Consider the following 120,745-nt stretch of genomic DNA (forward strand, 5'->3'; position numbering starts at 1 on the left):
GGGACCGAGAGGGGCCGAGCGGCGCTGATGGTCGCCCTGAGCGCTGGAAGGGAATAAACGCAGGCGCTGGTCGCTCTGGGTCTCGATGAAATTGCAAAAGTTCTCCCAAAAGAGGGAGGATATACTCCCTCGAGTGTTTTCCCACGTGTTTTTTTTTTTCTTTTTCTTCCTTTCTTTTTTTTTTTTTTTTTAATTCAGATACAGGAAAGCTTACTAAACGCGAATTGCTAACTTGAGGTTTTCCATCCAAATACATCCTCCTGGAGGTTTGCTTCGAGGAAGCAAGACAATTGTAGGAAATTAATAGAGCAAGTCAGTATTTTTCATTTGAATTTTCTTGCTGACAAAAACAAATTTAAAAGGAGCGTCTGCCTGCTGTTTTAAAATCGTCCCGAGGTGGGGGAAGGCAAAGAAAAGTCACTTTTTGCAAACAAGCCAAAATCATCTCTTTCTTCTTTAGCTTTTTTCTTTAATGGATCACAAACTTTACTTTTTTTTTTTAAGAAAATAAAAAACAGGGAATTCCGAGTAATGAAAATGTTTGGTTGTAAAGAAATACAAAACACTGTAAAACTCGGGGTTTTGGTTGTTTGTGGGGGTTCTTTTGTTTGTTTGTTTTTATCAGCTTCAGCAGGAGCGTGCTTTGCATTTGGCTACCACAGGAATTCCCTCCCGGTTTCCACTGGTAGTGTGAACAGTGCTGGCATTTCTATTCCTGTGCCATTTTTCCCAGAATTGTTATTTTCAGTCACAACTTCTAACATGTCTTTTAGCCATTATTTTGCATACAAAGAAAGCAGGATATCTTTGGCCACGTGCTTAATTGGTTATACAGCAGATGCTATCTCCTTTAGTGCTGTTCTTTTCTTAACATTGCTGCTTGGCCATTTCTGAGGGTATTTATTGGGGTGCTCTAGTTACAAGAGTCTCTCTTCCAAACTTTCTCTCCTCCTGCTAGCGGATCTGGAATTATCTCGTCACACATACTTTTGTTTAGGAGACTCCTTTTTAGATACATTTCCAAGATGACAGCTATGTAAATCCACATTTTTATTTATATGTGGTCCTTTTAAACATGGTATTCATGCAAACTCCTCAACAGCCTTCAAAATCCAGTATAATTATGTGTAATTACCTTTAAATATTTGATTGTGTGGGGGTGAAAGTTTATGTTGGTAGCACCATCATTTGTAAACCTCTTAGAGATGAAAAGCATTAATTTGCCCTGAAGAGCTAGCTCTTAAACCTATGTGAAGCATTAAAAATTACTGCCCCAAGATTGCCTTATGTTAAATCTCACATTCAAAATTAACATTTCTGGTATAATGAGAGCATTCTACTGCTAAATCTTTATTGTGTATCTTTAGGATATATAACCTACATACAATACAATGTGTATCTTGAGGATATAACAACCTACAGGCCTCACAGAAGACTACAGGTATGCAATATAGTGCTAAGTATGCGTAATGCTGATAAAGTTGTAAAATATAAAGCTGAATGGCAATAACAGACTCTTTTCCGTTTTTTGGGGTCTTTTTTTAGTGTGTGCTGCATAGTGCTGGGTAAAGTCTGTCATTAAGTGTATGGTGGCTCTTTTTAAGAAGACAATTTCCACGTATATTGCAATTTCATCTGCCTCTCAGCTGAGCTGCAGTCAGGATTTTAAGTTACTTTCTGCAAAGTCTTCCACCAGTAACCTGTGTTTCATTCTTCAACGTTTGCACAGTTCACTATGCACTGTGCCTCTTGCTCTCCAGGCAACAATGAGAAATATCCAGGCAATTATTTTAATAGTTAAATGTAATAGCCCAGTTTTACCTTTTTTTCCTTTTCTTTCTTTTTTTTTCAGCTGAACTATGTCGTTTGTGGTGAAAGACATTCATCCATAGTTTGGCATATCAGTGCTACCATCAGCATGAGCTTTAAACCTTCACATTCACGTTTACAGACGTTTTCATGGCTGCCTTGCCCCTGTAGCCTCTGCACAGGTACTGTGTTATCCTAGGAATGCCTGCTCTGAAATCAATACATCCATAGGTACTGTCCCAAAATATTTTTACTGAATTAAAAAAAAAATTAGATTCACCACTGTTGTGCACAAAATCAGGCATAACTCATCCTTACTCTGGACTATGTGGATGTAACTAAATCCCATACACAAACTAGTGATGGGAGTATGATTGTTTCTGGCTGTTTAGGGTGCCAAAGTTCAACAGTGAGGTAATTAAGCTCTCTTCAACTCAGCGTTCTGTCCAATATGTTGTTGCCATGGAATTTGATATGCACAGTATATTTGGTTCATGCAGGCCAAAGTTTGCTGTCTCTATGCTTATGGATTGGTATAATGGTGCATGAATAGTTTAACTGATTTAAACAGGATCATCTGGAGCGTGTAACATGAAAAAAAGAAAAGTTATCAAGTCGAGCTTGTCTATACATCACTGTAAACCAGGCTGCATCCTTGTAGGACGTGTTTTCACACAGCTCAATTCCTTACAGCGGTGTAGCTAGCAGATTGCTGTGGTGCTTTCAGTCCCTTAGGAACACCAGTAATTTCTCCTCAAGGGGTAGCTCCGTCACTGTAGTAACCCTGTGGTTACAGTTTGTGCTCTGAACTTTTTCTGGCAGGCCTCCACCTGCCTTCCCAAGCTGTTCTGCCCTAAACCTCCTTTGTGTTCTCCACAGGTGGGACCTGGATGTTACATCTGTCCGGTGGCCACCATGTATGTTGCAGAAGTCAGCCTGCCTGCTTAGCAAAACTATCATTTTCTTCTATTCCTGCTTTCTTCCCATTTATTATTTTTTATCTGGTCCCAGGCAGAGGTCTTTGATCTGCTTGCTGTTTGAGAGGCCACGCTTGAGGTAGAAACAATGGTGTACGCTTAGGGGGGAGGAAGGCAGTGGCCAAGTGGGATCACAACAGAGGTATCAAAGGCTTAAACCTAAAGCTATGAGATGGCCCTGAAATTGAGCAAAGTACAAACTCTAGCCATTCAACAGAGTTCAGCCATACCTGGAGGGATGCAGAAGGATTTTGGTATTAAATACTAATAAATGTGTGCATTTGCACGTAATTGATGATTGACTATCGGGATTGATTCACATGAGTCTGACCAAAACACCGTAGAGACAGATATGGGTCAGCCCCCCTGTTCCTTTCCATTTCCCCTACCAGTCTTTTCTTATTAAAAATTTCATCCTGCCAGAAGCACCATCAAATAGCCCATTCACCATTTTTATAATTTCCTTTGTTATGAAAGTCATTGTTATCACATGAACCAATATGCACTTCAGGTTTATTCTTATTCCCAGAGTTGAATAACGTCACGTAAGGCAAACGCGAGGTCCTATTTTCAAGCCCTGCTCTCTCTCTGAGCTATTAGTGGTAACATCGTCCACTCCTTGTCAGTAACACTGAAGAGCTCGCACTCCATCGAGACCTTTTCTGTATTGCACCAGTCTGTTGAGGCTGGCCCTTTGTGCTGACGAAAGCAGCAGTTTTGAGACTTTCACTGATCTAACACGCCGTTGTAGGACTGGTCCTGATCGAGAAAGGCCTCACAGTCACTTGCACTTATCGCAAACTGGAAAATCAAACAAATCCTTATCTTAATATGTGGCATGTTTATGCAACTTCCCTTGCACGCTCAAATTTTCTAGCACGTTAATCCAGAATGCAAGTTGATTAGCAGGCAGGTCAGCCATGCAGAGCAGCTAGCATGTCAGCCACTCTCCTCACCGCCTCCCTTTCTTTCTCCTTTCTTCCACTTTAAGCCAAAACCTCCCACTGTGCTTTAAAATGGCAACCTGTTTTGTACCTACAGCCAACTTCTGGTGATAGTGGGGTCACCTTATGGGCTACCCTCTCGTGTCCATGTAAGATATCCACGCACTCCAGGATCCCATAAAACATGCCCTATTGCAGACACGAGTTTAAAGACAACTAAGTGTTCTGCAATTAACTTCTGAAGAATGTGGCATGTTTTCACTGAAAAACAAATTTGTGTGAATCTCCAGTTTGTTGGAAGTGCTAACAATTGTGACACATTTCTCTGTTAGTACCAGTTCTGCAGAGGTGTCGTATATCTGAGAAAATGTCAGAACTGTCATTTTCCATCAGCGCAAATGCAGAAATCAACATTAGCCTTTCCAGTAGACAAAAGTCTAGCTAGAGTAAAAGCTGTTCTGTGCTATTTGCAAGGTGCAAAAGTCACTCGCTGTGCAGCCACATCTCACAGCTTTTATGTCATGGTAAACCTTCAAAGTGTCTGAGAGGGGCATGACTAGAAATTTTATCTACAGAAGGGTGTTCTGCCGTCTCCCTCATACCCAAACAGATTGCTTTTCCCTTCTAGCTGATACCAGGAAATGTCATTTACTAGGGACATAGCAGGTTTTCTCTTATTCCTCGGAAGACAGCAGTTCATTACCCTTTGCAGGTGCAAATCATGGTTATGACTTTCAATGTTACAATTGCTCGACGAAGCAGCTAAGTGATCACTGTTCTTACCACTCATCACTCCTCACCACATTCCCCATAAATATTTAAACATGTGAATATCCTAGTGCTGTGGCTTAACTTCTGCTGGAAGGGTCTGAAAAAGTTCTGGAGAAGAGCAAGTGAGCCTCAGTTGAGGCAAATGAATTATAATTTGACCTCTTGCACAAAATTAATCTTGTCTAGCCCTGTGAGGAGTTATGTGAACATCATTTGAAACTGCAAGCATGCACATGGGTGCTCTGCTACTGTCAGTCAGCCACAGTGCCCGCGGAAGGTTGCCACAGTGTTGTGGAACTCAAATTTGTTATAAAATATTCCTATTCTATATTTGTACAATTATCTTTAAAGCTGTCCTGGAAAAACTTGCTGTTCTGTTCTTGATAAACAGTTAAAATTAGTTTTGATTAAAACAGTTTGATAAAACAACCTTGATTAGGCTCAGTACGCTATGCCTGTAGGCATTGCACAGGCTAGAAAGCGAGTCTTTGTAAGTAAAGTTATGCTACGTATCTTGGCGTCTTCTTGGCAGCCTAGAGGCATGGCTAGACATATGAAATAAAAAGGTTAGATCTATCTTGAGAAGTTATGTCTGAAGGTACTTATTTTTGCTCTTGTTTTGGAAAAAAAGATCAGGAAACTCATAGTTTCTTCTACAGGAAGAAACATCCATGGAGAAGTGGGCTTGAGTGATAAATGGCTCCCATCATGCTGGACCCTGCTCTCTGCAGTTTTAGAAGCAGCCTAGTAGTTTGATAAGAAGGTATAACTTACCTGCCATACTTCCATAGGCTCTTTGTCTGGTGAAAGGGCTGAATTATTAACAGTATACTAAGACAGTCAATTTGTACAATCTAAGCAATCTCCTACACAGATAGTAGATAACTTACTAAGAGAGTGACAGAATGTCAGTTAACTGGCCAGTAATCACAGGATGGATGGGGTCAGAAGGCACCTCTGGAGGTCATCTGGTCCAACTCCTCTGACCAAGCAGGACCACCTAGAACCAGTTGCCCGGGACCATGTCTGCATGGCTTTTAAACATCTCCAAGGATGGAAGACTCCACCACCTTTCTGGGCAGCTCGTGCCAGTGCTCGGTCATACTCACAGTGAAAAAGTGTTTCCTGACGTTCAGAGGGAACGTCCTGTGTTTCCGTTTGTGCCTGTTGCCTCAGGTCCTGCCACTGGGCACCACTGAAAAGAGCCTGGCTCCATCCTCTTTAGACCCTCCCTTCAGTTATTTATATACATTGATGAGATTATCAATGCATGATAAAATGAGATTAGATTATCAAAGATGAGATTATGAATGTAATATCTAGTTTAGTAACAGTACTTATGTCCAGTTTTCCAGACTGGCAGAAGTTGAAGAGAATGGTGCTTCAAAAGGATGAGAATAATTTAATTGTAATTTTTTTTTTTTTTTTACCATGGAAACTAAACAACTGATTGACTACTACTGATCTCATTTCACAAGGTCTGGTAAATTGTGTAGGAAATTTGGAGACGTGTTTTTCAAAAGGCTACGCAGGCAGCCAGTTCCCCACAGCTTGGGAGAACCCTGAGTCAGGGAGGCAGAAGGGGCTGCCCAGCTGGAAGATGAGGATCAGGCATGAGTGCAGCGTAGGGCCAGGTGATGCCAGTACTGGGAGCTCATTGTTCTCTTCCAAGAATATGCGAACTCAGGCTGGTGAGGGCAGTGCCATTGGGCAAGCTCCTGATGGACCCTGGCTAATACCTGTGGCAAGCTCTAAGGGAAAACACACTGGCTCCAACAGTTGAGCCCTCTCACAACAGATCTGCGTCTACTAGAAAAATTGTGAAAGTGGGGCTGGGCCAAGTTGGGGCAGAATGTGAAGTCTGACAGCTCTCTAAAAGCACACCTGTTCAAGGTGGAGCTGGATGTGGACAACACAGTTAGGGCTGCTTGTTATTTGGTTGACTGCTAGGCTGCTGGACAAAGGCAAAGAGGAGAAAGACACCAAAAGGCTTGAAATCAAAAGACAAAGAGCAGCTGTCAGCTGCTTCAAGATGCAATCAATATTATCTCAAGCTGTGCGCCCAAGATAGGAAACATCTGAGGCAGATACGTTAGTGGAATGAGCATCGCAATCGTCAGGTCAGACACAAACCACCATTTGTGCTATTGTAATAAAGGATTTGACGTTATACGGCACTGCCTTTCACCGTTTATTCCTTATTTTAGTGGATACGATATTTCATTCTTAAAAAAGGCTTTTTGTGCTAATATTATTTGCATATTCCCAATTCCTCAGCCTTCCCCACTTGTGTGCTATTCAAGATAAATTCCCGGTTTGGTCAATAGAATAGATGGGGTGATTTATTGTGGCGTGGTTATTACATGCAAACAAAGCAGGGACATCTAGAGACCAAAGCAGTGTCTGCAAATACAGTCGGTACAAATACATTTACTAGATGTGGAGTATTAGAGCGGTTTTCAAAAGCAGCTTAGATAATAAATACGTTGCATGACCTCTAGTGGTGTTAAGCCCAAGGCACTGATGAAGTCACTCAGAGCAGCCTGATATGGTTGGGGAAAAGCCAAGATTACAGAGGCACCATCACATATACGCCAGTTCTGTCCTGCTGTACCCTGCCTCACTGCCGGCTTTATGCCGGCTCAAATTTTGTCCCACTGCCAGGATAAAACTGAGAAAAGTTTTCAATTCAGCAGAAATTCCAAACACTCAGCAGAGCAAATGTCTTGCAGCGATGCTTTCATTGTCAACTAGTCGCACGCAGTCATTAATCTTCCCTGCCTATTGTCTTCATGTAGAGGAATAAGGAACCCGGGCAACACCAGTGAAAGAAGGAATGACAACGAGAACCAAGAGGTAAAATCTGCAATGTCTTCTCTGCAGCGACTCAGAGAGTTAACAAGGAGCAACGTTTTTTTTTAACATCAGCAGAAGGATAATATTTTGTTTCACTGTTTTTGCAGTTCTGTCAGGGTTCTGTTCCCTTGGAGAGGTGAAGCTGTCATTGCTGACATCCCCTTAGAGGGTCTGGAGTTCCCACAGCAAGAGAAGGAGGCTAGGAGTGACCCTCTGCCTTGGATACAGACTTTGGCAGCAGGGAGAGGTAGGACCAGGGCTGCCAGAAAGAAGCTACTGGCACAAAGATGGGGTGGAAAGAGCAACAAACACGGCAGCAGAAAACAGTGAATGTGACTGTGGGATTAGGAAACCAGGCTTTCCCACAGGACTGCGAGGAGGAGACCAGTGTTCTCACAGGGACTTGCTGGCGCAGTCTCTCAGCAGGACAGCCGGCAGGTTGCAGGACACCCTGAGACAGACAAGTTACGTTCTTTAGAGTTATGGGCCCTGTTCCCATGGTTTCCCTTCTCACCCATCATCTTCTGCAGCCTCTGAGCCACGCTGAGTGTGCAGCGAGTCAGTCCCCAACAGCCCGTCAGGGGCAAATATTTCAGTGCTCTGCCGCAACTGAGATGCACAGACATTTTGACAAAGTGCAATTGCTCGTTACGGAAGACATATTTTGTTTTATTTGCACTTGCCTTTGGTTTCACTCACATTCTGGGGTTTTGGGGCCTTTATCTTGTGCGCTTCTCTTACATTCACGGCAGCTGTCTGTATTCCTGACGTTTTCTAATTATTTCCTTGTTGTATTCTATTATTTGCTATTTAGTCCTTTGGCATGCAAATAGCTGCAAAATAGAGACAGGAACTTCAAAGCAATTATTTTAAAAGGAAACAATTTTTAATAGGTAGTATAAAAAATTGTACACAGACCAATTTAACCCAGAAAATTAACATTCTGTTTGCCTTATCTTACAAAAGTATTTAAATGGGAACCTCTTTTCATATGACTGAATAAGACTTTTAATGGATCTGTTTCGGGGTGTGATCTGGGGTTATTTACTCAGCATATTTATCTAAATAGATATATCATCTTCATAATTAACAAGTGAGTGTAATTTAGCCAGTTTTTTGAAGCTGAGTTGTTATAGCAGGCACCTCTTTAATGTGTGTGTGAGCTGATTTGGCTTAGCTGCTTTCCAGATGTAAGCCTGTTCTGGCATGAACTGTGGTTTCATTTATGTATAGCACCCATAACTTACAGAGAACTGCTAGAAATAATCAGTGATAAACAGTGCCACATAAAACCAGTGTGATTTACCTAAAACAGCTTTGGAAGGTCAGCTTTAGACAGCTAAAGTTTTGATGTCTGTGTTCATCACCCATCGTCGACTTTATAGTTAACAAAGAAAAACAGACAGTTGAGATAGGTCGGGTTAGCTACCATCCAAAAGTGCTTATCTGAGATGAATTGCCATTCCAAAGTTTTTTTTCCACTGCCTACAAAGTGATTGCTTTGGGTAACAAACTCAAGAGTTATGTATCCAACTAGTAGACCTTCTATGCCAGAGCTAAAGAAACCTACCCATTAATCCAATTTGTTTGGCAGCAGCGGATCCCAGTAAGTACTGCAAACTCCAAAAAAATGACACTTTTTGATAGTTTGCCTGTACTGAAGATGTGCAATCACTCACAGAAGTAGAGGAGAGACAGATTTTTCCTTATCTAAAGGAAAGGAGGACAAAAAGGACATGGACCTGTTGGAATGGGTCCAGCGGAGGGACACAAAGGGCTGGAGCACCTCTCCTGTGAGGACAGACTGAGAGAGTTGGGGTTGTTCAGCCTGGAGAAGAGAAACGTCCGGGGGGACCTTATAGCAGCCTTCCAGTACCTGAAGGGGGCCTACGGGAAAGATGGGGAGGGAGTCTTCATCAGGGAGTGTAATGATAGGACAAGGGGTAATGGTTTCAAACTGGAAGAGGAGAGATTTAGATTAGATATTAGGAAGAAATTCTTTACTGTCAGGGTGGTGAGGCAGTGGAACAGGTTGCCCAGGGAAGTTGTGGATGCCCCATTTCTGGAAGCATTCAAGACCAGGCTGGATGAGCCTGGTCTAATGGGAGGTGTCCCTGCCCACGCCAGGGGGGCTGGAACTGGATGATCTTTAAGGTCCCTTTCAATCCAAACCATTCTATGAATCTATGATTAAAACCAGAGACAATAGACTGTTTTGCTGGTGACACAGATCCTGCTGAATAGGTCTGAAACAGAGTAAAGTATGAGTCCCAAAGTGAGCCATCCTTATTGGATTTTGGTTCTTCTTTTTTTTATTCAGCCTTGTCCTGATGCCTCTCTCGCTGAAAAAATTTTAGAGGGGTTACTGCAGTTGGAATAACTCCTGAGTTCCCGGAAAGAGAGGGACTGAAATTCATCAAAACAGCACAGTGTTGAATGAGAAGAGATTTCATCTCCCTTAAAGACATTTCCCACATTGGCCAGCTCTGCACCAGATTCTCATGACATGGCTGTGCTTCCCTTCCTTTGACCCTTAAGTCAAGGTCAACTTGCCTAGACTATATGTAGGTTACATGGAGTGTACGTACCCCTGTATATGATCCCAGAATTCCTTTGTGATTTCTCCTTACAGTATTAAAATCTATATTTCTATCTATCTGAACTGAGAGGAAGGTCTTTCCACATGTCAGATTTGTCTAATTCGTACCTCTCTCTGGTGAATGGGTCTATTTTACAAGAGAACATATCTTTCATTCCACCCCTGTTCCTCTCTGTCTGACCATTTTCATTTATTGATTTCTGTAATGAACATTTTTGCTCCTTCAGCGCAAATTACATTATTTGAAAACCAGTCTTAGTGTAACGAGTCTTCCTAACATGCAAGCAAGATTTAGAGTTTAAACCCTTCCAAATAATGATTAGTTCAGTATTTTCTTTCCATCTGCTGTCTCTGCAGAATCCCTTGCTATTTTGTGTTATCAACGATTTAACTAATTTATTCCTCAGTGTCTTACAGTGACGTAGCAGTATTTGCAAAAACAGCATCTAGAATGTCTATTGCACATTCTGCTGAAAGACAGAAAGGGAAGAAAAGGCAAAACAAATGGGATCCTGTATTTGTTTAATTTAACAGCAGGACTTTTTTACAGTTAACACTGAATATTTAAATGTGTAGTTTAGATCTGATTCACTGGCTCGTTACCATGCTGATGAGGTTTGATAAAAATCTTGACCTGTGTGGGGATTGTTCAGGGTTACAGATTCCTGTGTAATTCCCTAAAGTTCATGTAGGCAGGGTCCAGCCCTGCTGCAGCCCTTGAGTATGTTTTGCCAGGATTCCACCAAGGTCCAGATAAGTGATGTCTCCTACATTTTAGTTGGAGATTCCGCTTTTCTCACTTTTTGCCAGTCTCCCCGGGAGCAGCAGGCAGCCACTGTTCTCACCCACAAGGACAATGTGCATGGCAGGTTGGCACCATAGACAAAACCACCCCACAAAATTAATGTCGAGAGCTTGAAATTGGAAGAGCATCAATAGACTGTGCAACAAGGCAAAATAAGCCTTCAGATAAATTCTGATGAATTGTGCAACAGCAAATTAACATGTTGCTACCTCCAACTACTCTACTCTTTGATGGGCTGCTGCACCAGAATTAGGAGGACAGTGTCTACCCCAGACCTCAGCAATCCCTCTCCCATGCCACTGCAGCAGCACAAACCAACAGTGAAAGAGGGTTGGTACTATGTCAGACACTAAGAAAGGCGGGGGGGAAGAAAGCAAACCCAAAAAGAACCTCTGTCATTTTACAGTCAAAAAGTTATCTAGGCTCCAAAAATGGCAAGGTATTAAGTGATAAGAGCAAGTAACCTTTACTGGGTGCGTTCTTGGCTTTCCTTTTCGACATTAGGACTGTGACAGAGTGAAGCTTTCCAAATGTCCACTTTTGGAACAGTTCTCCACTGAGCACCCCAATGTCAGGTGCTAGAGACCTGGATAAAGGATAAAGACACGTAACCGGAGGCAGATGCTGGCAGATGATCTTGTCCATTTTAACTAGGATACAAAGGGAACCGGCGTGCCTCTTTAGAAGAAAAAAATTCCTGTCATCTCAGGGAAGAAAGTAAGGGCTGCTGGGCTCTGATACAGCAAGCCGTTAAAGCTCATCTAAATTTTAACTATGTGCCTAACTCTTTGCTCCTGCTTAAATCCCACAGAAATCTGTAGGTTTTAGCAAGTGCATACATGCCTTGCTGAATCAGCACTGCAGCTTGTTATTTGAATTGCTGCCCTATTAAACATAAACCGCGAAAGATACACTCCATAAACTTTATTGTCATGACATTGCATTTTCATTTAACATTAAACTGAAGAGTCTGCCTGCCTCAGCAAGATGCTCAGGTGGACACAAGCTTTTCTGGCAAAGTGAATGTCGGGCAACACCCCGGTTATGGCAGCTCTCTTCATATCACAAAAAAGGATCTGGGAGCTAGGCTCTTGTGTAAGGTCTATGAACCTGTAATTGCTAAACAAGAATATGCTTTTATAGCTGAAAACTTAATTGTGCTGTGTTTGAGTAAGTGCAGTCACTACATTAGCAGCCCTTAAGCAGATTGTGACCCTCTCAGCTACAGAATTTCTGCCACTGAGACGGCTTGCGGCAAAGTTCAGAATTCATGTGGGTTTTGTATCATACATTGTGCTGTCCATTATGCTATATTAGGATAAATACTTCAACTATATAGGATAAAATATATTATGGTCTGCTTTCAAATGATTTTTTCATTCATTTGGCCAGCAATATTTAATTTATGCCTTTTAAAAATTGACTACTTAGATCTTCAGTAAAAAACTTCTGAAATGACTTCTAGTTCTGTGTAATGCCTTTTAAGAGTGATTTTAAATAGTATGCTCTCTGTGTCTCATGTACTGCATAGAACTCTACTCATCTTTGTCCCAAACACTAGCGACAGAAAAAGGTGTGTAGACCTGATGCAATTTCTTACAGGGAAGGTAATTTAAATTGGGAATACGTGGAAGGTAATTTCTGAACAAACAAGTTAGCAAATGTGAATTAATTCAGTTTTGCTCTTTGCACTTTTCTTTGTCATAGCACGTAAGTTCACAGTAACCTGGGACACAGACAAATGTGTCCATTGTTCCCACTTAAATTATCCCAGCATTGAAGTTGTATATCACAGTTAACAGACTCTATGCTGGCAAGAGCTACAAAAAAATGCATTCCTTTTTTGATCAGCAGTAGTGTGGTTCAGCAAAGTTACTGGTGACCAAGAGTAAGTTCTATATGCAAGGAGATGCTGGAAAGCCATATATTGCTTGAAAAACAGGGGGACGTTAATCCAGCATCACCAATAGCAAAATAGATTCTAGTACATTTTATCACAAAATTAGCCATATTATTTGTTCTGCCTGGTCTCAAGTTCCAGACTAGCTTCTGTTGGTGTTCAGCCTGGCAAGAGTCTCCAGCAGTAGAGAATCTGCTAGAGAGACCAAAAAAAGGCCAGTCTGATCTCAAAGTCTGTGATGGCTGTGTGAAAATACTATTTGGTATATTTGTCATCTGCTTCTGCAAAAAAAAAAGAGTATGTGTATGAGATTCAAATGCACAGATGTCTAATTGAAATGGTTGTTTTTCACATTCATCAGTTCCTCCACACAGTTTACCACATGTCTGTACAAACATTTGTGCTGTCCCACTGCATAGGTGATGGGGGATTTAAATAAGCTGCCGGGGGCAAGGGATGCTTTCTGAAATAAATCTGTCTTAAACGTGTATGAGAACATAGCCTCAGAGAGTGAACCCAGCAGTCAAGTATCCTTCCCTTCCTTTCTCTTGAATACTGCGTAAGGAATTGCCACTGTCAGGTGTAATTTTTCTCATCTGTAATTCACAATTTCATATGACTACAGGTGAATTTAATCTTAACTAGGAAAACTTTTCAAAGCTTTATGTCAATTCTAGATAAGTTGCCAGGATCTTAAGTATGGGATTTATAACATTGCCTGATAAAAAACGTGAAACGAGCTTTTAGAAAGTAGTAGTATTTAAGCTCTTTTGTTTTGTCCTCTTGATTTTCATGTCTTAGAGGTGGTATTTTCCAGGTCTTCTCTGTAACCAACAGGATTAAAAACCTGTTTTGAACAAGACGGCCTTCAGATTTAGCCACAGAGGTATGATTTCAAGAGCTTTAAGCGACACAGGCGGACACACACAGAGAATACAATGAATCTCATCAGGAAGAAGATTGTGAAAGTTTGGCTTGCGTTTTGGCAGGCTTCCAACAGCACAGAGCAAACCTGATTCTGCCGAGTGTTAGGAGAAGTGCAGATGTGCAGATGTGCCCACAGTGAGCTCCCGCTTCCTTATGCTGCCTATTCCAGACCTGGGCAGACTTTTCCAGGTCCCAGTGTTCACTGGGAACAGCTGCCTCCCTGTGCCTTTGGGGTGATATACAAGAGTGTCAAAGAGAAGGGGGAAGGGGAGTTAGGATCTTCTCACCTGCGAGTAAGCCAGCACGGCAAACCTCTGTGGGGACAAAAGCCAGCCCATGCAGGGACAAAGCCCATGCACACGCTTTGCCCGTCTGCCTGAGAGGGGCTTCTCTCCTGCTGAAATAGGATCCCTGCCCTCCTGGGGAGGACCGTGGAGGTGCTAAAGGCTCCTTGCAAGCTGCATGTGCCCAGAAGGTATGGATATGGCAAGTCTCTTTCACCAAATCCTTTAGAATATACCCTTTACAATGAAAATGTTTTATTTTTCAGTTACCTAGAAACTGCTGACTGGGGATCGCAAAGCTCTGTATTAGACTGTAATTAGATCTATTTCACAACATCCCCACAAGGGAAATCACTAATTACAGCAGTTTGTTGAAATTAAAGTAAGTATAATAATGGTTGGTAGTCACTATGATATTATTGCAATTTTGTATTACTGCACTTCGGGCTATGATTGTATCAAATCTCAGAAGGCAAGAGGGTTGGGTCTGGCTGGCATATGAATAGAGAATGAAGAACTGAACCAGGCACTTGCAATTTCTGAAGAAGTCATGTGCCCATAAATCACAAGTCATATTAGTTTTGTCTGGAACAAATATTCTGCTGCTTTGGTGTTGGGAAACACCCTGGAGCTTGAGAGGTTGTGCTGTGACAGAGAGATAAAACCTACGGCCTGTCCCAATCAGCTGTAGCCATATAAAAATCCCGTATTCGTACAGGACTGATAATTTTGCAAGACAAGTATATTGGTCGTGGCAGCATGGAAGAATCCCAACTCAGAAACTTGCATTTGCCTTGCATCTGCTCATTAGAAATGTAAAAGTTACTTTCTTCTCTTGCATTTAAATACCTTTGTGAAGCATTACTGACATGGGCGATGAGGTATTTCCATTGTACAGCTGGCTGCATCTCAGCAGGGGAAGAAGTCTCTTTACACACACGGACTATGAAGTCCTCTGTTACGATAGATAATTCATTAACGTGAGGTAACAATGTTCTGGTAATGTAGTTTTAGGATTTGCATAGATTAATTAAATGGTATTTTAGCTTTTAACAAAAAAATGTATCAAATGTTATTTTCATTCCTTCTATCAAAAATCATTATATATTTTTTAATGGATGTACAGAAGCAGGAGCCTGGTTGCTGAAAGACTGCAGAGCTTTTCTAGTCTGTATAAAATACACAGTGGTCTGGGAGGACTGTTTGAATTTCAAGAGAGTGAGCTAGAAGAGGTGAGGGTGTATCAAAGTCCCTGCAGTTGCAGTGGCCTAGCTGGACACACCATGGAAAGAGCCGGTGGACAGAGGACTCAGTGAAAGACCAGGATCCAGCCAGCCAGTGCCCAAGAAACCCAGACGAGTAAATCTGCGTTGTAGCTGAGATGTAAAAGTGTAGTGTGTGTTGTTGTTGGTAGTGCGGGCTGAGCTGCTGACTTGGGCTGTTGCATCAAAAGCTGGGAGCAGGTTTCACACTTGCGCAGGTGTAAGGTTTCGCAGTACAGCTCATGCCAAAAAGGGTGTCAGTCACCCCCTTCCTTAGCAACCATTTCTGGCCAATTGGTCTTGCTTCCTCCTTTCTGTTGTCCCTGGGGCCCTGAGCTGGGTGAGACTTTCAGCCTGCTCAGCTGCCAGAGCACTTCTCGGCTTCTTTTCCAGGGCTTCTCCTGTCTTCTTCTTCTTCTGCTCCTACAGCAGGAATGCCATCCATTAGTTTACACAAAATGTCTCTAAAATTTTGTAAGTGGGTATGTATCAGCTGTAGGTGGCCAGGTTTTGATAGCAGGGGGCTGCGGGGGTGGCGTCTGTGAGGAGAGGCCGGGAGTTGCCCCGTGCTGGACCCAGCCACTTCCAGACACCTCCAACAGGTCCACCACAGGGCATGGCTGAGCACTCAGCGACACCGGTGGCACTTCTGGGAAAACATATTTAAGAACGGTTAAAAGTGCTGCACAGCAGTGTAAGAGAGAGGAACGAGGAAAGAGAAACAGTAGTATGAACACCAAGATAAGAGAAGAAAAAAGGGATGGAGATGTGTCCTGGGTTGAGCGACACAGGACTAATTTCTAATGCTGGGGAAAACTCTACTTTTGGAAGACTCTAGTGTCTGAATTTGTGAAAATATTTACTTTATATCCAGCTAGGCTACGTGGGATTCAAGGTCTCAGTGTTTTCAAGCCTTGCCAGGTGCAGGGATGAGGAGGAGCGAGGCCTGGGCATTTCACCCAGGCTGGCCAACAGGATTATTCCATACCATGGACATCACATTCGATATATATTAGAAAGTTTGCTGTGTAGTTTATCTCTCCCTTGATGGCGGCGGTCCAGAGAAACTCCTTGCCCCGGTGCCGGACGCCTGAGCCCTTCCCTTTCTGCCGAAGCTGTAGCGCTTGCTGTGTCCGACTGACATTTGCTGTCCACTGCTGGGAGAGCACAGCTCCCTACTGATAGAATTGGCTGAGTGTAATTCTTGTATATCTTATACTACTATCGGGATTAATACTGGTTCTTCAGTATTATGGTTAATTATTTAGTCTTATCCTATTAAATCTATTTATATTTCAACCCCTGTGCTTCCTTGCTTCCCCCGATTCCCCTTTCTGGGCAGGGAGAGGTCATCAGGTGATAGAATAATTGTCTAAATGACAATAAATTGTTATGGGTTTTCTCAAACCATAACAAGGTGTTACAGGTGCTAGAGCAGGGATTTCCCTGGAGCCTATGGAGGGGACCATGCTGGGGAAGATAGCCACACTGCAGCCCATGGAGGACCCCATGCCGGAGGAGATAGCCAGCCTACAGCCCCATGGAGGACCCCATGCCGGAGGAGATAGCCAGCCTACAGCCCCATGGAGGACCCCGTGATGGAAGAGACGGACGTGACCTGGAAGAACCGTGGAGAGCCCATGCTAGAGCGGTTCTGGAAGGACTGCAGCCCATGGAAGGACTCGTGCTGGAGCACAGCGAGAGCAGGAAGGAGCAGCGAAGAGGAACCATCATGGACTGACTGCAACTCCTCTGCACTGCCTTGGGGCCTGGGGCTGGAGGAGTTGGGAAAGCGGTGGTGGTGGGGGGAAGGTGTCGGGTTTATTTAGTCTTCGATTCTCACCATCCCATTCTATTTCTAACTGGCAAAAAATGAATTAATTTTCCCCAAGTCGAGTCTCTTTCGCCCGTGACAGTAACTGGAAGGTGATCTCCCTGGCTTTATCTCGGCACACGAGCTTTTCCATCTTTTCTCCCCCCTACCCCTGGCCCCAGGTCCTGTGGAGGGGAGGGTCAGTGGGCGAGCAGCCTGGGCAGGCAGCTGGCCAAGGCAGCCCCCCCACCGGGCAACAAACCCTCAGGGGCAACTCCGCAGCCTTCCTCCCCTCCACCTCCGGCACTCAAATCCGTGAAATCTTGGGGGAAAATATCTTTGAAACGGGGAGCGGGAAGTGTCGCGGTCGCCACGGGAGACGGGGGGCGGGCGGAGGAGGGAGTAAACCGGAAGCGGGCGGGGCGGGGCCGGGCCGGCGCGCGCTCCCGCCCTCCTACCCCTCTCCCCGCGGGCCGGGCGGGCGGCGGCGGCATCGCCATGGGCTGCTTCTTCTCCCGCCGCAGGAAGCCGGCGCAGGGCGGACAGCAGCAGCAGGCACCGGGGAGCGGCCAAGAGGCGGCGGGCGGTGAGGAGAAGGCGCCGCCGCAGCCGCAGTACAGCTGGGACCAGCGAGCCAAGGTACCGCCCCGCTCGGGCCGGGACTGGGGCCGGGCGGCGGTACCGGCCGTCTCGGCGGGCAGCGCCTCGCCCCTCTCCGGCCGCCGCGGGGTCGTGCGGGGCTTGTGGCCGCGGTGGGGCCCCCGCGCCGGGCGGCGGCCGGTCGCCACGGGGGCAGGGAGGGGGCGGGGGGGGGACGCCACGGGGGCAGGGAGGGAGGGAGGGAGGGAGCTCGGCTGCCCCCGGTACCGGTGTTAGGGCTCGGTCCGTGCAGTTCGGTGCGGTTATTTAAAACATTTAAAAAAAAAAAGCCCAAACCAACCCACAGGTATTAAGCCTGAGGATTTTACCAGGTAGCCTCAAATTGCGCAAGGGGGTGCTGCGGCCGCCGCCGTTGCGAGCGCTGGTCCCCGGTCAGGCCGTGCCCCGGCGTGGCCGTGGGCGGTTCGCACCGCGCCGTCCGGGCTGGCCGGGGCCATCGGCTGGGCTGTGACAGCGGCCGCGGGCACTGGGGGGGATGTCTGTCTGTCCGGACGTCCCTCCGTCCGCCGTCGGGATTTCTGGTACAGCTTGGAGCCCCCGCGGGTGCGAGCTGCAGCCAGCAAAGCCCTGTCATGGCAGTTAGCGGGGCAGTTATCTGTTTGTACCGGCGTGAGCTGGAGTCCCGCACCCGGTGCTTCACTGGAGGCACGAAACTTAGAATCATACAACGATTTAGGTCGGAAGGGACCTTAAGAATCATCTAGTTCCAACCCCCCTGCCATGGGCAGGGACACCTCCCACTAGACTGGGTGTCCTGACTGTCAATAATATTTTTTCTTCCTGCTTGGTTCTTTGGGTTGGGTTTGTTTTTGTTTTTGTTTTTTTTTTTGAAGTTGTGTTTTTTGGGTGGTTTTTGCCTTTTTTTTTTCTTTTAAGGTAGAGGAAGTAGAACTAGCCCATCAGTCCCTGAAGTGACAGATAAAGACAAATCCTTTCCTGACCTGTTGACAGCAAATGCGAAGTCTCAAGCAGGAAAGCACTTCAGTGCTGGATTAAATATATGTCTTCCCCACCCTCGTTTCAAGTTTCACTTCCTAAATGCATCATGACATCATAGCCCTGCTGGGTCTCCCCTCCTCTACAGCTGCTTTTGGGTGGGGGAAGGAGAAACCGGGGCAGGCCATAAACTTAATTGATGTGGTTTTAACAAACAGAATCCCCAAACCTTTAGGCCATATTTTACAACTAGAGAAAAGAAAATGTGTGAACTTATTTGAATGCTTAGTTTGCTTGTTTTTTAAATTTAGCCAGGTGCTCCAGGGTGTCCCTTAATTCTTCCAAGTAGATTAAGACAAGCTCAGGTGGAGATGAGCTAGAGAGTGTGCGCGTGGCCCGGAGGAATCAGTTCCTTGAGGATAAAGACAGTTGATCTGTGTTGGGCTTGTTGCTCTGACTTGCTAGCGGGTATTTGCAATGCAGGGTTGGAGAGAGGAGGGGAGAGTGGCAGCTTGTTACTTGAATGGAGTCTGTTCTCACAGGGAGAGGGCTGTACTGACACTGTATTTTAGAGTGTCAGAACAAATCTTAGCTCTGTGCAAAAGTACATTACTAAGCGAGCATTTGAAATCATAGGATTTAATCTTAGAGCAAATTCATCAGCTGCAGCTCAGCTGATACGAGAGTTTCTATCCCAACAGCTTATATGGCACTAACTTCTAAAACTAACAGGAGGAAAGTCAGGACGTAGAAACACTTGCTTCAGAGAACAGCCAGCCTTGTTGCTAAGGAGATGATTGTTGTTAACATGCTGGAAGTAGGCTCAAGCTAACAGATGAGGATATTAGAGCACCAACAGTCTATCTCTGTGGAGGGAAAAAAAAATGTAATGTATTGCGTGTACAACAACTTCCTCCTTTTCTATAAAAGACTCTTAGAAACCAGAAGAATCAGCGAGTTTGGGCTGTGCTACTGAACTGTGGAAGCCATCAGATTAGCTGCTTAATTTTGTAGTGTATAGATCAAGAACAGCTATTTAACGTTTAAGCCCGTTTCTCTTGTTCTTTGCAGCCTTATCTTTCATTGGGCTTTTGGGTGTATGCTTAGTACGTTAAACCAGGAAAGCAGTACAGAGACACCTGATCTTAGGTAAAGGAATACTGAGCCCTTAGCATGCTAAACGTGTTGATCCCAAGTTTGTATTAAGTGATACTATCAGTGTTAATGTAGTAGTGTTAAGTATTGTCTCTGATATGTTTTTGTGTTATCTATTGCTTTCTCACTTCTGATGCATCATATAATTATACTTACTCATTTCACAGTTTGTGTTGTACACAAAGTTAGAGTGAAGCCAGTCAGAAAACTTGTCATCAAGACCCTTTTTTTGTTTGTCAAGTGATGAACAAAAAGTTCACCTGTTCATTCTGAAGTTAAAGTAGTAGTTAAACAGAAGTTTAAAGTTAATTTGTTCATTCTGAACAAAAAGTTGAAAAATGTATTCTGAACCCAGAAAACCTCAACTCTGTCAACAGATGTGTGGTCTTCTGATGTTCTTTTCCTGTTATTTTTAGTAATGTGTCAATGCACCATTTGGGTTGGAGGTGTGCTTCTAACTTTAGGCTCTCCTGCTCGGTGATGCAATTTGGCTACAGAGCGCAGTTCTGCAAGCAGCTTTGGCAATTGTCTGCTGTTCTTTCTTGTAAACCTATCCTCTGTACGTTCTTACAGGTGGGTAAGTCTTGCTGCTCAGACACTCCATCTGTCTTCCCGTAAACTAATGCCATGCTGACGCTCTCACTGTAGGCAGAGAAATGTAGGCACGCTCCCGTGCACACTTGTCTGATTAGGGATGTGAAAAAAAGGGTACTGCTAGCTGACAGCTGTGCTGGAAGAAGCTCTGAACCTGAGGAATTCCCCCAGCGAAATTATTTCTTCTCCTTCTGAAGGACAGCACTGCTAGCGTAGTCTGTTTTAATTGTGTTCTGGTGGCAGAAGGTGATGAGTATTGGTACTGTCTGCTGGTGTAGACCTAGCCAGAGAGTAATATGTCAATATCCTAGTGACCACGTAACTCTTTTATAATAGTCCCAAAAATGGACTGTGTGGTAGAAAACTCCAAATACAAAATATTATAAGATGCTGATAGTTGAATTGAAATTAAAGAAAGTATATGAATTTGAGGGGCCTTTTTAGATTTCTACGTGATCTCATTTAAGTGAGGACAGAAGTCTCTGTTTTTAAGGTATGGAGAAATTAATGACATTTAGATTGTGTCTTAAGTCTGCTGGGATCTCTGTAGTGCTTCCTGACCCTTGGGTTTGGAGAACTGTGTGAAGGTTACTTACGGTGCAACAGAGAGTCAAAGGATCAGCCTATCTTGAAAACAGAAGGGAAAAGGGTGAGTGTTCGGTTCCTTGCTGCTCTGGGATTCTTAGTCCAGGCGAATAAGTAGACCACAGTTTATTACGGAGTCTGTTATTGCTGCACCTCATCCTGGGGACTTGTCATGTGTTTATGTTATTGGGCTGTCATCAGAGTCCCCTTCTCACCAAGCGTGGGAGAGGAACTCAGTGGTGCTCAGCCTTCTTCAGCTAGCTTTCCACCTGGAATGTAAGATTGTGTTTCTGCTCCTGGCCTCCCTTTTCCTTTCCCATGTTACTACTTTCTGTGTGACTAACATTGTTTACGCGTGTGACCAGAGCGATCAGCAGGAACTGAATAATGGGTACATATTCACTGGGGTTTTGTGTCTTGTGATGGCAGATACACCTGCGTATTGTGACCTTCTCTGCAGGAGAAGAAACACAAAAATCTACATCATCTTTTTTGCTGTTGTCGCATGTTTAAAGAAGTAGGATTAGAGTAATTATGATCACAATGGCATTTAAAATTTAGAGGGACTTTCCTTCACGGCTGATTTTTCCTTTTAGGAGGAACAAGTAAGGTTTTGTTTTATGTCAGTTGACTTGCAACTTAACAGCTTTAGTTGATAGGAAACACACAGCTATCATTGCTATATCACGCTGTGATGGCTGTTTTCAAACAGTTTAAAAAAAACTCAGAGTGTAACTTTCTACATAAATAATAGATAGTCTTTTGTTAGTTACCTTACATCTGAGGATTCTGCTAGAGTGTTCTGAGCTGACGTGGACATCTTGAACTATCTAGAGTTTGTTTAAGTAGCCACTTCATGTTTTATTTTGGAATATAAATAAAAGCACTTTTTTTTTCTTTCCCTAACTAGGCAGTGAAATTTTTGTCCTTAAATCCAATGCATCTCCCTTATCCTTTCCAGTGCACCAGAAGAGCTACTGCTGTATTTCTCAAAACGTAGCCTATCAACTGAGAAAGAGTCAGCAGGTTCATATTAAACAATATTTCCAGTTACATCAGATATAGGCATGTAGTAGTTTCCTTTCTTCTTCTTTCTCTTCTCCAATCTGCAGTATTTGGCAATGGCTTGTTGCTCAGAAAAGGATGAGTATGACTGTTTTGTGCTATTATGGATACTCTGGAAGAGAGGGAAGGTTACAAAGAATAGAAGGAAATGTGGATTCAGACTGTTGTATTGGCCACACTTAAAGTCAAGGTGTCCAGGAGATGCTCCAACATGAAAAATTGTATACTAGTGACTGGAACCTGTACGTGTTGTTCCTCTTTCTAGTTTCTTAGGCAACAAAAAAAGGTGGAAATCTGACAGAGGTAACTTCAACAAACACTCTCCAGAGGATGTTGCAACTCAGTGCTGAAGGGTGCCAATCCCATGCAAGTATGAATATGCAGAAGTGTCTAGGCCTGGGAATGCACTTTTCTTGCTTGTTTCCTTTCTGTTAATTCCCCTACTGACAAAAATAGCATGTAAAGCCTCTTAAGTTTGTGTCTCTACCCTATAGCTGCAGATCTTAATGTCACTGGGTCATTAGCCAACTTTTGTGTGTCATCGACTGTATATAAGTCCATCGCTGAACCACCATCTGTTGTGATTCAGAGAGATAGGGAATGATTTTTTGAGAGTGATATTTAAAAGAGAAGACCTTAGCGTAAGGGGTTTAGAAAGACCACAAATTATTGTTTACTCAGCAGGCTAGACCCAGGTGACTAGGGGAGAACCATAATCCATTAACAGTACCTTCTCATATTTGTGTTGGCATATCATTGCTGACTAAAACTCCTTTCCTGATGGACCTGGTGAAAAAGTCTTGTTAAGACATGAACTCATGCCAGAAAGAGTTCAAGAAGCTGTTGAGATCCTTGGTGATTCTAGGCATAGTTACCCCTAAAAACTCTGAGGGTCTAGTACTTCTAAATCTTCTTCCAAATGGGAGCTGCCTGGTCTTGGTGCCAGTAAACCAGGTAATGGTGGCTGAAGAGATGCAAGTCATCTGCAATCTTCACATCTGGCCTCTGACCTTCTTGCAAGACAAGCGTTTGTGGGAAGGAAAGCTGCTTAATACACCTTGCACTTGTTGCATCAGAACTTCCTAGCGTTCTTAGCAATTGTGACCAACTTCTGTTTGCCTTCGCTTCTCTCTTTTCTTTGTCCTTTAAAATCCCTGCTCCTTACAGTTTGTCCGGTCCTTTGTAACAGACGTATCAATGTCATCACTGATGACCGAAGATGAGATTTCTGTACCTCTGTTGAGGGGGAAGAAAATTGTGTAAGCAGGGATTACACTTTCTTCATCATATCTGGTTATTTTAAGTCGTTCTATGGAGTAATTTCTGACCCTGTGCATAGCACTTCTGTGAGAAGGTTTCAACTCTTGAGCTGTGCCTGTATCTATTAATGCTTGAGTCGTATCTACCTCAAACTCTTTAAATTCAGCTGAAAGCATTAAAAGTTGACTGTCATAATATGGACTTACACCAGCCTGGGGCAGGGGGGAGGAAGACATTTAACAATGCATTAAGGGATGGAGAGTAAAGCATCTGTCTGGACGAATTTGGACAAAGTTCATTGAAGCTTTATCCAAACGTAAAGGATAAATAGATGAGTTATCAAACAGCGGATTTTTGCTGACCTGTCACGTGCTTAAGATTTTGCAGCAAAAGTTGCACCAGATGAATGGTTATGGTTGTATGAGGCTGCAGATGTTATCACCTTCTGTTGCTTTTGGTTTTCCTAGCCTGCTTTCTTGCTGTGTTGCCTATGACAGAGCTTAAGAAGCAGTTAGTGCTGACCGTCAGGGAAGGAATGTGGATGCAGTGATTTAATATTAACCTGTTGACGATAGCTGCAGACTTCAGTGCTGGTAAGCATGAAACTCCACATTGAGCATATTTGCAGCTGTTGGATGCATCCTCAAAATCGTAGTTCTGCCTTCATGCTCTTTTCTCTGTCATGTTTCTTTTACCCAGGGGAAGGGAAGCATTCAGATCTGGTACAGTCCCTTGGGTTACCTCCCCTTCACAGGGGCAATAACCCAGGGTGGGAAGAGAGCGTTAAATCTATTTCACTCAGTCCCTCTAATTTGGACAGCAGTCTTAGTCAATAAATACTCTTGGTCTTTAAAAGGAAAACTGCAAAGCAAAATTAAAGGAAATTGGCAAACTCCCTGGCGTCGTGAACAAACTGAGAAGTAAGAGTTGTGTCAGTGCAGAACTCTTAATTCACATCAGGCAAATAAAAGTTGAGCTCCTGAAACTGGTAATAAGCTGACTTTTTTTTTTTTTGTCATTAAACTCACTACTGCTCTTTCTCAAGTGCTCTCATTTGAAACAGTGTGTAAGCTGTGGGCTAGCTGAATAACTGGTGTTTTTCACCTAGGCCTAACTAAAATTGCAAGGTGAAGTTGAAGTTTCACACGCCTCTGTAAAGGCTGCTGTGTAGGGTGAGCTAGTGCTGCTTCAGAGGCTTTTCAGAGCACAGCAATTTAGAAGGACATGCTTAGGTGCCAACTTTCAAAAAAGCTGTAAGTTCCGGAAACTTTGAACTTCTCCTTCTGAAGAGAAGTAACTGTTCCTCTGTACCCTGTTTTGAAAGCAGTAAGCCTGTCTCCCAAGGTTATTAAAAAAAAAAAAAAAAACACACCATATATATACATAAGTGTTCTAGGAGATGCCTGGGAAGAACGTGTCCAAAAGCAATTTTGATACTTCTGTTCTCAAGTATGAGAGAATATAAATTGCTTTAATATATGGATCAAATATGTGACATTATGTGAGACTTAAGACCTTAGAGCATTCGAATTCTAATCATACTGTGTGGTTGAGTCTCCATTCTGTGTCCCTTACCATTTGAGCCTCCCGATTTTAATTGTAACTCTTCCAACTAACTTTCCTGGACGTGTACTAGTGGTATTAAATATGATTGAGGGGAGACTTCTAGGAAGTGATCTTCACTGTCTCAACTTCCATTATATTTGGAAGATTCATCAGCTGCAAACCTCCTTTCCTGTCCAGAGGTCAAATATGTTGTACATAAAGAAGTACATTTTTATCGATTGGTTGAGACTTTTAGATTCCATTAGCTGTTCCGGACAAAAGCTGCCTAGGCTGAGCTGGTTTAGTGAATTTCTGGTGCTAGCCCATCCTGGTTTCTGCCTTTTTCCGCTCTCTAAATCTCACGCGGAAGTTTGAAATGCTGAAGAGGAGGAGGAGGAGTTTCTTACAAATCGGGCTATACAGAAACTGTTGTAATGTGTTAACACTGATTATGGTGCAGCAAGCTTTAGGGCCCTTGGGCTGATAATCAAATAGCAGGTTTGTGAAGTGGTCTTGTGTTAGACTAGTTGAGGTACTTCTATACTTCTAAGTGCTATTTTAATAAGCTTTCACAAGAGGGCAGAGTAGAATTTGCTCCGGGAAGCGTAATTGTCTTGAGACTCATGTATATCTAGAAATGACTCAGCTCAGACTCCTTCAGTGTTACGGCACCAGCTGAATTATTCATGTTGTCCACCTGTATCGCATACCATCCTGGGTGCTCTGTGGCTCTTCAGTCTCTGCTCCCCAGTGGAGAGTCCCAGGGAAAGCCACAGCCTCTCTCAAGCGTCCCACCCTGGCAAGGGGATGCTGGAGCATGGAGGAGGAGAAGTCTGTAAACATGACCCCTGCACCAGCACTGTCAAGGTTTGCTTGTTGGTCGTAGCTAAAACGGTGACGTAGCTGCTGTTAGCACAAAAATCTTGTAGTTCTTAGCACGAGGTAATGCTGTGGCGCGTATAAGCAAGCTCTTAGTAGCTGGTAAACTCAATAAAGGAAATACCTTGCTGCTTTCAAAGCTGTTTCCTTGCAACCTGTTGAGGTGTGGTAAAATATGACTAAGAAAGCTACTTGAAAAGAAAATACTGTGTATCTCTAGCTTTATGAATCTTTAAGTATGTTGGCCAATTCTTTTATTACAGTTATTATATTATACCCATGATCCTTGTTGAAAAAGCTTAGAGTTCGGAGAGAAAGCTAGCTCCCTCCGCCCCCTTTCTTTATTAGAGGGCAAACTAAGTTTGGTTTTTTTCCAGCAGCATGTTAGAAGTGTAGTTCCAATTCTCTGTTGTACCTCACTACTGTGCATTACAGTAGTTTAGCTAAAAGAACTTCTGATCTTTCATCACTCTTTGAAGAGTTTTCTGGCAGGTTATCCTGTACAATTCAGTGCTGCCTCAATTAATGCAAGGCAATTGACATTTAGTATTATAATATTCTCTGTATATGAAGACTTTAATGTGCTGCTTTTTTTTCCTTCCTCCTTCAGGTTGATCCCAAAGATTACACTTTTTCCGGACTTAAAGATGAAACTGTGGGTCGACTGCCTGGAAAAGTAGCAGGGCAACAATTTGTCATTCAGGACTGTGAGAATTGTAGTATCTACATATTTGACCATTCTGCTACAATCACTATTGATGACTGTGTAAACTGCCGAATCTTTTTAGGACCAATAAAAGGTAGCGTCTTTTTCCGTGACTGCAAAGACTGTAAATGCATAGTGGCCTGCCAACAGTTTCGCAGTCGGGACTGCAAAAAGCTGGAGGTATTCTTGTGCTGTGCCACCCAGCCCATTATTGAGTCCTCCACAGGTATGAAATTCGGATGTTTCCAGTACTACTATCCTGAGCTTGCTTTACAGTTTAAAGATGCTGGACTGAGTATCTTCAATAACACATGGAGCAACATCCATGACTTTACCCCTGTGTCAGGAGAAAATAATTGGGGCCTTTTGCCCGAGGATGCAGTAGTACAAGATTACGTTCCTCTGCCCAGCTCTGAGGAGCTGAAAGCTGTCAGAATTTCTACCGATGCTACGAGGAGCATAATACCAATAACTCGAGGGCGGAGACACAAAAGCAGCGATGAATCGTGTTTGGCCGTGTTTTTTGCTGGTGACTACACAACTGCAAATGCCAGGAAGTTAATTGATGAGGTAAGTGACCTTTGTCTGCCTTCAGCTTTTTGAATTTCTAATTGAACTTTCCTATGGATAGCCTCTGGTGCTCCCTGAAGGGGGAACGAAGAGGCTCTGCTTGTCTATTAACCGTACCAAGAAACTGCGCTGTTTAAAACTTTAAAACAAGGTAAGAGATTGGAGCTCATCTGATGAGACAGTTGTTTTACAGCTGACATCCTGTGACTGGCACATCTGTCCTTTAACAGTTCCAGTGTTTTTTTTCCTCCACGGCACACCAAAGCTACTTTCTGAAGAAAACGTGTAGTTGATTTGATGAACTTGGCCAAACATAGAGTAAGTGATTGGCAATGCTTGTGAAAGGGATATAGCCAATTAACTTGTTAGCTTATTGCCCTGAAAGTCATAGCTAACAAAACAGTCTGTCATGAAAGTTTTTCCAGTACTAACAGAGACTTTTTTTAAAAAAAAAAAAAAAAGTTGTATCCCCACTGCCACCCGGTATTGGAATTTTTTTTCTGGAAGAGGCAGTAAGTGTTTGTCATAGATGATCAGCTGTCTTCGATTACTTAAATAGCTGGTGCTATTTTTTTTCCTTCTTTTTTTTCTTTTTTTTCCTTCTTGCTTTCCTTTTCTCTTTTTTTTCCTTCTTGCTGTAAAGCAGCACCTCCTAAGCTTGGCTGCGTTTGGGCTTTCCTGGGACTAAAATCTGGGAGTGGCCGGCTGCTTGTAGCACCCTGGAGTGCCAGGGATGACAGAGCAGGGCCAGTTACCATGAGCTACAGCTTTTGAGAGAGGTATCTGCAAAAGCTCCCGATGCCAGTGTTGTATGAGCAACAAAACAACCAATGGAGCTTCCCCTGGGTTTTTAACTGCAAGGGAAGAAAGCTGTAGGGCTTTCCCATGCCCCGCCACTCCACCGCCACCAACCTCCCCCCCGCCTAGTTGTCTTTGTGGAACTGAGTTACTAACAGCTACTTTAGGGAAGGGAAATAGCAAAATACAGGTTGGTTTCTTCTGCAGAAGGAATAGCTACAGTAAAGAGGATAATAATATGTTCTCCTGTATTAGTAGTTCTTTAGAAATTAGAGTTAAGAAGATGCTAAAAGACTAGTTAGTGAGATTCTGTGGAAATCTTACTGCTCTGTAGATTGATTGCTTTGAAAGTACCAATACAGTTGCTCCTTCTCCACATGCTTTTAGTGTCTTATTAGATTTGAAGTAAAAAGCTGTGTGTGTTCGAAAGTTTATAACTTTTTTTTTTCCAAAATGGAAAACTTCAGCAATGGATAGATGAGAGTTTGAGCTAACGCTTGACTGAACTGTTGCAGACTGAGAACTAACTGCTTGATTCCAGATGCTGAATGCTTTTAATTCCCATTAGTTTCAGTTTGTGAGGGATTGTGGGGGGAAAAAACTCACAACCCTGGGCCATAATATAAAACAAAATGTTCACATTTACTCCTCTAGGTGCACTAGGGAAGAAGAGAAAATCTGGATGAACGGAATGAAAATAAACAGAAGTGTAGAAAAAGCAAATGGCCTTTGAAAAGAGCAAAAAGGGGTCTCTGCTCTGTGGCTCAATGCACATGGGGAAAATGGGTGTATTTCAGTGTCATTTGGGGAGTCAAGGTGAACTCTCTGCCTTTAGAAGCGTTTTTAACATGAGTTCTTCCTCTGTTAACAGATGACTGTCAAAGGCTTTCAGCTGGTACAGACTAAAGAAGTCTCAATGAAGGCAGAGGATGCTCACAGAGTTTTCCAGCAGTGTGCATCAGAATTCATTCCACTACTCGAAAAAGGTGAGTTTGTGTTGTTTTCTTTCTCCTTGATATAGAAATCTAGCTCTCAGTAGAGGGTTCTGGAGAAGAAAGAGGAATGAAGGAGAAACTTGTGTTTCAAGGGCATGGTGTAAAACCAGTTGAGATGCGTTTTGAAAGCCTCAGTCAGGCCTTAAACCAGCCAAAACTCCTGAAGGCATCAGAATCGAGCTATTCCACGCGTATTTTGTGGCTTTGCCTCCCCTCTAGTGGTCCAGCTGCATAGCTCAGGAGCAGTGGCACATGCAGGTCTGTCTGGGGTGGTCAAAAGAAGCTCATGCTTTTAGACTTGTAAGTTATCGCCATTGCTGCTCTACCACCTAGATGTTCAGTGTTTCTGTATACATATTTAAGCAAATCAGTATAGATGTGTATAAAACAGGCAATTAACAGTTAAATTCCTGTCAGAGTATTTCAAAAGCCTTTTTATTGATCTGACTGTAATTGGGTTTTGTCTCCTCCTGCAGAAGTACTGACATCTTGCCATCTGTTACATGCTAAAGCTCAATACGCGCTCCCAAACTCAGTAGCAGCATGCAGGTTTTTTTTCCATAGTAACTTAAGTGGTCTGTGATGCTCATTGCAAGAATAGGACAGAAGTTATTGTACTTATCAGGTGACAGTCTAGTTTAAAGGCTATTTTGCACCCGTGTGGGAAGAAATAACGTGTTCAGAACGAAACCAGAGAAAGGGGATCTGCAAATAGTGGGTGAGAAGTCGTCTGAAAATCAGGCAGTTTGCTATCTTGGGACTGAGGCAAAAATGCCTGAATGACTCAGTCCTACTCCAGATGTCTGTGAAATGGCTCACTATTTGAGCAGTACAGTCTGACTCACTTCCATGGTGCCCCGCGCTCCGTAGCGTTTTTGTGCCATTGCTGCCTTTCAAGAAGTAAAACTGGAATCCTGCCAGAATCTCTGCAAAAATGAGCATGGAATTGCAGATATTTTCTTCTCAGATAACACTGTACTTTGAAGCTATGGTTAAGTATTTTTAATTCTTTTTCCTGCATTATGGCTGCTCCAGCAAAAACCATAAAATGCTTCTTGCAAGCTTCACAATTCCCTATGGGTTGAGAAATCTACTGTTTCAATGCCAAGCTTAAAAGTAGCATTGATTCTAGATCAAACTATCTTCTAGGTCCAGTGGTTGCTTTGGAGTTTAATGGCGATGGTGCTGTGGAAGGATGTCAAAGCACTATAAATGATGTTTTTAGTGGGACCAAGGTAAGCTGGTGTACTGATTTATTGTTAGAAAATGTTACAGAACATTTTCGTGGTCAAGCTGTAGCATTGACGTACTGCACGATCTTTTAGGTATCTGAATATCCTTTTTTTGTTTGTTTTGGCTTGGTGTTTTTTGTAGTCAAAACTCAAGTTGCTTTTCAGAGACAAGAAAAACTGCACTAGGAAAGAGAGTACTAAATCCTCATATCCACTGAAGAATAGAAGATTTCCACTTAAAACTTCTATTTCACATGATAGTAAAAAAAAGTTCTATAAATACAGTAGGGAAAAGCTCTGCTCCAAGTCATATACTGCAGTCTGCTTTGCGATGTCCTAGTCTATTAAACCCTGACAAAGACAATAGGATGGGATTTCAACTTTTTTCAAGGTTTACTTTTGCTGTGTAGGATATTGCAGAATGCCTTCCTTCAAAGGCATTTTGCTTTTTTCTTCTGTCAGCTTGTTTTACTGCAGCGTCTTTACACCACACCTCCTCTTTGCTTGCCCTCCCCATTTCTCTGAACGGCAATGGTTTTGAGAAAGTTTCTGGAAACAGTTAGAGCACTCCTGATAATGAGAAAGTGACAAACCTTTTGCTTTTAAGCAGCTGTTCAAAGAAGAATAGAATGTCTTTGAGACATGGTGTCCATACAGCTCCTCGTTGTCTTTCAGCTCCTTTTGAAAGTGTTACTCAGAACTAGACTGCCCAGTTTCTGGAAAACAGTCATCTTTTAATAAGTCATCTCAAATGCAGCTAATGTTTGCTTTTTTTGTGTTTGCTGTTGCACCAGCAAAATCCTGATGGCTATCTGAGTCTAGAGAATACTACAACTACAGCCTGAGCAGTGGTGTGATGTTACTGATGCTTCTTGTGACCCAAAAGTCATCACTGCAAATTTTGCCATAACAATAGCTCTTTAAGCAGGAACTTACAGTGGCTTTTTTTAGTGTGGTTAGCATTTTATTTTTTTTTTTATACAGGACAAATATGATACTAGGTAGGTAATTCACTGGTTCTTCTACCTCTCTTTCTCTATTCAAAGACTGAAGTGATACTAGTTATTAGAACAAATAAAATTTTATATTTTCCTCACTAAAATGACTGGTGTCTGTTGTTATAACACTATGAATGCCCTGATCTTGGATGCATCGCAAAACCTCAGCCGGTGCACTTCATGCTGTGAAGTAAGCATTGTTCTTGGAGGTGATCTGTAGTGTTAAGGTTCAGTTCCAAGTGTAAAATTAATTACTGCATCTGGATTTAAAACTTCTGTTTACAGCCTTGGTTCCATAGTAAAACCTACCTCACTTATGAAATAACTTGCTGCAGTAAATTAAGAAGCAAGGGTTCCTGAGAAGTATATATCTTTAGATAAAATGTAGCTCCAAAACTTCTGATAAACGCTGGGTTTGTGCATGGATTCCCCAGACAATTGAATATCATGAGCATACATTTTTTAAAAAATTTATTTCTTTCTCAGGATAATTTAGAAGCAGTTTAGGGAGTACAAACTTTAGACTTATTACTACCAGAAGGTTCAGGAATGCTCTGTAAAATGGTTTCACCACATTGTTGGCTGCCCTTATCATGTTTGAGAGTTGTTATAGAGCTCAGAAAGAATTATAGGTATCCTTGATCAAGAAACAACTACAAAAGCTCTTAGGAAGGGAAGACGTGTATCCTGTAAGACTTTGCAGCAGATTAATCTGCTTCTAAGCAAGTGGCTACATTTGCATTTAAAACCCGCAATTAAAAATGATTAAATTAATCTGTTAACCTTAATTTCACCAGGCTTTTGTTTCTGAAATAAATCTGATAAACAACTCTAGATACTTTAGTAAGGGTAGAAAAGTTCTTCAGCAATAGCACCACCAGACCTTTTTGAGCTGTTTGGTAGAAACAACATATTACAAAGAGAGCTCTACGCTGTGCGTTTAGGCGGACTTTCTATTTGTGTGAACTTGGTACATCTACACTTTTTACCTCTGACATTCTTTCTGGTATGACCTTTGCACTTTTTTTGGCACGCTTTCTAGTATTGTTCCTCCATCTCATTGCTTATTTGTAAAATACTCTGCAGAATATAAATTGTAATATCCTGGTAGGGAAGGATGCTGAAAGAAGATATCCAGTTGTTGTGACCGTGGTAGCAATTGCTGTCTCGCCAAACGACTGCCAGATAACTAGTAGATATTCACAAGTCCCTTCAAACAGAAGTTTACCATGTGTCTAAGCAACAGTCTAGGAAACTACTCACTTTGTGTTATGATCTTTTTTTTTTTAAATCAGAAATTTACTGGACAATAGGATATTCATTTTAAAACATAGTCTAAGTAAACCAATTGAAGGAACTGTCATAGTTTACATTCACGTGGTATTCTGAGCTGAAGCAGAAAAGTGGTGACTGTAGGAGCATAGTCATCTGGAATAACCCGTCCCTGCAGTCCCAGTGCACTTTGGAATAGCTCGGTGGGCTGTACCAACACTGATGTGCTGAGACAGTGATAATTTCCTGTTGATGTATAGAAAATACAGGATAGTAAGAACTCAATTGAGGCTATCACTTATGTGTTCAGATTGATAAATACTTTCTGTTCCACTGAACTATTTGGGCATTGCCTAAGGCATTTGTAGCTGATTTGCTGAAAGCTTTCAAAGATGATTGTCCTAGAGCTTGGACTTCAATGTGCGTTGATCAATTTTGAAAAATGCAAATGTAATTGAAGTTATTTAAAAAAAAAAAATTTATAAAAACCATCTGATGAAGAAGCAACTAAGTTTTTTTGAGGGGAATATAGTGCAAGGGAGTCCTTCCTATGAACTCTGCCTTTCTGTTAAATGAACACTTAATGGTAGTTTAAGGGTTTTGTGTGTTTTTTTTCCCCCCCTCTCCTGGACAGAGTTTGACTCTACCAAGCAAAATCCATCTAAATGGACACTAGCTGAAGCTGTGACCCCTGAATAATCAAGCCCCAAAATCTTAATTCCCATGAGTGGAAGGCTAGGGTTACTGCTGCTAGCATGTCTGCTAGAACAGATCATGGTAACAAAGAGTTCATTGGGGCTAAGACAATTCTAGGGCTATTCTATCACACAGTGGAAACCAACAGAGTTGTGACTCTCGTGAAACGCAAAAATAAAAATAACCGTTACTGTCTCTGAATGAGCAAAGACTACTTGAACTTCTTTATTAGTGATGCATAACTATTTCCTTGTTTAATAAAACAGGTTTTTGTATCGGAGAGCAAGGCATCAGCGTCTCAAGATGTAGACAATTTCTACAACTTTGCCGACATGCAGATGGGAATGTGAAGTTTGATATGAAGCTGTTCACGTATGGTTTGTCTTGGCACTTCGATGTCACTTGGCTTGAATGTTGCAATAGTATCTGAGAAGTTTTGTCATTTGGTTTTGTATTTCTCATATCTGTTTTATAAAGCTATCAGTGGTTTTAATACCATATTACCTGAACTGGAGTAAATGGCATAGCTCCCCATGTGCGTTGTGTTTGAAACTTATGTTTTGACTCCAGAAACAATGAAGGTTTTCTACTAACTTTTTACAGTGATTTCTAAACTTGTATTGACGCTTGAATGTTTCTTGTCAACATCTAATGGTAAAACATATTTGAAAAGTGCAATGCTGATCCAAATTTGATGCAGTAGTAATTGTTATCTTTAACTCAGACACGTTGTTTAGAAAGCGCAAGGCTGCACAAAACTCACTGTTCAAAACTTTCCCACATGCAAATTTGTCTTCGTTGGGGTCAGGGAGGAAGCTGTAGTTGCTGAATTTTTCTGAAAGCCTAGGCTGAAATGAGTTCTCCTTATAGCATGCTTTCAGAAGCAGTGTGTGACATTGACATACAAAATGTACATCTGGCTTATTCTGTTTCAGCATCTTTTTTGAATAAACTTGTTTGCAGCAGCACTTACACTGAGAGTTGTCGTAACAGCAGTCGGGTAAGTGAGCACTTGCCAGGCTTTCTGCCCTGAGGTGAATTCTGAGCACGAGGGCTCTGCCAAAGATGCTCCAAGGTCCACCAGGATCTCTGGCAATTCAGCTGCCTCTGGTATTCCCAGGTCATGTATGGGACATACGTGAGATTCCTTTGGACCAGAGCGATGAGTCTCTGGCACCTTTGTTGTTTGCTAGAAGGGACATACAGCAACCAGGGGCCAGAGAAGGGCTCTGATGGCATTAAAAAGGCTCTTCCTGCCTAGACCCCAGGAGAAAGGTTTTAGACTCAGTAGTAGTACTGAAAATTTGGCTGTAAAGTACTACACACTGCTGTAGGGTTTATCTTGGATGAATTCTAAAAACAGACCAAAGAAGTGCTACCAGCATTTTGGGAGATGCATTTGAATAGGGATCAGTAAGGACACTGATTGTTATATAGTGCATATTAGAATGCAAATCTATATGGATGTTAAATACACGATTGATTTATTTTTACATATTACATCCTTACTGATTTTTTTCTACACAAACTTAAAGCTTGTGTCCAGGTTTACAAGCCCTCTGTAATACTTGAACGGTTTGTGCATGCAGACACACAAAACCAAATTGCTTAATTAAAATAGTGGCTTGCCAGTTTAGCCTTTACAATCCATTGAACGGACTGGGGCTGTGTTGAGGTGCTAAAGCAATAATTTCCTCATTATGGTCACCTGTCAAAAGGGAAGATCTTGTGCATCTTAACTGAAAATGAGTCTCGACTCATCAGTTTCACAGCTCTGGAGCTCCAAAAGCGGGTGGCTAAAAACACATCTCTCTCTCATTTTTTAGAATTAGCACAGGAAAGAATCTGTTCTCCTGGAATTCCTAATTCTGTCATGCCCAAGACATGTTCTGAGCTGTCATTTTGTTGCTACTACGCAAATGCTTGCCCTTAGTTTAAACTGTGTATCGAGAATATGTCCTTAGGACCTCTTGTTAAATTTACGCATAGACTAAATAAGGAAGAATATCTCTTGAAGTCACTAAACTGTTAGTGTACTGAAGGTAAGAAAAATGTCACTTTTGTGAATGTTTTTATTTGACAAAGTGAAGTAAAACCAAACTGTCACCAGAATCTGACTAGTGGTGGAAATTACCACTTATTTGCACTTAGCCGGCCAGGATTTTTTTTATATGTGTGAGGAGAGGCTGTGAAAACAGCTGGAAATCTTAGATCAGTCTCCGAAGTACTATCACAACTCATCAATGAACGTTCGCAGGAATTATTCTAGATACGTACAGTAAATGTATTTTTCTGGTATGGACAGTACATTAAATTGTATAATGTACTTCAGAACTGTCATTGTGTAATTTATCTAAGTAGCGGGTATGTTGAACCGTCTTGGTCTCTAAACTTTTACACGTAACATTTCCAAACTTGTACCTGATACGGTACAAGACTGATTATATGTATGTTTATAGTTTATTTTTTGTATCATCAACCTGCTCTGGAAAAACAGTGCTAAATTGATTTTTTTTTTTTAAGTAGTTTTGCTGGAGGACAGGATGATTAATTGAAAATTAATCTAGGCTTGAAACAGTGGAAAAACTTCTACATGGTAGAAAAGAGCAGCGTTGCTTTTTTTTTTTTTAACATGGATAGCCTGCTTATCAACATGAGTTTTTAATAAAAAAAATCACCTGAACAATGAAGGAGTTTTTCAATCCAATTATTTATCTTTTGACTTTAATTTCTTGCTAACAGGTGTTGAGAACACTTCTAGCTTAAGCATCAGGTATTGTATGTGTTACGGAATGGTACGTGCTTCATGTAGTCTTTGTATGTTTGTTGTATAGCTTTTTATGTCATTTGTATTGCACTGTGAATGTGATTCATAATAAACATTGAAAATCTAAACTCTGGGTTCTGGAAGACTTTTTAAAATTATAAAATATTGCAAAACATAATTACATTATATTAAGTATTAAAAAAAAGGAATTCCATGTTTAAACGGGGACTTTAAATGGATACTCATAGCTAATTGAAAATAAGCATTAATTCTGCAGTCATCCACCCTCCAAAAAAGGTGAATTTTTGACAGCAGGGATTTTTCCCCAGAGTCACTGAGGATATGATTAACTTTACACTGCAGTTTTCGTAGTAAAATATGGAAGAAGATATTCTTCTATCAAGCTGTAGAGATACAAGTACAGAGATTCCTGGATGGATACTGTTATCATAGAATCTTCATGATTGGAAAGGACCTTTGGCATCATTGAGTCCGACCATACACACACACAAAAGAACCCCCTACAATCTCTGCCACTAGAGCATGCCCTGAAGTGCCACATCTAGACGTTTCTTGAATACCTCTAGGGATGGTGACTCAACTACCTCTCTGGGCAGGCTGTTCCAGTGCCTGACCACTCTTTCCGTAAAGTAATTCTTCCTAATATCTAACCTAAACCTCCCCTGCCACAACTTCACACCATTTCCTCTGGTCCTGTCATTATTCACCTGGGAGAAGAGGCCAACACCCACCTCTCTCCAACCTCCTTTCAGGTAGTTGTAGAGGGCAATGAGGTCTCCCCTCAGCGTCCTCTTCTCCAAGCTAAACATGCCCAGCTCCCTCAGCCTCTCCTCATATGACCTGGTCTCCAGACCCCTCACCAGCCTGGTCGCTCTCCTCTGGACACGCTCCAGCACTTCAATGTCCCTCTCGTACAGAGGGGCCCAGAACTGAACACAGCACTCGAGGTGAGGCCTCACCAGTGCCGAGTACAGAGGCACCATCACTTCCCTGCTCCTGCTGGCCACGCTATTCCTGATACAGGCCAGGATGCTGTTGGCCTTCTTGGCCACCTGGGCACACTGCTGGCTCATGTTAAGCTGGCTCCACCAGCACCCCCAGGTCCTTTTCTGCTGGGCAGCTTTCCAGCCACTCTTCCCCAAGCCTGTAGCGTTGCTTGGGGTTGTTGTGGCCGAAATGCAGGACCCGGCACTTGGCCTTATTAAACCTCATACAGTTGGCCTTGGCCCATCGATCCAGCCTGTCCAGGTCCCTCTGTAGAGCCTTCCTGCCTGTTAAAGCACTTCTCCCTGATCTGTGTGTGCATGTGGTTGTTTCTTTTTGTTTTGTTTTTTTAACTTGTAAAAGTTTCGTGCTTTTTAACTGTGCTTACCTCTTTGGGTATCAGATACATGCTAGTGATGTGCTTACAGCAAAAACAGATTGTGATGGTTATACCAGTAGAATTGTTCGTTTAGAAAGCAATTCCTTTGTATATTCCATTTAACATCTGAAAACAGTGAAACATTTAATAAATTTCCGTACTCAGCTTTAAACTGGTCAGGAATTACAGTCTTCCAACTAGAGATGGTCTGAGGTAACTTTTGTGAAGTGTATATGTTTGCTAAGAACATGAAGTATGGTATCAATATAATTTTCATTTGAATATATTGAGTTAAATTGTGAAGCTTTAGAGAATCAAAGCTTCTGGTTTACACTTAGCTATTATTGTACAATTTTACAGTCTAAAAAAAATCTTGTACCCCAACTGGCTCTGAGTTGCCTATTAATATTTTTTACATAGTATCTAAGTCACAGCAAAGCTGCCCTTAAGTATTTTCACAATTTTTACCAAACACATGCTCAAATACCAACATGCAGAAGCTTTGTGCCCTACTTGCTAGGAAGTCACCCCCTTCTTTTGTCGTATCTAATAGTCGTGCATAAAATGCATGGATTTAGAAGCAATCCACGTACCAGGCTGCACTTTATAACTGGGACAGATATTTTTTCAATTCCGAAAAGCAGCCTGGAACTTTTTATTGCAAAACATGTGCTTCGGTAATTCTGACTAATACAGACGAAAATGAGTGTTACTGATCTAAGCGTGAGCGAGAACTCTGTAGCTGAATATCTTCTCTTACATAAATAATCCTCTCTGAAACACTTTTAAGTGTTTAGACTTCATTCATGCAGCATTCAGCTTTCTGTGCATATTTAAATTAGCATTGCTGATAATGCTAGAAGGTGTCAAGATTCTCCAGGCTCTATTCCTAAAGATTTAACAAAAGCCGCTGTGAAACAAATCTTCTAAGACCTAGTAGCAGCCCAGGTGCCTGCCTGAGTGGTTCCTAAACTCTAGGATTGTTGCTATTAAGGTCCTTGTTGACTGCTGTGGAACTTTTGTGCCATTTCTTTTTTTGAATCAATGAGTAAGCCTTCTGAAGCTGTAAGGGTGACATAGGTCTTTGGAGGTCTGCAGGAACAGCTCTTCCAAGGCATGTTTAAACCTGATCTAAACCATCTGAATTCTAGTCCAACAGTATTAAAAGCCAGGAACAAGTGCCGGTCCTCAGTATTGTCTCTAGCATGCATGGATTTCAGTGGGACGGTGCAAGCGGGCTGTAGCACTTCATCAAGTTGTGTGCTGTAGTACTGCATTCTTGCTGCAGTGTATGTTGGAAGGCAGCTCTGTGGTGGCCCACCGCGTTCTCTGGACACTGCAGAGCTCGCAGTATGAGCTATAGCAATTTGCTGAGGATAACAGTTCCTGAAAAGTAATAACTTGCTGTATTGCCAGCCTGGAAGTCTTTCTTCAAGATACGTAGTCTGAGCTCTGTCCCTCAACACAACTGTCTACGTATGGGAAAACTTTACAAGCATTAAACCTGGTAAAAGCAGGATGTACAGGAGTGTGTGAACAGGCCAGGCATTAATATCTTGGTGTCCAGTTTGATTGAAGAGTGCTTTTTACTGCTTTCATCTCTTCAGAATGCCTGGTTGCCATAAGGCAGTTACTGGTAATGTTTGTGGTCATGCAGCCTTCCTGATGCGTATATAGTCACCACTGGTTCTGAGTAAGAGAAGAAAAAGAGGGGGAAGTGAGAGAAGCTTTTAAAAAACCTCTGAAGTTTTCTGAGTACACAAAGAAAAATGTGCAACTGCTCATTCCTTTATTTATTTTTTTTATGCACCTAGTGATAATCTCCAGCTCTGTACAATTTCATGGCTAGAGTATCTGAGTTCCTTCCCAGAATGTATTGAGCAATGTGACTGTCAAGTCCTCTTGTCGTCCTCTTTCCAGTTGCAGAAGGCTTTAAAATTTCTGGTGTTGTCAAGGGTCTAAGACATCTTCCAAATACACGTGGATTTCCCTCACATCCTTCTGTTAAAAATGCTATAGAAAGTTTGTCCTTAAAAGCATCAGGTAAAGTCAATAGGAAATTACGGTGGGGTTAAAAGGCTCTCGAACAGTGTTTAAATTAGTGTTTGTCTGGCGTTCCCAAACGGCAAAGGCAACGTGCTGTTACAGATTCTACCCAAATAATGAAGGTAAATTTAAGGCTAGGCACCTCTGCAGTACTGGGAGCTCAAAGGACTCTGTGTCTGGATGACAGTGGTATGTGTATTTCTGCTTTTTTGACTTCATTTTACCACAAGTATTGCGGTGATGGAAATCCCAGTTCAGAGAGTCATGTGAGAATCTCCACTTTCATTTTTAGGTACCTTTTGCCCTTGTCACAGTGAAGAAAACTTGAAAAGGTTTTTTTTTTTTGCTGTTTGAGCCATTAAATTTGAGTGTCTTGAAAATAAATAAATTATTTAAAAAAAAAAGAAACAAACTTTTAGGGAGATTGGGGAAGGGTGTAGCGACCATTGACTTGTGATTTCTGACCACTGCAGGAAGCAGCAGCCTCACTTCCCCCCTGCTGACATGGATGCTGGCTGCCGTAGGGAGGTTTCTCCCAAGCAGCACCTATGGCACCAGAGAGGCAGCTAACTTTCCGGCTCCTTTGGGCAAGATACACAATTTGTTTCCTCGCTAATACAAGGATAAGATGCATTCTTTGATTCTTTTTTGTTAGGTACTTGCAGGCATTTAAGGTACGGAGCCATAATACTGATAGTTTTTGAAAGCTGCTGGCAGTCCTCTCCGTTCTGCGTGGAAGGAGAAAGATAAATCGAAGATGTCCCTAAGCACAAAACTTTGAACTTGTCAGATCCTGGGAAGTGGAGCTGGCACGTTTTGCTCTGAAGAGAGTAAAAGCTTCATGATTGTGGAAGTACTCGTGGGTTTTTTTTGTCTTGTCTGAATGCGCTGATCTTTTTACGAGGGGAGACCTTCCCCCCCATTTCTGAAGTCCCTTCATAAAAACCACTTCAGGGCCTTTTTCTTTTTAAAGGGTTCTGGAGATTAAATGGAAGGGCTGTGCTATGACCTGAGGGCATCTTTTGATAGCTGCCCCAACAGGTGCTAAAGGATTAGATTCAGTGTTGGAGGCAGAGACACTCTTTTGAAGCTCTGAGTGCTCTTTGCTTCTATTTCTAATAGCGAGTATCTGGAACATTTTTAGTCATGAGAGGGTTTAAAGACAGCTAGCCATCCTTAGATGAGATTCTGCTTTGCATTTTTTTCCACAGAAGAATGAAAATTACTCCACAGTGAGAATCAGGTTTCTCATTTGCAGGTGGGTGTTTGTGCTTTATGGTAACACTTCAGTAATTTTGCTCATTGTGAAAAGAAAATAAGGGACTTGAGCTTTTCTGTCTCTCGCCGGTAGCTGCTAATGCTTGCTCTGGCTTCAAGGATGTTGTATCAAGATTTCATCAATGGTGTCTGATCTACTGATGAAGCGAGTTCTATGCAGCATCTACACGTTTCAAGGAAAGGTGGTATTACCAGGCTTTGGGATCTGTGTATTTTTCTTATCGGAGACAACTGGAATTGCTGCCCATGGAGGTTTCTATGTGCAGGCTGGGAATGCTGCAAAGACTTGGAGGTAAGGGGTATGAATTAACCTCGCACGCCTTCCCAATTCTTATTTTCCCCCACTACTCCTCCATGATACTATGGTGTGTTTGTTGTCTTTTACTTCTCTGGCATCTGATCAGAGATAGCAGATTTTGTAGAAAAAAACCTAAAACTTTTCTGTTGAAATTCACTGAAAGACTTCTAGGTATTTCAATTAGAGATGCTTCTTTTGTGGCTCCAGTCCATGTTAAACTCTGCATGACCCTACTTCTCAGATGTTAAACATTAGTTCAGTCTAACTTTCTTAATACCTTAATATGCTATAGGCAGCCTTTGTACGCCTGAATAATGACTTGGTTCAACTTGAGTGTGGTATACATGTATACGTTATTTTATCCTGACCGTATCTCTTATACTTCTAGTTTCCAGAGCGTTCCTCCCGTGGGAAGACTTCATGTTTGTGCTATATTTTATCAACATGTTAACATCTGGCTTTGTAAATTCCTTCTATTCTCTAGGTGCGTAAGAGCATCTGTAGTTCATCCTTTCTCGAGAAAATGTGGAAACTGTGTTGCATATGTCTTTAAAAAGAACAACGGTGTACAATCTGCTTCCTATTTATTCATCTTGCTCGGTGTTCTTATAGAAATGCATAGCAAATGTAAACGCAATTCTGCATAAATTCTTATCAAATGGTAAACAGTTTGCTAGAAGTCACACAGGATGAGATAACGACACATTTATATGCATGTAGAAAGCATTTCTTGAAATTAGTAGCCACATGGACTTACTGCCACGGGTTTTCCTCTATCACCTGTCTTTTGGCCTTGACCCTGCCCTGTACATCTGTGGATTCACTGTAGAACTAGAGGCTTGGATGTCATCTTCTCCTGACATGTGACAGCCAGTGCAGGGGGGTGGTGGTGTGTGTGATCCCAGGCATGAGAAATGAAGATAGCTGTGCAACACCTTTCCCGGGTTGGGCTGCATCTGCTCCCGATGAAGTCATTCACGTATAAAGTAATCTGGCAGGAAACTTCCCATAGGAATGTTTCCTTCACTGATGGGAATATACGTTCTTCATTGTCCTTCAGAACGATGGATACTTTAAACACTGTATTTATACACTCTACTAAGCCGATTTCAGGGACACAAGAAATAGAAATTGTTTTAAAATCTAAATGAAGATACTGGTACTTGAAAATCGTTTGTTTAGTTTAACTCAGTCGGACTTTAAGCTCCTTTCATGACTAGAAAACAGTTCTTTTTCTATAGGGCACGGACTTGGTTTTATCACTCTGAGTTCCGCTCATTTTGGACTTTGAACGTCTTGACTAAAAATCAGTATTGCCTGCCCCATTGCACGGACCACCCGGGTTGAGGATTCCACAAGTGGTGGTGGTAGGGGGAGCGTTCTTGGCATTTTACTTGATGTTGTGGTTTTCTGAAGCTGCTCAGAGTGTTTTCCTGGCAAGTACATATTAATGAACAGAAGGCAAATGAGGTGATCGCTGGTGCATGAAGGAAGTCATACATGTCAGCATCGCTGCCTGGTTGCGGTCTAACTGCATTTGTAGAAAGCTACACTTCGTAAAACACACAGGAATATTAACCAGCTATTCAAAAGAAAAAGGATTGTATTTTTTTTGCAGCAGGTAGTAGCATGGCAGTGCTATACAGACAGAAGCCTGCACGGACTCAGTGAAAGCTGACTTGCCCAAGTACTTGGAGAAGTGATCTGTTGAGGGTTACTTAACAGAGACGCCACATCCTGCTTGGGAAATCTGAGTAAGAAGTAGTTGGAGGCCTGCGGAGTACTCGGAGGAAGCATCTTACTGTGGATGCCCACTTGGGCCAGGAGGAAGTCCATGCAGGGGGCCCGTGACTTGGTGGAGCAGGCGGGAGGCCGTTGAGCTCGATGGAACATTTGGCCTGAGACAGTGCCTCCTTTCTTATGATCCGTTTCACCTCATGCTGTCTGGAAACACTGCAGAAGTGCAGTTCAGGCATGCCAAACCATCCCTGCCATGCTTGCTCTCATCTTTTCATTCCTTTTCCTTTGTACTCCTCATTATATTCTTGCTGTTTCTTCTCTGTGCCTGGCCTAGAGAGGAGGGTTGTATCCCATGTTTGAGACCCCAGGTTTGATTTCCTTCTCTGCTGGTTTTGGTAGCCTTTCCACGCCTCTGTTACTGTGTGCACGGATAACGGGGCTGCAGCGGCCCAAGGGTGTCTTCCAAATAAATCTCTTTGCAGCAGTCCCTCTGGGAAGGAAGGCAACAGGGGTTTACAGTGCATTTGTTGCAAGTGATACTTGGCAATAGCAGTATGGGAAACGTATGTGGGTGTAGGGCCTAATAATGGAGGAGGTTTGCCAAATTTTTGCTGTTGTTTGCTTCCTTCTAACTGATGCTGCCTACTGTGCTTTCTATCAAATGTTGGTTCCATGGGGAGCTCTGTCATGGGTCGAACAATTAACACCAAGAGCTCGTTGAAGGCTGCCCAAAGGCAGACTTTATGCTTGTTGTTTTACAAGTTGTGCCACTTGTGTAAAATGTTCTCAGTTTAGCGCAGGAATGGGTGCACGGCACCCTTGGGAGCTGTGGGAAGGCAGGTGGGGTGTGTCATGGCCACTAGCCACCTCTGCTCCCAGTTGCCCGGCCCAAAGTTGCCAAAGGCCTGGGTTGCCGGTGGCTTCAGGGACACGGGCCGGGCGCTGCCACTCGCTTTCCATCTGCTCCGGGCCCCTCGAAGGGAGAAATCACCTCCCTCCTCCCACCCGGCTCCGGGCTCCCCTCAGCCCTGCCGCCTGCCTGAGGGGCCGGGGCCCAGGCCTTCCCCTCAGGCCCCTTCCCGCCGCCGGCCGGCGCTCCGCCGGCGCAGCTGGCAGGAAGGCCGGGGCCGGCCCGGCGCGGCGCGGGCAGGGAGGGAAGGGGAAGAGGCGGGGCCTGCGGCCCAGCAGTGTCAATAATACAATAGGGCTCTTGTGCGCCCGCCGCCGCCGCTGGAGGAGGAGGAGGAGGCGGCGCGGGGCGGGCGCGGGGCCGGGGCCTGGCTGCGGGCGCGCCGAGCAGCCGGCACGCAGGGCGGGAGCCGCCGCCGGCCAAGGGCCCGGGCGGGCGGGCGGAGGCGATGCGCGCCGGCGCGGGACGGCACCATCAGCAGCCGCAGCGGGAGCAGCAGCAGCCGCCGCCGCGGCGGGAGCGCCAGCGCCAGCCCTGACGGCCGCGGCCGCCCACGCCGGCGAGTAGGGGAGGAGAAGGAGGAGGAGGAGGCGGCGGCGGCGCGCCGGGCCGTGCCGTGCCGCGCCGGCGGCGGGAGGTGAGCGCGGCCCGGGCTGCCCGCATGGAGGCGGGGCGGGAGGCGGGCGCCGGGGCCGCCAGGGCCGCCGCGCCGGGCCTGTGCGCGGGGGAGGCGCCGGGCCTGCGGCGGGCGGGAGGCGGCGGCGGCGGCGTTTGGCGCCAAGGCCGGGCAGGAGGAGGAGGAGGAACCGGCTGTGAGAGGGGGGAGGCGGCGGGTCCTGCGGGTACGTGGGGCGCAGAGCTGGGGCGGGGGTGGTGGGCAGCCGTGCCGGGCGGGCGGCGGACCCCTCCGGCGTGAGTGTTGCGGCCCCGGCCGCGTCCGGAGGGAAAAGTTGCGGCGGTTCCCCCGCCCCGCCGGAGCCGGGCCGCCGCTCCGCCCCCGCGCTGGCCGGGCTGTGCCCGCGGGGAGGGGGGCGGCGGGGCCTGGGGCAGGAGCAGGGCGGCGGCGGCCCCCGGCGAAGCGCCCTTTTGTTCGCCGCAAGCCCGGAGCAGGCGGCCAGCCGGCGGTCCCCGAGCCGGCGGGGCCCTTGCGGAGCGCGGCTGGGCGTGGCGGTGGGGCGGAGGGACAGGCAGGCAGCCGGGCAGACAGACAGGCAGGCAGGCAGGCAGCCGGGCGCTCGTCCGCTGCCTTGCACCGCTCCGCCAGTACGTCGAGGAACTTGCTAGAACTGAGTTTGACAATGAAGCGGTAGCGCAGCCCGCCGCGCCGAGGTAAGTTTTGTGCCGGGCGGCGGGTGCGGAGACCGGCCCAGCGCCTGCGGGAATAATGGGGAAAATACTGAGGAAAATAATGGGGACGGGGTGGTCCCGGCTCCGCTTCTCCGCATCAAAACACCTTCCCGCCTCGGTGCGGTGTCTCGCTGGAGCGATGCTCGTCTCTCTGCAAAGGCACGGATGGCTCCGTTGTGCGGCGACCCGGGATGTAGCGAAAGTCACACTCGCAAATAATTCTGTGGTGGTTAATGGGAGAGTTGGGTGCAGGGTGTCTTAAAATACATCTCAGTGGGAAGAATAAATAATCTTGTTTTCAACTGCAGTTCTTTTATGAAGAGCATTTATAGTTATTTGAAGAGTTCAGCTGTTGTTCACAAATTGTTTTAATGAGTGGCCACGCACTCTAATTAAAATATTGCTAAATTAGTGCTGTACTTTAAAACCGTGTTGTTTTTCTTGTTCAGGAGAAAGGGATGCTGGAGGTGGCATCCAGTTGTGATTAGAAATCCTGTGATTAAAATATACTAGAAACTTGAAAGCTATTGGTGCCTCTCTTTTCACGTAAACTAAAATGGAAAGATTAAGAGAACTGTATTTTTTCTTGGTGCATGCGAAGTGTTTTGTCTGCAGCCAACTTCTTATGTCATATTGATGCTTGTTGTGGGCTGTTCTGTTGAGCATCTCGAGCACACCTGCTAATCTCTACAAAGCGAGACCGTATCTTAGTGAGATGGTTAGAACTAACCTGAAAATGTGAGAGCGCGCCGGATGGGTTTAGAGAGGAAAGGGCACTTGGACGAAGGCGCGTCAGCATAACTATCAAGCCCGCTACAGAGTTCCTTAGCAGGGCATCTGAAAAGCCTTTGCCTGCACTTACTAGAGGAAGAAAACGCAATTTGTAGTTGCTTTAGTTGAGAAAGTGCTGTTTCAAATTAAAAGCAAGTTAGTGTTTTTAGGATACAAAGTTTTGTGCTTTTTTTTTTTTAACTGAACTTATGACCTCTTTCTAGACTAGGCATGACATGCCCTGTTTTTAATGCCAATGAGGAGCACAAGAAAGCTCTCTTTGGAGAAAGTTGGGCTTTGTATACAGCAAAAGTCATCAAAATAATTAGAACTGTTTCTGTTACCTGTCCTTTGTTTGATGTTTCCTTTTTCTAAGTTCCTTTTATGGAACAGGCCTCCCCCCCACCCCCAGCAGGAAAAAGTTGGGTCAGTAAGTGCAACTGTGAGGGGTTTTTTGTTTGTTTTATTTCTGTTTTGTACTTGTAGCAGATACCTGCAAAGATTTGCTGGAGAGCTGATGCAGGAACTTTCGCAGTGGCGTTTATTGGCAAGGATGCACACTTATTTGGGATCTTGTTAAAATCATGAAAATTCTCTGTGAACGTAATAATCTGGGCTAAAGGATCTCAGTGAAGTGTTAGAATAAACCCAGCTTTTTCCTTCTCTGCGTTTCTATGGACTTCCTCTCTGTGGCAGAAAATCAGGAAGTTTCTGTCTGGGATTTATTGGGATACCTGGGATTGTTGTGGGCTTTTTGTTTTGGTTTTCAAAATACACATAGTTTTCATAGAGCTGGCTGGTTTGCTTACAGAGGAGAGTTTACAAAGGCTGCTTGGCTACAAGTGAGGATTATTTTTACCTGTATGGCTTTATCTATTTACACCTAGGCAGGCACGTGTGCGTGTGGCTCCTGAAGCAGCTACCAAGTGCTGAGCTGTAGAGCATTTATCCAAGGGCTTGCTGCAGCTGGCCTGTGGGGTGTCCTGACTGGTGACCTGAACTCTTGGCTGGCGTGACCGCAGATGTCTGAGGTTGTGGTGAAAACGGATGGATTTGTAAGACCTGCTGGTGAGAAGTGAAGTTGAACGCTGTACAAGCTGCCTTGAGTTTGAGTTCCAAATCGATACCCCTATGATGTTCACCGTGGTCTATTTAAGTAGCTTATTTCAATCTTTGAAATTAATTTCTGACCATCATGCCCCAGAGGGTAAGGAGCACAGCATGGTGTCTGTACATTTTCATTTAGCTTGGCAAGCCCTGGGATATATCCAGAGGAGGAACAAGTACCTATTTTTGTAGTGTGTCTTTTATGATCCATGGATGAAAAATCTTACATAAACTTCTATTTCTGTGGTGTGTCTTTCTCCTTGAGTCTGTAGAAGTCTCTAGAAGTTGGTATGTGGTTTCGGGGCTCTTACCTGAATAGATTTGATAGTGTAGCGTTAAGCGCACTCTAAAGGAAATACAGAGCAATTTAATAATGAAGAATGTTGTATTCAACTCCAATTTAAAAGTTAATATTTTGTTAAGCGTGGGTATCATTCTTCCAATGCATTTTATAACCAAAAACTTGCAGTTTTGTCTATATCGGTAGTGGTGTTGCTTTTTGGCTGGCATTATAGACAAAAATGGACTTAGCCAAAACTTGCCATTTGATCATGCCAGCTTAATCTCTCCCTACTCTCACAAATTTTGCGGGAGATACAGCTAAGGGGACTTGGGGGCTTTTGAATTTCTGGAGAGGGGAACCCTTCTTCTGAAATAGTGTGGCGTTTCTCTTTTCTGAGGATTTGAAGTGTTTATAACACTTGAGGCTTCATGTAATTGGAGACTTAAATGCAATTTTGACATACTTTACTTAAAATGGAAACTAACAAGTTAATAATAGTTCTTATCGGGGGATATTTATGTAATGGAAGCCAACAGATGCTATTTGCATCTTGAAGAGCTGATGTATAAAATGTTATGTCAGGGCACTGGCAGGTTTTGTGCTGGTGAAGGCTGGGTCAGGTGGGAGTGGGAGATGCCGGAGATCTGTAGGGCTTGATGGCACCTCTGAAAAGTGAGATAACTGGATGAAATTCTGCATTTTGGCACACAGCTGATTTTAACTTAGTGCTGCTATTTAAAATAAAAAGAGGGGGAGAGGTGACTTCTATATTTATCCGTGTTAAATGATCAATTACACTGTCACTTTAAAATGACTTTTCTTTATACTCTCTTCTAGCTACAACTGCGCATTTGATGTTCAGAACCCCTTAAAATTGTGTTCTTAGATACTATTTTTATTGATACTTCAACTCGTTTCAGCTTTAAGATGGTATCTGGCAAAGAAGTTTTAGAAATGTAACGTGACAGTCCGGGCGTTGACTTTTGTGGAGATATCAGACCCACACGTTGCTGGCTCTGCCTTGCCACAACTGTGTAATTACTAACCACCTCCCTGCTTCCCTGGGCTGTTCTCTCTTCCATATTTATTTACTTACAACTCACCCTTGTCTAGATGGCATCTGAACTTTTCCAGCATTTAAGATCTTATTTCAGTGTGTAGGAGACCGAGAATTTGGAGATTAGAGCAGGCTGGGACGTGTGATCTTGGGCCTAACGAAAGCTGCTGTGTTTGTAGAGCTATATACAAGCTTTACTTGGATTTAAAAGAAGTGGAAGAGACCATGAGCTGCGAGCATGGCTGCGGAGGCTCCACTGGCAGCTGTTAAGTCGCCCCGTTCAGAGAAGCAGGAGAAGGTGGGAGGATAAGCTCATGACTGATGATGCTATTTGTTATAACTTTCTCCTGGATTAGATACTGGGATGCTTGCCTTAGGTTGTTAAACTCTGTTTGAAAACTTTGGAGTGCTTTCCTTCTTTAAAGTACACCTGTTACAGCATTAGATTACAGAGCTGTGTTTCTTTCTTATTGAATTGAATGCTGAACATAACATATTGTGTAGTTAATGCCTCCTTGTGTTTTAATTAGAGCTGTAGGGAGATGTTAAAAAACAGGTTTATACACATGCCTGACTGGTTGCTAAAATGAATATGCTTGTCACACGGTCCTGAGGGAATTATGCATTATTTTGCTGATCTACTGTCCACGGCTTTCCTCCTCTCCTGCCCCCTTCTCTTCTTTTTCCTTTCCCCCCCCCCTTGCTCTAACAAATTCTTGCTTGAATGTTTTCTGAGGGTCTGCCGTATCTGCTAAAAGCTCCTGACAGTGGGGTAGCCTTTGCTGGTGAAAGGCTTGGGCTCTTGTTCGTGTCCTAGAGAGCAGTTTCACGCCCGCGCAAGTGGTTTGATGCACAGCAAGTCTAACAGCTTTCAAGGGTTAGCACTGTGCAGTGGGTGAGCAGACGCCGGGATACCTTGGATGCTCCAGAGGGATGGGTGGTACCCCACTTACCAGCCTCTGCAAAGCAAAGCAACTGACGAGCAGCGTTCCTTGCAAATAGTTAATTCTGTGTGACTGTGTTGCAAAGTGTTTTCCAGGCTGTGTATTAAATTTGCAGGTAGGTCTTGTTTTGGAGTATGCTGTTGGGTAGATGATCAAGTAGTGAAAGGAAAACTTCTGTGTAGGACATGCCTGTGTGCTAAGTAGCTTTTGATTATGTTATATGAGTACTGTATGATGGAAATGCTTTAAAATATGCAAATAAGTGATGTATCTGCTACAAATCTTAGACAAAAAGTTTTTTGCGAAAGGCATTCTAGTTGTTAGGTTGATACAGTAACATGGGTGTTCAGGAGCACTTGAAAAATCATAAACTCTGAGCTTTCATTCATACCGCTTTAAAAATGGTAGTATTGGTTTAACCAATTTTTAAATAATTTTAAAGACCAGGCAATTTTAAAATAATGCTTGCTTTAAAGAGCATGAAGATATTGAAAAAACTATTATTTTTAATGCACAAATACTTAAACCTTTCCTACCTATCAAGTATAGCAGAATAAAAGACAGTATTTTTTCTATGGAGCAGCAGAAAGAATCTTACATTTTGAACCACTGGATACCAAAACATATAGGAGAAGTGTGTTTCCTGACATGGGAGGGGAAAAAAATGTCCCTAGTGGGATTACTTGTGGTTTTTAATTCTCTTTATTCTGCTTTTAACTGCTTGTATTTCTTTAATATTCTTCCAGTGTTGATTTGCAGGCTTTGATATCAAAGTGGCTGTGGAGGATTCATCGTTTGAAATAGTGCCATGTCCCACCCAGATTTCAGCTTTAATGCAAAAAAAAAAAAAAAAGAGAGAGAAAAAACCCCAACAAAAACCTTGTGGAGCTACAGTATGCAAGTGAGTTATGGATACGCACAAGAAAATGGTAGGCTCAGCAATTATCTGGTGAGGAGGAGCCTCAGCAGAAAGAGAGGTAGGAGTAATACCTCTCCCACTTTTATTAATACTTGCAAGGAAAGAGGAGTAACAAACTGTACTCCTGTTCCTGCTTTCATGCAAATAGGCTCTTTTCCCAGCAAGCAGTTGACTGAAATAGTGATAACAGGTGATTATTCCACAGTGCAATGTAAACCTTGTTAAGTGTTGTTTGATAGGAAGGAGGAGAAATGTTCATTTCAAGCACAGAAAAGAGTTTTCTGTGTGTTTTCAAGAATGCAGACAGCTGAGTGCTGGTCTGAGAAGGGAAAGGTTACTGGTTCTCACGTTGCTACTCTTTGATAACATTAACCTTGTTTGGGAGAGTTCTATCAACTCTTGAGCTTCAGCCTAATTCAGTTGTATTCTTTTACAAAAATCAAATTGACTGACATTTAAGCAACTGAAAGGCAGATACTTAAACCTGATAATGAAGTTGCAGTCTTCCTTGTGTTAACAACATAATCATTTCCAGCGTAGCATGAAATGAGCAATCTTAAGAAGTAAGTGAAGCATTTTGCCTGACAAATTTGAACTTGCATCTCTGCAATAGAAGGATGCTAAGATTGAGGGAGGAACTAAAAGGTTGGTCTTAATACAAGGTGCTTGTTTATGAGCAGCAATATTGTAATGGCTGGTGGCATTCATAGGAAGTAAAAATGCACTCCTGCTTAGGAGTGAATTCTTCTCCTGAATTGATTCTTCTGTGGAAATTATTTTTGCAAAATATTTTGTGCGCATTACAGAAATTAATTTTATGTACTTTCTTTGGTTAGTGCTTCTTCACTGTTCTTGGCTGAAAAAGAAAAGAAAAAGGTGAAAAAACTTGTGGGATGAAATAATTCCAAATTTTTTTATATAAATAAAAATAATGCAGGATGGTTTTGTGTGCTTTTTGCATCTGATATCCATCAATTTTGGTGGTTTTATTTTGTTGGTTTTTGTGTTTTTTAAGATCTCATACTATAGTTTCCCAAAGACAATTTGTGAAAACTTAAAAGTTTTTCTTTATTCAGGTATTTTTCAGGTGTGTTGAAGGTATTTGAGTATGTTGAAGTTGGTAGTAAGCATGACATTTTTGATCAAAATACATTCTTTTTATACAGCTAGCGTACAAAGTGGCAATTGAAGGAGATTTTGCCAGTGACTAGCGGGTTACATCCATGTATGTTTCTGCAATTTTGGTGGAAATATGACTTGCTCTAATCATATCTATATGCCTATACAGAGGTGAAATAACTGTGGAACAACCGTTGCCAAACATGAAGACTCTGGCCTCAGCTCAGTGAAAGAGGAGGAGGTTAAAAATTACTTTATACATCGGTACTTAGTGTATTCTCTCTTTCCTTTGTTGCTTAAAACTGTATATATATGGTTCTTCGCTAGATCTGACGGGTGGTGTTTTCATTTTTCTTCCTCTGTAAATGCCATAAAACTTCAGAAGGTGGGACGTGAGTTATTAGAAAGCTTGCACTCCTGACAATCAGCTCAGTGTCAGTCAGAGCCCCGTGACTCCCATTACATGGATTAATCTGGTTTAAGTGCTGTCTTAGATCCTTTGTTTGGCGTCTTCTGTGTACTCGTTCTAGATTTTCAGGAGCCTCTATATGTAACAGCAAATGGGTATCCAGGAATTTAGGTTGCTGAAGTCTAATAGCTTTTGCAGGTGCCATTTCATTCTTTTTCTAAGATTATTGAAATAAATTTGTTTTCTGCGCATTCACTTCTGCATGCATGACTTTCACATTTCAAACAGTCCACTTTTGAGGTACGAATGGGTTAAGAGTTGGAAAAAATGTCTAAAGTAAATAATAAAAAAAAAATCCTCAAGTGAACGCGACAACTTGAACATGATTTATAGTTCCTACTTATCTCTCCCAGCCATGTCTTTGGTGCCTTTGTAGTCTCCTGTTGGCTGTCCCCTCTTCTATTTGCCTTGACTTCCCAACTTTTTTATTGTTATTGGAGAAAACAGTGTTTCTAGTGAGTGTCTCACAGTCTTCTGGTGACCCTATAAATCAGCTAGGTCAAATTTAATTTGTCTCTTGTACCAGACTTTAGACACTACGGACTTCCAGATTCTTTGCAATTGGCCTGAAAATATTTTGGCATACCTTTTGGGATGTGTGGTTTGTTTTTTTTTTTCCAAATGAGATTTGTATAGGTTTGCTAGGTCAGATAAAGAGGGGATTTTTGCTCAGTGTTTTTATGTGAGGTGTTATTTTTTTTGTGGCTAGTACATTTGTGTGGGTTTACATACGTATATATGTAAAAGCATAATCCACAGAAAAATCAATTTGTATTTTTTAATATTCATAGAAAATAAAGCATTCATGATATAATGCTTTTTTTTTTAGTGAACACTTGTGTTGATGAGTGTTTTGCTTGTGTATTTAACAAAAACTTTTGGGCTCTTATGCCTGTACATATGTAAGTTGTGCTTGGTTTAAGCAAGCTGAATCTGTGAGTTTGACTTAAAGTAAATGCAATTGCTGACGTGTATTTTGTATAGATAATAAGTATGTTTCAAAAGCAAACGTACTTTTACGTATCAAGAGGAACCACTGGAAACACAAGACAGTGGCAAAGCGTTGGTTTAGTGGAGTGCTATGGTTTGAGAAAACCTGTAACAATTTATTGTCATTTAGACAATTATTCTATCACCTGATGACCTCTCCCTGCCCAGAAAGGGGAATCGGGGGAAGCAAGGAAGCACAGGGGTTGAAATATAAATAGATTTAATAGGATAAGACTAAATAATTAACAATAATACTGAAGAACCAGTATTAATCCCGATAGTAGTATAAGATATACAAGAATTACACTCAGCCAATTCTATCAGCAGGGAGCTGTGCTCTCCCAGCAGTGGACAGCAAATGTCAGTCGGACACAGCAAGCGCTACAGCTTCGGGAGGAAGGGAAGGGCTCAGGGGTCTGGCACCAGGGCAAGGAGTTTCTCTGGACCTCTGCCATCAAGGGAGAGATGAACTATGCAGCAAACTTTCTAATATATATAGAATGTGATGTTCATGGTATGGAATAATCCTGTTGGCCAGCCTGGGTGAAATGCCCAGGCCTCGCTCCTCCTCATCCCTGCACCTGGCAAGGCTTGAAAACACTGAGACCTTGAATCCCACATAGCCTAGCTGGCTATAAAGTAAATATTTTCACAAATTCAGACACTAGAGTCTTCCACAAGTAGAGTTTTCCCCAGCATTAGAAGTGAAGTTAGTCCTGTGTTGCTCAACCCAGGACATGGAGTAACTTTCAAAACGCTTAAAAGTAACCAGTGTGTACTTGTTCTCAAATCCTTTTCTAACCGTTTTCTACCTTATGGTAATTTTTTGTCAAAATGCTTTTTTTTTTTCTGTCCTCCTTTTAGGTCATTTTAGGGAATCTGTATTAAGCTCGTTCTATCAAAGAAACCTTCTTTTCTAACAGTTTGAAGGTGTTGTTCTAGTGTAACTACATTATAATGATCAGACCAGTCATATATGTTTAATTCTGAAGAAGTGGCGTTAGCATCAGCCCTTCCATGAGCATTATGCAAGTTGAGCCTACTTTGCTCCTGTACCAGACTTCTTTGGCCACAATAAAGCATCTTTAGGTCTATCTTTCAGAGGTTTTAATGCCATGTTAGGGTGCTCTGTAACACCTCGCCTTCTTCATGAGAGCTGTAATCAGTCAGAATCGTGAGTTTAACTGCGTAATGGCCATTCTCAAAGGAGAAAAAGCTCAGCTCCTGTGTTAACTTTCTCTGTTGAGCATTCCGGGACTGACAGGATTATAAAAGTTTTTATGTTTCAGGTAAGCAGAAGTGATGTAAAACTCCGGGAGCAAACCTATTAAGCCAAGTTATCTTTCGTTCCCTCCTCCCCCCTTCCTTGGGTCATTGAGGGAGTTTGGCGGGTGTAGCACAGAGGATGTTGGTGCCGATTGTGTGCCTGAAGTGGAGAAATACCTGTGTGTTGTGGTATTTCCAGCATTACCTGCTGTCCTCCTCGGAACTGGTGGAAGCCTGTCCATATTGACACGAGTGGCAGTCCCTGTACCTCTAGTTTAACCCTATCTAAATAAATAGCTGAACCATAGCTAAACCATGTCAAAAGCTTTGCCTCCATAAAGACAACAGCATTATACAGTGTAAGTCTTATTCTAATAAACCACACAAAATCATAAAGGTCTGTATATTTATAGATAATTTTATTAAAGGTCACATTTTTCCTTTTGACAGTAAGTTCTTCTGGCAGCGGGTGCTCTAAAGGAATAGTTCTCTTGCATTACAGCTTGATCTTGCAGCTTCCCCCCCACCACTTCCCCAACATATCTGCATCAGGACATTTTTGAGAAGAAATAAACTCAGTTTTTTCACTTAGGAGCTCTGCTGGCAAATTCATCAGACAAATGCCTTGCTAATTTCTGGCTTCGTTTTGGCACTGACTTTAATTCCTATTGACTCCACCAAGGCCAAAATTTCCCTGCTTGTTTCTCAGAGCTTGCCATGTGTTTTGTCTGACTGAGCAGGAATGGCTTTGGAAAAGGATTAGTTAGTTGACACAGGTTTCTCTTTCATAGCAGTAAAAAACCCCTAGCCATTTCCAACCATTTAAGATCATCTTCAAGGAAGATTTCATTTTTGGTTGCTGCTAGGGAATTTGCAGCCACAAAGGATGAAATTGACAAAGTCTCATTTACTGTGTTTTCTTGTCTGCTGCTTCATTAATTGTCATTTGATTGTGCTCCGAGCCTTGTGTTTTGCGGTCTAAGTGCAGAGCTTGGGTGCTTTATTTACTTATGGGGTTTCTTTGCAGGGGGAGGTGGTGTGATGATCAGATGTCTGACCAAAAAAGAACAGGGGACCTTTCCGTATGAAATCTCACAAATGCCATTGTCCTGAGTTTGATTCAGTACTTACGATCACTGTGATCAGCAAGTGAAGTTAACACTTTGCTACTTTGCACATCTTTTTTCCTCTGGGAACTGGCTGTCATTCAGTTAAATACTGACTAAATGTTTTGATATGAGGTGAGCTGTTCATCAGGCTGGTTTTGGTTGTTGTTTTGTTTTGTTTTTTTTCCTGTGGGCACTGAGACCACCTTCAAGATCAGGAAGAAAGAATAAAGAATATAATTTATTAAATTGCTTCTTGTTCAGGATGAGTAACTCAGTGGAGTAACCATAAAAATAGCATGCAGTAATTGGTAAGTGTCAGATGCTGACAACTTTCTTATACTTTCCTCTTGCCATGGCCTTAGCTGTTCTGGGTTAAATAAGATGAAAGGTAATGTGTGTGTTCAGTATATCCGTGCTACTTTAAGTACTCAGATTCCTCGTACCCGGGGCAGTTGAAGAAACTCAAAAACGCATGTTCTGTAGCCTGTATGAACCCCTGTGTTGTACACTGGTGAGCACTGCAACTTAATGTATCCAGAAAAGGAAAAAAGATCTTTTCTTGGCTACTGTCATCCAGCTGTGAGATAGCTTTCCTCCTGTAATCCAGACATAAATTATTCTTAATCTTTTTTTAAAGCTAACTGATGTCAATCAGTTGTGGGTTAGTTTTGGTTGTTTTTTTTTCCTCCTTGCATTGACCACAGTAGGAACAGAAGCTCAGCAGGCTCATTTGTTTTGTAAAAGCCAGTGGTGGTTTGAGGCATGAGCTCCTCCTGACACTACCCAGCAGTTGGTGGCCATCCTGCGAGCATGTAGTTGAAGCTAAATGCTATGACATGGATTAGGAAGAGATTGTATGGACAGGTCTTCCAGCAGAGTGGTGGGGATGGCCGTGTCCGCTTGCGTGCTCTAGGTAGGCAGCCGCAGAGTCCTGCAAGGGAAAGGGGTTGAGGGAAAAGGGCCGGGGTTTGGTAGCTGGCGTTGAGAGGGAGGAGGCGTTTGGGGCTGAATCTCAGTGGATGGGAAGAATGGCTGGGAAGGCAAGGTGCAGAGTCGGGGACAGCCTTTGCAGGTGTGGCAATCGCTGGGGCCTTGCGCGATGCTGAATTGGATGCCTGACAAGTGCATGTGAGGTGAGGAGAAGAGGAAGAAAGGTCCGAGCATGGATCTGATTGCCGGAGGTATCTGTTTACAGGGCTGCAAATCAGCAGTTGAATCTGCGAGAGAGGAGAGATTTCTGGCATCGTTCCCTCTTTGGTGTGTGAGCTGGCTGCCCTGAATGCGCTGGGCACTTGGAGTCCCGCTGTAAAAACCTTTCTATTTGTTGCATGGGGAGTTAAAGCCTTATGGGGTTTGTTTCTTCTTCTTGTTCTGGAGCCAGAGATCTAACTTGAAGGCATTCAAGTGCACAATTTGGTATTGCTTCAGTCCAAAGTCTAAATTTGGCCCCTCATCTTTTATACTGTCAGTGTGTGGAGGATTCAGCAAGAAAAAGTGATGCTGCTTTTAGCATTTGTGACTCTCTTGTGTGTGTGGTGGGGTCATGGGACTTGCTGCAGAGTGTATGAGAATGGCATGGCTGTGCCACCAGAAACTTAACATCTGTTAGCATACTTTAGAAGTTCTCACACTTGGTGAATCGTTTTATTTTTTATTTTAGGATCTCCACTAAAGATATCCATAACTGTGCACAAATATAGTTGCATTAAATAACGGAAATTAACTATGGGAAAAGATGCCTCTAGATCATCTAGATGATTGATTCTGAAATGTTCACTTGAACCTCCCTTCAGTATATAACATGAAATAGTACTGCCATCACTTAGCTTTAGGAAATGCACACAAGCACATCTGTTAGGACAGGATGTACAAGTCGAATGAGGTGGGTTGACAGTTAAAATCTGGCTGGCCAACATGTGGCTGTGGGTAACGGCAAGACATGTAGTGTTCCCTTTCCTCAAGAACTGGGTTTGTATTTTTGGCTCCAGATCCTCATAAATAGCCTGGTTTTGCTGGTCTGTGGCTCGCAGGCCTGTTTTCCAGCTCCTGGTAGTGGGTAGCACCAAATGCGTTGGTTACTTCTGCCTGTACCTCATTCCACGGCAGGAAGCATCCTGCCAGTTCCCAATATTTTTATCCCAATTTAGCTCTTCTGCTGCAGTCTTCTGCCACGTGCATTTGTGGTCTCTTTCTGTTATCCTCCTCTGCATTGCAATGTGACCTGCTGCAGGGAATACCCACTTCAGAGAGAAGAGCATCCTGCACCAGGCTGAAGAAAGACATCTCCTTAACATTTTGTCCTGAAAAAGGGCACGTACCTGAGCTGATGTACAGTGACTGTCCTCTCATGCAGCTGTACATTGCAGCATCCCTCGATGTCTATATATCCCTTGGTCTCTGATGTAGCGAAGAGAGGTAAGGGTGAAAAAGCTACTTGGGATTGCTTTGCTCTCTCCAAAATGCCGCAATACGCATGCATACTATAGAGTAGCTGATGCTACTTGCTTGCTCCGCAGCAACTTGTCTGTGTGGCTATGTGCAGTCCTCAGTGCAGACAGGCCAAACAAGCCGCTTCGTGCAGTCCTCTCCTCTTTATACTTGGGTCCCATTTGTTGTTGCCTTGCCTTGAGGCTGGTTTGGGAAACACTGAGCCCGAGCATGCAGTCTTGGCAGCGCAGCTACCGGGACTCTTGTCCAATCTTTGTTTAAACGTCAAGAGCTGCAGCCTCCGATCCTTCCCCTGGGCACACGGACCAGCAGTTCTGACTGTCAGGACACTTCCTTAATGCTAAGCCTAAACTTTTTTTGTTCCTTGGATTTATCCCATTACATCTGATCTCTTCCAGAGCCATGCTGGTATATGAAGAATATAAACAACTTTGTGTGCTCCTCAGGTTGAGTGTTTCAGTTAAATCTGCATGTATGTTGGTCTCACTAGCTTTTCCTTTCAGGGCAGTTGTTTCAGCCCCCAACTTACTTTTTTGCATGTGTATGTCAATTATATTGTGTAACAAGTAATTTCAAACACCGAATAAGAAGTTTTGAGTATTTTGTGGAATGGCTGGTGCTATACACGTGCTAAAAAGCTGCTGCGTTGGGTCGCCATCTGATGCCTAGGGGCCCAGGACTTCAGAGTGTTTCATAAAACGGCTTGATGTTACTTGTTAGTTGCCTTATGAAACCTATCCTTCTAGACATCCTGCTGCATTGTTTGTCTGAAAATGGGGTAAGCCACTGTGGGAAATTGTTTTCCCAGCATATTTTAATTGGTTGCTGGGAATTACTAAGTCACTGGTTATTATTAAGAATAGGCTTGTTGCTGCGTAAAGGTGTAATTGAAATATTTTTGTGACAGTGGAAGGAAGTGAAGGTGCTAGACTTGCTTCATTAGATGCATTCCATGTCTCTGACCTATCTTAAGATGAGATGGACTATCTTTTGATTTTTACAGTGAGATTATGAATTTATACTGAATTACTTTTTTGCTTAAGCCAACATGGAAGAGAGGTTAAAAATTGAGAATACTGACTGTATACTGAGCTGAATACTCACTGTAGTTAGCACCGTTAGAAGCTGGTGAAGAAGCAGCGTCAGATCACAGTTTATTAAAAGCAAAAATTCAGCTCTGTTTGTTATGAATACTTAGTAAGGATTTTAGAAGACTTTCCTTAAAGCTTAGTGACTTTTTCTACTTCTAGTCCCCCTAGGATAAGTATTGCCTGGAAGTATTTCTTCAGTTAAATACGATGGATACTGTTTTGTTATTTGGATACTTGTTCCTATTATGATTTTTCCAGAACTATAACAGAGAGAGTACCATTAGCCTTTGGCTTCATGCTATAATTTATTTATAGTCTCAAAAACTCCTGCCGTTATTTCCTATGCTGTCTTGGTAGATCTTGATCTGCCTTTTGTGAGAGGTCTGTGTAATGTTACTGGTAGTCCATAGGGAGCTGGCTACATGCGTTAGATATCTGAAACAGCCTTTAAAAAATTTTTGAATTAATAAAATGATTTTCTAATATTTTCTTTTCCCACATAAGCAGTTGTTATATCTGTGGGATTATTTATTACGAAGGAGATGTGAAGCGTCACAAGACCAGCTTTCTTATTCTGTCTTGAAAGGCATTTGTGAGGTGGGAATTACACAGTAGATGATGCAAGTTACCCAACAACGCATGTTATCAGAAGGAAGCTAGGGAAATGTGGATTAGGTGAAATGCTTGCAGGAATGTTTGTAGCTGCTTAGGAAACTGAGAGGATAGTTACTAATTACTTTCAAACAAGACAGGTGAATTTGGTGGGATGTAAGAGGTCTCTAGGTCCAATATTAATTAATATTTGCCATTAACGATGTGGGTGAAGGAGTGAGGACTCTGCTTATTAAATACCCAGATGAAACTGGGTGGAGATGTGTGTCAGTTTGAGAAGGTGCTTTGAACTTATAGTTACCATGGGAGATGGGAGAAGGAGTCTGGAAGGAGGGGTTGGATGGGGCAGAGGAGGGGGCTGAGGGGCAGCTCTGGGGCAGGAGGAGGGTTCGGCTGCACATCCCGACGCTGGGAGCAATGGGCCCAGCAGCAAGAGCTGCTCATGGCCAGGGCATGAAGCAACGGGATCATGCTGTTGCAAAAGCAAACTCACTGGAGTCTGTGCGTAGGATTATGATCTGCGACTCACATGACAGAAAAGGATGGATTTCTGTAACAAGAGTGTTTTCTGTGTAGGGAAGGGTTCAGCTGGAAGACTTGGCCCAGGTTTGGGCATCACAACCTCATAGTGATTTTGTGAGCCAGCCCTAGAAGAGGTGGTGGGGAGCAGCAACTTAGAAGGATGAGAAATGTGGAAAATGTGGCCTGTGAACAGAGGGTGAAAGAACTGGGTTGTATTTAGCCTGCAGAAAAGACTAGGGTGTACTAACAAAAGAGTTAAGCATAGTGTTCAAACATGATGTTAACTCTGTAAAGAAAAAAGAGGTAATCTCTTCAGGGTCTGGTGCAGAGGGAGATCTGATCCATGTCGAGGGAGTGCGTGCTTTAAGCACCGGGACAAGCTTTCTGGAAGCAAGAGTCGGGCAGAGCAGAAGGGGCTTGCCTGGAGAGGCTGCGGAGCCTCCTTTATGCCCAGTCTGAGCTCTTGGTCCTATCTTGGTGCCCTTTTCCAGGACCCTGGCAGATCTCTTTTTCTGCGACTGTCTCTTTCTTTTTTTTTGTCTTTTTTCTTTTTTTTTTTTTTTTTTTTTTTGAAAATGGCAGTGCAGCATGTGGGACGGTTAAGGAGAGAAGCACGAAGTACTGTTTTCAACCAGCACAATTCTTGTTTTGGAGGCTCGGCTGGTGGTAAGTACTACAGTAAATAACAGGGGGAATGATAGTATAACAGTAGTGATAACTGCAAAAATAGGTCTTTGTTCCAAATGGCTTTCTGTTGTTAAAAGTTGTATTTTAAGAAATAAATCTTCCTGATGCTTTTTCCCCTGGTGATGCTTAGTTTCCAGGCAGTATTTATGAAAAGCTACTGTGCATTTCTAAGTTTTGCTTTCTGTGTCTACGTTTTGCTTTAGTTCCTATAACTTTTTTTCTTTTTTGCTTTTCTGTTTCTGTGTGCCACAGTTTCTGTTCCTGCCCTGTTGCTTTTTTCAAATGCACCCGGGGAGTAGAAATGCAGAGTCTGTTGGCACAGTGTGTGCGGAGAGGAGGGTGAGCATCTCTTGTGTGTTTGTTACCCCCGCTCTTGAACTTGCTGCTGACAGGGGAAGTTGGGGAGTTGGCACTCTTCCAGACCAGGGAGCACTCCTCTGATTTTTTTTTTTTTAACCTACTGATGAAGAACCCCCTGCTCATTAATTTGAGGTGAATTAATTTAATGTTTCTGAATCAGTATGTTACGACTGACTTTGAGGAAAAAAAAAAGAAAAAAAAAAAAAGGAGGGGAGTGGTATTTTGGGGTGTCAGCTGTATCTTTCATGCTATTTTGTATATTTTTTTTACATAGTTGTGAAATAAGTAAAGTTGGGAGGGAAGATTATGCCTGTGTAGTGTAAGGGTTAGAGAAAGAAAAGATTTTTTTAGTTGAACCTTTTGGTATTTGAGAGTTCATCTTGGCATTTAGCTGAGCAAACAAATGTGTTTTTAATGAAGAGTTCAAAAATACATTAGTTTTGTGGTTCAGCTTGGAGGCAAAAGCTGTGGTTTTGTTCACACTTAAAAGTTGTAGGCTGTGCTGCATTTTAATGATGCCATTTGAGTTGCCCTGACACTTTGTGTTTCTATGGAAAACTTTACATTAAAGGGGTTCAATTGGGACACTAGAGGATTATCCCATAATGAAACATCTCATAAGAAAAATTTGTTTGAAAAATTGATCCAGCCGTTTATTCATTATTTTACTTTGTCTCTTCCCTTGCCTTTCCTCCCCCCAGTGCATTTTATGGGTGAGGCTTTCGGTATTTCTTCGCCGGAGGGTGGAGGCGGCGTGGGTACCAGGGTTTTGCGGCAGAGCAGCCAGTGGGCTTTTAAAGCGAGTCCCTCCAGTCAGCCCCACTCGCTGTGTGTTGTCTGGGCACACCATGTTTCTGCTGCGCACCAGCTGGGTCCCTCGGGATGGAGACTGGAAGCTCCCATCGATGCTTGTGCCAAGTGCGCTCCGTCTCCTGCTGATGGGCCCTGTGGATCGCTTCAGGCTATCTGTGTAGTGGCAGCAACGGCAGCAGGCTGTGTCTGCTTATCTCAAGTTAGAAACCCAACCCACGTAGTGTGATTCATGTTTTGGCGACCTTGGCTGTGGTACTGCTTTGATCTACAGATCTTCTCGCGTTGCTCAAAATTAATTGCTTAATGTGGGGTATAGCCAGAGATTGTCAAGGAGATGGGAAGAGGAAACTGGGACGATTTGGAGAAAAAAACCAAAACACCAGGCAACAAAAACCCCAACCAACCAAACAAAAAAACCCAAACCAAAAAAACGCAACAAACAAACAAAAAAATTCCCAAAACACAAATGCAAAACCCCCAAAGATGAAGCCTTAAATCAAAGAAAATTAACACCACCAAAACGTCAAAATTTTTTAAGGTCAACGTACAAGAACTATAAAATATTGTGCGTTCCCCTTCTCTGCCCCACCCCCCTGCCCCTCCACCCCCCAGATTGTAAGGAAACTTCTTCCTTTGATGCCACAGCCGAAGTTGAGCAACAATAGTTCTTAAGTAATAGGATCTGTGCCACTCCTCAGTGGATGGGTGGTGTGGTATCCTTTTCTTGTACTGCAGATGGGTGGAGAAGCAGAAATGTTACAGCGTGGTGCTGACACTTTGGCCATAAACTGCCTTATTTCAGTTAGAAACACATTGCTATCCCCCCCTTCCCCCATTTTATTCTTTTTCTTCTGGCAGGGTATGCAGTTATCGGTTCCTTGGTTTTTACTTGAATTTCTGCTCTCTAATACTTTGTTCCCCAGCTCGTAGCTGTTTTTGTTAGCTTTTCACTCTGAGGCGTGGGGTGGACTGCGTGCCAAGACAGACCCTAGTCTAACCGCTGACATCTCCAAGGAGTGCTGCAACTAATCTGTTGGGTGTAACGACTTTAATGCTTTTGCCATGGCCATTACAATAGGACGCAAAACATACATGTGCATGATCCTGCAGGAGGGGAATGCAGGCAGTTGGTGGAGGGGAAAATTCCTTCTATTCCCATACTTAATATTGCTCAAGGCTCAGGACTAGATTAAAAAGGGTGAGTAAGCAGAATCTCTGCCAACGAAGCTGAGCTATCCGGGATTGTCAAGGAGAGGTCTGAAGGAATGTTTTGAGGAATTAAGGCAGGAGCCACACGGAGCCTTTCCTTCTATACTTATTTTTTTATTTGCCCTCCTGTGAATCTATAAGCTTGGTGCTCGGTTCATAGAAGACCCTCTAGAAGGAAGAAAGCATCAGTGTGTTTGGAGAAGTCAGTCCCTTAAGTCAGCTGAATAATCATGCAGATACGTGAACGTTTTGTTTTGTATTCCCAAAACAGGATAGAGCATATATTTGTTGGTATTGATAAGTTGGTTCCCATTCACGGTAAGAGGATGGCAAAGTCGACTTTGAGATTATTTTTATGAATTTACTTTTAATCTCGTAGTACTTTGTGTATTTATACTGCACATACATACATGTGTACATACAGCTGATGCGTTTCGGTTTTGTCTATGTTAAGCAAGAATTACATATTTTAAGGCTTTATATTATGGATGTATCATTTTCTTGGGAAAATTGCAATAAAAATATAACATACCCTTCACTTACTTGCCAAAAATTAAATTGTATCTCAAACGTGAAATCCCTGATGCCATTCCTACCTAAATAGCACTCCTTTCATTTTTTTAGGAGCTTGTGATGTCATCAGCTGAAGCGAAAACATCTACCTCATGACCTGGCATGTAAGTGAAGGAGGAACTGATACTTAAAATTAAAAAAAAAAAAAAGTAAATGTGTGTGTTGGTGTTTACAATGTGTAAATTGAACCTATATACCTTCAGAATTCAAATATCACCTTTTAAATGAAAGCTTTGTGGATTTTAAAGGAATATAAAGCCTTTTAAAGGAGAGGAAGTCATAAAAGAAGCTGTTAACAATGAGGTTCCAGCCTGCAGAACTCCTTGTAATAATTTCAGTTAAAATCTATCTTGATGTACCCCATAATGCTTGGAAGGCTGGTAGGCATAGATGGAATAATTCTATCTTACTGCAACATTTACGTGTGCTGCTTCTACTCTTTTTATTCTGTGCTTCTTTTCTGGATACAAATTTTGATAGTTGTGATGAATACATACTGTACATGGAGATACCCTTACTAAAATTAAAAACTGATTGTGCACAAGATTTAGCTTCTTTTACGTACTTAGATACTTCACAGTAAACTTTTGCAGTTTTGTGGCACTTCTATTTTTTTTTTTCCCCCTTAAGTAAGCAAAAATATTTCAGTCTCTGCAGAGGCATTTTCAGAGATTTTTTTTTGTCCGCCTGCTCTCTGCTTTTCTTTTATGTGGTTTAAAGGATTAAAGTGCAGTCATTGCTTTGAGGGGCTGATGTCAGCAGTGAGCTGGGTATTCCTAATTAGTGCCAACACCTGTACCTCATTATGAAGCCTTGTTGAAGCTGTCCAGTGAACCGAGGTAGCTGGTCTCTGTTGCATGTCTCTAATGTGATTATAAAGCCCTCTCCTGATGCAAGTTTTGTTACTTATTCAACTTTTGGACTGATGTGGAAAGTGAAGCTAAGCTGTGCCACTTGGCTGGCTACCAAAGATCATAAGGAGTGGCAAAGAGAAGGGATGCAGTCATCTCAATTTCAAGACCTCTAGTTCAAAGCTTGCTTTGACTGTTTAAATAAAATAAAATAAAAAAAATAAAAAAAAAGAAAAAAGGGGGGAGAGTGTTTTTTCTAGTTTTCAGTGTCAGATACTCTGGATTTAGAGACTACATCTACAGACGCCAGCTGGGCTCTGAATATCTGAGTCCAGTTTCTATTGTGCATAACCTGTTGATTTTCTGCAAATAGAGCTTTGGCCTTGACTACTCTTGCACCATCCCTTTGTCTTCAAGGGGTCAGGGCTTGGCAATTCTTTCCTACACAAAACCAGCATTGGTCTCTCTTCCCACCTGATTCTGTACTGTTAGCAGGGCTACAATGCAATGTGGCTTTGCGGCGGTTGGGAAACACGACCTCAGAAAGATTTGACTAAAAAAAATTTATGGTTCAGAAGAGATGCATTGTTATCATGTTTGGGCTGTACAGGCAAAAGTTTAAGCACGACTTACTTTTCTCTAAGTAGTTTAAGTAGGTTTTTAAGAGTTTAGCTTACAGAATTCAAGCATGCAGCAACACAGTGCTGGCTGCAGGTTTTGGGTTATTTCCCCGTGAGTAAGGAGAGAGACAGAATAACTTCAGATGTGTATCTTGGAAGGGTTTGAGATAATAAACCTATAAGAATTCACATGAGAACACCATGCTAGTTATCCAGATTTGGAAAAATGGAAGGAAATGGAAGTGTAGTGGATTCTTAAACCTCAGATGTAGAATTGAAAGTCTAGTTGTTAAAGGGATTGAACCTCTGCAGAGTAGAAGCCTTGGAAGAAAAAAAAAAAAAGAGGAATAATTAAATAGCCAAAACTTTTGGTGTTTTTCTGTATTAAATATCTGTCTGCTTTCTAACACTGTCACTTACAAGAATGTCTTACTGGTCAGCTTCAGGAAAGCTATAATTCAAGTCATTCCTGCTCTGTAAAAGTGCTAACCATCAAGCTATTATATATTCTGATTTTGGATACTTTAAAAGGTTTTGGGTCTTCAGAAATTCTCACAGACTGGTTTTGTGGTGGGGTTTTGGTGTTTTAGGTTTGGTTTTGTTTTGCTTTTAATTTCCTTAGCTTAAAGTTGATCTAGACATCTTTAAGTCCTTGCAGCATGTTCTCTTAGCTTTGTGCAAGCTTCACTGCAATCCTAGAAAATGGAATACAGCATTTGTTTGCAGCTATATATGATGGTAGATATTCATGTTAGATTTAGACATGACTTACAGGAGTTGGGGATAGATATAAATAGGTGCATCTCTGCTACTTTGTGGCAGATACTAAAAATGACAAGAAAAAAAAGACAGTGTAACAGATTTCAAAGCAGTTGTTTTTGTAAAACAGTTCCTTAATAGTTATATGAAACTCAAGGAGGTTTCACCAGTGAATTTAACGATGCTAAATGGTGATTTTTAAGAGCAAAGTGTTTTATGTATAGAAAGCTTACCTGTGCCTCCAGAGGCAGTAAGCTAAGGCAGAGACTGCTCTTTCCTTTGCACAGATTTGTGAGGTGCAGCAGTAGTTTTTATATATGTATATATATGTGTGTGTGTGCATGTGCACATGCACGCATCTATTTCAGATTGTTCCAGGATGTTTTTTGTTTCTTCTTTCATTCTTTCGAGTTCTCCAAAAGAAAATCCTGAATGGATAGTGCCCTAAGGTGCATGTAGGCTATATTTACACAGCATGTTTATTTAATCTGTCTTTAAAAAAAAAAAAGGCAATGACTAACACACTGGGAATGATCTAATTTTTGACTTAATTTTGACCAAAATAACTCTCTGCAGTGAAGAGCGATTAACAAACTCTTCAGGTCAACAGTATGTCAACTGTCAGAGTCTCTGGTTATTGTGCTCATCATAAGCAGAATCTTGTCTGATAAACATGCTCATTTCAGTATTTACCATGGCCCTGTAGACCACCTATCTCATCTTTAGTCCACAGAGGTCAGGTTGGAAACTGATATATTAAAAAAAATAAGATTAAATCCATCATGTAGAGGTGAATTATTATGAGTGAGTCTGGTTTCAGACAAGTTCTCTTACTGAATTGGGCTAATTACTGCCTCTGATAATGGTCAACAGTGGACACTTAGGGAAAGAAAGCATTATAAAGCTCATGTAGACTCTGTTTCTTGTAAAATTTTGACTTTGGGATTTCCGGCAGATTGACATGACACATTGTGTTTAATAGCCCTTGTCCTCTATTTGCCTAATTCTCTTCAATCTGTTTATTTTGCAACCCCTGCAACATCCCGTAGCATTGAGTTTCTCTAAGTAATTCTGTACAAAACGACCTTTTTTTTTTCCTGTTGTCTTAATGACTCTCCTCTGAAGTTTGTTCAATAACTTTGTGTCCTTCGTCTTCTGGGCCATGAGGAACAGTGAGTAGTCTCTTCGTGCTGTTCACTTTCTTTATCTCTTGTGGCAGATTTCTCCTATTCTGCATCCTCCTTTCTCAGATGGATAGTCTCAGTCTGTTTAATTTCTAAAGCCACGGCACCCTCCCCTTACAGCTGTAGTTGGAGGTTCACCACTTTTTCTCCAGTGGGTGCTGGAGGGAGGTAGAAGACACTCCCTTGCTTTTAGCCCACATTAGAGTGACCTAGTAGTGTTGCTTATCCGTAAAGCTTTATCCGTGTGGCTCAGCGGGTGTAGCAGATGAAACCAGACAGGCTTATATCAGTGCTTGTCGATGCTGCTCTTGGACCTTGGACAGGAGGACGCATCTCTTGTATCAACATGCAGCTCTCCGCAGTGTTCTCCTCGTAAAATAGTTTCTGCTACAGCTGATTTCAGAATGCCCAAGGACCCCATTTTTAAAGGCACTCAATTAATGTGTGTGTTTTCGTCTTAAGACCTTTCAGAAACATCCTGCAGGCACTGTGGCGTGGCTGTGCGTGTATTAACTGGGAGCCGTAGTTGGTGTTGCAGTAGGCAGCAGCACTCAGCCTCCCTATCAGGGATGTCCAAGGGAGCGGGTGGACCATGCCTGAGCTGCTCCTGGCTCACGCCTGGTCGCTTTTGCTGTTTGCAGGGATGGGGAAGTAGATAGTGGAAGAGGGGTCTCAGGTGGCTTTATTCTGCCACAATCCGAGCACAGGTTCGGTTGTGCCTTCTCAGTTGCAGAGCCCCTGGTAACCTGTACAGCTGCAGCCTGCCCCGTGCCCTGCAGCTGGGCGAGGGAAGAGCCTGCAGAGCAGGACGGTTCTTTACAGGTTTATAGAAGCCTCCTCGACCAACTGGAGTTGCATATACAAAACATATGGACTGTGCAAGTTTCGCATTCCATCGCAGAGTTTTGAGAGTGACTCGGCTATAAAGGTGCACCTGATAGGGCAGATCCTAATTATTCCAGGTTTTTGTTGGGTTTTGCCCCCCCATTTGTTCTGTTTGTTCAGTTTTATAGTTGCATTTTTAGTTGTAACCTCTCCTTTTCTCTCCCTGTTTCTCAGCACAGATCTTATTACTGCTCATGACAGCATGGGATTCAGGTGCAGCAACTGCAGCGTGTCGGGGGCTCTTGCCTATAAGTAAAGATGTGGTGAAACACCTCCCTGCTTCCACGGGTTGTAGGCATTTCCAGTCATCCCAGTACAGGAGTGGACAGCGGGCAAAGGGACCTGCTTTGGCATCAGATTCATTATCTCATAGCCCCACAGCTTTGGAAGGTCAGTTGTGATAGTTCCTTATCCTCGTAGGATGGAAAGGATAGTACTTTCCTGTACTTTCTGACTCCACCTATTCCAGCACCAGTGCTCTTTGTGATCCACCCTGTGGGGCGGCACCTTTTCTCCTGTGCCAAAAAAAGCCACCTCTATCCACTCAGCTTTAGCGCAGTTCCTTTCCACTAGGAACAGTAGAAGGGTGGTGCTCTAGTCTTACTCGTTTTGATCTTGTTTATTTCGTCAATGTGGAGGAAGAGCAAGGAGGAATTTAGAGGAGTGTTAATGGTCAGTCCTGATCACTGCGTCCCCTCATTCAAAAAGTGTAGAAGTACTTTGGCCTCAGCTTTGCTGTTTGACAACAAACAGTTTGATTTTTTTTTTTTTTTTTTTTTTTAAGAAACACCTCCTGACTGCTTTCTCAAACAAGATGTGGCATTGGGCAGCTACAATCATCCTTTGGTCTCCCTTTCCAGGGAGGCATCAGCCCCAGTGGGCAAGTTTGCTATTTATTTTGTGATTGCCGCACCTTGCGTTATGAGAGGAAAAAATCGTAATTTTTCTTTTTGTCCTTGCTCCGTACATAAAAACGGACAAACATCAGTTGGTCACAGTATCTCTTTCATGGTGTCTTCTCCCACCTCCATTTGGTGATTTAGAGAAGTCTGGAATGGTATTTATGTTTTTATAAATCTGTTTTAAATCTGCCTCACTAAAAGACCTCTCACAGTGTCTTTGGTGTGTCATATGTTACATATTGTAGCACATAACATTAAATTGATTAGCTGGCCATTAAAATTAAGTTAAATTCATTAGTTATTAAGACAAATTTTGTTGTCTTTTTAAAAAGTTTTTTTTAATTAAAAAGTAGTGCTTTAAAAAATCTTCTAGTAAATTTTTGCTCATGTTTTCACATAGAGAACTAAAGTAGTAGTGCAACTGCCCATAAATGTGTCTTGTGTGAAATGCTAGAAAGTATACTAGGATGTCAGTATTCAACCAATGATTTGGAATATTCCAAATATTTTGAGTTCTGGCTGTGACAGTACATTCCTTTTAATTGTTCCTATCCAATGATCCCCTCAGTCCCTTTTTTTTACCTGAGAAAAACTTTAGCATCCAGATTGTTTATTTGCAACTTGTAAATGAGAAACACTTCTTGTCAGATGAGAAAAGAAATAATCAACTTAATGTTTCCTAATAGGGAAATATTTGTGTTCTTGCTTTCTCTTATCCTTTGAGTAGAATATAAAGATGCAGCTTGATGTTTTCTGCCTTTTGCAATCCTTTAGGTTTTGTTAGTGATGCAAAACTTTGTAGCAAAGCGGTTACCCTCTTCAAAGCATTATAAGCACGAAATAAATGAGTCAACAGATAAAATATTTAATGCAGGCTGCTGTTGATTCTTCTATTATTTGAGGTTTAGAAAAAACAAAACAAGAACAGTGAAACCTACTTTATTTATTAGCAAGTACAAAAAAATTAACTGATTATTTTAAGCAAGTATCTTGCAGGTTACGAGAACTGTTGCCTATGCTGTTAATAGGAAAGTTGTTTGTCTTAATCCCAAATAATGCATATGTTTCTAGATCCTTCCTTCTTTGATAATACTTCCTGCCTGTGTTCCTACGTGTGATCCTAGTTCCTTACCTGTGTTTTGTCATGAAAGCATGCTTTAGTACAGCTGGAGGGCAGAGAAAAACAGATCCAAGTGGACAGCATCAGACAGATAGGCAAAAGTGGCAGCTTCACTTGAACTAGTGTAATACTCATTGTTGCCTAATTTTCAATTAAGTAGTGACACTTGTGTGGGGTGGTTTTTTGTGTGTGTGTGGTTTTTTTCTTTTTTTTTATTCCCTCCCCTTGCTGTGGTGCAGTTTCGTCGCTGTACAACAGCATGGCAATACTTAGTGACTTAGGGCATCGCAGGGGTTTTTCTTCTGTTCGACCCCATCGGCAGGAAGGGCAGCGAGTGGCGAGGGTGCGGGATATGCGCTTGGGAGACCTGGATGCCGCTGCCTGCTCTGCTGTGCCGGAGGCTCCCCGCGTGATGTATGGCTGCTCTGCGCCGCAGCTCCTGAAATGTCAGGGCTTGCAGTGCTGGCTGGCTTCACACAAGCTTATCGTGAGGGTAGATACGGTAAAGCCTGCAAAAACACTTAGAGCCAAGGTAACGTGAATCATACCGGTTCTTAAAATAGAAAGCCGGGCTAAACGCTCTCTGAGGTTTTTCTGCTCAGTCATATTGGTGAAGCCTGTGCGTGCTGCTCCTGTTTCTCGCCTGTGACTGCAGTCTCCTTGCAGATAGGGAGCACGTGGCCGCCTTCAGGTGTCGAACCCCTCGGGGGAGCTCCCGGGCAGCCAGCTCCTTGTTTACCCAGCTTCGCACTGGGAGTGATGCCCTGGTACCCATCCATTTTTAGTAGCGCTACTTCCACACCAGTTGTTCATCAAAGTGGACGTTGTCCTTAGCTTCGCCTTCGTTGAGTAAGTACGCATGGGCTTTTGTGGGGTTTTCTTTTTTTTTTCTTTTGCCCCTTGCCCCTTGGTTATTCGTTGCCTTAGGTGTTAAATGTCAGGTATTAGTTTTCTTCTGAGGGAGCCCTGTAAAACAGACAACAGGAGATTGGTAACAGCATCTCCCCTGCTGAGTGCTCCTCGGGGCAGACAAACGCCTCGTGGCCAGGGTGGACGCTTCATTGCGACGCTTGGCGCATGTGTGTAGTTATCAGGCTGTACGCAAGCTAGCCCCTGCCTCCTGGGGGTTTTCCCCTGAAGGGATCAGTCAGCCACCGTGGAGTTGCCAGCAGCCTGACAAGAGGCGGTCTGTTTGTGCAGTGCTGGCCTGGGGAAGCGAGAGCTGTGATGGCTTCCCTCCGGCAACATGGCACTCCTCCCTGCCCTGTGGGCCTGACGGCTGCCTTGGCCTCCGGCGTCGACCTGCTGCGGGGCAGCTGAGATCATGGCGCTCCATGGGCTGCCTGTGTGTTTAACGCTGCTGTGACTTTCCTGCTGGGAACTTGTTCCACCTTTCATCGCTCTGGGGGCTCCCCTTGGGAGGGCTGGGCCTGGGTGGAAATGGAGGGCCGGCGGGACACCGTGCCCCATCAGCCATGTGCAGGCAGCCATGCCAAGCATGGTTCCCTCTCCTGAGGGCCCGGTTCCTTCATCTTAGCCTTTCTCCTGACTGGGAGCGATGGCGGGAGGTGGTCAAGGAGCCGAGAGGTGGGTGAGGAGCGTTCATGGCCCGGCAGGCACAGCTCAGGTGTGCGAGCGTGGCAATGCCAGGCAGCGCCGGGCTGGTTGTGGTTTCAGGGGAGGAAGTGCTTTTTTATTTTTTTCCTTCTTTTTTTGTGTTATTTTAAAAGCAGGCTTTTTGCTCAAACTCAATATGGTATTTTGAAGGAAATATTTTTTGTGTGTGTGTCCAAATCTTTACTGCTGTTTTAGGAAAACAATAGTTCTGTTAATAAAGAGCTGGTGTAAAAACAGTGTTGTGTTCAGGAGCGGAAAGTAATTAGGAAGACTTAAACAGAGAGGAGCAGAATAACGTACACATTGGTATATATTTGTTTGAATTAATGACAGGCTGATGTTGTTTATTTTTTTAAACTGACTCTGCCCAGATTGGTATTGTCTTCAGGATGCTAATGTTAAAGCCGCAGTGTTTAATGGGCAGAAATATTTCCATGTCAGCCTGGCCCACTGGGGTGCTCTGTGCACAGGCCAACACGTGCATCTTACTTCAAAGACAAAAATGAGGATGCTCGGTCACTGCTGGGTGCCGAGGAAGCACAGGGAAGAGAGCACAATTTTAATTTCTTTCTAGCCTCTTGGAGAGTATCTGTTAAGGTAACGGTGGTGCTGCATGTGTTGCTGGGGATGTGCTCTTCTGAGAAGGATTTCTGATTTTTAACAAGCTGCTTGGTGTGAGGCAACTTAGTGAAGGCCTTTGGAAATCTGTCCCCCCTACCCTTGCGGTGGTTTGACGCATGGATGCGGCACCAGAAATTAAAAGCTACGCTTTTGTTTTCAAGGTAGGAAAGGCAGTTATACTTGGGACATGCTGTATTTTATTGTATTGTCAAAGCATGTTCTAAATGTGAAGTAGCATCACTTACACTCTTTTTATACTCACAAAGCAAAATGATGGGCATTAAGTGCTTTGCACTAGACCGAATGATGAATCATCATCATAGAAGGGCATAGAAATGATGTCAGGGTTCCCTTTTGGCCCATAATCTGCAAATGAATGCAGGGCGGATTATATTTGGGGTTTCTTCATTCTAGTTTTATCATCTATCAGCTGACTTCAAAATTTAACTATTTCAGGGGATAAGTCAGGCTGGAAACGATATTTTGGACTTCTCCTGCTCCGTGGCCGCCCCCCCCACCCCCCCATTTTTAAACCCATGATACACTTGTGGCAGCTGCCAAATTGCCCTATATAAGAAGGTAATGCATAACAGAGCTTGAGACTGTGTCTAGGTGCTATTGTACTTCATACGGACTCATGTTATTAGCCAGATTTCTGTAACATGCAGTTCCTTGCCTACTAAAATTATTTATTTAGCTAATGACAAAGGAATCGGCTGTAGCTGGTAGTATTGCCTCTAAAAACTGGCATATTCCTCCTTTGTTGAATTACAGATTATTATGTTAACCAAGGCTTAGTATGAAATAGTAACAAGAGAAGTTCTATTTTGTGGTAGGCCCAGTACAGTCTTCAGAGAATAATTCAAGAAGATTTTATTCTGGGGGTGAGGGGAGGGATAGAATGGGAGGGATAGAATGGATATGGTCACTTTGTTATGGAATTCTTGAGTAGGGTTTTTAAATTTATTTTTTTTCTGGTTAGAGTGAAAGAAATAAACAGTGTTCCTTTTTTTTCTGAATTTCCTTTTCTGTGAATTGTTTAACCTTTCAAACCTTTTCAGTGCAGTATATATTGCTAACCCAAGTTCTGAGTGGGTGTTTTTCCCAGCTTATATAGCCTTTTTGTGAGATTGAATAGGATATTAAAAAATAATAATAAAAAACCTAAACACAAGTGATCTCTCTTCCTGTAGTTATTTGAAAGGTTGTGTTAACTCTACTCATATTTCGTAATTTCCCTGGCACTTGACTATGAAATTTGACCTATTTAAATGGTTTTACTGTACTACATTTCCTGGAGACCTTTCAAGATAATTTGCTTCCTAATCTAAATTTAACAGTTACATAAACCACATTTTGGAGACTTAGAAATTTCTACCTACTGCCTCTGCCTTTTTTTTTTGTAGACAAGCCAAATTGTAAAAATGTAAGTACAGAATTTTAATCGGAGATCTGCATGTAGCTTGTCATTTGGTTTACCTACCTAGATGCTGTTTTTCTTTTTAATAGATAAAGTAGGTTGTTTTGTTTTTTTTTTGTCCCACTTGAAAGTTCCCTTAGTGCTGTGACCAATTCCATTTTTGTCAGTCTATTTTAAAATGTGAGGAAATAGTATCTCACAGGTCTAGGATATATTTGTGTTATAGTTCCTTGAATTTCTTGGTTGCCTTTTCCTTCTGTATAGGTCTTAACAGGTACTGAGTAGCGTATGGATACGTTTAACCTTTCTCTGCAACATCTGAAGCCGGGAAGGACGGATTGCTGCTCCTTGGACATACTGTTTTCTTCAGAAATCTTGACTGGATTTAAGGATTCATTTTGTATCACGCTTGTCACTGATGTCTTGTCTAATACGCTGTGCAAGTTCAGACTCTGAGAGATACCTCATCCTTTTATCTGCTAACTCTGTTACTCATGAACTATGCTGAGGGATGTGTCAGAACAAGAGGATAAACTTAAAGGTTTATTTGGTAAATTTAGTTGTTTACTCTGATGCAAACTGAAAAGAGAAAAATGTTTGTTGCTGTTTCTGCAGGTATTTGAAATGGGTTTTTGCTTTGACTGAGGCTCTGAAATTTTGTTAACTGTCTGCTGTTTACATATGCTGCTGTACTGATTTTTTTTTTTTTTGAGTAATGCATGGTAACTAGCTTTTCAGAAGTGGGAAGTACCTTAAGTCAGTGCAACACTGATTTTCCTTGGGGAGAGTGCAGAGTAGTGGTAGAGGCAAGTGGCTGTTTTCCTGTTCACTTTAGCAGTGCAGATAACTGTGACTAAGGAAAAAAGAGCAAACATAATTTAGAATCATTAATTAGAAAACATCTTGCCTAGATTTTTGGAAATATCAGTGTTATCCTTTAAGTCAGATTCTTGCATACGCTGGCTGATACATTGATTACTCTTAGCTTGGGATCCATGTTTAATTTCAGCTGGGTGAGTGCAGGGTGGCTTTTTCCTGGCTTTCCTTGGGAGTGCTGGATCCGGCATCGGTTTTGCCTCCAGGGAGAATTCCCAACATGGGCAGTGGCATTCAGAAAGCTGGGGAAATACTGGCAGCGTGATGTTGCTGCCTGTGGCTGAAGAGGGTGAGGGTGTGTTTCCTGGGGTTATTTTTGGTTGAACACCCAAAGGGTTCAAGGCATCTTGATCTGTGTTCGGGTGTTTAGGTGATGTTAGGGAATGAGGCTGATTTCTCTTTTTTAAGTTGCAGTTCTTGCCTTAAGCTGTTGTGAGCAGATCGGGGATACGTATGCAGCCATGGCTTGGCAAGTCAGAGATGCAACAGGTGGAGAATATGGTTCAAATTCAGGAAACTGTCTGGTAATTGATATTAAAAATGACACCAGGAAATGTTCCATTGCCATAATTGCCTGGAGAGTTGAGTATCTTTTTGCTTGCAACATGGTGATTTCTTAATGTCACTCCTGTATTTTAATTTTAATTTAAAAGATCCCTGAAGGTGAGCATCTTCATACAAGTCATCAATCCACTGTTAGTCCTTCTGTGGATTTTTAAAAACAAAAGGCAAAAAAAGCTTTAGATTAAGGCATGTTATGTTCTTATTTTTAATGATCATTTTTAAGGTAATCTGTGCTTGACCATAAGGCTTGAGCACATTTTGAATACACAGCCAAAGCACCCCTATCTACCTTTAAGGTGGTGAGAATCATTACTCAGTGACTGGGAAGCAGGATTTTCTTGGGGCTTTTTGGGGGGGTGGAGCCACTTATCTTTTTTGCTCTGCAACAACGTTTCAGTGTTGAGTTGCTTTATACTCCATGTTTTTCTTAGGTTGCACATTGGAACTGCTAGAAAGTTTAAACTTTCTAAACTGCTAAAACTTAGTTCTCAAAATTAAAAAAAATAAGTTCAGTGTGCACATTTGCAAAACGCCTGGATGAAGATAAAGGAAGTGGAAGGATGCTGATGGCTTTAGCTGCTCGCTATCCAGTGTTTCTGTCATGATCCTAATGACGGCTCATCTTTTCTTGTATCTTTTTTTCTTTATAAGTAGCATTTATTTGAGGATGTTTTCTAAATTTCTTTTTGAACTATTCTGTGGAAAAATGTGTTTCTTATCTGTTGTAAAAATTTACTATATTTTTCATTTTGTGTGTAAAACATAATACTATTTACTTGATTGTCTTTTGGTGTTGCCACATGCTGTTCATTATAACTGATACTGTGAGGCACTGGCAATGTCATTAATTTCTTACCTTTTCGTTAAGTCTTGACACACACATTGAAATAAATTAATTGTTTTCCTTTATTCTAGTCTTTATTGTCACTATAGTTTGCAGGGAGGAAGTTAGAAAAGGGGTAAAGCTAGGATATATGAGAGACTGTACCCATTTCTGTGGGGTTTCTGTAAGTTTGCAGGTGATACCGAGTTGGGTGGGAGTGCTGATCTGCTTGAGGGTAGGAAGGCTCTACAGAGGGACCTGGACAGGCTGGATCGATGGGTTGAGGCCAATGGCATGAGGTTCAACAAGGCCAAATGCCGTGTCCTGCACTTGGGTCACAACAACCCCATGCAGTGCTACAGGCCTGGGGAAGAGTGGCTGGAGAGCTGCCTGGTGGAAAAAGACCTGGGGGTGCTGGTCAGCAGCAAACTGAATATGAGCCAGCAGTGTGCCCAGGTGGCTAAGATGGCAAACACCATCCTGGCTTGTACCAGAAATAGTGTGACCAGCAGGACTAGGGAAGTGATCATCCCCCTGTGTTCAGTTTTGGGCCCCTAACTACAAGAAAGACATTGAGGTGCTGGGGGATGTCCAAAGAATGGCAATGAAGCTCGTGAGGGGTCTGGAGAATAAGTCTTATGAGGAGCAGCTGAGGGACGGGGTTTGTTTAGCCTGGAGAAAAGGAGGCTGAGGTGAGACCTTATTGCTCTCTACAACTACCTGAAAGGAGGCTGTAGCCAGGTGGGGGTCGGTCTCTTCAATAGGACGAGAAGAAACGGCCTCAAGTTATGCCAAGGGAGGGTTTACATTGGATATTAGGGACAATTTCTTCACCGAAAGGATTATCCAGCATTGGAACAGGTTGCCTGGGGAAGTGGTTGAGTCACCATCCCTGGAGGTATTGAGAAGACTGGTAGGTGTGGTGCTGAGGGACATCGTTTAGTGGTAATTTGGCAATGTTAGGTTTATGGTTGGACTCGAAGATCTTAAAGGCCTCTTCCAACCTAAATGATTCTATGATTTTTGGTTCTGGTTGTTTGGTTTGGATTTTTTGTATGTGTGGATTGCCCATTCTTTCTACATTCAGCCGTTGGGGAGCGGGGTGTGTGTGTGTATTTTTTTAAAATTTCTTCACAGTCTTTTGCAAGCGACAAAATATAAATGAGAAGGAAGAAGCAGGAATTGAGGCACGGGGTTGCTTTCAGCCTTACTCTGGACCATATCGCTTGGATAATAGTATTGTTGTCTGAAGCTGAGGGATGAACTGGAGGGTGCCAGACCACTTCGAGGAACTGGGCTGAAGCAGGGAAAGGCTGACATCGGTTTCCATGTTATAGGGACTGGCTTTGCATCTTCTTTCTTGCTGAACTGAGCGGCTGATGATCCTTCCATGTTCTGCAAAGACAGGCGAAGGAGTGAGGTGGGAGCTTTACCACAAAATGAGTGTTTGCTTCGGGATCCCTCTGTAATGGCTAAGGAGCAGAAGTGTTGTTAGTGACCCTTTCTGATGAGCCCTCGTGCTTTGGGGTGGAGGTGAGCTGGAAGTTGTGTTGCAGTCCCAGAGTACGCAAGGGTACAGCAAAGGAGTCTCCTGTTAAATACAGAAGTGAAGCCCCCTGCAGAGGTGGTCCTGTTGAATGATGCTGAGGCTGTTACTCCTGTATCATGTGGGGGCATACCGCAAACTTGTAGCACGTTGGTCACTTTAATAACCTGTCTTACTGAACACAGCACACCTGTGATTTGTTGTAGCTCTGTGGGCTTTTATTCATTGTTGTTGTGGTTAATGTTGCTGCAGAAAATCAGGCAGGAATCCAGCGTTATTACTATTTGGGGCTTTTACCCTGGCTGACTGCTTTTTCTGTTTCCGTCTGCTGTGATTGAGGTGTAAATCTCTTGCCTGAGCTGCTACAAACCCACTTCTCACAAACACAACTTCTAATATTTTTTTTTTTTTTTTTAGTTTGTGTTTTTTTGTTGTGTGTTTTTTTTTTCTCCTATGGAGTTGCTGGCAGAGGTGTGCTTTCTACTCTGAAGTTTTTGTTACGCTTGGCGTCTCTGTGTAAGCTGTCTTTGAAGTAGACGTCTCTCTGCTTTCCTCAGTTGCTCAGGCTGAAGTCCAGGCTTCCTGGGTGTTCCCTCCTGCAGTTGTCTCTCTCAACCTCGTGTTTGACCCTACTTTAATTGAATGTTCATGTTGTGCTCTGCAGATAGCAGTCTTTAGTACAGAGTTTAAAGGTTTTATTGCTGCGTGTTTATATAGAAATATAAGAGATGAGAATAGCCTGTCATAAGCTTTCAGCACCTTTCAACAACTGCTCAAAAATTCATCTGAACATAAAAACAAAGCAAGCAGCAAGCACTTGCATTTCTTGCTAAGAAATGGAAGTGAGGAATACTGCTCGGCATGCCTAGATGCATCTTTTTCAGCATCTCACAAGGTCTTGTAACATGTCTGGTGATCTGTAAGCCAGGGCTGTTTAGAACTGAAGACTGCCAGCAGAGAAGATACTGCCACGGGCAGAAACTGCTCCTTTTTATGCGGGTGTGTGTGTATGCTCTGGGGGGTTGGGTTTGGCTGCTGGAGTACAAGGTCTCAAATAGGCAATACCATTTCATTTGCTCTTGATTAAAAGTCCATGCCTTTAAACTTCATGAGTTGGCAAGATGAAAGTAGTTTTCTAGTCCTCCCCTCACTACCCAGCAGTTAACTTCAAGTCTGCTGCGTCCAAAACATGCACATAGACAAGCCCTTCTGGCCCAAGTGCCTTCTACCTGTCAAGCAGCTTTTGCCTAAGAGATTCATGGAAGTTTCTTCTTTTGACCAGTGTCTGCACAAGCCACCTTACATTGCTAGCTGGACGTGAAGTCCTGTGGTGTTCTGGCTATTTTGTTTTTGATGTAGCTCCTCTGTTGGAAACTGGTCTTTGTATACGGTGTAGCTGCCTTGCCTCCCCCAGGTTGCTTGAGCTATGAGAAAGTGAATTAATTCTTATGTAATGGAAGTTTATAGCTTGCTTACGTGATACAAATGACACCTTTTGATGTCCTGTCCTGTTGACCACTGTGTCCATCTGTTCTCCTCCAGGTTAAATACCTGACTCAGAAGTTCTATTTCTACCTGCTTGAAAACTGCACACATTTCAACTTGCAGGAGTGTGGGCAATGTCTTTTCATAACAGATAGGTCAAGAGGATTGTTTTAAACTTTGATAATTGTGTTTAGATTCAGTAAACTCAGTCTCTTAAATCTAAAGGCTGCTGAAAATTTCCACTAAACTAAACACTTGTGCTGCAAACAATTCAATTGCAATCTCTTCAAAGCCTTTGGACAGGCTTCTCTTACCTGGAAATCTTATTTATCCCGTGGTCTTTGGATAATCTCAAGACCCCTTGTACAGTAACTGACGTGGAGGGTTTATCAAATGGGATATGTAGCTGTGATGCTTTTTTTAATGGCGTGTGGTTTTGGTTAAGAAATGAAGCTGCTTATGTTTCAGGTGTGGCCAAGTTGGCACTTCTAATAACTGCAGGCATTTCAGGTTCAGCTGTCTGTAACCTACTTGTGCCTGTCTTCTGCTTAAAAAAAAAAAAGCAGAATCATTTCTTACTTCTTTTCTTTTCTCTAATGATTTGCTCATTCAATCCATTAAAAAGATAGGGGTGATTTTCATTTACTGTTACTAATTGTAAACTGTTATTGTTTCTTATTTAACAAATGTAACAATGAATATTATAGAATGGCAGGACTTCCCAGAATGTATATGGATTTCTGTTGACACTTGTTTAGGATATATAGATGATCACTATTTTGATTTTTCTTTTACTAAGTAGCGATGCAGAATTTTCTTCTTCCCCATTCTCTGTATGCATTACATGTTTGAAAATCAATTTCAAAAAGCTCAACGCCTTTTTCTAATGGAACTAGTGCAGCGCCACAGAAGTATTTCTCAGCAATACCCTTGATCACTTCTCAAATTTCTGAAAACCACATTTCTTGTGAACTAAGTGGTGATCAGATGATTTGAATTAAATGGCATCAGTCACCATTTTCTGTGAATGTCCCTATTTAAAATCTGCCGTTTGTTTTGCGTGGATGCCTTGGATTTATTTGCCTGCCTTTTTTTTTTTTTTTTTAAGGTGAGTTATATTTCTAAATCCTTGCCTTGCTGTGCATCCACCTTATTTCCTGGCCTCCGCCCGTCTCTCAGCTAGCGACTGCCACCATGGCAACTCTTCCTCTGGCTGAACAGATGGGACATTGAGTCTCCTCCGAGAGCAGAGCGCCGCTCACGCCCTGCCGGGAATCAGCTGGCAGGTTGCACTCCTTTCTGCAAAATTTAAAGCAAGCTCTGCCCAGCGGAGGCATGCTGGTTTTGAGGGTGCTCAGTTTCACAAATAATACTTTAGTCCAATAATTGCCTGCAGAAATAAAACGGTAGTGGCTGAACTGGGATTATTTCTGTGCCTGAAAACTCTTCAGATGAGCTTTGCCTTTAGTGCGAAGAGCTTGGTGTCAGCCAGCAGCCGGTGATTTTCTGGTAGAATGGTTGCCATCAACTTTTTTTTTCTCTTTAGGATGCGTCAGGATGAAACGCCACAGGCATCTAAGCACCAGTGACAGTTCAGACAATGAGAGTAAGTAATACCTACTAGTTTTTCTTTGGTCTATCACCCCCTTGTGGTTTCCTTCTGTGGTTTGAGGGCAAACCATTTCACCTCTTAAAATTAAAAAAAATTGTTTCTTGCTTGATTTCTTTTTGTATTCTGTGGTCTTTGGTGTTCTGAATCCTGTTATGGGAGGAAAAAGAGGTGAAGGATCCCGTAAACGTGGGGGGAGTCTTGAGCTACTTAGAATTTGAAGAGAAACTTGTATGTTTCCCTTTCAGAGATGGGAAAAAGAAATCTGTAATTCAAGAGAAATTTTACTGTCTGGTGCCCTATTTTGTAATTTTTTTTTTTTTAAAGGGAGTCCTGTTGTCTCTTGTGCAGAGCCCCACATTTAAAATTACTGGGGGTGGCAAGGTATTTGAACATTGATATGTTAGAGTTATATATAAAATAGAGTTATAAGCAGTATATTGATTGATATGTTATGTTATACAGGTTCTTGATCTATTCCACTTTGGTCTGTTTTACAATTTAGTAAAGTTATATTTTTAATGTCCCTTGGCACACATCTGCCTGAGGTTGCATCTTCCCATTTTATCTGCAAAAAACCCTACTTGTATGGCAGGGTATTGTTTGTTTCTTATAAACCTGTGCCTATCTAATAACTATACATAATGATGATTCATTGTCATATTTGTTGCGAGTCATCAATGTATCCTGTACTGAAATAACATTTTGCTGGAAATATCTAGACATCACACTAAAATTTTTTGCATCTCTCATCAGCACACTTTAGTATTATTGCTTTTTTGTTTGGGGTTTTTTTTTTTTTTTTTAGCACTTACAAACTCAGTCCTCAGTGTTGCTTCTCCTTCCACTTTGTTGGAAAGAAAACGAAGGAAAGTGATCTGGCTGCTTGCTTCTGTTTACTCATGCTTGTATTGGGCAGAGCAGAATGTACCCATAAACTCAATGTGGTTTTACAAAGAATGAGTGGAACAGGAGGAGCTGTGATCAAGCCTACAGACTGCCTAAGAGTGTTTTGCCCACGTCTTGTCAAGAAGTTATGATAATTCAAGAGATTGGAGTGCCTTGTGTTTTACTGAAAAACTAAATCAGTTGAAATGATCTATAATGGTGCTTCTTATTTCTTTTTTTTGTTTTTTAATAGGTCCTTCCACTTCCTTTTCTTCTTGTTCTAAGTACAGGAGCAAGTCAAAAACACCAGCAAATGAACAAAAGAAACCTGCTGAGGTAAGAATCAGGGTTAAAGATTGGTCACTGGTAGTTTTTTGTCATGTAGTTTTCCTGTTTCTAAGCCTTGAAATCGTGAGATTTGAACTAGCGCCAGTGAGTCCATTTGTCACCTGTCAAATTCTCTGTGAAACTGTTTTCCCCACTGTACGAGTATTATAGGAGCGCTTGTGTTTGATGTCCCAAAATGACTTGCAGCATTTGCAGACAGCAACATGTAGTTCTTTCTTCCCCTGAAATTTAGTCTCATTTTTGCAATTGAAAAAGCTGGGATGGCCTTATGATTTGAGAGCATGCCACAGAAAGAAGTGTTTCGTGTGTATGTGTATGGGAAGAATACTTTATTTCTGCTTTACGATAAAGAAGTGGGACACTGAAGTGGACAGGGTATGTATGAACAGTGCTTATTCATCTTTTGCCACTTTCTTACTCTTGGCTTTTTACCTTCAATAAAGATTTCTTTTACTCCACCACCCCTACCTGTTAGGACTTCTACACCTATCACCACTGTCACTGAATCTGTATTCACCAATTGAATAAATTGGCATTTATGCAGAAGCCAGTGCTCAAATCCATCCTACCAGCCATTCTCCTTCTTGGAGAGGATTTGTTGGCTGCCTTCTCCAGATTTGATGCTTGCTTTCTTAAGGGCTGAAGCCAGATAATAACTGCAGATGGGAGAAATATTTCCTGTAGATAATTCCCCTGACTTGCTATCGCATTGCCTCCTAATGAGTCCTTCAGCATGCTAGTGTGACTGTTGATGCCTGAGGTTACTGAAAAAAAGACTGACAAAACCCACTTTGCTTCTCTAGAATTTAAAGCTGGGTTATGTCCCAGAAGTAATTTTGTGTAATATACCAGCAGCTTTTTACCTGCTTAGATAGTACTGTGAGAGGTTACATAAACCTCTAAAATGTGCAGCGAAAGCTATTCAGCAAACAGACTTCATGCTTCTTTTCTAAATGCTGCTAACTAGATGAATTTAGTTTGGTAAGAACATGGTGTTAGAGAATATGTCCTTTCTTTGGAAGCTTAATTTTTATCACAAGTTAATTGAAGAAAACTCATTGATTCATTTCCAAAAGAGAATCTTGGACAAATGTTTCAATAAAAGCAAAATTGGCCAGAACTAGCTACGTAGTATTTTATTTACAGGCACCAAGAAGGTTAAGAAAAGACGACATTTTTTTTTACCTTTAAAATGTTCGTCTGAGGATTATGGTTCTGTAAGAATTTTAATCTTAAAACAGCTTGTGGCTACTGAAGTCTTGTACTTGTTGCTTATGTTTACCTATGCAGTAGTTTTGTTACTAGCCAAGTTGGGCAAATGGGAACCGAAATCCATACATTGCCAGGCTTGTTGCTGTTCAGATACACCTCAGTGCTAGTCCCTTACCAATCCCTTCTTTCTGCCCAGCCATCCAGCTTTCTTCTTGTATCTTTTCCTCTTAGGGATTGTCCTATTACTGTTTTCGTTGCCTTTGCTCCGTGCTCTCTCTATGTGCCTGTGTACATTATAAACAGTAATTATGAAGATGTGGTCCGTGTATATAGCATACAAGTGTTGTTTACGTAATTTCTAGGAATTCAAATGATCAATGTTTTCATTTCCTCCTCTTGAGATCTTTGCTGCTTTCTACCTGTTCCAACACAAAATCTCAAGCCCTTTAATGCTTGAAAATATGAAACTTTGAAGAACAAGATCTGGAATATACACTTGGAATTAAGAAAGCGTATTTCATAACATCATCCTTCCAGTAATACTGGCATCTTTTTGTCCTCTTCCATTTAAGTTCTGCCCCGTCCCTGAAAAAAAAGGGGGTGGAAGAAAAGAAAGGGAAAAAAAAAAAACCCAAGCCCCCTAAATCTCAAACCTTAGAATGTGTGCTCTTCTGGAGGAGTGTCCCAAGTACAATATGTAAAATAACCTGAAAAAAATAAAAGTCCCCTGGAAAGGGAATGGAAAGGAAAATGACAGTAGTAATCTCTACTGCTTGTACGTAAGACTCTTGGCTATCGTTCCAGTTTTTCCTTTCCTTCTGCTAGAAGCAAGCACTCCTTCCAACCCCTTGAAAAGCATATGCTGGCGAGTGTATTACATGAAATGCTGTTGTCAGCAGAGCATTGGAATTGATTATTTATGCATGAAGTGGTGACAAGGGTATAAAGCAAAGACTGAAAAGAGACCCCCACCACACACCCTTCTAAAACTGATGTTGTAATTCCACAAGCTTTTTGTAGTAATAGTTGTCTGATATCTATTAGATAGAAATTTAAAATTTCAGGCTGACAGCATCCCTTTCGCAAGGGCTCTCTTTAACAAGTTGGCATTGCACTCCTTTCATTCACCTCTGCTTGCCAGGCAGCAGGTTGTTTCTTGAGTTAGTGATGCAGAAAATCTAAAAGGTCAAAGCTATAAATAGCTGTTTGGGAATATTTTTGCTCATGGTCTTCATACGTTAATTTTTCTTTCATACCAATAAGCCTGGCTTTCTCAATTAAATTGCATATGAATACATAGGCTCTTTTCCACTTCCACAACCATCTCCAGCCCAACCCAAGTTACCTGGGTTCTCTCTCCGAATAAAAGCTCGGTTTTGGTACTGTGACCAACAAGCAAGTTAGTGTATCTGTCAGTTGCTTCACAGGACTTGTCTGTATCTGCCGTGGTCCTCTGTGGTTGCCTATAAAAAATGATAAGTGGTTGCAGTTGAGGACAGGTCTCCCAGGTGCTTCAGAATCCAGGCGGGTGTGGGGATGGCCTCAGTGGAGTGAAGTCCTCTGGTGTTACTGTGGGGCAAAGGGGTGCAGTGTTAGAGTGCACAGTCAGGCTCTTGTTCCCGGACCCTGATTGACCCCAGGGGTTTACATCAATGCAGAAGGGATGTTGTTACTGGTCGGACCTGGTGTCCACTTACCCCATTCTCCTTCCTTGGAGAAGAAGGTGAGAACAAGGCAAACCTGTAATGATGCTTCTTCAGACCATGGTGTTTCTCTATGTAATTTCAAAAGCAAGACTGTGGCTCTTTCTTGGTGCTCCCCTTCTGGATTACAATCTATCACAAACTACTGAAATGGTGACTTGGAAATTCTGCTATCCGATTAGCTTTAGCATTTACTTTGAGTAAATAAATCGTGTTATGGTTATAGGCACACCAGAAGTATAAGTCATAACAGTTTTTCAGATCTTTATGGTTATGTTGGCCACATGCCATTCGTGGTGTTGCCCCTTGTGGATTTAAACATAGACAGGAGGGGCTCGCAGGCCTGAGCAGTAAGCTGTGTGGGAGTAGCAGGGTAGGAGGCATTTGGATGTCTGGCTCAGCAGGAAGCCTGTACTTTGCAGTTTCCTGTCTCCGTGGAAGCTGCAGCAGCAAATGATGGCAAAGGAGTTGGAATAATTTTTGCAGGGAAAACCTATTAGCTAGACCGTACTGAATGGCTGACCGTTTCTTTTCCCTTAGGCTAGTGGGGTCACACAAAAAAGCCTAAGAGATCTTTATAACACTCAAGGTTATATATATTTTTTTTTTTTCAGTCCTCTGTCCCTCTTGAAACTGGAAAGGAGTTAAGTTAGCGCTGTGCTTTTACTTAACCCTTCCCATATAAGATGGCAGTATTTTATCTGTCTTTGCAAATAGGGGTTTGAATCTGACAGCAATAGTAGCTCTTAATCCCTCATTGCTGATAGTGACAGCTGTGTTATCATGTGAAATGTAGCTTGTCTTCCTTAAGTAAATGGTCTGCTTTCATTACTTGGGTATGTGAAACTTTTTTAGTGGCATTTAACTGCCACATAAATCGTAGGTCTTGATCCTGGGGAGCACCCTGTAAGACTAGACTCTTGGCAGAAAATGGATTCTTTTTGCAGTTTGAAAGTGGTCAGTTTTGTTCTGCGAATGAATGGGCAATGTGGTTAAATCATGCTGCTTTGTGTGTACCATGCTGTCCTGGTTTGAGTGACACAGGACTAATTTCTCTTTCAGTAATTTCACTTTTCAGTACAGTCTCTTCTAATGCTTGGGAAAACTGCACTTGCAGAAGACTCTAGTGTCTGAACTGTGGAAATATATGCTTCACAGCCAGCTATGGTACGTGGGTTTCAAGGTCTCAGTGTTTTCGAGCTCACCAGGTGCAGGGGCGAGGTGGAGTGAGACCCAGGCACTTGACCCAAGCTGGCCAACAGGATTATTTCATACAATGAACATCACATTCGATATGAATTAGAAAGTTTGCTGGGGAGTCCTCTCTCTTCTATGATGGCTGCGATCCTGAGAACTTCTTGCCCCAGTGCCGGACCCCTGAGCCCTTCCTTTCCTCCCAAAGCCGCAGTGCTCGCAGTGTCTGACGCTTGCTGTCCACTGCTGGGAGTGCACAGCTTCCTGCTGATATAATTGTCTGAGTATAATCCACGTTTATGTATTTTATATTGGTATTGGGATCGATATTGGTTCTTTAGTATTATTAATGTTAATTATTTAGTCTTATTCTATTCAATCTGTTTATATTTCGACCCTTGGGGTTCCTTGTTTCTTCCCTGATTCCCCTTCCTGGATGGGGAGGGGTCATCGGGTGACAGAGTAATTGTCTAAACAACAATAAATTATTGTGGGTTTCTCAAACCATAATGAACACATTAGAATAGGAGACTGTTATCCTTATGTGTGTGTTTACCTTAGAAAATTCTGAATTAACTGAACATCTGTACAGGCTTCTTAAGACCACTGGTGAATGTGCCTTTTGTGTTTCAATGAGCTGCTTTTTAGCCTGCTTGGGTTAATGGATAAAAAAAATAAAATTGCAATAGTTTCATGTAAGTCAGAGGTGCAACCTCATTGGTTATTTTTAGGGTCTGTTTTTGCTTTGAGGGACCTACGTCTCAGCCGATTTGAACTCTTTAGCAAGAGGTGACCTGGATGCATAAGGGCGTGGAAGAGCTTGCTTCTGAAAAGGCTGAGCCATTTTACCTTTGGAAGTGAATGAGCAGCTGTAACAGTAAGGTATGAACGGTCTGGAAACAGTAGAGGTAGAGCTTCAGTCCTGCCTGTTGTTGTGATGGAAGAATTGTGGAGGAAAGGCACGGGGAGGATGAATGAGACCAAAAGTTAGGATATCTGTAGCAATTAAAAGGATATCCTTTCCATGCATCATGTAATTAGACTGTGAAGCTCATCTGCTACAGGAAGTTGTTGAGACTGAGAATTAAACAAGATTAAAAATGGAATTGGACAGATGATAATGAGTACAGATTTTTCTAAATATCTGTATAAATTAATACCATTTTAAAAACTGATTGTTAGGATTAATCCCAAAATCCGAAGCTTATGTCTGATTAGCAACCAGAAGGAAACTTGACGTGTGCTTGCACATTTTTCTGGCTCATGAGATACTGTCAGAGACATGATGTTAGGTAGAGTTGGTTTAGTATCTGATTTCCCGTCTTTTCCTATACGTGCTTGTAAAGGAGGATAGGAACATTCATTGCCACTTAAAAGAAAAGCACAAAATAAAATTAGTTTTAGTGTGTAGGGGTTCAAACATTAGTATTTACTGCAGTGCATGTCCAAATTGTGTAGACATTTGGGAACTACAGATTTAATGCTACACTTATTCCTGTCTGTCCCAGCTATTTTAACATCTTAAGTTTTTTAGTCCAGTCAGTATACATGCTTCATTTCCATTTTAAAATTATGTTGCCTTTTATTTACTTTGCTACCAAAAAAACTCCAACCAAACAAAAAACCCCACCCTGCCCTGAGTCTCCAGACTGCTCCAAAATAACATACTTTAATTGAGAAACTTCAGGCCAGATTGCAATGTATTAACAAGAAAAAAATCTGACTTTCTGGGATGAGCCCACCAAGTACTGTCCTTAGAGCTTCATCCTTTGTAAATGGCCAGTCTTTTGCACATACTGTGAAATGCCTATGCAGAGATTAAACTATGCTCAGATACTGTGTGGCTATATTACACTTGTGTTAGGTCATACTAGGATTAGACTTTTGTTTTATTATTTACGAGGTGATTTTAGGTGTAAACTGCTCCTTTATGGGTGTGTTCAAAGTTGCTGAGGGCTCTCTACTTGAGAGATACAATAGTAGAGTAAGCTTTAATGCTTATGGGAACAAAAAGAAGTTACTAGATCTTCTCAAAGGTGAATTAAAAAAGATTATTTGACCCCAAACATGATGAAAATCTCTTGTGTAATTTACTTTACACTTTATGGAAAGAGCCCACTGTAGTTTGAGTGCTTGGCACCTGGAATTTCAAAGTTGTCCTTCGAGATGGGTTGTGAAGGAGACCAAAAATCCAGGAAAATACTAGCTGTTTCAGCTTTCTCTGGTTAGAGAGGATATTGTCCCTCCTTCTATGCTGTTTCCCATAAAAGATTTCTGAGAGTATACTCCTGCGGAGGGGACAGGACAGAACATAGTCGTTCCCTCTTGCCTTTTAAAAATCATGGCTCTGTGTTTCTGGTGCAGTGGGTCCTCTGACTCCCTAAGCGATGCACATGAGGAACTGAAACACATGTTGCTGACTCACTTGGGGCTCTGCTGGGAGCAGGGGGAAGCCTTAGGACTAAAGCAATTGGATGCAATCCAGCAGAAATCCTGCTCTGATTGTAACAGCAGCGCAGTTAACCCAGAATTTCCTTAAGCCTTTGAGGTATGGTTCCCAGTCGTGGCCTAGGCACCTGTGACATGTGGCTTACCCTTGTTGGGGGTTTGTAAGCAGGTGGTCAAAGTACCCGAAAGCTCGGTGTGTCACAAGAATAAATAGCAGTTTTCTTTCATTTTTAAGAGACAGCACAATCCATTTGTTTTCCCTCACATGTGCATTTGGGCAAGACAAGGTGAATCAGCAATGACATCAGTCAGTTTCAGTAGTAGCTTGAGAGGGTTATTGGAAAACATGTTTGACTCTTTTTTTCTCTTTTTAAATGTGGTTTTAGGTGTGCGATGGTCATGAACAAAAGGTACTCGACAGTCTGTGCAGATCTGATGTTTGAATTGTTCAGTGAAGATTGTGTTTGTGGAATGCTGTTATATTGTCAAGACCTACTCTCTGTGTTTGATGCTAATATTTTACTGTAATTCTCTATAGCATTACTTATATCCTTCGTGATAATCTTTAGTGGATAAAGGATACTTCACAAAAAATAAGTGTTATTTGTTTCACAGGCTTGGTTTATTCACAGGGTAAGCACAGGAGGGTCCTGTGAGGAAGATTATTTATTGAATTTTCACTGAGTTCTTCCAGGAGGAGTTTGGGTTAAAGTTATAGACAGCTTTTGGTGTAGCATTTATAAACGGATTCTAAGAAGTTAATTTTCCTTGGACATGCTCTTCTAACATAATTTCCAAATAGGACTCAGAAGTCTGAAAAACAAATAAAACATATGAACCATATCTTTTCTTCCACAGCTCCATGACATCATTATTGCTTGGTGTGTTAGTGCTGTGGGGGAGCAGAGCATCCTTATTTCTGGAAAATTTTTGTAGAATTTAGCTTTTAAAGGCTTTATAGATGGCAGTGTATCTCTGCAGAGGTAACTATGAAATTCTCATTGGCTCAGCAAATCCAGGCAGACTTTTACTGCAGTGCAAAAAGCTAATCTTGACCAAAGAACAAGATCTCCTCTTCTAGATTTAAGCCCCAGTTCAAAAGCATGGAATGATTATCAGAGTTTCTCAAAAAAAATCCTTAGGGCATCGGTGATGATGATTATGTCGTAAGCAAACACATTTTTCATTGACATCATTCACTCAGTGCTGCACCGTTTTCAGCCAAAACTAAAAATTCCTGGCAGCAAAATGGGACATTCAGATGAAGCAGCCTTGCATGGTAAGCAGGGCTAAAGCGCATCTCTTCTTTCATGCTTTCAATTGCTAAAAATATTTTTTCAAAAAATTCCACTGTCACACAGGAACTTGTGTGAATGCTTACAGTGCTGGGGAGTTTCCCATTTCTGTGTGTATGGACCTGGCTCTGCTAGCTGCAGTCGGAAAGCCCTTCTCTGTCGTTGTAAAGACACGCAGCGCTAGCTGAGTCTACTCTTGAGGAATAATGTCTCTGGACGGGAATGTCTTACTAGCCTGGACCTGGCATGCTCATTTTTCAGGTCTTCTCAATATGTATGATATTACAGATGATACTAAAATCAAGTTAAAGGGTTGTGTTTTATGCATTGTAAGAAATAGAACTGCTTTTGAGTGACTGAAAAATGACCACTGCACTTCATGGCCTAACTGTGGAAGTGATGGCGGTCCTTGCCAAGAGAAGAGTATATGCAGTGGAGTTGCTTTATGCATACAGTTAGTAAAGGAGCCACATTGTTTTTCAAATAAGTGTCCAAAAAGAAACAAGCACGAGGAAAAGCTGGCTATCTAAATCCTGGAGGCATGTGTCTGCTCTTCATTGATTAGTTCGTAGCCTTGAGGCTGACTGCTGAAGTAAAATTCACTTGATTTGTCAGAAAACTCTCTTCGGGTCCCCTGGGTGTTTTGGTTTGCTTCCGCAACTAAGGAAATACACAGTGAGTGTTCTCGTATGTTTTCCTCTGAGAGTATTTTACTGTTGAAAGAACCTGCTTGGCCATACGTGAAGAAATGAAGCATGATGAGAGCTAGATATTGTAACGATTCCAAGCGTCTGCAGGAAATACTCAATTGCACTCTTATCACAAGTATAACTAGGCAGTTCTTAGGAAGTCTTGGTCGAGTTTTGGGGTTCCTTAAGGTTTCAACAGTTATGTTTATTTTGGTTAAATCGTTGACTTTCAGTGGTACCTCTATTGTAAATTTTAGAAATCTGAAGCAGAGAACTTAATGTCGCAGCGTGGTGATGGTGTGGTCAGTACTGTACAACAGACAAAAACACAACAAAAAAGTTCATCCTCCAGGGGATTTGTGCTCTAAAAATAGAGATGATACAGTTCACATACATAATGGATGATGAGAAGATGAATTTGCTGCTAAGCAATGTAGTTAGAATACTGATGCCTTTAATAGCATTTTTCATCTAGTGTTTAAAAAATAGTGTGCTTGATATGAAGCACTCTACTTCTATATTCTGCCAGTGGCTTAAAAGGTAATATGTAAAGCACTTACCTAGGTAAGGTTTGAGAATCTCTTTTTCTGATAATTAAACCAATCACTGCACTTCTCATTTATTGGACTATTTTTTTCCTTCTGGAGTTCTTTGGAATTGTGCCATGTTAGTGTTTCTCATAATCCTGGTTCTGTACCTGTAATACAGAAAATGAAAATGTCTTTTAAGTGGCATAAATCATTTTACGTTTTTTTTGGTGCATACACATACTGCTTGGAAAAAAAAATGGATGCTTGCAGTCTTGATGCTTTCTGTCTTGTCGTTCAGATTTTAATACAGGCCTGTTAGGTACCTGAGGAGTTTTACACAGAAGACAACAGTGAACCGTCTGGTTCTGAACCAAAGCAGATAACACATCAGTGGCAAATGAGAGAGCCTTGAGGCTGTGGTTTTGAGTTCCCTCGGTCAGCTTGCTTTCCCAGCAGCCCACATGAGATGCAGTTGTAGGACATAATGAAGTAACACTGGTGTTCCAGGTCACCAGCAGCCTATTTCAATACCTGTTTTTTAGCATAGAGCCGTTTTTAATAATGTTTACTTGATGATTTCCAAGAACAGCTGAGAATTTTTGCAGTAGGCATAACCGGTCTGGTGCTGTCAAATTGAAAAGGGTACACGAAGATATTTGGCTCTGAGATATTTTATTACTCTTTTGGCTATAAAACTGAATTAGTAAGAAGAGAGTTCAACCTGCCACAGCTTATTGCAGGGATATTTTCTGTTTCATTTTATTGTCCTTTGAGGATTTGATTTCTCATTATGATAATACAGTTAATTAGTTGTGATGTCTCCCTAACACCAAGCCTCAACACCAAGCCTCAGTCACTTTTTAGCTTTTATGAATGTTAAACTGGTGCAATGTAGCAATGGAGAAAAAAACCCACAAAGGATGCATATGCCCTTTATTTAAATTGTATGCACCTGTATTTGATAGACATTGACATTAAGTAAGCTTTGAGGTGACTGATAATCGTGTTTGCATGCTCATAAAACATTAGTCCTCTTGAGCCAAGAGTTGAATGTTACGGTTGGAGGTCTGTCACTGATGGGTTTGCTTTGTTTCACGGTGGCGCATTTCATCATATAGGTTTGCTAAAGGACGCTGAGGCTGGATTGTGTCGCTGTGCCTGCATTGCTGGGGTTCAGGCACGGAGCAACAGAGGTCTTGTGTTTCAGCAAAGGCAACTGCTCATCTTTGATCCCGGAGATCCCGACCCGTAAAACCTGAAGTGGTGTTAATAAATGAACAAGTGCCTATACATCAGTTTCGCCATGGCAACTGTTCGTAGCCCATGATGAATATGACAGTTTAAAGTAGCTAAACTGAGTGAAAGAAAATGATATGCTACCTTGTGTCTAAGTTGGGGTAAAGCCTACAGACTGGCAAGTAAAATAAGCTGTTTGAAAGTGATATGGTGAGGAGTCTTAAATCAGGTGCAGGCCTCCTTTCCCCTCTCCCTGGTCACCCATAACAGCCTGCCTTCATTCTGATTAGTCTTCAGGCAGCAGCGTGGTTTTGAGTTAGTGTAAACTTCTTGTCATACTGCATCTGATACACTGAGAGTTAATAATCTAGGTAATTTCGGATTGACTTGTTTGTGTGTTGGTGCTGTTTAAAAAAAATTATCAAGGTATATGCATTGTTTTGTTATAGATAAAGAAAAATACCTGTGTCTTCCTTTATGCAACACTCTTTCTCAAACCACTCTCTTCCCTGGTGTTTCTTGCAGGTGTTCCGCAAGGATCTCATTAGTGCCATGAAACTACCAGATTCTCACCATGTTAACCCTGATGAATATTATATCTTTGCGGACACGTGGAAACAAGAATGGGAGAAAGGGGTTCAAGTTCCAGCCAGTCCAGAAACTATTCCACAGCCTTCTCTCAGGTACTGGTGATCAGACACAGATCATGTGCACAAAATGTCAGCTTAGAGAAGATGGTGTCTCAAAAACAGGTTGTCTAAATGCAGTCAGCTTTTCTGTGTTATTATATTTAAATGTTCTATGCAGCAACCTTCAGGCGCGTTCTTAAACTAAACAAGTACCGATTTGGAAAACATTTCTGTGGCACATTAGTCCAGATCTGGTTCTATCTGTACACAGTTATAGTATCTACGTTGTGAGTTTAAAAAGGGGATCTTTTTCCCTGAGTCACACAGTTCTATGGATTAAAAACTGTTTTCTCATTTGAGCATGGCAAGTTTAATAAATTAAGAATAAACCCAATTTTTATACATTTTCCTTGAAAGGCTTCTCTATAAAGCATGATGATATAGAACAGTAGGCATGCAGTAGTTACTGGTACCTGATAAAGTTACTCACTTGTCCATATAATTTAATTTTTGTTATTGTTGCCAAAGCTTTAACCCTTTCTGCTGTCTCTCACCACAAATAGCTGCTTAACGTTATAGAAGTTCAGTGATCTTCGTTTCAGGACATAGATAAATAACCTTTTGTTCTCTCACACTGTGCTTAGACTAGGAAAACATAACGCTGTAGTCCTGCAACCCTTCCTGGTAGAAACAGTGTGTGTTTCAACATATAAATGTTATTGCCAGTGTGGTCTTTGAGACGAAGATAAATGAATTGTCCAGTAAAAGCGCTGATGCCAGCATAATTTAATTTCCACTGGGGCTATTGTCAGTACCAAGTTATTAAAAATAAATATATTGCATCTCATACCAGCAGTATTACATTAGAGAAAAAAATTGCTATAGATTTGGCTGGACCAGAGAAAAGAAAAGCTCACAAGGGAATGAGAGGAAAAAATGAGCAAGGTGAAGAAGAAAGAAGAATGGCAGAAGAACATTGTTTGTGCTAATGTTGACAACCCATGTTGTCCAGTAAGAATTATGTGGGATACTGCTTGACTGCTGCCTGCTCCTTCTTTACTCCTCTTGCCTTATTTCCCACAGCTTTTCTTTTCTCCTTGTCCCATGGCGGATTAGCTCCAGAAAGCATGCAGAGCTGCTCACGCATGGCACTGTTCCATTTAGTATCTCCCTGGCTTCCTTTCACATGCAGGGCCTCTTGCGTTGAATTCAGAGAAAGATTGACTTTATCTAGCTAAGGTCGGTCTTTCCATTACCATAGGCTAGTTTACTAATCAAATGCCGAGTTTTATCTCTTAAAATAGTCAAAAGATTGAAAACACCAATATTTTTCTCCTTTGCTTCCTGGATGATTTTTAGCTGTTTTTTCCCCTTTACGTTTTTGCTTGCCATCAGAATGGTTCTTGCATAACGAAAATAATACATTCGTAACGTGGATAAAGTGTCACTTACAAAATAAGGGTAGACTGTTTATCCCAAATGAAGAGCAAGCATTTCTCCCCCCGCTACACATGCACTGCAGTAGAATAAATTAAGCTTTCGTGAAAAAGCTGGTATTTCAAGAAATCAGTTGGCAAGGTTTCCTTCCATCATTTAAGAAGAATATAGAACAAAGACTGTAGGGTGTTTTGTGCATAATACTTTCTGTGGGTTTCAAAAACACTTGCATCATCGCACTAGTAGCATTTGTTAAATTGAAAATCATATGCACAGGCTTACATTTTAGAAAGGATTTTGTATATGTAGCAACAAACAGTGCAGTAGCACATTTTGTGTGAAGAAATTACACTTACAGCATCCTGTCTCCCTAGCCTGGCTACACTTACCGGCTAGTTTAAAATCTGTGAAACACTAGGTTTCTTCAAGCTTACAGCAAATATTTCATGTCTTTCAAGGATGGGTCTTAAAAAGCTGTAACTCTCTATTTCTTTTTTTACTTTCACTCTAGGGTTGTAGCAGAAAAGGTGAAAGAAGTACTGTATACACGACCCAGAAAATACATTCACTGTTCCAGCCAAGAGCCCACAGAACCAGGTTACATCAACATTTTGGAACTGGCAGAATCTGTGTGTCGCTATGACTTGGATGACATGGACATCTTTTGGCTTCAGGAGCTAAATGAAGAGCTTACAGAAATGGGTAATTTCACAACATGTTCTAATTTTAAAAGCAGCAGTTGATTTCTGCTGTTAGAATTGTAGTCTGCTGTGTGAGATATCTTAAAGATCGCGGAATGAGAATGGAATGGAAATGCTAGGAAAAACAGGAGGTAAAAATGCTTAAAATAATGACTTACTCAATCTGTTAGTTTTATGTTTTACCTGTTGTGCCTAAAAACTTCTTCACATCCAAAATCATCTGCAACTTCTGCAGACTGAGGCAAGAGAGAAAAAGCCCACACCATGTGGAATTAATTTTAGGACTTCAAAAGTTAAAAATTCTGTATAGGAAAAGCAGATGATTCCATTTCTTAAACTTAAACATATTATTGCTACAAATTCGGCGTTCTGAGGAGCTTGCATGCTGGGTTCTTAACAGAGTAATTAAGTTTCACACATGTTAGCCCATTTAAAATGAGCTAAGTAAACTTTCATTCTCTGCAAGTTGTGGGTATAGAGGGCTATGAGGGGGAGCGAGCTATGGAAAATGATCTTGGAATTATCACTGGAATAACTGTGTTGTGGTGGAATAGCTTGTGTGGCTGGCATTCTTCCATGGATGATTGCAGGTCATTTAGGAAGGACATGTGGGCAAAAGAGGGAGATACTTGGCATATTCTGGATTTGCTTTTCACAAACCAGGAAGAACCTGTAGGGATGCGATAATCAAAGGTGGCACTGGCTGTAGTAGCTGTGAAATAGTGGTGACTGAGATCCTGAGGGCAGTGAAGAAAGGAAGTAGCCTTCTGCTCCTGGACTTCAGAAGAGCAGGTTTCTACTTATTTGGGTAACTGGTAGGTGGGATCTGAGAGGTAGGTCTGAAGATTGGAACTGCTGAAGAGAGCTAGCAGGACTTTAAGGACAGTCTTCACTAAGCACAAGAAAGATCCATCCAGACATTCAGGAAAACAAGTAGATGCGTCAGGAGGCCAGCGTGGTGAAGGAGGGAACTCATGACTGAGCTCCAGTGCCAAAGGATGTATGTAAGAGATGGAAGCAAGGACAAGCTTCCCAGGCATACAGGGATGCTGTTAGCAAAACCAGTGCTTTTCAGGGGGACAGATCTCCATCCATGGACATCTTCAAGTTCTGACTGGACACGTTTTGAGCAACAACCTTGTGTGGATTCACTGTTGACAGCTTGAAGCCAGTGATTAGGCTGGAGAGCTCTGAAGCATGCTTCCCACTGGAATGATACTGTAATTCTGCTAATTCAAGGAGTGAGAAAATAGCCAGGCATTGCAAAGAACAGCTTAATAGCAGAAGACACTTTGTAGCAGCAGTCATTTATCTTGTCCCTCTCCCTGTTTATCAGTTGCAACAAGGAATCCAAATTAGTAGCCATATTCTTGTGCATAGTCCAGCAGTTAAAATGTTAGCCTCTGATAGTAATGCTACGTGAATATCTCAACCTTTGAAGATCTGAGTAAATAGTGAACTATGGGCCACAGCATCATTTTTGACTGAGGATTTTGAGAGAATGCAGTTTGGAATTTCTCGCAGCTGTGAACATTGTAGGGTTTCCTGTGCAGCATACGTCCTGAAGCTGCGAGCTGAGGACATCTTTTTAAGTGGTTCTGCTTACACTAAGTTTGATTAGTAGTAAGCATACACAGCATGTGTGGTGTTCAAGTGAACGGAGAGTATGGATTGCCGACAGTATGTTTATCTGCTATTTTATTTAAAAAGCACCAACAAAACAATAAAAGCACTTTTTGTATCCATTGTGCTGATCACTCAAGTAGTGTACTGGGTGGTACTGGGTGGTGGCAACTTCTGTGTCTTTATAAGATCTAAAGTATTCTTGATAAGTTTTGTTTCCTAGAGAGTTAGTCTTCAGAAGAACATTGTGTGTGATTTTGGATGTCATTAGTGTTTCTTAAAGTGATGGAGGTGGAGGGATGGTTGTATGGGAACAGCTAGCAGTTACAGAAACTGCTGTAGTGTTTTCTTCAAGGTGCAGTCTTGTGTGTTATATACGACTTAAACTTTTACTCCAGTTGTAGTTCTACTTGTATTTAAAAGATAATGCTACGGTTAGCCAGTGAGTGAAAAAGGCTTTCTGTTTTTATTTTTTTATTATTAGCATCCGGAATGGGACAGAAGACACTGTGTCTACTGCATTAGTTGCTAGAAGTTGTTCTTCTCTCTTCCTGCATCTCAGACTCGGTCAGAGGCACCTGACTGTCCCCTAATTCCCCTTCCCTGTTCTTTGTTGCAGGATGCGGGCCCTTGGATGAAAACACAATGGAAAAGACAATTGAAGTGCTGGAACGGCACTGCCATGAGAACATGAATCACGCTATTGAAACTGAAGAGGGATTGGGTATTGAATATGATGAAGATGTCATCTGTGATGTGTGCCGGTCCCCTGACAGTGAAGACGGGAATGACATGGTGTTTTGTGACAAGTGTAATATCTGTGTCCATCAGGTTAGTACCTGTAGAAATGTTGATACTGTCCTGTCTTAGTTTACTTTGGCAAGTGTAATCTGAACTAGTATTAAATGTTAATTGGAAGGCTTTGTAATTTTCTAGGTATGAAGGGTGGTATAATACTAAGATGAATTTTTGTACCCCGACAGTTACAGTAGATTAAGTGGCCTAGCACGGGAAATATGTGGACATCTACAGTCTAATAGGAACACAAAGTGTGTTCTTGGGACTTGCAAGTACCTCCTCTGTGACCGTAAACAATTTTCCCCCTATTACTAAACCTGCTTTTGAAGATAAACAGGGCAGGAAATGCTGGCGTGCCCTGTGTGTGAAGAATCTAAAGATCATCTGTTTCAGAGCTGGGGTTTTTCCTCCTTGACTGACTAGTTAATTGGCCAGAAATGGGCTGTCCAAATTTAGCTGTCTGAAACCACATGTAGGCACTTCAACAGACTGATCTTTTTTAGAAGGCGTAAGCACCTGCAATAACCGTGCTCTCAGTCTGAACATTGCTCACATTTATAGCATTTCAGATGTAGCCAAGAGTTTACACTGACTGAGCTCAGCGTAGTCAGGCAGAGATATCCATATAATCAGAAAAGGGATATGAATCCTGTGGCTTCTGTGTGTCCTATTCTGGAGCAGGGTTTTGCTATGAATTGAAAAGAGACTAAAAAGGTTTTTTTAAAAAAATGTATTTTTGTACCGACCATAAGTAATACTCAGAAAACATATCTGGCTGAAAAAGGACCTGTCATCTCCCCGCTTGCAGTGTGCTGGCTTCCAGCCTGGCTGCTTTCGTGATCTGATTCACCGCGTGAAGCAGCCACGTGAGCCTGAGTGCCAGTAACATGGCCAGTGACAGGAATATGGCTGGCAGCTGGGCTGCCTGCTTTAGCCTCTGCTTGTACCTGTTCAAAAGTAAAGATGAATTTGGAGTCGAAGGTCTGTGGTTGCCTGCTCGCAGCTGAGCTTGAGCTGATGGCCTGCTGCCTCCTTCCTCCTGACCCTTCCCTATGCCAGACCTGCCTGAAACAAACTGGGGAGCATGTATGGGCTAGAGCTAATCCTAACAGCAGCAACAAAAAAATCATTCTGTTTTTATTCTGGTTTGGCCCTGGCTCACCATGTAGCTTCGGGTCTGATTGTCATCACACAGTTTGGGAGTAGGAAGAGTGCGAGAGATTTCTTCTTTCATGGTGCCCTCTCGTGCCAGCTCAAACACATTGTGAAATTACTGGTTTAGTAGTCTAGGCCTCCTCCACTTAACTGCATTCATAGAAAATAGTTTCAGTCCATTTCCAACCACCTAAATGTGATCTTAGGTGTTATGCCTCTTCTGCGTTAGTAATAGAAAGAATGCTGGTGGGAATGTGCCACATAAGGGGGGGAAAGAAAAAAATCACTTGTAAAATTTAGTTTACAGCTCCCCCTGTTGGGTTTCTACAATAGTTGTCACATCAAAATAGCATTTTGGATAGTCAGTCTTGGCATTTCCATAATGCAGGGTTTAATTCAGGAAAGTCCCCGTCTCTGCAGGCCTGACATAAATGTGCAATGTTTTATGATATTGCTTCACATTAAATACTGAAATAATATCATCAGAATACTGGGAAGGCAAGTGTGCAAGTATTATACTAGATTCAAATCTGAAAGACTGGTTATAGCTAATGATCCTGTTCTGTCGAGGCTTTCGATGTTACTGTTACCAGAGATGGTGTTAGGAATGGTGGGATTTCTTCTGAAAGCTACCCTCTTAATAAAGTTTTTATTTGGAGCAGTTGAGTGACATGACAGCCAATGGTTTCAGATACACTCGGCTTTAATATGTGTGTATGTATGTACAGCAGAATATATCTAGATAGAATCATAGAATGGTTTGGGTTGGAAGGGACCTTAAAGATCATCCAGTTCCAACCCCCCCGCCATGGGCAGGGACACCTCCCACTAGACCAGGCTGCTCAAAGCCCCATCCAGCCTGGCTTTGAACACCTCCAGGGATGGGGCAGCCACAGCTTCTCTGGGCAATCTGTTCCAGTGTCTCATTAAGAACTGCGAGGACTTTGAATCAGAAAGCAGACTATTTTTTTTCCTTTTTTCTTTTTAATTCTCAAATCTAGCAAAAATTAAGAATTTTTTTGTTTTCTGAGGTGTTAAGTGCAATACTCAGGAAATATTCATAAAACCCAGCACCTCATAATTTCAGTATGTGCCATAATTTTGTTGCACTATCATAGAAATATTTAAAGTAAAAAACAATTCACAGAACTGTAATCATAAAGGTAATTTAATGTTGCAGGAAATGGTCTTCAATCAAACAGCTCATATCCCTTCACATCTAAATAGAATTATGTTAGAGTGTAAAGTTGTTAGTGGTAGGAAATTGTGATTTTTAAAAGGATTAGATGCAGAAGCTAATTTAAAGAAATGTCTACATTTTTTGCTTCAGAAATTTAAAAGACACTAAAAGGAAAGACGAAGGTTCTTAACACCAGTGGTGTTCTGCAGTCACAGTGTGTGTGTTTTATGTTATAAACAAATAATACCAGCACACATTTTAGAAAGAAACTGGCATAAAAAGACTTTGCTCTAGAAGCTGTTTATCTCTTTGATGACTTGACTTGTTTTAAGGTACGAAATTAGAGAAGGATTAAATAAAGGCCAAACTGTGCTTTTAGTGTTTGAAAGCTTTGGTTCATATGAATATTAATGCTCGTGTGTGAAATCATATTGGTGCAATGATCTCAATAGCTCTTTTCCTCCAAGGCATGCTACGGAATCTTAAAAGTACCTGAAGGGAGCTGGCTGTGTCGCACGTGTGTGTTGGGAATACATCCTCAGTGTCTCCTGTGTCCCAAAAGAGGAGGTGCCATGAAAGCTACCAGGACAGGGACCAAGTGGGCACATGTGAGCTGTGCTCTCTGGATTCCAGAGGTAAAATTTAATTTCTGCCTTTTTCTTCTGTATCGTAGACTCCTTTTTCCCTCCTCTGCCTTTTTATGTTCACATGATTTAAGGGATCTGTCTGGCTTAATATCGGACTTTATTCTGATGAGTCTGCATAGTCTGTGAGGACTGGGAGAGAGTCCAGCTTATGTTCCATTAATTAATCACTTTGTTCCCTCCATTTACTCAGCAGTCACTTCTTGGTGTCATTATGGTATCTGAGTGACCTGCTAGAAAGGGTTATGGATGTAAGCTAGTGTTCACTGGGCAACTGCAGCTTCGTTGTCTGTCGTACTTTCTGATGAATTTGTGTGCTCAGTTAGGTGTATAATTTGCATGCTTACATCCACTCTTCTGTTTTTTTAACAGAAGAACCATTGCATTATTTGTCTAGGATGGACTCTAAGATTTGTAGTTAAGGTGGTTTTTTTTTTTTTTGAAGCACAATTTTTCGGAATGGTAGGGAGATAAGGCTTTTATCTTTTGTGTTATAAGTAAAGGCTTTTTTTGACACATCTGTGCATACACGTATGGAGAGTTTAATAATGAAGCTTTGCACTTTTTCCTCTATTTTGAATCAAGTTTAACATCACATTATAATTCTGTAAATCAGAATGTTTGCTTGTGTATAGGTGAGGTTTGTATTTCTTTTTGTACTTGGAATATTTCTGTTTTCTTTCTGGTTAAATCCACAGATCCATTACGTTGGGTGGTTTAATGTGAGGCGATAGCCAGATCTGTCGGCACCATGACATCAGGGGAGTGCATACCTTATTCTCTGAACCTGCTCCCAAGCACACCCAGGCCTCACATTTGCAAAACTTTGAGGAAGATGTTAAGATTCTGGGTTTTTTTTTTTTAACGTAGCAGTCAGATGTATTGTGTAATACTTAGCTCTGTCTCAGGCACATATCTGCTTTTCAAGGAGGTTATCTTTGCAGTTGCGTTTTCCTTTCAGGCCTGCTTGTTGTAGTTCCTGGCATCTCTTCCACCTTTAAGGAGAGAGGAGTTGAGAAAAAAACAAAAGATTGATTTTAAAGTAAAAAAACCCAACAAAATAACATTGCCTGACTTTTCCTCCTGTACTTATGAAGCGTCTTGGCTGGAAGCTCTCCTGGCTCTGAGCAGACTGGTTTTCCTAAGAGATCCTTTCTGCATTTGCTTGCCTTGATGCTCTTGCCAGCAAAAGAGGAACCAGCAGGTTTGGGAAGCAGGTGATGGCACACGCTGCCTTACCACCTGCCCACCTCCCTCCAGCTGAAGGAGAGAAGCTGTCAGGGGAGCACCCAGGAGGGACAGCTCGAATCCAGCTGCTCCCACAGCCGTTTTGGTGGATCCAGGCCGCGGGCACCTCCTCCCTTCCACACCAATACCAAGTGTGTCAGGCATAGTGAGGAGGTGACACCTGCCAGTAGGGGCAGGAAATGCCTCTTGGACCCATTCTCTCTCTGTCTTCTGAGCTGTCACTTGGAAAACAATTCAGTCACTGGAGAAGCCAGAGAAACCTTTGGGAATTAATCTCTGCTAAAATGACAGGTTAGTTCCTGTCTGGGGAGTTGCTGTGGCCTTACGTGCTGCAGGGGACAAGAAAGACCCGGGGATGGATAACTCAAGGGCGAATTTGCATTCTCGTATACCTATTTTTCTTTTCCCCAGGATAGTAGTGCACTGGAACTCCCCAAAAAGAAACAGATGAATTATAAAGTCACTGCCATTTCCTCTTGTGGCCCTAATAAAATGGAGCAAGGCAGAATTCAGAGAGGAATGGGCCATAAACATGTCTGTGCCTTGTGGTAAAAGGTTCAAAGAGGGTCTTCATGAGTCACCAAGTATAGGCTAGCATTGTTTCAGGCAATTGGCATTAGGTATTTTCCTTCATTAAGTTATTTGGCATTGTTTTAAAATGTTTTTTCTTCCCTCCCTTCCTTGTGAGCTAATGCTGTCGAAAGGCTTTCTTGACCCTCACTTGACTGATTGGGATGTTTGAAGGTTTTTACTTTACAAAGTGTACCCATTGTTGGTTTATATCCTTTTGTTCTTCTGTCTTTATTGTCTTTTAGTGTAAATGTGTAGTCTGTTTCATGCTTTCTTTAAAAGGCATTCTTTAAAAAAAAAACAAAAACACTGAGACTTGAAAACTTATACCAAGTGTTTTGAGATTCAAGGTCCTTCTCTGCCTCAGATAACCCATTACAGTTATGTCCTCCCTCAATCAACGTGGCATTAGCTGAAGCAGAAAGTTATTTTTCCTTGCTACAACTGGAAGGGTATCAAATTGGCTATCCTTAGCTGCTGTTGTGAGTGGCTGTCCTCCAGCCACAGGGATGCCCTTCCCAGCCAGCGATGCAGATCATTGTGCACTTGTGCAGCTGCTGGTGGCAGATTAGCAGAGGACAGCAGGGTGACAATCGACATGGCGGTTGCAAAGAAGAGGCTTCAACAGCCTATTGTCTTCACTCTTTCACATTCTTAAAACTTTTTCAGACTACAGCAGTAAGAATGTAACCTGATACAAGGTGAAGAAATAAGAGAGAAAACAGCTACATGTTACAGCAGATGGATCATTTCTGCCTTGGGATGGGAGGTTTTGGGGAGTAGAAAGGTTGGCGCCTCTGCTCTCTGGATCTCTTGTGAGCAGCGAAGTTCAAACAGATTTTGCCTTGACTCCTCTCTGTGAAACATGCAGGCGGCATGAGGCCAGTATAAATAAATTGCACCTGACTCTGTAAGCGCCTCTTTGTGCTTTTACAAAATGGGGTAATATAAACAGGCAGCATTACAAGCTGAATGGACAGTATTTCCAACATAACTGTTTCCTGACCTTATGAGTCCACTCTGGGGAAGGAGCAGGGAGAGCATTAAAAGGGGCACAGAGGGACAGGGAGAAGATCAGTGCGAATTCCCAGCTACTGCTGGGAAGTACAGTGGAAAGCTGGTATTACTCAGACTCCAGAAAAAAAATCACTGAAGATTCTGGTTTCTTTTTGAAAGGAATATAGACAACCTGACAAATTGATATAATCCCTTGATTCCCAGAGGAAGCCTTGCCTCTTAGTGTCGTGGTAACCGGGTTGAGAATTGCAGTCAATCTTTGTACAATATTGTTTCAGAAATACCTGTGCAGCTTGTAACCAGCTCTGTTTTGAGCAAGGTCAAGTTAAGTTGATGAAAGGCTCTTTCATTTTGGAAGCAGAAAAGCTACATTTGATGATGTTTAAGAGTGCTGGACATGATTTTGTGGAACCGTTCAAGCGTTTTAGGACCAGCTTTGTCTTTTTCCCACCAATTTATAGGAAGACCACAACAGATTAAATTGCATGTCATCTCTACCTGATGAGGGCATCACATTGCCTGCTTATTCTCCTTGTCTGGTAAAACCTGGACCCTCTCTGAAGCATCTCACTATCTTCCTAATGAAGACTTCTGAAAATGCCATGCAGCAGGTTGACCTCAGTATATTCCAGAAGATGTGGTTTGCAGTTGGGGGGACCAGAGGATGAAGTACTATAACAAATATAAATCTTACTAGAGTCAATTTATGTCATGAATTCATGAACTGATGATCAACTTTTTAAAATGTGGAAATGGTGAACCAAGTAATCTCTTGCAAAGCTGTCTTTTCCACCTCCTTAAATGAAGCCTTAAAGCAATGCAATGATAAGAAAAGAGTAGCAAAAATACTCAGTTTGAGCATAGCAACTATGACTCTTGGACTTGATCAACTTAGCACTGCTATGTTTGGTTAAGTCTACCTCACAGTGGAGGTCTGCTGAAGCAAAGCCTTTCCTCCTCAGGGATTAAGCAGGTTTTAAAGTGATTATCTGCATCAAGTGATTGTTGATGTACCCCAGAAGGGAAGCTAGGTAATACAGCTTAGGCTACTGGCTCTTGTAAAGTCAACGGTTTAATTACCACATGTTAAACTAATTTATATAACCTGGATTTCCCTAGGAGAGTCTTTTATGGAGGTAATCTATGAAAACTACTATAGCATAACGCTCTTAAAGTTTTCTAGGAAAAAAAAAATGCTGTTCAAATCTCAGCCTTAGCTGATTTTAACTGATTTCTTAAGGAATCAGCTTTATTCTGGCCTCACAGCACCACAGAACCTAGGAGCCTCCTTTCTTTGAATTCTTACATCTGACTCCTTTGAGAAGAGGCTCCTATCCTACCACTGGAAATACAGGTCTGCCCTGTTCTGGTGAATTGTTCGTAGAAAGTGTGGAGATCTTTCTAGCTAGAGTCTGCATTGTATTTCTTCTTCAGGCAGGTAGCCCTCCAAAGCACCCAACTGCTAAATTCAAAAAATGCTGTGTAAGCTTCAAAATCCAAGCTTTTGGAGACTGGCGTTCTTGGGACAGAACAGTTATCTCACTGAAATCTTCCACCATGTGCCATTCTCATACTGGTCCAGTTCTGCATGTTGGTCATTCAGAGCTGGCCAACTTTTTGTTTCTGCCCGTGGATAAATCCTGTTTGTCAGGAGTGTCTCAAGGATGCCTATGGAGATAATTATGTCTTTTTTGGTATCCAAATTATGGAGGACAGTCCTTGTTTCTCAGTAGGGACAATGGGCAGCTGAGAACTTTCTACAGAATATGTGGACATTAGTATAACAAAAAATAGGAAGAGGCATCCTGTGCTTCTTTGTGTGTTTTTCTTTCTTTTAGTATTAATATCCATAATCTGGTCTACCAGAGACAAATGGATCATCCAGACTAAGTATATGAAAATTGGCACAAGAGAATATACCGTGCATTGCAGTAAGAAGTTTGGTTGTATTCTTTCTCAAATTATACTTGATACAATCTATAGTTAGGAAAGTGTATTAGAATCACCTCTTGCACTGGGAGCGCTAAATGGAGAGGCAGAGCTGGGAAGCGAGGCTTTCCCTGGCTACTGACTGATAGATCTGATTCTGTCCCAAATTGTGAGCTGGCAGAAGTAGCAATGGTAGCAGATCTGTGGACCTTAAAGAAGGAACTTTTCAGGTAAGTATGAGTAAGTGTTCCTGTTTTGTTATGAGTAGCTTGTGTCAATTCAAAGGAAATAAACTTAAGCATCACTTACTGCAGTCTCTCAACTGTTTCGTAACAAGGCATGCTGTAGATGCCTCCAATGTTTTAAAGAATTGCAGCTTTTAGCCAGCGGATTAAAGTAGTAGTATTCCACAATGTTGTTTTCATGTGGGATCTTTTAGGGTCCCTTACTGAGAAGTATGAGCACATGGAGATCTCACAGTGAGATAAACGTGTGGTCATGTTTCTTCTTCTGGTATTAATGGAGAGCTTGTTTTTATTGTTTTGAATAACTGCTTCCTGTACTGCTCTTTTTGTTTACAGGTTAGTATTGCTTGCCCAGAAAGGATGGAGCCAATCACAAAGGTGTCTCACATTCCACCAAGTCGATGGGCTCTAGTGTGTAGTTTATGCAAGCTGAAAACTGGTGCTTGCATTCAGGTGCGTACTTGTCCTGTGGTAACTCTTGAGTCTATGTGAGAAGGGCAATGTTGTTCTTCCTCTGTTCAGAGATGCTTTACAATGCAGATGACCATTGGATAGGTGCTTACTTCTTCACAGCTGTTTGCTATCAAATTAGTTCACTAGCACAGAGATTTAGGAGTTAGTCTGAGTTGCCTTCTGAACAAGGCTGAGATGTGTAAGGGCTGCCACTATTTGGGTCAGAGGCGTACAGAAAGGGCCTTCTGTTGAACACTGTTCACAAACAAGAAAATACTAAATCAGGTGATACCAGCTTCAAAGAGATCAACAGACATTTTTAAGAGTGTTTAGGAAGTATGTTTTTGTAGGGATAGACTGTCATGTAATTAAGATAATTCTGTCCTTTTTTTCTGGTTTGTTGCTACTGTTAGTGATGGAGTTGTTTGGTTTTTTTGTTTTGTTTTGTCTGTAGTGCTCTGTGAAAAGCTGTATCACTGCCTTTCATGTCACCTGTGCCTTTGAGCATAGTTTAGAGATGAAGACTATCCTGGATGATGGGGATGAGGTCAAGTTCAAGTCCTATTGTCTAAAGCACAGCAAGAACAAACAGAATTCACTGCCTGATGTTGATGAGCACCCCAAAAGTGTGTCAGACCAGAAGCAAACAGAGAGTGAGAAAACCAGTTTGCGAGCCCAGAAACTCCGAGAGCTGGAAGAAGAGTTCTACTCACTAGTTAAAGTGGAGGATGTTGCAGCAGAACTGGGCCTTCCTAAACTTGCTGTAGACTTCATCTACAATTACTGGAAATTAAAGCGAAAAAGTAACTTTAACAAACCATTGTTTCCTCCCAAGGAGGATGAAGAAAATGGCTTGGTGCAGCCAAAAGAAGATAGCATTCATACTCGCATGAGGATGTTCATGCATTTGAGACAGGACCTAGAGAGGGTAAGAGCTTAACTGGTAAACTTTTGAAAAATTATTTGCAGGTGACTGAGGTCTTTGTTTGTGGACAAAAGTGAGAATGAGGGAAGCACAGGGAGGTGATTTTTTAAAAGAATAATTAAAAAAAAAAAAAAGACCTTCAACTCCAGTCTTTCAGTATGCTGCATTGCCTGCTGCAGAGACTTTCAGGAGCTGCCCCTTCATAGTCCAGGGAGAGATCCGATGTAAAAGGAGTGCTTCATGACTTGCTTAGAGGTTATTCCTTTATGTATATTAAGATGCATGTTTCTTATGCACAATGAACGTATTTGCTAACAGACTTTTTGATTTCAACTTCAGTTGAGTAAATGTTTAAATCAAGTAAATTTATTTGACCCAGCAGTAGCAGTTACTAGTAATACAGATTCAATAACAAAAATGTTCCTTGTATTAAATGAAAGTAAGTGCAAACAGCAAAGGAATGGGGCAGCCTTAACAAATTCTTACCTTCCACTTTCTGTTTTGGGATGGAGGGACTCTTGATTTGGACTTTAAAAGGTGTTTTGTAATGGTTAGAATAGAATGGTAAATCTTAGCCAGTTCTGGCATTGGAAAAATCAATTCGCATAGGTAAAGCAGTAAGTATTCTTTGGTGAGCGTGCATTAAGCTTCTGGAGAGTCCTAAAAATATATTAAAGCAGAGCTGCTTACCCTCATCATTTGAAGGCAAGTAAGTGAAATCCTAGATGGTTAACTTCCACAGTGACTTTTTGGCTCCAGGCGCACAGAAGAGTGTCAGCCTGTACTCATACTACTTCCTGTGACATCTGGTGCAGGAGTCTTACTCACGTCTCTTCCTTGCCAGCATGCTGGTGTCAGCCAGTCCCAGGTAGCAGGCAGGCTGAATCACTCGTCACCCTCTTGACCTAGATGCTTTCACCGCATGTAGCTACCTTAGGTGCTACAGTTGGTTAGCGGTCTGAAAATAAGCCACTGACTCTACCACTGCTTGCGGCTTTTCTGAGAAGGAGGAAAAGGAAATTATCTTTTTATCAGTAGCTAGCTGGGCTCTTACTAGCTTGCCAGCTAGCTGGTAGTTTGAAAAGATGGAGTTCAAGTGCTTAGAGATGGGTTGTGAATGTGAAAAAGGTAACAGAGTAAACTAGATGTGCTAAACCGGGATACAGAGGCATTGGAGAGGAGAGGGGAAGGAAAAGCAGAAGAGAGAAAATAGTGTTGTAGGAAAAGGGAAAACAATATTGGGGAGAGAACATGAAAAGTACAGGGACATGAGTGTTGGAGCTGAGATCTGCGCTCGTCAGTGTTACTGTTGCCTTGAATTTAGTTCTCCCCCTTTTCCAGGACCACTTTGGATATCGTTCCTTATTTAAAAAAAAAAAAAGTAAAAAATCCATTCTTTCAAGAGACTATTTTGAACTTTTTGCTTGACGAGTGGTGGGTTTGCATTAATTTTTGTTGAAAAGAATGTAGTTCATTCTGAGTGGAGGTAATTAATAGTTTGAAACGTCTGTCTCAGTTTCTGAACTTCTTTGTGCCACAGGGTTTTCTACTCGGTTATATCTTGGGATGAATATAAATTTGGGAATCTTGGAATTTCCTTTCTGGGGAGAGAGGTTTCAGTTCTGAACAGATGGAGTTGAGTGCTGAGGGAAGTATGTTTGGCAAATATCTTTCAACTGGTCGCTATGCTGTTTCAAGAACTTCAGTGCCTCTTCCTGTTCTCGTTATATTAGGTGGAAATTCTGCTATTAACTCAAATAGTCAAAGTAGAATTATGTGGAACTGAATCACAGAACCATAAAATGGTTTGGGTTGGAAGAGACCTTAAAGATCATCTATTTCCAAGCCCCCTGCCACGGGCAGGCACACCTCCCACTAGACCAGGTTGCTCAAAGCCCCAACCAGCCTGATCTTGAACACTTTCAAGGATGGGGCATCCACAACTTCTCTGGGCAACCTGTTCCAGTGTCTCACCTCCCTCATTGGTAAAAATGTCTCCCTTGTGCCCAATCTAAATCTACCCTCTTTCAATTTAAAGCTGTTGCCCCTTGTCCTGTCACTACAGTTCCTTGTCTCTCACCATCTTCTTGTAAGCCCCCTTTAAGTACTGAAAGGCTGCAATAAGGTATCCCTGGAGCCTTCTCTTCTCCAGGCTGAACAACCCCAACTCTCCGCCTGTCTTCACAGGGGAGGTGCTCCAGCCCTCTGATGGTCTTCGTGGCCCTCCTCTAGGCTCACTCCAAGAGGTCCATGTCTTTTCTGGTGCTGGGGGCCCCAGAGGTGGACACAGTACTCCAGAGCGGAGTAGAAGGGTAGACTCACCTCCCTTGACCTGCTGGCCACACTGCTCTTTATGCCGCCCAGGATGCAGTTGGCCTTCTGGGCTGTGAGCACACATTGCTGGCTCATGTCCAATTCTTCATCACCAGTAATCCCAGATTCTTCTCAGCAGGGCTGCTCTCGATCCTTCCAGCCCCCAGCCTGTATTGATACCAGGGGTTGCCCTGACCCAGGTGCAGGACCTTGCGCTTGGCCTTGTTGAACTCTGTGAGTCAGTGCAACGGAGTCTGAAAAGAAAACTGCTAAATGGGTCAGCCAAAATGTGTACATTGCACAAGAAGCCAGAGTGTTCTTTTAGAGGTGATCTACATTTGGTTAATTTTGGTCCAAACAGGCCAGCTCTCTTGGGTAGCTTTAAATAAAGTATTACTTTAAATGTTCCAATAATTTTAGGGGAAACAATCATAGTTTAGCTGTTAAAAATCATTCTGTGAAACGCTTTGCAGGGAAATTCTGGGGGAATCCAGTATTGCCTACAGTAACATCCCTGGCATCGTATATAATAGAAGCAGGCTTACAGACAAGCAAATCTTGGCAATTACTTGCTTTTCTTTTGACTGGAATTTTGTGTTTGCTCGCTGTTCTTATAGATGAAAATACATTCTGCTGTCTTGCAGAACATATTCAAGGCATTAATTGAATTGGCAATTAAAAAAAATTCCAGGATAATTTTTTAATTCATAGTTACGTATGTTCAGTAATATCCACAAGAACTTTGCCAAGGGATTTTGCATATAGTGTTTTAATTCTGTAGTTGATGCACTTTTTTTTAACTATGTCAAGATTTATTTTTTTATTGCCTATTAAGTTTCCTGTTATGCCTCCATAGGTAAGAAATCTCTGCTACATGGTAAGCAGGAGAGAGAAACTGAAGCTGTCTCACAGTAAAGTACATGAACAGGTCTTCAATTTGCAAGTCCAGCTCATTAATCAGGAAATCGCTGCAGGTAATCATATAAACGTAAAATATTTGCAAATTCTGTCTGTCTTTAAGATCAAAAATGCGTTCTCTTTATGTCCTGCTTAGTGCTTCTAACACTGTAAATCTGCCTTTAAAAATTCTCGTCAAGTACACAGTCAACAAAAGTAGCAACATGCGAAAACCTCTTTAATCTCTTAAAATATTTACTTGGATATTTCTTTATTTTATGGCTGTGTCTGATATATGCCTATTACTTACCAATCACTATGGCATCCAGATAGCAGAAATGAGCTGGTAGTGATCTCTTTTTGTTTCCTTGGCTGCTTTTTTTTATGGTACGGTTTCCCCACAGCAAGCTCTGTGCTGCTGCTTGGTTCTCCAGCTGAGAAGGTTTTTTGCTTGCTGTCAGTAGTTGGTTCCTTCAGGCAAAAGAGAAGAGTGATTGATAGGAATCGCTGCTGTTCTCCTGTTGCCATGCATGCTTGATGAACAGCGCAAAGAGGCATTTCTTAGCTTGCCGTCTGCAGTTACTCTCCTTCCTTCAAAAAGAGTTTTAAGTACTCTGGTTTGTAATAACGAATAGTAACTGCTTAGGAATGCTCGTGTACCAAAACCCACTCTGCTCTTCATTTTTATACCGACCGCCTTGAAATAAGGAACACAACATTTGGAAAGAGGAAGAGTATATATTACAGTGCAATTACTTTTTTTTTTAATAGGGAAGGCAGCTATTTCTTCAATGTGAAATTAAGATCTCTCTGTTCTTTCAAGATACATATTATGTTTTTCATGACCAATTTAGAGTGAAGTCTTTTTGGTTTTTTCCTCTACCCTTGAAGCATGGATAGGTTTCATTAGTACTGACAAGGTGTTTTTTTTTTTAAACTGTTTTAGATCAGACTAGTACTTTGTGGAAGCGGCAGTACTCTAAAGCACTTTGGTTTTGTGTAAATGCGGTTTATTAGAAGTGTCTACTAAATTTATTTGATGTCTTGACAAATACAAGTGCTTTTTTAATACTTACTAGAATAGCTTGATAGCTACTTTACAATGGCGCTGTATGCGTATAATATCATAAAGACTAATATATTGGGGTGAAAAGACTTCTAAAGCATAGAGAATTTTATAATACAAAGCAGAGGGTTGAACTAAGTCCAAATTGAAACTCAGTTTGAAGCATTGTTTTTTCTCCATCCAAAACTGAATATGAACCTTTTTTATAGCTTTGTTGGAACTACTTCAGTCATATCTCAAAACTGGTTCAATTCACTGGCTTAAAGCCCTGTAAAAAGGGCACATTGTTGTTTTTAATGGAAATGCTAAAACGCTTACCTAAATTCTGAAGTGGTGGGTAATTTGGAACAGTTTTCTTTATCCCAGCTTCTCTTTAATGTCCTAAAATAATTTCACACTAATTGTTTGCAAATGCACGTTACTGTTGAATGACCTTCTAATGGACTCTAAAAGTCGTTACAGATAACAGAACGATTACCCTCTTTTAAAAAAGCCTTTTTTTTTTTCTTCTGTCTCCTCATCTCTTTCTCCTGTAGGCCATACCCTGACAAGTGCACTAGAGAACACACTGTTCTACCCACCTCCCAGGATCACCCTGAAGTTAAAAATGCCCAAATCGGCACTAGGAGATTGCAAAAATAACTCGCTGAAACCTGGCAACAGACCGCTTTCTCCTGACAACAACAGCACTGTTTACAGCAAACGGAGTGTGACGATGTCAAAGGAATCATTTGAAATTAAAGCAAAATCTTACTCCAGGTATCAGCACGACAGCAGAAGTAACGGGTTGCTGGCAGGGATTGGCAAACCTCGGAGTGAGGTGAAGGATTCTGGCCCAACGCAGATGCCGGAGTTTCACCGGAGCCAGCCGTCCGGGAAGCCCTTAGCACTCCAGGCTGCTCTGCATGGACAGTCTTCCATTGGGAATGGGCGGGTGCAGCAGGAGAACTCGAGGCTGGCGGCCAAGTCCAACGGTCTGATGGGCAGAGCTGGAGACGTGAGCCAGAGAGACAGCTCCAGCCAGACGCCCTATGAACAAGAGTCCGTGCTCACGGCTCACTTGGCCAGCCAGAGCGGTTTCAGAAAATCCACCATAGAACATTTTAGCCGGTCCTTTAAAGAGGCTACCAACAGTCTGGTGAGGACCACGGAAGATCTCCGGTGCTGTGAAAAGCCAACAAGAAGACTTGCAACAAAAGATCGCTTGTGGAGCAAGCAGACGCTTGAAGGTGCTCCATACCAGGACAACGACGGGTACTGTCCTGACTTAGAGCTGAGTGACTCTGAAGCAGAAAGTGACGAAAACAAAGAGCAAGTGAGGTTAAGACGAAGTAGCTCAGAGAGAGAAAGCCCAAGTAAGGACTTTGGAAGAGATTGTCACAATAGAAACAAAAAGAATATGATTTCTCACAGTTCGGTACAAAGGTGATTAGAAGCCCCCACGGGGTAACTCAGCCTTTCTGTATTCCAGTGTACCAGTGCAAAGCTCAGTATCAAAAGGTTCCAGAAAATAGTCCAGGACCTACGTTAGGAAGAGTTGCAGTAAGGGATGGGGGGAGGGGAGAGAAATCAAGAGTAGTTTTGTTCAACTGTGAATTGGCTTGCAGTCTTCGCAAGGTTAACTGAGTTATTGCAAAGTCATGTGGAAATCGATGTCTTATTAGAGGGTAACATCTGGGAGAGCACGAAGCGGTTAATCTCTGTGTAAATTCAGGAAACTGCTTCCCCCTTGCCAGCTTATGTGCGAGGCAACGTGTTCGTGTTACGTCAGTCTGTCTCGCGGTGGTGGTCAGGTATTAAAGAAGTCTTTGCATTGCTCTAATGTGGTGCAAGAGACTGCAAACGGAGACACTGAAACTGCATTCCTACAGCACCTGCAGTATGGCTTTGATCCAGCAATGCACTTGTGGATGCGTTAGGAAGTTAAGCATGTGAAAAGTCCTGCTGGTTTCCCTCAGGAAGGCTTCTTGTGCTCAGATCTCCGAGCGCATGCCAGTGTGCTCTGCTGGATCAGGCCCAAAGTGACTACTAAGTGATGATCCTCTTCTGCAGGAGGCTTTGAACCGCAGTGGTGTTTGCAGGCTCCTTGCGGAGGGTGGAAGCAGACGCTGCCAAACTCACTGACCTCTAGACGTGCCCCCGTTCCCTGCTCTTGCTGAAGGTTATGTTTCTCTTCACAATAATTTGCTTATTTTGTAAATATATAACTTCTAGTACTTCAGTTTTTTTAATCTCTGTACATAGTTGCTTGTTGTGGGATGCACTTGTAAATATTTTACCCAGCTAACAAGTACAGATGGCTAATTTTGTGGATAGTGTTTACAAAAGTAGATGTACTACTTCAAAGAAAAATGCTATTTGACACTTAAATTTAGGCAATCACCAGTGATGCCAGGTTTCTCTTGAAACTGAGATTTCATGTCCAGAGGTGTTTGTACCTGGTATTTCAAAAATAAGCTGAATTAGAAATAATTTTGTCTGAACTTCTAATGCAGGCACAAATTTTCAACCCTAGTTGCCTGAATATGGGTGTAGGAACCTTACTTCTGGCATCTAGGTCTGTAAAATTTTAGCCAGTCATCATTTACAGTACGTTTTTTTTAATTGCTGAAAATCAATTATTTTACTAAGCTGCTTTTCAACCTCTGGATCAGTTGCTGTTTCCCAAACTAAAACTTTCTTCTGTGTCCCTTAAAATTAACAGTTGTTAAGTAGTGATTAAATTTCAGCCAGTATTGAGTAAGCAAGAAGGAAGGAGAATCCTTTTCCATTCGTTTCAGTGACAGGGGATTTTTTGTTTGAATGCAAACAAACTTCTAGTTTTCCAGATGGTGTTGTGTGGATCAACAAAGTAACTGCACTGTTTTTCTCTGAAATGCTGTACACTTCATAAATGCGCAACATCTTCTGTCCTCACATCACTGGCTGAAGCAGGCTGTAGGTTGTCTAAGGCACGTGATACAGCTCCTTTCTGTTGAGGGTTCATTTTAGCCAGAAACAAAATGCATTCCCCACCCAGGGTGAAAGATGACTATGCAGAATCCAAACAACAACCTGTTTTTCTTCAAACTCTTAATTTATTGCTTTTAGCTTGGGTAATGGCAGCAACATTTTCAGATCCGTTTTAAACTTTGAAATCTCCCTAGCTGCAATAGGACTAGCAAGTCAGGGGCTGGAGGACTTTTCAGTAGTGAAATGGAAAAAAAAAAAGTATACTTGGCAATTCTGCTCTGTTTACTTCATGCATCTTAATTTTTTTTTTTTCCCCCACTTCTTGATTTTATGTATATTTGTGTAATTGATCTTTCTAGAGCTGTATCTTCAAAATTATTTCTTTTGGTGTAAATATGCAGTAGCATTTTAGGTTTCCACATATCTTATTTTAATGGGAAATGCTTTGTGTTCTAAGCCATGGGTCATTCAGAAGAACTAAACAAATGTCTCTTCATTTGTATTCCAGATCTGATTCTCTTAGTTCTCCTTCAATATTTATTAGTAATCCTCTCTTGCTGGTCATGAAATTTTATGAAGCTTGTATTGGGAACACTTATCTGGGAGGTCAGCAAAGCATTCATGTTATTTTGTGGCCGGAAGCCTATGACAGAAGGGAGGGAAAATGGTGCTTCAGCAAAACTCAGCGTTTCTGCTCTTCTGGGGTTATTAATTCAGTTGTTTCCAGTCTGGGCAATGGTTTTGCTAATTTTTACATGATTTTAATAGATATATGAAGGAGCCCTTGGTTATGTAGTTCTCAAGTATTGTCCCCAAAGTGCATTTGCTAGTTTTTATTGTGTGTTCGGTGGCTAACTGTTTGAAGTATTACCTCTTAACCTTATTTGTCAAATTTTTTTGTGTTTTTGCATTTTGTTTTATATATATAAATATATATATATATTCAATTTTCCAAGATGGACTCGGTCTTTTTCAGATGTCCCCTTTTTACAAGTACTTTTTCATTAAATTATGAAACTGCTAACAGTATTTTCATTTGTTGTGATTTATTCAGGGCTTTACCCTCTATGTCTGGCAGGTTGTTACACTCATCAGTCTAACAGCAGTACTGTGTCCATCAGGAGTAAATCATTTCTGCAGAGTTGGCAATGCTTTAACAAGTTGAAGTGTCAAGGAAAACCTTTCCCCTTCAGCCTCTCAAAAAAGAGTTGCTGAACGCTAATTTGCTGTGTATAGCAAATAGTCCAAGCCTGGCTTTTGTTTCTGCCTAGCTGAGCAAATGTAACAGACCATTTGCTGCCCTGGTCTCACTTTTTAATATATTTGCTTATACCTTAGAATGACTGGTTTTTTTCCCTGGTTGGACAAATTAAGTTATAGAGGAAGAGCCATAGTCGGGCCTTCTGTGTCATCCCTCTTGTATGCTCGCACACACAAATGCATACTGAACACGGCCAGCTATTGCCATGTGTGTGCAAAGGACAAGTCAGTGCAAGCAAGTTCCCGGGTTGATGTTTTATGTCGGTTTTGTGTGACCTGTTGCTGTAGTTCCCCCTGCTCCCACAGGCTGGTGCTGTGATATACATATATATGTGATGTATGTGTGAGCTCTTTTTCAGGGCCAGGATTTCTCCTTCCCTAAAGGCGTTCTTGCAACGGATGCCAGCAACAGGCTTCCTTTTTGTGACTTTCTGACTGGCGGCCTCCCATTCCCTTTGCAAGCACAGTCTGCTTGTGTCTGGGATGTGGGAAAGACAAGGCCAAGGAAGGAAACTGGTATCCCCATTATTTTGGAAACAGCCGCTATTGGTTTGTAGAGTCTTTACAAATAAGTAAATGTGGTTACTTGTTGACGGTAACTGGGCCAAGCTCTCACAAGCACTAACAGGGTCTGCGTGGTGATTCCCAGCACCATCATTTCTGCATTTTTGCCTTTATCTGAAGAGAAATGTTCTCAGCTATAACTTGCATATGTCATTTGTAGACTGTTTTCTTTGCACCATGAATCACAAACCATAGAAAGAGGAGTTACAGATGTTTAACTATTAAAACCAAGCCTGAAACAGTCACTTGATTTTGATGTGCTACCTCACTGCTGACTAGGCCTAGGCATACAAGCTGCGCTGCGGACGTGTGATGTGGATCTGATATCTGGGAGGGACTGAGCGCTACCGAGTGTTCAAAGCCTGCTTCTGTGAGCTGCAAAGATAATCCAGCGAAACCAGTCATTCTGATCGTTGCGAATTTTGATGATCCCGGGACTTATGAAGGTTTAGCACTGCAGGGAATTGACACATCTATTGGGAAAACATGCTTTTGATGTGAATTAATGAGCAAAAGGAAGCTGCTTGCACAACCTGGCAGCTTGGCATGCAAGGGAAAAATACTGGGGAAGGGCAGAGATAGAAAACAATGGAGTGCTTCAGTGCTGCTGCTTCAGGAAGACATGAAGACTCACAGACTTCTGGGTTCTGGTTTCATGAAAGATGCCTGTCTGCTGCTGCTTCTGAATCTTCCTTTATGCCATCTTTGTGGCTGAACAGGCTTTTGCCCCTCCTGGGGTGCAATTCAGCAATGTACTCCTCTTGCAGAGACCATTCTGGGATAACTGCTCCTGGGCTCCACTCCTAACCAGGGCATCTGACAACCGCTGCACTCATCTGGAGCGATGTCACGGAAATGGCACAGCTTTCTGAGACAAACGTTACACAGCGGTAGCTGTTTGAAAGTAGCAGATGTGCATGCTTATTTCTGTTCCTCAAGTTAAGCCCTCTGCAGATAGCTTGGATAAATCTGCATGACTACATTGTTGTGTAAGGAGAAGCAGCCTCAGATATTTGCACGTTAGTTTCCCTGCCTCTGAGTACAGCTTCCAGATAATCTTTCTCCAGTAGGCTTCTTTTGGCTGGGACAATCTCCTTGGATCCACCTTGCCCTGCCCCTGGGACTCTTGTCTTTTGTTTCATGCTGGGCAGACCCTTCCCATCGCTTTCTCAGCAGCCCTGAAGCTGGATATCTGCCTCCCTAGGCTGCCTTATCTCAGACATTGTTTTAGATCTCCAGGAAGGCTCTGTAATGACACCTTTATGGTTTCTTCTGACTTAACCCTTCTCAAGATGTTTTTTTCTGGTTTCTGTTGGTTTTCCCCAGGTGCTGCCCCACCTGCCCTCACCCCGGGGAAGAGCACTGGGCGAGGCCAGGGACACAAGATGTATTTTGACAGAGTGCCATAACAGCTCCAGAGATGTTCTGCTGATGGGCCTGGCCCTGGAGACTGGTGGGCCAGTGTCCTGAGGGACAATTTCAAACCTAACACAACAGCAATATGTAAAGTAAGATGCCTTGCAAGTAACCTCCTGGTCTTGTGAACGCCTTGGAGCTCGTGACAGACATCGAGATATGCCACTCTTCTTATTTTCTATGGTCTCAGCAACCACAACAAGTCCACTGGGGTAGTACCTATAAAAAGAAAATGCGTTACATCCCATTTGTGAAAACGGCTCTGGTTATACCTTTGGAAGTGGAGGCCCTACTGAGTGAACAAGGTATCTGAGGGGGGGGGAAAAATTGCTAAACTAGCCTACCCACTTCACCTGAAACCACAGTGTCTGGCTGCATTCCTTTGTAGTTCATCTCTCTTATCTCAGAAGGGTGGTGCAGGGTAGTTTGGGAACCCCTGCCCTGGCATCACTGGCATTTTAGGCTCCATTTGCATCTGATTGAATGGAGCCAGACCAAAGTACTTCCCCTCCTTCAAAACTGATGGCTCAACCATTGCTCTGTTATCTCCTCTAAAACCTTCTCCTTTCTGATTACTCCTTCTGCAACAAGCCAGCTGTCTCTCCTGGCTTAAGGAAGCACAGAGGCCAAAAGCTGGATGAGCCAGGTGATGCAGGATATCCATAAACAAGTTGTACTTTACACTTGTTGTGAACGGGTAATAAAAAAATGGACTTCTCTCTAATTGTCTGCTTGAATATGCTGAATTAAGCTCAGAGCAGTCGCCCCAAACCTGCAGTTAATTTCAAGTTTGCTTCCAATTTAGGCCTGAAGAAGGGCTTGCGTGCCTGAAAGCTGCAAACACTGAAAGCACTGTTGCTAAATCAGCTACTTGAATGAAAGATGCTGCCTTTCCCTGAACTCCTGGCTCCCTTGCACAGCCTCCTCCGTTGTGGCTATAATTTTGCAGCTGCTGTAGCACATATCAATGCTCTTTTTTTTTTTTTTTCTCCTATCCTGAGGCAAGCAAAATGCAAATCTGGATCACGTGGGGTCCAGCGAGCAGAAGAGTAAGGCATTAATGAAAAATGTCTTGGCTGTGCTCCACTGGAGAAGGAATGCTTGCCCTTGCTGAAGCGCCCTGTTCCCTGGCTGTTCCGAGTGCAGCGCCGGGGGCTGGAAGGGCACAGGCTGGACTTTGTGAGGCAGTTTAAGGTGGCAGGAACCTGCGCTTGCAGGTGCTCCCATGGCAAAGAAGTTGGGAGGTCCAGGTGTGATGGTGTGAGGGGTCTTTGTGATACATTTGAGAAGCTGGCTGCACTGAGAAGGGTCATAACAACGTGTCTGCTTATAGCGCTGTGTTGTTAGGTGCGATGTGCTCTTTTTCATGAGACGGTAGACAATATGTAATAAATTATGCTGAAAGACATCTGTGTAATAACTGTAGTAAGTAGAGGGTACTGTTGCCGGTTCTGTGAGAGAAAGTGGACTTTTAGGGCTAAATGCTTCAATATGACTTTGCAGTAATTTGGTGCAATCCTTTTTAGAAAAGATTTGCCATTTGAGATTCTTAGTCCATTCTGCATTAACTTCTGTGACAGCAATGGGTGTTAGACTTGATGTAACACATAAATTAATCAACGGGCACAATTCTGCTGTTTAACACCTTCGTGCCACCTTCTCCCAAGGAGACATTTGCAAAGCAGGAGAACGGTTTACTTCAGCAAATGTTTGCACTGTTGGGAGTATTTAAATACACGACTATGATCATCCAGGCTAGTAAACAGTTGAGATTTCTGAGCAGTTTGGTTTCTCCTGGACCTACTTGTTGCTCACTAACAAATAAAAGCTTGATCCGGACATGCAAGTAAATTCCAAGAACTACACTTGGCTGAAAACAAGCACATGGCAGTGCCAACGCTTGCTTTCCAGCCAACTGATTGCAGTGACTGATCTTATATTTCTACCTCTGCCCTTGCTTGGTCTTGGGCTTTTTGTTTTGGTGGTGTGTCCGTCATCGTTGCCCCCTGCCGCACCCCTCCAAATGCAGTATTATCTGCTAGTGGTAAATTCCCACGTGCTCACTGTGGTTGCCGTAATGGATGTCACAGCAGCGTAGGCTTCTATGCTGGCTCCAGTGCCTTTGGTGTAATCCCCGCTCTCGGCCGCACCTTGCCCAGCTGCGGAGGAGGCCTGACGGACTCCCTCCATGTGCCGCTCGAATGCAGCTGTAAGATACCGACATCTGCTATTACAGCATTTGCACTTTGTACCAGGCATGGATATGGCATACAGCCCTCCCACCTTCAAGCAGGGAGGAGGACTAATGTACAAGTAGAAGATGATGACTAAAGGTGAAAGAAAAAGGATGAAGATGGCTCTAAAGATGAAGAAGTGACAGGATCAGGCTCATAAACAGGAGAGAACAACTGCAACCTTCCAGGAACCAGCATAAGCAAAACTGGCTTCTTTTTATAAGCCCTGAAATCATCCAGCCCCCTTTTTTGCCTGCAGTCCTTATGGATGGGGGGATTTTTCCAGCTCTGTGGCACACTGGGCTGTTCTCTAGAACTGCTGAGTGTTTCCTCACTGGCGAGAAGGGTAATGGTTTGCGGCAGGCTCAGGGAACCTGCAGGCTTGGGTGAGGGCTGTGACTTCACCTTACAGGGCCTCCCGCGTTGCATATCCGCTCCTGCTCTTAGTGGTTGTGATAACATGATTCCCCTTCCCCTGCTCCCTGCCAAGGAGGAGGAGTAAGTGTGCAATGTGCCTTACCACATGGAATAAATGCTGGACCACCAGCCACTTCCTTTGGAAGCCATGGAGGTGCTGCGTGTGCTTCCTATCACTGGAATATGGAGTATGTGGAGTAGTTGTGGCTGCGACGCAACAGTGGGAAGGTCCTGGTGGGCAAGCCACTGGGCAGCACCACGTTTGGTAGCCACCATCCCTGCACTCTTCTCTCCCCTGGTGAACTTGTACTGGCAGAAGACCTCAGCTGATGCTGCCTGTGAGGGCACCCCCCTTCTTCCCCCCTCCCCCCCGCCCCATCCCGTGAATTCCTCCCTGCTCTACCTTTCAGCAAGCCTAGATTAGCCTTTACAGAAAAGACGAAGCAGGAGTACTGTCCCATGTAACTAGAGATCCAAGTTCAAAATATTTGGCACTTCGGAAGAAGACCAGAGTTTGTGTTGTAACCCAGCGCTCGCAGAAGCTGTTAATTTTCTCCCAAGGTGTGTGCGCCAACACATAGCTTGTTTTGATGCCTCCAAACCATGCTGGCAAATGCCTAAGTCAGCAAGGAGCAGAGAGACTGGCCCAGTGGGTTGAGCGTGTGAGTATCGCCTGCTGCTGAATTCAATAAGCTGCTCCGTTGGCCATGTATCCCAAATGGCCTTGGAGTGTGCAAGGACAGTGGGAGAGCAGCAAATGTGGCTGAGCTTTGTGAGAAGCAACGATTATCTTTCACTGGACTTACACATTCTCAATGAATTCTTGGTGTACTTTCAAATTTTAAAGCTCTGGATCTTCTTTCTTTGTAGTAAAATGTATGAAAGAAACAGAGCTACCGTGGCACTTTTTTCTGGATGTTTGTTTTCTGTGTTGGCAGTCACTAGTAACTTGCTTGCCTCCAGTCTGAGATGAAATCCTGCTGTACAACACCACGATGGGGGCAGAAAAAAAAAGTCAACGCTAAGCACTGAAGTAATGCTATGCAAGCCTGTAAAATAAAAGCCTAACTGTTCAGGTAAGGTGACACTAAGTTAATAAATATCACGTTATTAGCCCATCGAGGGAAGCCTGCATGAAACACGTTGGTAAGGACATGTAGCCCATGAAGGAGATAATTGCGAAGGAGATAATTGCCAATAGCAAGGTGTATGATAAGGAAGAGAGAAAATCTGTAATGGGAGCTGTGAGGAGGCTGCCCGGTAGAACACCCCCGTGGGTGCTGTGCCATCACTGGTGTGCAGTGCTGGGCTGTGCCCCTGGAATAAAGGGGCTGCCGAAAGCGTGAGCTGGAAACAAGAGTCTGGCCGGGGAGAGAGGCAGGTTTTGGAGCAGCCTAGTTAATGCTTGTTCATGGGGACATGGCAGCGAGCTCATGGGTGAGTGGGCAGGAGAGAAGATGCGTGAGATGCTGAGCAGCGAGACCCAAGTCATTTTACCACGGATCCCTATGGGGGACGACTGAATCCAAGTCAAAAGGCAAAAATGTTGCAGGAGCTGTGGAGAAAGATCCCTGGCGCTGAAAGCCAGGGCCAAGGCCCAGCGGGCTCCTAAACCACAGCATGGGGAAACCAGGC

At 42.4% G+C, this 120,745-nt stretch overlaps 2 protein-coding genes across 7 annotated transcripts; both read left to right on the forward strand.

Moving 5' to 3' along the window:
* The first annotated feature begins 17,380 nt into the window (after positions 1-17,380).
* On the forward strand, positions 17,381-35,782 carry RP2 (RP2 activator of ARL3 GTPase). Its single transcript, XM_063340277.1, has 5 exons — positions 17,381-17,586; positions 26,237-26,902; positions 28,572-28,686; positions 29,845-29,930; positions 33,160-35,782. Exons 1-5 carry the CDS (start codon positions 17,446-17,448, stop codon positions 33,241-33,243), a joined length of 1,092 nt encoding a protein of 363 aa, XP_063196347.1. The 5' UTR covers positions 17,381-17,445; the 3' UTR covers positions 33,244-35,782.
* Positions 35,783-43,686: 7,904 nt separating this feature from the next.
* JADE3 (jade family PHD finger 3) lies at positions 43,687-114,206 on the forward strand. Of its 6 annotated transcripts, XM_063340290.1 has the most exons (14): positions 43,687-43,953; positions 59,953-60,036; positions 60,310-60,396; positions 63,064-63,116; positions 79,832-79,891; positions 81,036-81,118; positions 91,963-92,120; positions 94,015-94,205; positions 96,447-96,658; positions 99,428-99,595; positions 104,950-105,066; positions 105,521-105,994; positions 109,161-109,278; positions 110,804-114,206. In XM_063340290.1, exons 5-14 carry the CDS (start codon positions 79,843-79,845, stop codon positions 111,694-111,696), a joined length of 2,463 nt encoding a protein of 820 aa, XP_063196360.1. In that variant the 5' UTR covers positions 43,687-43,953; positions 59,953-60,036; positions 60,310-60,396; positions 63,064-63,116; positions 79,832-79,842; the 3' UTR covers positions 111,697-114,206. The 6 variants fall into 6 exon arrangements, with proteins under 6 accessions (XP_063196360.1, XP_063196368.1, XP_063196378.1 ...); XM_063340298.1 differs by lacking the exons at positions 59,953-60,036; positions 60,310-60,396; XM_063340308.1 differs by lacking the exons at positions 59,953-60,036; positions 60,310-60,396; positions 63,064-63,116.
* Positions 114,207-120,745: the final 6,539 nt, after the last annotated feature.

The sequence above is a fragment of the Chroicocephalus ridibundus genome, chromosome 1, assembly GCF_963924245.1.
Source record: "Chroicocephalus ridibundus chromosome 1, bChrRid1.1, whole genome shotgun sequence".
NCBI lineage: Eukaryota > Metazoa > Chordata > Aves > Charadriiformes > Laridae > Chroicocephalus > Chroicocephalus ridibundus.

Bases quoted from the DNA above. Each gene is read 5' to 3' on its own strand.
- RP2 (XM_063340277.1), top strand. From the start codon at position 17,446: ATGGGCTGCTTCTTCTCCCGCCGCAGGAAGCCGGCGCAGGGCGGACAG. The intron at 17,587-26,236 runs GTACCGCCCCGC...TTCCTCCTTCAG, and splicing joins GCTGGGACCAGCGAGCCAAG to GTTGATCCCAAAGATTACAC. The intron at 26,903-28,571 runs GTAAGTGACCTT...CTCTGTTAACAG, and splicing joins CCAGGAAGTTAATTGATGAG to ATGACTGTCAAAGGCTTTCA.
- JADE3 (XM_063340290.1), top strand. From the start codon at position 79,843: ATGAAACGCCACAGGCATCTAAGCACCAGTGACAGTTCAGACAATGAG. The intron at 81,119-91,962 runs GTAAGAATCAGG...TGTTTCTTGCAG, and splicing joins AACAAAAGAAACCTGCTGAG to GTGTTCCGCAAGGATCTCAT. The intron at 109,279-110,803 runs GTAATCATATAA...TTTCTCCTGTAG, and splicing joins TAATCAGGAAATCGCTGCAG to GCCATACCCTGACAAGTGCA.